A 144179-nucleotide genomic window follows, 5' to 3' on the forward strand; every position below is an offset into this window, starting at 1 on the left:
CCATATTCAAAATAAAAAGGCTGCTGCATTCCTTGCTTCTGCTTTTATACTGGCTATAATGATCCCTCCTGGTTGGCTGTGCTAAGCCATGTGATAGCAAGTCATAATGGGAAAGCTTGCCCAACTCCATCCGGTGTCATGTAGTGATGAGCGAGTGTGCTCGTTGCTCGGGTTTTCCCGAGCACGCTCGGGTGATCTCTGAGTATTTGTTAGTGTTCGGAGATTTAGTTTTCATCGCAGCAGCTGAATGATTTACAGCTACTACCCAGCCTGAGTACATGTGGGGTTGCCTGGTTGCTAGGGAATCCCCACATGTAATCAAGTTGGCTAGCAGCTGTAAATCATTCAGCTGCAGCGATGAAAACTAAATCTCCGAGCAGTCATAAATACTCAGAGACCACCCGAGTGTGCTCGGGAAAACCCAAGCAACAAGTACTCTTGCTCATCACTATTGTCATGAGATTCTTCTCAAACCAATGAAGTCTTCGGTAGAGATGAGATAACTTGTTTGGAAAATGTACGCCAATCGGATTCATGTTCAGTTTCCTGAGCATTTCTTCATCAAAGTCTGCAAAATTCAGTCACAGTTCAATAAATGATCATGTTTCTACTAATGCTTTTGTTAGGACTTTTGCTAGGATAGTGGTGCTATATGATGAGATGGGGGGATGTGTTTTATGAGGGGAAAGCATGGGGAGAGGTCAGGGGAATGACAAACTATTATTCTTTCTTCTTTTTTCTTAACTTAATGTGTGTACATTCCGGAAGACAATCAGGGTGCAGAAACCATCCACAACTCCCAGACACAAGTGCTTCTGTCATTGGCTACAGATGTCACATGTCCCTCTCCATATAAAAAAAGGACATATTGATTTGATGGCTCCATTTTCTCAGTGTAACAGTGCAGAGAGGCAGCTCCTTCTGCTGCAAGTTGTCATATTGTTAGATAGGATCCTGTCCTATTTGAAATTGATCTTCCAGCATCTAATTAGTTTGTGCTAATAGTAGGTCACAAACAATATCACAGGTTCCCTGAAAAAATCTGTTGCTGCCAGGGTGTATTTTACCACTGACACATGGGCGAGCAAACATGGGCAGGGGTGTTGCAACTCACTGGGTGACTCTGCTGGCTGTGGGGGCAAGTGGGCAAGGTAGTGATTCACAAGTCTTGAAATCTCCAGACTTGTGGGGGAAACCTCTGCACCTAACACTTCCTCCACTGCTTCTGACTCCTCCACCTCCTCTAGGGTCTCCACCTGTGACCTCAACCTCTCCCTTAGTGAGACATGCATTTTAAAGAGAATCCCCTACACCTCCATACTGCACTCCCTGGTCTCACTGCAATTAAGCAAGTGTTAACATTTATATGCCTTGGCGATTGCAGTTACACAGCTCAAGAGTTGTCATCAGCATCACTATTCCTGTCATCTACATACTGGAGCACACATTGAATAGTCTGCAGGAGGAGGCGGTGGTCCCAATGGAAGAGGTAGAAGCAGAGAAGGATGTTTACGGGATAACAATATCTTTAAGTTTTGGACTGTTGTAGCACAGGCGGGTGCCATGGGAGGGTGGATTACAGCAATCGACTCATGGTACCATACAAACTGTTACTGAAGGTGTAGGAGCCGAGGAACAATTGGAGGAGGACAAGTAAGAGGAGGCGATGGGCGTGCAAAAATCAGGAGATAAAGAAGGAAATAATCCCTTCATTGTTGTCTGTGGTTGGTGGGAGGGGACGGAAGAAGCAAGCTTGAGTGTTACCCTACCAAAAACACACCATGGACTTGGACCTCATAGAAGCAAGCGCTCAACATATGAGCACCTTCTTGCTGCAACAAGATGCCTGTATTGTTAAGATTAGAAATAATGCTGACTTCAATATTACCACATTATTAGATCCATGGTACAAGAGTAATTTTCGTCAGATGCGTCCCCCCTGGAAAGGGACGTGCACATACAGAAGTATCGAAACATGCTTGTAGACAATCTCCACATTGGTTTATCCCAAGACAGCAGTGAGGTACAAAGTGTGCATCACAGTTATAGACTTTTATCCCCGGCAATGTTGATCCATCAACACAAAAACATTAGTAGCAGCAGTGTAAGTGGCATAAGCAATTTTTGTGAGTCATTTCATGCATTTTTTTTAGACCAGCCCATGCACCAGCAGAACAGAGTACAAGTCTGACACATAGTGAACAACTTGAGAGGATGGTGCAGGAGTATCTCAAACTCAATAGCAATGCCATCAGGGGGAATTTGGACCCTTTTGCATTTTTATTTTCAAATATGGAAGAGTGGCCTTAGTTCGCATGTCTCACCTTAGATGTTTTATCATGCTCGGCAGCCAGTGTTCTCTCAGAAAATTTCCTCAGTGCTGCTAGTAGTGTCCTGACTGCTAGTAGTGTCCTGACAGATAATCAAATTTGGCTGTCTCCTGAGAGTGAAGACTGCAAAACTTTCATCAAGATGAACAAATCAAGGATCTTCAAATACTTTTGCACCCCAGTCGCAAACTGGGCTGACCAGTCAGTGGAGTCGTTTATAGTGTCATATTTGAGCTGTTTCATGAGGTATCAAGGCTCCCAGCACAGCAGGCTTATACGGAACCCCCACCAACCTCGTTTTAATTTAAAATTAAATTCAAAGATGCAAATGCTGGCCCAGACCCTGATACCTCATGCATGGCCCATGGCTGATTGCTGTTGTGCCATTATTAAATTTTTAAGAGTTTTAAGGGTTTTAAAGGTTGATTGTAACTTGTAGGATCACTACTTCCAACAGATGGCGCTATAGAGTTCAAGTCCTCTTTTTCTCTGAAGAGGCAATTTGCATAATAAATTTCCTAGAGGAGCATTGCACAGCGAATAAGCCTCCTTACCTTGACAAGCCAGAGCTGGTATGTCACTCTCCACAAGAAGAAACCTTACCCCTTGGATCTAAGTCCAAAGCCTCTCACCTAGCCAAATCAGTTCTCATACTTTGCACTGATGAGGGCCAATAGCCCGAAACACCATGTCTGCAAGTTGAGATGCGGATTTGGCTTTTATCCTAAGTCATATTGCAAGACTCGATAAAAGGGTTGTATGTGACTTGTAGGGTTGCTACTTCTAACAGATAGCGCTATAGAGTTCAAGTCCTCTTTTTCTCTGAAGAGGCAATTTGCACATTATATTTCCCAGAGGAGCATTGCACAGGGAATAAGCCTCCTTACCATGACAAGCCAGAGCTGATATGTCACTCTCCACAAGGAGAAACCTTACCCCTTTGACCTCAGTCCATTACCTGTCACCTAGCCAATTCATTTCTCATACTTTGCACTGATGAGGGACAATAACCCGAAACACAGTGTATGCAAATTGAGATACTAATTTGGCTTTTATCCTAAGTCATATTGTAAGACTCGTAAAAGGGTTAACCCCTTCGCGACATGCGCCGTACTAGTACTGCGCTGCCGGCGCTGCATTTGTGCCAGCAGCAGTACTAGTACGGTGCATCAATCACCGCGGTCTCGCGCTGAGCGCCGCGGTGATCGGGTGCGGGTGTCAGCTGTATATGACAGCTGACACCCCGCAGCAATGCCCACGATCGGCGCTATCGCCGATCGCGGGCATTTAACCCCTCTGATGCTGCTGTCAATAGTGACAGCGGCATAGAGGGGGATCGTGCAGGGACAGGGGCTCCCTGCGCTCTCCCACCGGAGCAACGCGATGAGATCGCGCTGCTCCGGTGACCTGGAAGGAGTCCCCGGATCCAAGATGGCCGCGGGACTCCTTCCGGGTCATGAGATGACCTAGCTTGCCGGCGCCTGCTGAGAGTTCCTAATAGCAGGCGCCGGCAAGCCTCTGCCCTTGCCTGTCACATCGGTGATCTGACAGAGTGCTGTGCACACTGTCAGATCACCGATCTGTGATGTCTCCCCCTGGGACAAAGCAAAAAAGTAAAAAAAAAAATGTCCACATGTGTAAAAAAAAGAAAAAAAAATTCCTAAATAAAGAAAAAAAAAATATTCCCATAAATACATTTCTTTATCTAAATAAAAAAAAATCACACAATAAAAGTACACATATTTAGTATCGACGCGTCCGTAACAACCCCACCTATAAAACTATATCACTAGTTAACCCCTTCAGTAAACACCGTAAAAAAAAAAAAAAAAAAACGAGGCAAAAAACAATGCTTTATTCTCATACCGCCAAACAAAAAGTGGAATAACGCGCGATAAAAAAGACGGATATAAATAAACATGGTACCGCTGAAAACGTCATCTTGTCCCGCAAAAAAAAAAGCCACCATACAGCATCATCAGCAGAAAAATATAAAAGTTATAGCTCTCAGAATAAAGCGATGCAAAAACAATTATTTTTTAATATAAAATAGTTTTTATTGTGTAAAAGCGCCAAAACATAAAAAAATTACATAAATGAGGTATCGCTGTAATCGTACTGACCTGAAGAATAAAACTGCTTTATCAATTTTACCACACGTGGAATGGTATAAACGCCCCCCCTAAAAGAATTTCAGGAATTGCTGGTTTTTGTTCATTCCGCCTCCCAAAAATCGGAAAAAAAAGCGATCAAAAAATGTCATGTGCCCGAAAATGGTACCAATAAAAACGTCAACTCATCCCACAAAAAACAAGATCTCAAATGACTCTGTGGGCCAAAATATGGATAAATTATAGCTCTCAAAATGTGGTGATGCAAAAACTATTTTTTGCAATAAAAAGCGTCTTTTAGTGTGTGATGGCTGCCAACCATAAAAATCCGACCAAAAAACGCTATAAAAGTAAATCAAATCCCCCTTCATCACCCCCTTAGTTAGGGAAAAATAATAAAATTTTAAAAAATATATTTATTTCCATTTTCCCGTTAGGCTACTTTCACACTAGCGTCGATACGGGGCCGTCACGTTGCGTCGGCCCGACGTACCGACGCATACTGTGCAAGCGCCGCACAACGGGGGAAGCGGATGCTGTTTTTCCATGCATCCGTTGCCCCATTGTGAGGTGCGAGGAGGTGGGGGCGGAGTTCCAGCCGCGCATGCGTGGTCAGAAATGGTGGACCGTCGGCACAAAAAAAGTTACATGTAACGTTTTTTGCTGCCGGCAGTCCGCCACAACACAACACAACCGTCGCACAGAGGTTTAGCCCAATCTAATAGAATAGCAGGATTTTGTTTTGTTTTTTATGACGTTCGGCGTTAGAAAGATTTTGACTATGTTAATTTTTTTTTTATTTTGTCAGATATTGATGTTTCACTACTTCCACGCCCTTCACCTTCTTTTTTACTTCTCCCACACTTTCTTCTTCATTATCCTCATCATCAGCTTCTTTGACATCAACTTCTGCACCTTATTCATCTTCTTCTTCATCTTCTACCTATTATTTTTTTTGTTACATTGTTCATATTCTTTTTATTTTACTATTATCTTCTTCATATTCAACTTCTTCATCATATTCTTATTTGTGACAGGCATTCCCGTAGTTGTTATCTATAAAAGTTTGAAGATTACACCTTCCGTTCTGCCTGTCACAAAACAGTTACATTTGTCCGCGTTCAGTTTGGCCTGCATCATCAGGCTTTATCCAGGGGCACCACGAGGAGGAACGAACTCAACCCCATACACTGCTTAGTCTTCTTCTGCTTATAATTTAGATAATATCTTTTGCTCTGATATTTAGTCTTATGCTTAATGTTCTTCTGCTCTTTGTTCTGCAGCCTCTTGTTCTTCTGCTTCTCGGTCTTCCAGGTCGTGGTCGTCTCCAGGGTCGTTGTCTCCGGGGTCGTCGTCATCGGGGTGGTCTTCAGGGTCATCGTCTCCAGGGTCGTCGTCATCTCAGCGGTTGTCGTCTCTGGTGTCGTCGTCATCTTAGGGGTGGTGTTCCGGGTCGTCGTCTTTAGGGTCTTGAACTTGGAAATGTAGCAGAAGGTACAAGTAGGCTGAGAAAATGCCGAGAAACAGCTGATGGAACTGGAACTCGGATGGCTTCCCGAAGGTCCAAGAGCCAATGGAACTACCGAGGACCAGCTGACGTTACTGGAACCCGGTTACTAAGCAGGAGGTACCCGTGCTGAAAGCACTACCAAGGACCACCTGACGTTGGTGGAACTCAGATACCCAGAGGGAGGCACCCAAGGCAAAGGCTCTGCCCGGAACCAGCTAACGGTACTGGAACCAGGGTGAAACCTTGTTGAAAAAGCCACGCGAAACGCGCGTCCGGGGGGACCGAGTGAGGTGGGGAGAACACACCTGATCCATAATGGGTAAGCAGCAACTATATGTGCTTATGAAGATATGATCTTTGTACTTTGGGCTACCTGTGCCATGTGATTTAGACGTAGTGATTGTATTTGGTCATACATTCTCTTTACTTTCTGAGCTGACGCTGCCACCCAAAAGGTGTATATGTGAACTCCCCCCCTGACTTGGTCATTGCCGCATTTCCTCCTATGTGTCTTCTGCTATATGGCGGTATTAACAATACACCCATGTTTTTGTATTTTACATATTTGTATTTGTATTGATTACTTAATAAATCTTTTGTATATTGTTTTCTAAATATGTTGAAGTGGACTTTTTTCCTCCGTTTTCTTGTCTATGTATTGGTTTGGAGTAGTCCCAGAAGGGCACCCGAGGAGTGCCTAGAGAGAGTTGGTACTTACCACTCATATATACAGAGCATATTGGTGCTTCATGACTGTAATATTAAACAAGGACCACCTGACGTTGGTGGAACTCAGATACCCAGAGGGAGGCACCTAAGCCAAAGGCTCTGCCTGGAACCAGCTGACGGTACTGGAACCAGGATGGGGAGCAGAAGGTACAAGAGCAAAAGACACTGCCGAGAACCAGCTGATGGTACTGGAACCCGGATGGGTAGCCGAAGGTCCAAGAGCCAATGGAACTACCGAGGACCAGCTGACGTTACTGGAACCCGGTTACTAAGCAGGAGGTACCCGTGCTGAAAGCACTACCAAGGACCACCTGACGTTGGTGGAACTCAGATACCCAGAGGGAGGCACCTAAGCCAAAGGCTCTGCCCGGAACCAGCTGACGGTGCTGGAACCAGGATGGGGACCTATTCAGGCTTGTCTTCCTAGAGCCCCAACTAGCGGTGTTGGAGCAAAGGGACAGCAGGGGGAGCAGAGTGTAGGCCGAAGCCTGCACTGGCGGCATCTTTGGGTCTGCGTGGCTGTTGCAGGACACGTTGCCGGCTACACAGCAGGGGAACAGCTGGCGGTGCTGAACCCCACTGACACATTGACTGGTGTTTTTCTCTGTGCAGCTAGCAGTACCGGGCCCCAACTGGTGGTGTTAGAGCCCAGGGTCAGCAGGAGGAGAGGGAGCAGAGTGTAGGCCGAAGCCTGCACTGGCGGCAGCTTTGTGTCTGCGTGGCTGTTGCAGGACACGTTGCCGGCTACACAGCAGGGGAACAGCTGGCGGTGCGGAACCCCACTGACACATTGGCTGGTGTTTTTCTCTGTGCAGCTAGCAGTACCGGGCCCCAACTGGCGGTGTTAGAGCCCAGGGTCAGCAGGAGGAGAGGGAGCAGAGTGTAGGCCGAAGCCTGCACTGGGGGCAGCTTTGTGTCTGCGTGGCTGTTGCAGGACACGTTGCCGGCTACACAGCAGGGGAACAGCTGGCGGTGCTGAACCCCACTGAGACATTGGCTGGTGTTTTTCTCTGTGCAGCTAGCTGTACCGGGCCCCAACTGGCGGTGTTAGAGCCCAGGGTCAGCAGGAGGAGAGGGAGCAGAGTGTAGGCCGAAGCCTGCCCTGGCGGCAGCTTTGTGTCTGCGTGGCTGTTGCAGGACACGTTGCCGGCTACACAGCAGGGGAACAGCTGGCGGTGCTGAACCCCACTGACATATTGGCTGGTGTTTTTCTCTGTGCAGCTAGCAGTACCGGGCCCCAACTGGCGGTGTTAGAGCCCAGGCTCTGCAGGGGGAGCAGAGTGTAGGCCGAAGCCTAATTGAACCAATTTTAAAGGTAACCGTTAACCCCCTTCAGGTGTTACAAAGTAGAAGAGCCACAGCTTATGCAGCAGTAGTGCTGCACAAGTCAAAGGTTGCTCTTTTAATTTTTCTCCTTGCACACGCTAAATGAAACACGTATAACATTTAGCCCTTTATACAGTCAAACTGTGTTGGAGGCGAGAGTTCCCTTCGTAATGAGACGCAGCACAGATGTCAAGAATCCCACCTTGGTGCTGGGCGCAGCCTCCTGAGCGTTGTTATTTGCTGTACAGGAGTCTGCGCTGTCGTTTTATCCCTTGGCCTTGCGCTGTTAGCGCTGCCCATCTTCTGGCATCATTTAATGTCGGCCGTTGCGGTTTGCGATGACCATGAATCCCAGCCCCGCAGTGTCTTGACATAGTTAAAACACTGCGGGGCTGGGATTCATGGCCTGGCGCAGTACATATGTTGGCCTCTCACACTCGGGTCCTTACACCCGCTTCAGACTGTGCGGCGTCAGCTGATCCCTTATCGCATGCCACGGCCATGAAGCCGCACAGTCTGAGGAAGGCGGAAGGAGATGAGGGACAGGCGAACATATGCACTGCTCATGCCCATCAATCACACCCTCGCAGTCCAAATAAATAAGACACCGAGGGGCGTTGTGTCGGGCAGGGCGGCCGCAGAGGCGCAGGCAGCCAAACAATGATGCCAGAAGACAGGCAGCGCTACCAAGGGGGTTGCAGCGTGTCATTACAAAGGAAAGTCACACCTCCGGGACGGTTAAATGGTCACAGAGGACACATTTTAGACGTGTTCAGTTCCACATGTGCGAGGAGAATAAGTTTATGAGCCACCTTGCACACATGCAGCATTACTGCTGTACAAGGTGGCTGTAAAATATACAAACACCTGGGGGAGGGGGGACAGGTTCCCTTCAATTTCAGTTCTTGTGTCTGCGTGGCTGTTGCAGGACACGTTGCCGGCTACACAGCAGGGGAACAGCTGGCGGTGCTGAACCCCACTGACACATTGGCTGGTGTTTTTCTCTGTGCAGCTAGCAGTACCGGGCCCCAACTGGCGGTGTTAGAGCCCAGGGTCAGCAGGAGGAGAGGGAGCAGAGTGTAGGCCGAAGCCTGCACTGGCGGCAGCTTTGTGTCTGCGTGGCTGTTGCAGGACACGTTGCCGGCTACACAGCAGGGGAACAGCTGGCGGTGCTGAACCCCACTGACACATTGGCTGGTGTTTTTCTCTGTGCAGCTAGCAGTACCGGGCCCCAACTGGCAGTGTTAGAGCCCAGGGTCAGCAGGAGGAGAGGGAGCAGAGTGTAGGCCGAAGCCTGCACTGGCGGCAGCTTTGTGTCTGCGTGGCTGTTGCAGGACACGTTGCCGGCTACACAGCAGGGGAACAGCTGGTGGTGCTGAACCCCACTGACACATTGGCTGGTGTTTTTCTCTGTGCAGCTAGCAGTACCGGGCCCCAACTGGCGGTGTTAGAGCCCAGGGTCAGCAGGAGGAGAGGGAGCAGAGTGTAGGCCGAAGCCTGCACTGGCGGCAGCTTTGTGTCTGCGTGGCTGTTGCAGGACACGTTGCCGGCTACACAGCAGGGGAACAGCTGGTGGTGCTGAACCCCACTGACACATTGGCTGGTGTTTTTCTCTGTGCAGCTAGCAGTACCGGGCCCCAACTGGCGGTGTTAGAGCCCAGGGTCAGCAGGAGGAGAGGGAGCAGAGTGTAGGCCGAAGCCTGCACTGGCGGCAGCTTAGTGTCTGCTTGGCTGTTGCAGGACACGTTGCCGGCTACACAGCAGGGGAACAGCTGACGGTGCTGAACCCCACTGACACATTGGCTGGTGTTTATCTCTGTGCAGCTAGCAGTACCGGGCCCCAACTGGCGGTGTTAGAGCCCAGGGTCAGCAGGAGGAGAGGGAGCAGAGTGTAGGCCGAAGCCTGCACTGGGGGCAGCTTTGTGTCTGCGTGGCTGTTGCAGGACACGTTGCCGGCTACACAGCAGGGGAACAGCTGGCAGTGCTGAACCCCACTGACACATTGGCTGGTGTTTTTCTCTGTGCAGCTAGCAGTACCGGGCCCCAACTGGCGGTGTTAGAGCCCAGGGTCAGCAGGAGGAGAGGGAGCAGAGTGTAGGCCGAAGCCTGCACTGGCGGCAGCTTAGTGTCTGCTTGGCTGTTGCAGGACATGTTGCCGGCTACACAGCAGGGGAACAGCTGGCGGTGCGGAACCCCACTGACACATTGGCTGGTGTTTTTCTCTGTGCAGCTAGCAGTACCGGGCCCCAACTGGCGGTGTTAGAGCCCAGGGTCAGCAGGAGGAGAGGGAGCAGAGTGTAGGCCGAAGCCTGCACTGGCGGCAGCTTTGTATCTGCGTGGCTGTTGCAGGACATGTTGCCGGCTACACAGCAGGGGAACAGCTGGCGGTGCTGAACCCCACTGACACATTGGCTGGTGTTTTTCTCTGTGCAGCTGGCAGTACCGGGCCCCAACTGGCGGTGTTAGAGCCCAGGGTCAGCAGGAGGAGAGGGAGCAGAGTGTAGGCCGAAGCCTGCACTGGCGGCAGCTTTGTGTCTGCGTGGCTGTTGCAGGACACGTTGCCGGCTACACAGCAGGGGAACAGCTAGCGGTGCTGTACCCCACTGACACATTGGCTGGTGTTTTTCTCTGTGCAGCTAGCAGTACCGGGCCCCAACTGGCGGTGTTAGAGCCCAGGGTCAGCAGGAGGAGAGGGAGCAGAGTGTAGGCCGAAGCCTGCACTGGCGGCAGCTTTGTGTCTGCGTGGCTGTTGCAGGACACGTTGCCGGCTACACAGCAGGGGAACAGCTGGCGGTGTGGAACCCCACTGACACATTGGCTGGTGTTTTTCTCTGTGCAGCTAGCAGTACCGGGCCCCAACTGGCGGTGTTAGAGCCCAGGGTCAGCAGGAGGAGAGGGAGCAGAGTGTAGGCCGAAGCCTGCACTGGCGGCAGCTTAGTGTCTGCTTGGCTGTTGCAGGACATGTTGCCGGCTACACAGCAGGGGAACAGCTGGCGGTGCGGAACCCCACTGACACATTCGCTGGTGTTTTTCTCTGTGCAGCTAGCAGTACCGGGCCCCAACTGGCGGTGTTAGAGCCCAGGGTCAGCAGGAGGAGAGGGAGCAGAGTGTAGGCCGAAGCCTGCACTGGCGGCAGCTTTGTATCTGCGTGGCTGTTGCAGGACACGTTGCCGGCTACACAGCAGGGGAACAGCTGGCGGTGCGGAACCCCACTGACACATTGGCTGGTGTTTTTCTCTGTGCAGCTAGCAGTACCGGGCCCCAACTGGCGGTGTTAGAGCCCAGGCTCTGCAGGGGGAGCAGAGTGTAGGCCGAAGCCTAATTGAACCAATTTTAAAGGTAACCTTTAATCCCCCCTCAGGTGTTACAAAGTAGAAGAGCCACAGCTTATGCAGCACTAGTGCTGCACAAGTCAAAGGTTGCTCTTTTAATTTTTCTCCTTGCACACGCTGAATGAAACACGTATAACATTTAGCCCTTTATACAGTCCAACTGTGTTGGAGGCGAGAGTTCCCTTCGTAATGAGACGCAGCAAAGATGTCAAGAATCCCACCTTGGTGCTGGGCGCAGCCTCCTGAGCGTTGTTATTTGCTGTACAGGAGTCTGCCCGGTCGATTTATCCCTTGGTCTTGGGCTGTTAGCACTGCCCATCTTCTGACATCATTTAATGTCGGCCGGTGCGGTTTGCGATGACCATGAATTTCAGCCCCGCAGTGTCTTGACATAGTTAAAACACTGCGGGGCTGGGATTCATGGCCTGGCGCAGTACATATGTTGGCCTCTCACACTCGGGTCCTTACACCCGCTTCAGACTGTGCGGCGTCAGCTGATCCCTTATCGCCTGCCACGGCCATGAAGCCGCACAGTCTGAGGAAGGCGGAAGGAGATGAGGGACAGGCGAACATATGAACTGCTCATGCCCATCAATCACACCCTCGCAGTCCAAATAAATAAGACACCGAGGGGCGTTGTGTCGGTCAGGGCGGCCGCAGAGGCGCAGGCAGCCAAACAATGATGCCAGAAGACGGGCAGCGCTACCAAGGGGGTTGCAGCATGTCATTACAGAGGAAAGTCACACCTCCGGGACGGTTAAATGGTCACAGAGGACACATTTTAGACGTGTTCAGTTCCACATGTGCGAGGAGAATAAGTTTATGAGCCACCTTGCACACATGCAGCATTACTGCTGTACAAGGTGGCTGTAAAACATACAAACACCTGGGGGAGGGGGACAGGTTCCCTTCAATTTCAGTTCTTGTGTCTGCGTGGCTGTTGCAGGACACGTTGCTGGCTACACAGCAGGGGAACAGCTGGCGGTGCTGAACCCCACTGACACATTGGCTGGTGTTTTTCTCTGTGCAGCTAGCAGTACCGGGCCCCAACTGGCGGTGTTAGAGCCCAGGGTCAGCAGGAGGAGAGGGAGCAGAGTGTTGGCCGAAGCCTGCACTGGCGGCAGCTTTGTGTCTGCGTGGCTGTTGCAGGACACGTTGCCGGCTACACAGCAGGGGAACAGCTGGCGGTGCGGAACCCCACTGACACATTGGCTGGTGTTTTTCTCTGTGCAGCTAGCACATCTGGGCGCCAACTGGCGGTGTTAGAGCCCAGGGTCAGCAGGAGGAGCATAGTGTAGGCCGAAGCCTGCACTGGAGCAAGTTGAAAGGGAACCTTTAACCCCCCCACAGGGGTTTGTAGCTGAAAGAGCCATATTGTACAGCACTAATGCTGGAAAAGGTAAACTTAGCTCTTTTAATTATGGTCCTTGCAAACGCTGAACTTGACACTTATGAAATGTGTTCCCTCACACCGTTAAACCGTCCGGTCGGAGGGACTTTCCTTTGTCATGTGACGCAGCACAGCTGTCATTCTTACCCCCTTGGCTCCGTGCGCCGCATCCTCAGCGTTGTTTGAATCTGTCCAGGAGCCTGCGCTGTTATGTTAGCCCTTGTCCATGCACACATTTTGCGCTGCCCATCTTCTGACATCATTTGGTGTCAGGCTGGCTGCCCCTGTGCGGCTGCGCTGGCCAAGATCCCGCCTCGCTGTGTCATCTAATGTAATCACTCTGCGGACCTGTGATCCATGGGCAACGCTGAGGAGGCGGCGCACGGCGCCAAGGGGGTAAGAATGACAGCTGTGCTGCGTCACATGACAAAGGAAAGTCCCTCCGACCGGACGGTTTAACGGTGTGAGGGGACACATTTCATAAGTGTCAAGTTCAGCGTGTGCAAGGAGCACCACAAAAAAAGCCACTTTTTCCTTTTGCATCATTATTACTGCTGCACAAGGTGGCTCTTTCAGTAACAAACGCCTTGGGGGGGGGACAGGTTCCCTTAAATTTAAGTTGTGCCTGCGTGGCGGTCGCATGACACGTTGCCGTATACACAGCAGGGGAACAGCAGGCATTACTGAACCCCACTAACACATTTGCGAGGTGTTTGGCTCTGTGCGGACAGCACTTCTGGACAACAACTAGCGGTGTTGGAGCCCAGGGACAGGAGGAGGAGGAGGAGGTGGAGGAGATAGGAGGGATTGCCACACACACAGCTGGGGAACAGCTGACGTTACTGAACCCCAATAACAGAGGAGCGACTGTTGGGACTGTGCGGACAGCACTTCTGGACGGCAACTAGCGGTGTTGGAGCCCAGGGACAGGAGGAGGAGGTGGAGGAGATAGGAGGGATTGCCACACACACAGCTGGGGAACAGCTGACGTTACTGAACCCCAATAACAGAGGAGCGACTGTTGGGACTGTGCGGACAGCACTTCTGGACGGCAACTAGCGGTGTTGGAGCCCAGGGACAGGAGGAGGAGGAGGTGGAGGAGATAGGAGGGATTGCCACACACACAGCTGGGGAACAGCTGACGTTACTGAACCCCAATAACAGAGGAGCGACTGTTGGGACTGTGCGGACAGCACTTCTGGACGGCAACTAGCGTTGTTGTAGCCCAGGGACAGGAGGAGGAGGTGGAGGAGATAGGAGGGATTGCCACACACACAGCTGGGGAACAGCTGACGTTACTGAACCCCAATAACAGAGGAGCGACTGTTGGGACTGTGCGGACAGCACTTCTGGACGGCAACTAGCGGTGTTGGAGCCCAGGGACAGGAGGACGAGGAGGAGGTGGAGGAGATAGGAGGGATTGCCACACACACAGCTGGGGAACAGCTGACGTTACTGAACCCCAATAACAGAGGAGGGACTGTTGGGACTGTGCGGACAGCACTTCTGGACGGCAACTAGCGGTGTTGGAGCCCAGGGACAGGAGGAGGAGGAGGAGGTGGAGGAGATAGGAGGGATTGCCACACACACAGCTGGGGAACAGCTGACGTTACTGAACCCCAATAACAGAGGAGCGACTGTTGGGACTGTGCGGACAGCACTTCTGGACGGCAACTAGCGGTGTTGGAGCCCAGGGACAGGAGGAGGAGGAGGAGGTGGAGGAGATAGGAGGGATTGCCACACACACAGCTGGGGAACAGCTGACGTTACTGAACCCCAATAACAGAGGAGCGACTGTTGGGACTGTGCGGACAGCAATTCTGGACGGCAACTAGCGGTGTTGGAGCCCAGGGACAGGAGGAGGAGGAGGAGGTGGAGGAGATAGGAGGGATTGCCACACACACAGCTGGGGAACAGCTGACGTTACTGAACCCCAATAACAGAGGAGCGACTGTTGGGACTGTGCGGACAGCACTTCTGGACGGCAACTAGCGGTGTTGGAGCCCAGGGACAGGAGGAGGAGGAGGAGGTGGAGGAGATAGGAGGGATTGCCACACACACAGCTGGGGAACAGCTGACGTTACTAAACCCCAATAACAGAGGAGGGACTGTTGGGACTGTGCGGACAGCACTTCTGGATGGCAACTAGCGGTGTTGGAGCCCAGGGACAGGAGGAGGAGGAGGAGGTGGAGGAGATAGGAGGGATTGCCACACACACAGCTGGGGAACAGCTGACGTTACTGAACCCCAATAACAGAGGAGCGACTGTTGGGACTGTGCGGACAGCACTTCTGGACGCCAACTAGCGGTGTTGGAGCCCAGGGACAGGAGGAGGAGGTGGAGGAGATAGGAGGGATTGCCACACACACAGCTGGGGAACAGCTGACGTTACTGAACCCCAATAACAGAGGAGCGACTGTTGGGACTGTGCGGACAGCACTTCTGGAAGGCAACTAGCGGTGTTGGAGCCCAGGGACAGGAGGAGGAGGAGGAGGTGGAGGAGATAGGAGGTATTGCCACACACACAGCTGGGGAACAGCTGACGTTACTGAACCCCAATAACAGAGGAGCGACTGTTGGGACTGTGCGGACAGCACTTCTGGACGGCAACTAGCGGTGTTGGAGCCCAGGGACAGGAGGAGGAGGAGGAGGTGGAGGAGATAGGAGGGATTGCCACACACACAGCTGGGGAACAGCTGACGTTACTGAACCCCAATAACAGAGGAGCGACTGTTGGGACTGTGCGGACAGCACTTCTGGACGGCAACTAGCGGTGTTGGAGCCCAGGGACAGGAGGACGAGGAGGAGGTGGAGGAGATAGGAGGGATTGCCACACACACAGCTGGGGAACAGCTGACGTTACTGAACCCCAATAACAGAGGAGCGACTGTTGGGACTGTGCGGACAGCACTTCTGGACAGCAACTAGCGGTGTTGGAGCCCAGGGACAGGAGGAGGAGGAGGAGGTGGAGGAGATAGGAGGGATTGCCACACACACAGCTGGGGAACAGCTGACGTTACTGAACCCCAATAACAGAGGAGGGACTGTTGGGACTGTGCGGACAGCACTTCTGGATGGCAACTAGCGGTGTTGGAGCCCAGGGACAGGAGGAGGAGGAGGAGGTGGAGGAGATAGGAGGGATTGCCACACACACAGCTGGGGAACAGCTGACGTTACTGAACCCCAATAACAGAGGAGCGACTGTTGGGACTGTGCGGACAGCACTTCTGGACGGCAACTAGCGGTGTTGGAGCTCAGGGACAGGAGGAGGAGGTGGAGGAGATAGAAGGGATTGCCACACACACAGCTGGGGAACAGCTGACGTTACTGAACCCCAATAACAGAGGAGCGACTGTTGGGACTGTGCGGACAGCACTTCTGGATGGCAACTAGCGGTGTTGGAGCCCAGGGACAGGAGGAGGAGGAGGAGGTGGAGGAGATAGGAGGGATTGCCACACACACAGCTGGGGAACAGCTGACGTTACTAAACCCCAATAACAGAGGAGGGACTGTTGGGACTGTGCGGACAGCACTTCTGGATGGCAACTAGCGGTGTTGGAGCCCAGGGACAGGAGGAGGAGGAGGAGGTGGAGGAGATAGGAGGGATTGCCACACACACAGCTGGGGAACAGCTGACGTTACTGAACCCCAATAACAGAGGAGCGACTGTTGGGACTGTGCGGACAGCACTTCTGGACGCCAACTAGCGGTGTTGGAGCCCAGGGACAGGAGGAGGAGGTGGAGGAGATAGGAGGGATTGCCACACACACAGCTGGGGAACAGCTGACGTTACTGAACCCCAATAACAGAGGAGCGACTGTTGGGACTGTGCGGACAGCACTTCTGGAAGGCAACTAGCGGTGTTGGAGCCCAGGGACAGGAGGAGGAGGAGGAGGTGGAGGAGATAGGAGGGATTGCCACACACACAGCTGGGGAACAGCTGACGTTACTGAACCCCAATAACAGAGGAGCGACTGTTGGGACTGTGCGGACAGCACTTCTGGACAGCAACTAGCGGTGTTGGAGCCCAGGGACAGGAGGAGGAGGAGGAGGTGGAGGAGATAGGAGGGATTGCCACACACACAGCTGGGGAACAGCTGACGTTACTGAACCCCAATAACAGAGGAGGGACTGTTGGGACTGTGCGGACAGCACTTCTGGATGGCAACTAGCGGTGTTGGAGCCCAGGGACAGGAGGAGGAGGAGGAGGTGGAGGAGATAGGAGGGATTGCCACACACACAGCTGGGGAACAGCTGACGTTACTGAACCCCAATAACAGAGGAGCGACTGTTGGGACTGTGCGGACAGCACTTCTGGACGGCAACTAGCGGTGTTGGAGCTCAGGGACAGGAGGAGGAGGTGGAGGAGATAGAAGGGATTGCCACACACACAGCTGGGGAACAGCTGACGTTACTGAACCCCAATAACAGAGGAGCGACTGTTGGGACTGTGCGGACAGCACTTCTGGATGGCAACTAGCGGTGTTGGAGCCCAGGGACAGGAGGAGGAGGAGGAGGTGGAGGAGATAGGAGGGATTGCCACACACACAGCTGGGGAACAGCTGACGTTACTGAACCCCAATAACAGAGGAGCGACTGTTGGGACTGTGCGGACAGCACTTCTGGAAGGCAACTAGCGGTGTTGGAGCCCAGGGACAGGAGGAGGAGGAGGAGGTGGAGGAGATAGGAGGGATTGCCACACACACAGCTGGGGAACAGCTGACGTTACTGAACCCCAATAACAGAGGAGCGACTGTTGGGACTGTGCGGACAGCACTTCTGGACAGCAACTAGCGGTGTTGGAGCCCAGGGACAGGAGGAGGAGGAGGAGGTGGAGGAGATAGGAGGGATTGCCACACACACAGCTGGGGAACAGCTGACGTTACTGAACCCCAATAACAGAGGAGGGACTGTTGGGACTGTGCGGACAGCACTTCTGGATGGCAACTAGCGGTGTTGGAGCCCAGGGACAGGAGGAGGAGGAGGAGGTGGAGGAGATAGGAGGGATTGCCACACACACAGCTGGGGAACAGCTGACGTTACTGAACCCCAATAACAGAGGAGCGACTGTTGGGACTGTGCGGACAGCACTTCTGGACGGCAACTAGCGGTGTTGGAGCTCAGGGACAGGAGGAGGAGGTGGAGGAGATAGAAGGGATTGCCACACACACAGCTGGGGAACAGCTGACGTTACTGAACCCCAATAACAGAGGAGCGACTGTTGGGACTGTGCGGACAGCACTTCTGGATGGCAACTAGCGGTGTTGGAGCCCAGGGACAGGAGGAGGAGGAGGAGGTGGAGGAGATAGGAGGGATTGCCACACACACAGCTGGGGAACAGCTGACGTTACTAAACCCCAATAACAGAGGAGGGACTGTTGGGACTGTGCGGACAGCACTTCTGGATGGCAACTAGCGGTGTTGGAGCCCAGGGACAGGAGGAGGAGGAGGAGGTGGAGGAGATAGGAGGGATTGCCACACACACAGCTGGGGAACAGCTGACGTTACTGAACCCCAATAACAGAGGAGCGACTGTTGGGACTGTGCGGACAGCACTTCTGGACGCCAACTAGCGGTGTTGGAGCCCAGGGACAGGAGGAGGAGGTGGAGGAGATAGGAGGGATTGCCACACACACAGCTGGGGAACAGCTGACGTTACTGAACCCCAATAACAGAGGAGCGACTGTTGGGACTGTGCGGACAGCACTTCTGGAAGGCAACTAGCGGTGTTGGAGCCCAGGGACAGGAGGAGGAGGAGGAGGTGGAGGAGATAGGAGGTATTGCCACACACACAGCTGGGGAACAGCTGACGTTACTGAACCCCAATAACAGAGGAGCGACTGTTGGGACTGTGCGGACAGCACTTCTGGACGGCAACTAGCGGTGTTGGAGCCCAGGGACAGGAGGAGGAGGAGGAGGTGGAGGAGATAGGAGGGATTGCCACACACACAGCTGGGGAACAGCTGACGTTACTGAACCCCAATAACAGAGGAGCGACTGTTGGGACTGTGCGGACAGCACTTCTGGACGGCAACTAGCGGTGTTGGAGCCCAGGGACAGGAGGACGAGGAGGAGGTGGAGGAGATAGGAGGGATTGCCACACACACAGCTGGGGAACAGCTGACGTTACTGAACCCCAATAACAGAGGAGCGACTGTTGGGACTGTGCGGACAGCACTTCTGGACAGCAACTAGCGGTGTTGGAGCCCAGGGACAGGAGGAGGAGGAGGAGGTGGAGGAGATAGGAGGGATTGCCACACACACAGCTGGGGAACAGCTGACGTTACTGAACCCCAATAACAGAGGAGGGACTGTTGGGACTGTGCGGACAGCACTTCTGGATGGCAACTAGCGGTGTTGGAGCCCAGGGACAGGAGGAGGAGGAGGAGGTGGAGGAGATAGGAGGGATTGCCACACACACAGCTGGGGAACAGCTGACGTTACTGAACCCCAATAACAGAGGAGCGACTGTTGGGACTGTGCGGACAGCACTTCTGGACGGCAACTAGCGGTGTTGGAGCTCAGGGACAGGAGGAGGAGGTGGAGGAGATAGAAGGGATTGCCACACACACAGCTGGGGAACAGCTGACGTTACTGAACCCCAATAACAGAGGAGCGACTGTTGGGACTGTGCGGACAGCACTTCTGGATGGCAACTAGCGGTGTTGGAGCCCAGGGACAGGAGGAGGAGGAGGAGGTGGAGGAGATAGGAGGGATTGCCACACACACAGCTGGGGAACAGCTGATGTTACTGAACCCCAATAACAGAAGAGCGACTGTTGGGACTGTGCGGACAGCACTTCTGGACGGCAACTAGCGTTGTTGTAGCCCAGGGACAGGAGGAGGAGGTGGAGGAGATAGGAGGGATTGCCACACACACAGCTGGGGAACAGCTGACGTTACTGAACCCCAATAACAGAGGAGCGACTGTTGGGACTGTGCGGACAGCACTTCTGGACGGCAACTAGCGGTGTTGGAGCCCAGGGACAGGAGGACGAGGAGGAGGTGGAGGAGATAGGAGGGACTGCCACACACACAGCTGGGGAAAAGCTGACGTTACTGAACCCCAATAACAGAGGAGGGACTGTTGGGACTGTGCGGACAGCACTTCTGGACGGCAACTAGCGGTGTTGGAGCCCAGGGACAGGAGGAGGAGGAGGAGGTGGAGGAGATAGGAGGGATTGCCACACACACAGCTGGGGAACAGCTGACGTTACTGAACCCCAATAACAGAGGAGCGACTGTTGGGACTGTGCGGACAGCACTTCTGGACGGCAACTAGCGGTGTTGGAGCCCAGGGACAGGAGGAGGAGGAGGAGGTGGAGGAGATAGGAGGGATTGCCACACACACAGCTGGGGAACAGCTGACGTTACTGAACCCCAATAACAGAGGAGCGACTGTTGGGACTGTGCAGACAGCACTTTTGGACGGCAACTAGCGGTGTTGGAGCCCAGGGACAGGAGGAGGAGGTGGAGGAGATAGGAGGGATTGCCACACACACAGCTGGGGAACAGCTAACGTTACTGAACCCCAATAACAGAGGAGCGACTGTTGGGACTGTGCGGACAGCACTTCTGGACGGCAACTAGCGGTGTTGGAGCCCAGGGACAGGAGGAGGAGGAGGAGGTGGAGGAGATAGGAGGGATTGCCACACACACAGCTGGGGAACAGCTGACGTTACTGAACCCCAATAACAGAGGAGCGACTGTTGGGACTGTGCGGACAGCACTTCTGGACGGCAACTAGCGGTGTTGGAGCCCAGGGACAGGAGGAGGAGGTGGAGGAGATAGGAGGGATTGCCACACACACAGCTGGGGAACAGCTGACGTTACTGAACCCCAATAACAGAGGAGCGACTGTTGGGACTGTGCGGACAGCACTTCTGGACGGCAACTAGCGGTGTTGGAGCCCAGGGACAGGAGGAGGAGGAGGAGGTGGAGGAGATAGGAGGGATTGCCACACACACAGCTGGGGAACAGCTGACGTTACTAAACCCCAATAACAGAGGAGGGACTGTTGGGACTGTGCGGACAGCACTTCTGGATGGCAACTAGCAGTGTTGGAGCCCAGGGACAGGAGGAGGAGGAGGAGGTGGAGGAGATAGGAGGGATTGCCACACACACAGCTGGGGAACAGCTGACGTTACTGAACCCCAATAACAGAGGAGCGACTGTTGGGACTGTGCGGACAGCACTTCTGGACAGCAACTAGCGGTGTTGGAGCCCAGGGACAGGAGGAGGAGGAGGAGGTGGAGGAGATAGGAGGGATTGCCACACACACAGCTGGGGAACAGCTGACGTTACTGAACCCCAATAACAGAGGAGCGACTGTTGGGACTGTGCGGACAGCACTTCTGGACGGCAACTAGCGGTGTTGGAGCCCAGGGACAGGAGGAGGAGGTGGAGGAGATAGGAGGGATTGCCACACACACAGCTGGGGAACAGCTGACGTTACTGAACCCCAATAACAGAGGAGCGACTGTTGGGACTGTGCGGACAGCACTTCTGGACGGCAACTAGCGGTGTTGGAGCCCAGGGACAGGAGGAGGAGGAGGAGGTGGAGGAGATAGGAGGGATTGCCACACACACAGCTGGGGAACAGCTGACGTTACTGAACCCCAATAACAGAGGAGCGACTGTTGGGACTGTGCGGACAGCACTTCTGGACGGCAACTAGCGGTGTTGGAGCCCAGGGACAGGAGGAGGAGGAGGAGGTGGAGGAGATAGGAGGGATTGCCACACACACAGCTGGGGAACAGCTGACGTTACTGAACCCCAATAACAGAGGAGCGACTGTTGGGACTGTGCAGACAGCACTTCTGGACGGCAACTAGCGGTGTTGGAGCCCAGGGACAGGAGGAGGAGGTGGAGGAGATAGGAGGGATTGCCACACACACAGCTGGGGAACAGCTAACGTTACTGAACCCCAATAACAGAGGAGCGACTGTTGGGACTGTGCGGACAGCACTTCTGGACGGCAACTAGCGGTGTTGGAGCCCAGGGACAGGAGGAGGAGGAGGAGGTGGAGGAGATAGGAGGGATTGCCACACACACAGCTGGGGAACAGCTGACGTTACTGAACCCCAATAACAGAGGAGCGACTGTTGGGACTGTGCGGACAGCACTTCTGGACGGCAACTAGCGGTGTTGGAGCCCAGGGACAGGAGGAGGAGGTGGAGGAGATAGGAGGGATTGCCACACACACAGCTGGGGAACAGCTGACGTTACTGAACCCCAATAACAGAGGAGCGACTGTTGGGACTGTGCGGACAGCACTTCTGGACGGCAACTAGCGGTGTTGGAGCCCAGGGACAGGAGGAGGAGGAGGAGGTGGAGGAGATAGGAGGGATTGCCACACACACAGCTGGGGAACAGCTGACGTTACTAAACCCCAATAACAGAGGAGGGACTGTTGGGACTGTGCGGACAGCACTTCTGGATGGCAACTAGCAGTGTTGGAGCCCAGGGACAGGAGGAGGAGGAGGAGGTGGAGGAGATAGGAGGGATTGCCACACACACAGTTGGGGAACAGCTGACGTTACTGAACCCCAATAACAGAGGAGCGACTGTTGGGACTGTGCGGACAGCACTTCTGGACGGCAACTAGCGGTGTTGGAGCCCAGGGACAGGAGGAGGAGGAGGAGGTGGAGGAGATAGGAGGGATTGCCACACACACAGCTGGGGAACAGCTGACGTTACTGAACCCCAATAACAGAGGAGCGACTGTTGGGACTGTGCGGACAGCACTTCTGGACGGCAACTAGCGGTGTTGGAGCCCAGGGACAGGAGGAGGAGGTGGAGGAGATAGGAGGGATTGCCACACACACAGCTGGGGAACAGCTGACGTTACTGAACCCCAATAACAGAGGAGCGACTGTTGGGACTGTGCGGACAGCACTTCTGGACGGCAACTAGCGGTGTTGGAGCCCAGGGACAGGAGGAGGAGGAGGAGGTGGAGGAGATAGGAGGGATTGCCACACACACAGCTGGGGAACAGCTGACGTTACTAAACCCCAATAACAGAGGAGGGACTGTTGGGACTGTGCGGACAGCACTTCTGGATGGCAACTAGCAGTGTTGGAGCCCAGGGACAGGAGGAGGAGGAGGAGGTGGAGGAGATAGGAGGGATTGCCACACACACAGCTGGGGAACAGCTGACGTTACTGAACCCCAATAACAGAGGAGCGACTGTTGGGACTGTGCGGACAGCACTTCTGGACGGCAACTAGCGGTGTTGGAGCTCAGGGACAGGAGGAGGAGGAGGAGGTGGAGGAGATAGAAGGGATTGCCACACACACAGCTGGGGAACAGCTGACGTTACTGAACCCCAATAACAGAGGAGCGACTGTTGGGACTGTGCGGACAGCACTTCTGGATGGCAACTAGCGGTGTTGGAGCCCAGGGACAGGAGGAGGAGGAGGAGGTGGAGGAGATAGGAGGGATTGCCACACACACAGCTGGGGAACAGCTGATGTTACTGAACCCCAATAACAGAAGAACGACTGTTGGGACTGTGCGGACAGCACTTCTGGACGGCAACTAGCGGTGTTGGAGCCCAGGGACAGGAGGAGGAGGAGGAGGTGGAGGAGATAGGAGGGATTGCCACACACACAGCTGGGGAACAGCTGACGTTACTGAACCGCAATAACAGAGGAGCGACTGTTGGGACTGTGCGGACATCACTTCTGGACGGCAACTAGCGGTGTTGGAGCCCAGGGACAGGAGGAGGAGGTGGAGGAGATAGGAGGTATTGCCACACACACAGCTGGGGAACAGCTGACATTACTGAACCCCAATAACAGAGGAGCGACTGTTGGGACTGTGTGGACAGCACTTCTGGACGGCAACTAGCGGTGTTGGAGCCCAGGGACAGGAGGAGGAGGAGGAGGTGGAGGAGATAGGAGGGATTGCCACACACACAGCTGGGGAACAGCTGACGTTACTGAACCCCAATAACAGAGGAGCGACTGTTGGGACTGTGCGGACAGCACTTATGGACGGCAACTAGCGGTGTTGGAGCCCAGGGACAGGAGGACGAGGAGGAGGTGGAGGAGATAGGAGGGATTGCCACACACACAGCTGGGGAACAGCTGACGTTACTGAACCCCAATAACAGAGGAGCGACTGTTGGGACTGTGCGGACAGCACTTCTGGACAGCAACTAGCGGTGTTGGAGCCCAGGGACAGGAGGAGGAGGAGGAGATGGAGGAGATAGGAGGGATTGCCACACACACAGCTGGGGAACAGCTGACGTTACTGAACCCCAATAACAGAGGAGCGACTGTTGGGACTGTGCGGACAGCACTTCTGGAAGGCAACTAGCGGTGTTGGAGCCCAGGGACAGGAGGAGGAGGAGGAGGTGGAGGAGATAGGAGGGATTGCCACACACACAGCTGGGGAACAGCTGACGTTACTGAACCCCAATAACAGAGGAGCGACTGTTGGGACTGTGCGGACAGCACTTCTGGACGGCAACTAGCGGTGTTGGAGCCCAGGGACAGGAGGAGGAGGAGGAGGTGGAGGAGATAGGAGGGATTGCCACACACACAGCTGGGGAACAGCTGACGTTACTGAACCCCAATAACAGAGGAGCGACTGTTGGGACTGTGCGGACAGCACTTCTGGACGGCAACTAGCGGTGTTGGAGCCCAGGGACAGGAGGACGAGGAGGAGGTGGAGGAGATAGGAGGGATTGCCACACACACAGCTGGGGAACAGCTGACGTTACTGAACCCCAATAACAGAGGAGCGACTGTTGGGACTGTGCGGACAGCACTTCTGGACGGCAACTAGCGGTGTTGGAGCCCAGGGACAGGAGGAGGAGGAGGAGGTGGAGGAGATAGGAGGGATTGCCACACACACAGCTGGGGAACAGCTGACGTTACTGAACCCCAATAACAGAGGAGGGACTGTTGGGACTGTGCGGACAGCACTTCTGGACGGCAACTAGCGGTGTTGGAGCCCAGGGACAGGAGGAGGAGGAGGAGGTGGAGGAGATAGGAGGGATTGCCACACACACAGCTGGGGAACAGCTGACGTTACTGAACCCCAATAACAGAGGAGCGACTGTTGGGACTGTGCGGACAGCACTTCTGGACGGCAACTAGCGGTGTTGGAGCCCAGGGACAGGAGGAGGAGGAGGAGGTGGAGGAGATAGAAGGGATTGCCACACACACAGCTGGGGAACAGCTGACGTTACTGAACCCCAATAACAGAGGAGCGACTGTTGGGACTGTGCGGACAGCACTTCTGGACGGCAACTAGCGGTGTTGGAGCCCAGGGACAGGAGGAGGAGGAGGAGGTGGAGGAGATAGGAGGGATTGCCACACACACAGCTGGGGAACAGCTGATGTTACTGAACCCCAATAACAGAAGAGCGACTGTTGGGACTGTGCGGACAGCACTTCTGGACGGCAACTAGCGGTGTTGGAGCCCAGGGACAGGAGGAGGAGGAGGAGGTGGAGGAGATAGGAGGGATTGCCACACACACAGCTGGGGAACAGCTGACGTTACTGAACCCCAATAACAGAGGAGCGACTGTTGGGACTGTGCGGACAGCACTTCTGGACGGCAACTATCGGTGTTGGAGCCCAGGGACAGGAGGAGGAGGTGGAGGAGATAGGAGGTATTGCCACACACACAGCTGGGGAACAGCTGACGTTACTGAACCCCAATAACAGAGGAGCGACTGTTGGGACTGTGCGGACAGCTCTTCTGGACGGCAACTAGCGGTGTTGGAGCCCAGGGACAGGAGGAGGAGGAGGAGGTGGAGGAGATAGGAGGGATTGCCACACACACAGCTGGGGAACAGCTGACGTTACTGAACCCCAATAACAGAGGAGCGACTGTTGGGACTGTGCGGACAGCACTTATGGACGGCAACTAGCGGTGTTGGAGCCCAGGGACAGGAGGACGAGGAGGAGGTGGAGGAGATAGGAGGGATTGCCACACACACAGCTGGGGAACAGCTGACGTTACTGAACCCCAATAACAGAGGAGCGACTGTTGGGACTGTGCGGACAGCACTTCTGGACGGCAACTAGCGGTGTTGGAGCCCAGGGACAGGAGGAGGAGGAGGAGGTGGAGGAGATAGGAGGGATTGCCACACACACAGCTGGGGAACAGCTGACGTTACTGAACCCCAATAACAGAGGAGCGACTGTTGGGACTGTGCGGACAGCACTTCTGGACGGCAACTAGCGGTGTTGGAGCCCAGGGACAGGAGGAGGAGGTGGAGGAGATAGGAGGGATTGCCACACACACAGCTGGGGAACAGCTGACGTTACTGAACCCCAATAACAGAGGAGCGACTGTTGGGACTGTGCGGACAGCACTTCTGGACGGCAACTAGCGGTGTTGGAGCCCAGGGACAGGAGGAGGAGGAGGAGGTGGAGGAGATAGGAGGGATTGCCACACACACAGCTGGGGAACAGCTGACGTTACTAAACCCCAATAACAGAGGAGGGACTGTTAGGACTGTGCGGACAGCACTTCTGGATGGCAACTAGCAGTGTTGGAGCCCAGGGACAGGAGGAGGAGGAGGAGGTGGAGGAGATAGGAGGGATTGCCACACACACAGCTGGGGAACAGCTGACGTTACTGAACCCCAATAACAGAGGAGCGACTGTTGGGACTGTGCGGACAGCACTTCTGGACGGCAACTAGCGGTGTTGGAGCCCAGGGACAGGAGGAGGAGGAGGAGGTGGAGGAGATAGGAGGGATTGCCACACACACAGCTGGGGAACAGCTGACGTTACTGAACCCCAATAACAGAGGAGCGACTGTTGGGACTGTGCGGACAGCACTTCTGGAAGGCAACTAGCGGTGTTGGAGCCCAGGGACAGGAGGAGGAGGAGGAGGTGGAGGAGATAGGAGGTATTGCCACACACACAGCTGGGGAACAGCTGACGTTACTGAACCCCAATAACAGAGGAGCGACTGTTGGGACTGTGCGGACAGCACTTCTGGACGGCAACTAGCGGTGTTGGAGCCCAGGGACAGGAGGAGGAGGTGGAGGAGATAGGAGGGATTGCCACACACACAGCTGGGGAACAGCTGACGTTACTGAACCCCAATAACAGAGGAGCGACTGTTGGGACTGTGCGGACAGCACTTCTGGACGGCAACTAGCGGTGTTGGAGCCCAGGGACAGGAGGACGAGGAGGAGGTGGAGGAGATAGGAGGGATTGCCACACACACAGCTGGGGAACAGCTGACGTTACTGAACCCCAATAACAGAGGAGCGACTGTTGGGACTGTGCGGACAGCACTTCTGGACGGCAACTATCGGTGTTGGAGCCCAGGGACAGGAGGAGGAGGTGGAGGAGATAGGAGGTATTGCCACACACACAGCTGGGGAACAGCTGACGTTACTGAACCCCAATAACAGAGGAGCGACTGTTGGGACTGTGCGGACAGCACTTCTGGACGGCAACTAGCGGTGTTGGAGCCCAGGGACAGGAGGAGGAGGAGGAGGTGGAGGAGATAGGAGGGATTGCCACACACACAGCTGGGGAACAGCTGACATTACTGAACCCCAATAACAGAGGAGCGACTGTTGGGACTGTGCGGACAGCACTTATGGACGGCAACTAGCGGTGTTGGAGCCCAGGGACAGGAGGACGAGGAGGAGGTGGAGGAGATAGGAGGGATTGCCACACACACAGCTGGGGAACAGCTGACGTTACTGAACCCCAATAACAGAGGAGCGACTGTTGGGACTGTGCGGACAGCACTTCTGGACGGCAACTAGCGGTGTTGGAGCCCAGGGACAGGAGGAGGAGGAGGAGGTGGAGGAGATAGGAGGGATTGCCACACACACAGCTGGGGAACAGCTGACGTTACTGAACCCCAATAACAGAGGAGCGACTGTTGGGACTGTGCGGACAGCACTTCTGGACGGCAACTAGCGGTGTTGGAGCCCAGGGACAGGAGGAGGAGGTGGAGGAGATAGGAGGGATTGCCACACACACAGCTGGGGAACAGCTGACATTACTGAACCCCAATAACAGAGGAGCGACTGTTGGGACTGTGCGGACAGCACTTCTGGACGGCAACTAGCGGTGTTGGAGCCCAGGGACAGGAGGAGGAGGAGGAGGTGGAGGAGATAGGAGGGATTGCCACACACACAGCTGGGGAACAGCTGACGTTACTAAACCCCAATAACAGAGGAGGGACTGTTGGGACTGTGCGGACAGCACTTCTGGATGGCAACTAGCAGTGTTGGAGCCCAGGGACAGGAGGAGGAGGAGGAGGTGGAGGAGATAGGAGGGATTGCCACACACACAGCTGGGGAACAGCTGACGTTACTGAACCCCAATAACAGAGGAGCGACTGTTGGGACTGTGCGGACAGCACTTCTGGACGGCAACTAGCGGTGTTGGAGCCCAGGGACAGGAGGAGGAGGAGGAGGTGGAGGAGATAGGAGGGATTGCCACACACACAGCTGGGGAACAGCTGACGTTACTGAACCCCAATAACAGAGGAGCGACTGTTGGGACTGTGCGGACAGCACTTCTGGACGGCAACTAGCGGTGTTGGAGCTCAGGGACAGGAGGAGGAGGAGGAGGTGGAGGAGATAGAAGGGATTGCCACACACACAGCTGGGGAACAGCTGACGTTACTGAACCCCAATAACAGAGGAGCGACTGTTGGGACTGTGCGGACAGCACTTCTGGATGGCAACTAGCGGTGTTGGAGCCCAGGGACAGGAGGAGGAGGAGGAGGTGGAGGAGATAGGAGGGATTGCCACACACACAGCTGGGGAACAGCTGATGTTACTGAACCCCAATAACAGAAGAGCGACTGTTGGGACTGTGCGGACAGCACTTCTGGACGGCAACTAGCGGTGTTGGAGCCCAGGGACAGGAGGAGGAGGAGGAGGTGGAGGAGATAGGAGGGATTGCCACACACACAGCTGGGGAACAGCTGACGTTACTGAACCCCAATAACAGAGGAGCGACTGTTGGGACTGTGCGGACATCACTTCTGGACGGCAACTAGCGGTGTTGGAGCCCAGGGACAGGAGGAGGAGGTGGAGGAGATAGGAGGTATTGCCACACACACAGCTGGGGAACAGCTGACGTTACTGAACCCCAATAACAGAGGAGCGACTGTTGGGACTGTGCGGACAGCACTTCTGGACGGCAACTAGCGGTGTTGGAGCCCAGGGACAGGAGGAGGAGGAGGAGGTGGAGGAGATAGGAGGGATTGCCACACACACAGCTGGGGAACAGCTGACGTTACTGAACCCCAATAACAGAGGAGCGACTGTTGGGACTGTGCGGACAGCACTTATGGACGGCAACTAGCGGTGTTGGAGCCCAGGGACAGGAGGACGAGGAGGAGGTGGAGGAGATAGGAGGGATTGCCACACACACAGCTGGGGAACAGCTGACGTTACTGAACCCCAATAACAGAGGAGCGACTGTTGGGACTGTGCGGACAGCACTTCTGGACGGCAACTAGCGGTGTTGGAGCCCAGGGACAGGAGGAGGAGGAGGAGGTGGAGGAGATAGGAGGGATTGCCACACACACAGCTGGGGAACAGCTGACGTTACTGAACCCCAATAACAGAGGAGCGACTGTTGGGACTGTGCGGACAGCACTTCTGGACAGCAACTAGCGGTGTTGGAGCCCAGGGACAGGAGGAGGAGGAGGAGGTGGAGGAGATAGGAGGGATTGCCACACACACAGCTGGGGAACAGCTGACGTTACTGACCCCCAATAACAGAGGAGCGACTGTTGGGACTGTGCGGACAGCACTTCTGGAAGGCAACTAGCGGTGTTGGAGCCCAGGGACAGGAGGAGGAGGAGGAGGTGGAGGAGATAGGAGGGATTGCCACACACACAGCTGGGGAACAGCTGACGTTACTGAACCCCAATAACAGAGGAGCGACTGTTGGGACTGTGCGGACAGCACTTCTGGACGGCAACTAGCGGTGTTGGAGCCCAGGGACAGGAGGAGGAGGAGGAGGTGGAGGAGATAGGAGGGATTGCCACACACACAGCTGGGGAACAGCTGACGTTACTGAACCCCAATAACAGAGGAGCGACTGTTGGGACTGTGCGGACAGCACTTCTGGACGGCAACTAGCGGTGTTGGAGCCCAGGGACAGGAGGACGAGGAGGAGGTGGAGGAGATAGGAGGGATTGCCACACACACAGCTGGGGAACAGCTGACGTTACTGAACCCCAATAACAGAGGAGCGACTGTTGGGACTGTGCGGACAGCACTTCTGGACGGCAACTAGCGGTGTTGGAGCCCAGGGACAGGAGGAGGAGGAGGAGGTGGAGGAGATAGGAGGGATTGCCACACACACAGCTGGGGAACAGCTGACGTTACTGAACCCCAATAACAGAGGAGGGACTGTTGGGACTGTGCGGACAGCACTTCTGGACGGCAACTAGCGGTGTTTGAGCCCAGGGACAGGAGGAGGAGGAGGAGGTGGAGGAGATAGGAGGGATTCCCACACACACAGCTGGGGAACAGCTGACGTTACTGAACCCCAATAACAGAGGAGCGACTGTTGGGACTGTGCGGACAGCACTTCTGGACGGCAACTAGCGGTGTTGGAGCCCAGGGACAGGAGGAGGAGGAGGAGGTGGAGGAGATAGAAGGGATTGCCACACACACAGCTGGGGAACAGCTGACGTTACTGAACCCCAATAACAGAGGAGCGACTGTTGGGACTGTGCGGACAGCACTTCTGGACGGCAACTAGCGGTGTTGGAGCCCAGGGACAGGAGGAGGAGGAGGAGGTGGAGGAGATAGGAGGGATTGCCACACACACAGCTGGGGAACAGCTGATGTTACTGAACCCCAATAACAGAAGAGCGACTGTTGGGACTGTGCGGACAGCACTTCTGGACGGCAACTAGCGGTGTTGGAGCCCAGGGACAGGAGGAGGAGGAGGAGGTGGAGGAGATAGGAGGGATTGCCACACACACAGCTGGGGAACAGCTGACGTTACTGAACCCCAATAACAGAGGAGCGACTGTTGGGACTGTGCGGACAGCACTTCTGGACGGCAACTATCGGTGTTGGAGCCCAGGGACAGGAGGAGGAGGTGGAGGAGATAGGAGGTATTGCCACACACACAGCTGGGGAACAGCTGACGTTACTGAACCCCAATAACAGAGGAGCGACTGTTGGGACTGTGCGGACAGCTCTTCTGGACGGCAACTAGCGGTGTTGGAGCCCAGGGACAGGAGGAGGAGGAGGAGGTGGAGGAGATAGGAGGGATTGCCACACACACAGCTGGGGAACAGCTGACGTTACTGAACCCCAATAACAGAGGAGCGACTGTTGGGACTGTGCGGACAGCACTTATGGACGGCAACTAGCGGTGTTGGAGCCCAGGGACAGGAGGACGAGGAGGAGGTGGAGGAGATAGGAGGGATTGCCACACACACAGCTGGGGAACAGCTGACGTTACTGAACCCCAATAACAGAGGAGCGACTGTTGGGACTGTGCGGACAGCACTTCTGGACGGCAACTAGCGGTGTTGGAGCCCAGGGACAGGAGGAGGAGGAGGAGGTGGAGGAGATAGGAGGGATTGCCACACACACAGCTGGGGAACAGCTGACGTTACTGAACCCCAATAACAGAGGAGCGACTGTTGGGACTGTGCGGACAGCACTTCTGGACGGCAACTAGCGGTGTTGGAGCCCAGGGACAGGAGGAGGAGGTGGAGGAGATAGGAGGGATTGCCACACACACAGCTGGGGAACAGCTGACGTTACTGAACCCCAATAACAGAGGAGCGACTGTTGGGACTGTGCGGACAGCACTTCTGGACGGCAACTAGCGGTGTTGGAGCCCAGGGACAGGAGGAGGAGGAGGAGGTGGAGGAGATAGGAGGGATTGCCACACACACAGCTGGGGAACAGCTGACGTTACTAAACCCCAATAACAGAGGAGGGACTGTTGGGACTGTGCGGACAGCACTTCTGGATGGCAACTAGCAGTGTTGGAGCCCAGGGACAGGAGGAGGAGGAGGAGGTGGAGGAGATAGGAGGGATTGCCACACACACAGCTGGGGAACAGCTGACGTTACTGAACCCCAATAACAGAGGAGCGACTGTTGGGACTGTGCGGACAGCACTTCTGGACGGCAACTAGCGGTGTTGGAGCCCAGGGACAGGAGGAGGAGGAGGTGGAGGAGATAGGAGGGATTGCCACACACACAGCTGGGGAACAGCTGACGTTACTGAACCCCAATAACAGAGGAGCGACTGTTGGGACTGTGCGGACAGCACTTCTGGAAGGCAACTAGCGGTGTTGGAGCCCAGGGACAGGAGGAGGAGGAGGAGGTGGAGGAGATAGGAGGTATTGCCACACACACAGCTGGGGAACAGCTGACGTTACTGAACCCCAATAACAGAGGAGCGACTGTTGGGACTGTGCGGACAGCACTTCTGGACGGCAACTAGCGGTGTTGGAGCCCAGGGACAGGAGGAGGAGGAGGAGGTGGAGGAGATAGGAGGGATTGCCACACACACAGCTGGGGAACAGCTGACGTTACTGAACCCCAATAACAGAGGAGCGACTGTTGGGACTGTGCGGACAGCACTTCTGGACGGCAACTAGCGGTGTTGGAGCCCAGGGACAGGAGGAGGAGGAGGAGGTGGAGGAGATAGGAGGGATTGCCACACACACAGCTGGGGAACAGCTGACGTTACTGAACCCCAATAACAGAGGAGCGACTGTTGGGACTGTGCGGACAGCACTTCTGGACGGCAACTATCGGTGTTGGAGCCCAGGGACAGGAGGAGGAGGTGGAGGAGATAGGAGGTATTGCCACACACACAGCTGGGGAACAGCTGACGTTACTGAACCCCAATAACAGAGGAGCGACTGTTGGGACTGTGCGGACAGCACTTCTGGACGGCAACTAGCGGTGTTGGAGCCCAGGGACAGGAGGAGGAGGAGGAGGTGGAGGAGATAGGAGGGATTGCCACACACACAGCTGGGGAACAGCTGACATTACTGAACCCCAATAACAGAGGAGCGACTGTTGGGACTGTGCGGACAGCACTTATGGACGGCAACTAGCGGTGTTGGAGCCCAGGGACAGGAGGACGAGGAGGAGGTGGAGGAGATAGGAGGGATTGCCACACACACAGCTGGGGAACAGCTGACGTTACTGAACCCCAATAACAGAGGAGCGACTGTTGGGACTGTGCGGACAGCACTTCTGGACGGCAACTAGCGGTGTTGGAGCCCAGGGACAGGAGGAGGAGGAGGAGGTGGAGGAGATAGGAGGGATTGCCACACACACAGCTGGGGAACAGCTGACGTTACTGAACCCCAATAACAGAGGAGCGACTGTTGGGACTGTGCGGACAGCACTTCTGGACGGCAACTAGCGGTGTTGGAGCCCAGGGACAGGAGGAGGAGGTGGAGGAGATAGGAGGGATTGCCACACACACAGCTGGGGAACAGCTGACGTTACTGAACCCCAATAACAGAGGAGCGACTGTTGGGACTGTGCGGACAGCACTTCTGGACGGCAACTAGCGGTGTTGGAGCCCAGGGACAGGAGGAGGAGGAGGAGGTGGAGGAGATAGGAGGGATTGCCACACACACAGCTGGGGAACAGCTGACGTTACTGAACCCCAATAACAGAGGAGCGACTGTTGGGACTGTGCGGACAGCACTTCTGGACGGCAACTAGCGGTGTTGGAGCCCAGGGACAGGAGGAGGAGGAGGAGGTGGAGGAGATAGGAGGGATTGCCACACACACAGCTGGGGAACAGCTGACGTTACTGAACCCCAATAACAGAGGAGCGACTGTTGGGACTGTGCGGACAGCACTTCTGGAAGGCAACTAGCGGTGTTGGAGCCCAGGGACAGGAGGAGGAGGAGGAGGTGGAGGAGATAGGAGGTATTGCCACACACACAGCTGGGGAACAGCTGACGTTACTGAACCCCAATAACAGAGGAGTGACTGTTGGGACTGTGCGGACAGCACTTCTGGACGGCAACTAGCGGTGTTGGAGCCCAGGGACAGGAGGAGGAGGAGGAGGTGGAGGAGATAGGAGGGATTGCCACACACACAGCTGGGGAACAGCTGACGTTACTGAACCCCAATAACAGAGGAGCGACTGTTGGGACTGTGCGGACAGCACTTCTGGACGGCAACTAGCGGTGTTTGGAGCCCAGGGACAGGAGGACGAGGAGGAGGTGGAGGAGATAGGAGGGATTGCCACACACACAGCTGGGGAACAGCTGACGTTACTGAACCCCAATAACAGAGGAGCGACTGTTGGGACTGTGCGGACAGCACTTCTGGACGGCAACTAGCGGTGTTGGAGCCCAGGGACAGGAGGAGGAGGTGGAGGAGATAGGAGGGATTGCCACACACACAGCTGGGGAACAGCTGACGTTACTGAACCCCAATAACAGAGGAGGGACTGTTGGGACTGTGTGGACAGCACTTCTGGACGGCAACTAGCGGTGTTGGAGCCCAGGGACAGGAGGAGGAGGAGGAGGTGGAGGAGATAGGAGGGATTGCCACACACACAGCTGGGGAACAGCTGACGTTACTGAACCCCAATAACAGAGGAGCGACTGTTGGGACTGTGCGGACAGCACTTCTGGACGGCAACTAGCGGTGTTGGAGCTCAGGGACAGGAGGAGGAGGAGGAGGTGGAGGAGATAGAAGGGATTGCCACACACACAGCTGGGGAACAGCTGACGTTACTGAACCCCAATAACAGAGGAGCGACTGTTGGGACTGTGCGGACAGCACTTCTGGATGGCAACTAGCGGTGTTGGAGCCCAGGGACAGGAGGAGGAGGAGGAGGTGGAGGAGATAGGAGGGATTGCCACACACACAGCTGGGGAACAGCTGATGTTACTGAACCCCAATAACAGAAGAGCGACTGTTGGGACTGTGCGGACAGCACTTCTGGACGGCAACTAGCGGTGTTGGAGCCCAGGGACAGGAGGAGGAGGAGGAGGTGGAGGAGATAGGAGGGATTGCCACACACACAGCTGGGGAACAGCTGACGTTACTGAACCCCAATAACAGAGGAGCGACTGTTGGGACTGTGCGGACATCACTTCTGGACGGCAACTATCGGTGTTGGAGCCCAGGGACAGGAGGAGGAGGTGGAGGAGATAGGAGGTATTGCCACACACACAGCTGGGGAACAGCTGACGTTACTGAACCCCAATAACAGAGGAGCGACTGTTGGGACTGTGCGGACAGCACTTCTGGACGGCAACTAGCGGTGTTGGAGCCCAGGGACAGGAGGAGGAGGAGGAGGTGGAGGAGATAGGAGGGATTGCCACACACACAGCTGGGGAACAGCTGACGTTACTGAACCCCAATAACAGAGGAGCGACTGTTGGGACTGTGCGGACAGCACTTATGGACGGCAACTAGCGGTGTTGGAGCCCAGGGACAGGAGGACGAGGAGGAGGTGGAGGAGATAGGAGGGATTGCCACACACACAGCTGGGGAACAGCTGACGTTACTGAACCCCAATAACAGAGGAGCGACTGTTGGGACTGTGCGGACAGCACTTCTGGACGGCAACTAGCGGTGTTGGAGCCCAGGGACAGGAGGAGGAGGAGGAGGTGGAGGAGATAGGAGGGATTGCCACACACACAGCTGGGGAACAGCTGACGTTACTGAACCCCAATAACAGAGGAGCGACTGTTGGGACTGTGCGGACAGCACTTCTGGACGGCAACTAGCGGTGTTGGAGCCCAGGGACAGGAGGAGGAGGAGGAGGTGGAGGAGATAGGAGGGATTGCCACACACACAGCTGGGGAACAGCTGACGTTACTAAACCCCAATAACAGAGGAGGGACTGTTGGGATTGTGCGGACAGCACTTCTGGATGGCAACTAGCAGTGTTGGAGCCCAGGGACAGGAGGAGGAGGAGGAGGTGGAGGAGATAGGAGGGATTGCCACACACACAGCTGGGGAACAGCTGACGTTACTGAACCCCAATAACAGAGGAGCGACTGTTGGGACTGTGCGGACAGCACTTCTGGACGGCAACTAGCGGTGTTGGAGCCCAGGGACAGGAGGAGGAGGAGGAGGTGGAGGAGATAGGAGGGATTGCCACACACACAGCTGGGGAACAGCTGACGTTACTGAACCCCAATAACAGAGGAGCGACTGTTGGGACTGTGCGGACAGCACTTCTGGAAGGCAACTAGCGGTGTTGGAGCCCAGGGACAGGAGGAGGAGGAGGAGGTGGAGGAGATAGGAGGTATTGCCACACACACAGCTGGGGAACAGCTGACGTTACTGAACCCCAATAACAGAGGAGCGACTGTTGGGACTGTGCGGACAGCACTTCTGGACGGCAACTAGCGGTGTTGGAGCCCAGGGACAGGAGGAGGAGGAGGAGGTGGAGGAGATAGGAGGGATTGCCACACACACAGCTGGGGAACAGCTGACGTTACTGAACCCCAATAACAGAGGAGCGACTGTTGGGACTGTGCGGACAGCACTTCTGGACGGCAACTAGCGGTGTTGGAGCCCAGGGACAGGAGGAGGAGGAGGAGGTGGAGGAGATAGGAGGGATTGCCACACACACAGCTGGGGAACAGCTGACGTTACTGAACCCCAATAACAGAGGAGCGACTGTTGGGACTGTGCGGACAGCACTTCTGGACGGCAACTATCGGTGTTGGAGCCCAGGGACAGGAGGAGGAGGTGGAGGAGATAGGAGGTATTGCCACACACACAGCTGGGGAACAGCTGACGTTACTGAACCCCAATAACAGAGGAGCGACTGTTGGGACTGTGCGGACAGCACTTCTGGACGGCAACTAGCGGTGTTGGAGCCCAGGGACAGGAGGAGGAGGAGGAGGTGGAGGAGATAGGAGGGATTGCCACACACACAGCTGGGGAACAGCTGACATTACTGAACCCCAATAACAGAGGAGCGACTGTTGGGACTGTGCGGACAGCACTTATGGACGGCAACTAGCGGTGTTGGAGCCCAGGGACAGGAGGACGAGGAGGAGGTGGAGGAGATAGGAGGGATTGCCACACACACAGCTGGGGAACAGCTGACGTTACTGAACCCCAATAACAGAGGAGCGACTGTTGGGACTGTGCGGACAGCACTTCTGGACGGCAACTAGCGGTGTTGGAGCCCAGGGACAGGAGGAGGAGGAGGAGGTGGAGGAGATAGGAGGGATTGCCACACACGCAGCTGGGGAACAGCTGACGTTACTGAACCCCAATAACAGAGGAGCGACTGTTGGGACTGTGCGGACAGCACTTCTGGACGGCAACTAGCGGTGTTGGAGCCCAGGGACAGGAGGAGGAGGTGGAGGAGATAGGAGGGATTGCCACACACACAGCTGGGGAACAGCTGACGTTACTGAACCCCAATAACAGAGGAGCGACTGTTGGGACTGTGCGGACAGCACTTCTGGACGGCAACTAGCGGTGTTGGAGCCCAGGGACAGGAGGAGGAGGAGGAGGTGGAGGAGATAGGAGGGATTGCCACACACACAGCTGGGGAACAGCTGACGTTACTGAACCCCAATAACAGAGGAGCGACTGTTGGGACTGTGCGGACAGCACTTCTGGACGGCAACTAGCGGTGTTGGAGCCCAGGGACAGGAGGAGGAGGAGGAGGTGGAGGAGATAGGAGGGATTGCCACACACACAGCTGGGGAACAGCTGACGTTACTGAACCCCAATAACAGAGGAGCGACTGTTGGGACTGTGCGGACAGCACTTCTGGAAGGCAACTAGCGGTGTTGGAGCCCAGGGACAGGAGGAGGAGGAGGAGGTGGAGGAGATAGAAGGGATTGCCACACACACAGCTGGGGAACAGCTGACGTTACTGAACCCCAATAACAGAGGAGCGACTGTTGGGACTGTGCGGACAGCACTTCTGGATGGCAACTAGCGGTGTTGGAGCCCAGGGACAGGAGGAGGAGGAGGAGGTGGAGGAGATAGGAGGGATTGCCACACACACAGCTGGGGAACAGCTGATGTTACTGAACCCCAATAACAGAAGAGCGACTGTTGGGACTGTGCGGACAGCACTTCTGGACGGCAACTAGCGGTGTTGGAGCCCAGGGACAGGAGGAGGAGGAGGAGGTGGAGGAGATAGGAGGGATTGCCACACACACAGCTGGGGAACAGCTGACGTTACTGAACCCCAATAACAGAGGAGCGACTGTTGGGACTGTGCGGACATCACTTCTGGACGGCAACTATCGGTGTTGGAGCCCAGGGACAGGAGGAGGAGGTGGAGGAGATAGGAGGTATTGCCACACACACAGCTGGGGAACAGCTGACGTTACTGAACCCCAATAACAGAGGAGCGACTGTTGGGACTGTGCGGACAGCACTTCTGGACGGCAACTAGCGGTGTTGGAGCCCAGGGACAGGAGGAGGAGGAGGAGGTGGAGGAGATAGGAGGGATTGCCACACACACAGCTGGGGAACAGCTGACGTTACTGAACCCCAATAACAGAGGAGCGACTGTTGGGACTGTGCGGACAGCACTTATGGACGGCAACTAGCGGTGTTGGAGCCCAGGGACAGGAGGACGAGGAGGAGGTGGAGGAGATAGGAGGGATTGCCACACACACAGCTGGGGAACAGCTGACGTTACTGAACCCCAATAACAGAGGAGCGACTGTTGGGACTGTGCGGACAGCACTTCTGGACGGCAACTAGCGGTGTTGGAGCCCAGGGACAGGAGGAGGAGGAGGAGGTGGAGGAGATAGGAGGGATTGCCACACACACAGCTGGGGAACAGCTGACGTTACTGAACCCCAATAACAGAGGAGCGACTGTTGGGACTGTGCGGACAGCACTTCTGGACGGCAACTAGCGGTGTTGGAGCCCAGGGACAGGAGGAGGAGGAGGAGGTGGAGGAGATAGGAGGGATTGCCACACACACAGCTGGGGAACAGCTGACGTTACTAAACCCCAATAACAGAGGAGGGACTGTTGGGATTGTGCGGACAGCACTTCTGGATGGCAACTAGCAGTGTTGGAGCCCAGGGACAGGAGGAGGAGGAGGAGGTGGAGGAGATAGGAGGGATTGCCACACACACAGCTGGGGAACAGCTGACGTTACTGAACCCCAATAACAGAGGAGCGACTGTTGGGACTGTGCGGACAGCACTTCTGGACGGCAACTAGCGGTGTTGGAGCCCAGGGACAGGAGGAGGAGGAGGAGGTGGAGGAGATAGGAGGGATTGCCACACACACAGCTGGGGAACAGCTGACGTTACTGAACCCCAATAACAGAGGAGCGACTGTTGGGACTGTGCGGACAGCACTTCTGGACGGCAACTAGCGGTGTTGGAGCCCAGGGACAGGAGGAGGAGGAGGAGGTGGAGGAGATAGGAGGTATTGCCACACACACAGCTGGGGAACAGCTGACGTTACTGAACCCCAATAACAGAGGAGCGACTGTTGGGACTGTGCGGACTGCACTTCTGGACGGCAACTAGCGGTGTTGGAGCCCAGGGACAGGAGGAGGAGGAGGAGGTGGAGGAGATAGGAGGGATTGCCACACACACAGCTGGGGAACAGCTGACGTTACTGAACCCCAATAACAGAGGAGCGACTGTTGGGACTGTGCGGACAGCACTTCTGGACGGCAACTAGCGGTGTTGGAGCCCAGGGACAGGAGGAGGAGGAGGAGGTGGAGGAGATAGGAGGGATTGCCACACACACAGCTGGGGAACAGCTGACGTTACTGAACCCCAATAACAGAGGAGCGACTGTTGGGACTGTGCGGACAGCACTTCTGGACGGCAACTATCGGTGTTGGAGCCCAGGGACAGGAGGAGGAGGTGGAGGAGATAGGAGGTATTGCCACACACACAGCTGGGGAACAGCTGACGTTACTGAACCCCAATAACAGAGGAGCGACTGTTGGGACTGTGCGGACAGCACTTCTGGACGGCAACTAGCGGTGTTGGAGCCCAGGGACAGGAGGAGGAGGAGGAGGTGGAGGAGATAGGAGGGATTGCCACACACACAGCTGGGGAACAGCTGACATTACTGAACCCCAATAACAGAGGAGCGACTGTTGGGACTGTGCGGACAGCACTTATGGACGGCAACTAGCGGTGTTGGAGCCCAGGGACAGGAGGACGAGGAGGAGGTGGAGGAGATAGGAGGGATTGCCACACACACAGCTGGGGAACAGCTGACGTTACTGAACCCCAATAACAGAGGAGCGACTGTTGGGACTGTGCGGACAGCACTTCTGGACGGCAACTAGCGGTGTTGGAGCCCAGGGACAGGAGGAGGAGGAGGAGGTGGAGGAGATAGGAGGGATTGCCACACACGCAGCTGGGGAACAGCTGACGTTACTGAACCCCAATAACAGAGGAGCGACTGTTGGGACTGTGCGGACAGCACTTCTGGACGGCAACTAGCGGTGTTGGAGCCCAGGGACAGGAGGAGGAGGTGGAGGAGATAGGAGGGATTGCCACACACACAGCTGGGGAACAGCTGACGTTACTGAACCCCAATAACAGAGGAGCGACTGTTGGGACTGTGCGGACAGCACTTCTGGACGGCAACTAGCGGTGTTGGAGCCCAGGGACAGGAGGAGGAGGAGGAGGTGGAGGAGATAGGAGGGATTGCCACACACACAGCTGGGGAACAGCTGACGTTACTGAACCCCAATAACAGAGGAGCGACTGTTGGGACTGTGCGGACAGCACTTCTGGACGGCAACTAGCGGTGTTGGAGCCCAGGGACAGGAGGAGGAGGAGGAGGTGGAGGAGATAGGAGGGATTGCCACACACACAGCTGGGGAACAGCTGACGTTACTGAACCCCAATAACAGAGGAGCGACTGTTGGGACTGTGCGGACAGCACTTCTGGAAGGCAACTAGCGGTGTTGGAGCCCAGGGACAGGAGGAGGAGGAGGAGGTGGAGGAGATAGGAGGTATTGCCACACACACAGCTGGGGAACAGCTGACGTTACTGAACCCCAATAACAGAGGAGCGACTGTTGGGACTGTGCGGACAGCACTTCTGGACGGCAACTAGCGGTGTTGGAGCCCAGGGACAGGAGGAGGAGGAGGAGGTGGAGGAGATAGGAGGGATTGCCACACACACAGCTGGGGAACAGCTGACGTTACTGAACCCCAATAACAGAGGAGCGACTGTTGGGACTGTGCGGACAGCACTTCTGGACGGCAACTAGCGGTGTTTGGAGCCCAGGGACAGGAGGACGAGGAGGAGGTGGAGGAGATAGGAGGGATTGCCACACACACAGCTGGGGAACAGCTGACGTTACTGAACCCCAATAACAGAGGAGCGACTGTTGGGACTGTGCGGACAGCACTTCTGGACGGCAACTAGCGGTGTTGGAGCCCAGGGACAGGAGGAGGAGGTGGAGGAGATAGGAGGGATTGCCACACACACAGCTGGGGAACAGCTGACGTTACTGAACCCCAATAACAGAGGAGGGACTGTTGGGACTGTGTGGACAGCACTTCTGGACGGCAACTAGCGGTGTTGGAGCCCAGGGACAGGAGGAGGAGGAGGAGGTGGAGGAGATAGGAGGGATTGCCACACACACAGCTGGGGAACAGCTGACGTTACTGAACCCCAATAACAGAGGAGCGACTGTTGGGACTGTGCGGACAGCACTTCTGGACGGCAACTAGCGGTGTTGGAGCTCAGGGACAGGAGGAGGAGGAGGAGGTGGAGGAGATAGAAGGGATTGCCACACACACAGCTGGGGAACAGCTGACGTTACTGAACCCCAATAACAGAGGAGCGACTGTTGGGACTGTGCGGACAGCACTTCTGGATGGCAACTAGCGGTGTTGGAGCCCAGGGACAGGAGGAGGAGGAGGAGGTGGAGGAGATAGGAGGGATTGCCACACACACAGCTGGGGAACAGCTGATGTTACTGAACCCCAATAACAGAAGAGCGACTGTTGGGACTGTGCGGACAGCACTTCTGGACGGCAACTAGCGGTGTTGGAGCCCAGGGACAGGAGGAGGAGGAGGAGGTGGAGGAGATAGGAGGGATTGCCACACACACAGCTGGGGAACAGCTGACGTTACTGAACCCCAATAACAGAGGAGCGACTGTTGGGACTGTGCGGACATCACTTCTGGACGGCAACTATCGGTGTTGGAGCCCAGGGACAGGAGGAGGAGGTGGAGGAGATAGGAGGTATTGCCACACACACAGCTGGGGAACAGCTGACGTTACTGAACCCCAATAACAGAGGAGCGACTGTTGGGACTGTGCGGACAGCACTTCTGGACGGCAACTAGCGGTGTTGGAGCCCAGGGACAGGAGGAGGAGGAGGAGGTGGAGGAGATAGGAGGGATTGCCACACACACAGCTGGGGAACAGCTGACGTTACTGAACCCCAATAACAGAGGAGCGACTGTTGGGACTGTGCGGACAGCACTTATGGACGGCAACTAGCGGTGTTGGAGCCCAGGGACAGGAGGACGAGGAGGAGGTGGAGGAGATAGGAGGGATTGCCACACACACAGCTGGGGAACAGCTGACGTTACTGAACCCCAATAACAGAGGAGCGACTGTTGGGACTGTGCGGACAGCACTTCTGGACGGCAACTAGCGGTGTTGGAGCCCAGGGACAGGAGGAGGAGGAGGAGGTGGAGGAGATAGGAGGGATTGCCACACACACAGCTGGGGAACAGCTGACGTTACTGAACCCCAATAACAGAGGAGCGACTGTTGGGACTGTGCGGACAGCACTTCTGGACGGCAACTAGCGGTGTTGGAGCCCAGGGACAGGAGGAGGAGGAGGAGGTGGAGGAGATAGGAGGGATTGCCACACACACAGCTGGGGAACAGCTGACGTTACTGAACCCCAATAACAGAGGAGCGACTGTTGGGACTGTGCGGACAGCACTTCTGGATGGCAACTAGCGGTGTTGGAGCCCAGGGACAGGAGGACGAGGAGGAGGTGGAGGAGATAGGAGGGATTGCCACACACACAGCTGGGGAACAGCTGACGTTACTGAACCCCAATACCAGAGGAGCGACTGTTGGGACTGTGCGGACAGCACTTCTGGACGGTAACTAGCGGTGTTGGAGCCCAGGGACAGGAGGAGGAGGAGGAGGTGGAGGAGATAGGAGGGATTGCCACACACACAGCTGGGGAACAGCTGACGTTACTGAACCCCAATAACAGAGGAGGGACTGTTGGGACTGTGCGGACAGCACTTCTGGATGGCAACTAGCGGTGTTGGAGCCCAGGGACAGGAGGAGGAGGAGGAGGTGGAGGAGATAGGAGGGATTGCCACACACACAGCTGGGGAACAGCTGACGTTACTGAACCCCAATAACAGAGGAGCGACTGTTGGGACTGTGCGGACAGCACTTCTGGACGGCAACTAGCGGTGTTGGAGCTCAGGGACAGGAGGAGGAGGAGGAGGTGGACGAGATAGAAGGGATTGCCACACACACAGCTGGGGAACAGCTGATGTTACTGAACCCCAATAACAGAGGAGCGACTGTTGGGACTGTGCGGACAGCACTTCTGGATGGCAACTAGCGGTGTTGGAGCCCAGGGACAGGAGGAGGAGGAGGAGGTGGAGGAGATAGGAGGGATTGCCACACACACAGCTGGGGAACAGCTGATGTTACTGAACCCCAATAACAGAAGAGCGACTGTTGGGACTGTGCGGACAGCACTTCTGGACGGCAACTAGTGGTGTTGGAGCCCAGGGACAGGAGGAGGAGGAGGAGGTGGAGGAGATAGGAGGGATTGCCACACACACAGCTGGGGAACAGCTGACGTTACTGAACCCCAATAACAGAGGAGCGACTGTTGGGACTGTGCGGACAGCACTTCTGGACGGCAACTATCGGTGTTGGAGCCCAGGGACAGGAGGAGGAGGTGGAGGAGATAGGAGGTATTGCCACACACACAGCTGGGGAACAGCTGACGTTACTGAACCCCAATAACAGAGGAGCGACTGTTGGGACTGTGCGGACAGCACTTCTGGACGGCAACTAGCAGTGTTGGAGCCCAGGGACAGGAGGAGGAGGAGGAGGTGGAGGAGATAGGAGGGATTGCCACACACACAGCTGGGGAACAGCTGACGTTACTGAACCCCAATAACAGAGGAGCGACTGTTGGGACTGTGCGGACAGCACTTATGGACGGCAACTAGCGGTGTTGGAGCCCAGGGACAGGAGGACGAGGAGGAGGTGGAGGAGATAGGAGGGATTGCCACACACACAGCTGGGGAACAGCTGACGTTACTGAACCCCAATAACAGAGGAGCGACTGTTGGGACTGTGCGGACAGCACTTCTGGACGGCAACTAGCGGTGTTGGAGCCCAGGGACAGGAGGAGGAGGAGGAGGTGGAGGAGATAGGAGGGATTGCCACACACACAGCTGGGGAACAGCTGACGTTACTGAACCCCAATAACAGAGGAGGGACTGTTGGGACTGTGCGGACAGCACTTCTGGACGGCAACTAGCGGTGTTGGAGCCCAGGGACAGGAGGAGGAGGAGGAGGAGATAGGAGGGATTGCCACACACACAGCTGGGGAACAGCTGACGTTACTGAACCCCAATAACAGAGGAGCGACTGTTGGGACTGTGCGGACAGCACTTCTGGACGGCAACTAGCGGTGTTGGAGCCCAGGGACAGGAGGAGGAGGAGGAGGTGGAGGAGATAGGAGGGATTGCCACACACACAGCTGGGGAACAGCTGACGTTACTGAACCCCAATAACAGAGGAGCGACTGTTGGGACTGTGCGGACAGCACTTCTGGAAGGCAACTAGCGGTGTTGGAGCCCAGGGACAGGAGGAGGAGGAGGAGGTGGAGGAGATAGGAGGTATTGCCACACACACAGCTGGGGAACAGCTGACGTTACTGAACCCCAATAACAGAGGAGCGACTGTTGGGACTGTGCGGACAGCACTTCTGGACGGCAACTAGCGGTGTTGGAGCCCAGGGACAGGAGGAGGAGGAGGAGGTGGAGGAGATAGGAGGGATTGCCACACACACAGCTGGGGAACAGCTGACGTTACTGAACCCCAATAACAGAGGAGCGACTGTTGGGACTGTGCGGACAGCACTTCTGGATGGCAACTAGCGGTGTTGGAGCCCAGGGACAGGAGGACGAGGAGGAGGTGGAGGAGATAGGAGGGATTGCCACACACACAGCTGGGGAACAGCTGACGTTACTGAACCCCAATACCAGAGGAGCGACTGTTGGGACTGTGCGGACAGCACTTCTGGACGGTAACTAGCGGTGTTGGAGCCCAGGGACAGGAGGAGGAGGAGGAGGTGGAGGAGATAGGAGGGATTGCCACACACACAGCTGGGGAACAGCTGACGTTACTGAACCCCAATAACAGAGGAGGGACTGTTGGGACTGTGCGGACAGCACTTCTGGATGGCAACTAGCGGTGTTGGAGCCCAGGGACAGGAGGAGGAGGAGGAGGTGGAGGAGATAGGAGGGATTGCCACACACACAGCTGGGGAACAGCTGACGTTACTGAACCCCAATAACAGAGGAGCGACTGTTGGGACTGTGCGGACAGCACTTCTGGACGGCAACTAGCGGTGTTGGAGCTCAGGGACAGGAGGAGGAGGAGGAGGTGGACGAGATAGAAGGGATTGCCACACACACAGCTGGGGAACAGCTGATGTTACTGAACCCCAATAACAGAGGAGCGACTGTTGGGACTGTGCGGACAGCACTTCTGGATGGCAACTAGCGGTGTTGGAGCCCAGGGACAGGAGGAGGAGGAGGAGGTGGAGGAGATAGGAGGGATTGCCACACACACAGCTGGGGAACAGCTGATGTTACTGAACCCCAATAACAGAAGAGCGACTGTTGGGACTGTGCGGACAGCACTTCTGGACGGCAACTAGTGGTGTTGGAGCCCAGGGACAGGAGGAGGAGGAGGAGGTGGAGGAGATAGGAGGGATTGCCACACACACAGCTGGGGAACAGCTGACGTTACTGAACCCCAATAACAGAGGAGCGACTGTTGGGACTGTGCGGACAGCACTTCTGGACGGCAACTATCGGTGTTGGAGCCCAGGGACAGGAGGAGGAGGTGGAGGAGATAGGAGGTATTGCCACACACACAGCTGGGGAACAGCTGACGTTACTGAACCCCAATAACAGAGGAGCGACTGTTGGGACTGTGCGGACAGCACTTCTGGACGGCAACTAGCAGTGTTGGAGCCCAGGGACAGGAGGAGGAGGAGGAGGTGGAGGAGATAGGAGGGATTGCCACACACACAGCTGGGGAACAGCTGACGTTACTGAACCCCAATAACAGAGGAGCGACTGTTGGGACTGTGCGGACAGCACTTATGGACGGCAACTAGCGGTGTTGGAGCCCAGGGACAGGAGGACGAGGAGGAGGTGGAGGAGATAGGAGGGATTGCCACACACACAGCTGGGGAACAGCTGACGTTACTGAACCCCAATAACAGAGGAGCGACTGTTGGGACTGTGCGGACAGCACTTCTGGACGGCAACTAGCGGTGTTGGAGCCCAGGGACAGGAGGAGGAGGAGGAGGTGGAGGAGATAGGAGGGATTGCCACACACACAGCTGGGGAACAGCTGACGTTACTGAACCCCAATAACAGAGGAGGGACTGTTGGGACTGTGCGGACAGCACTTCTGGACGGCAACTAGCGGTGTTGGAGCCCAGGGACAGGAGGAGGAGGAGGAGGAGATAGGAGGGATTGCCACACACACAGCTGGGGAACAGCTGACGTTACTGAACCCCAATAACAGAGGAGCGACTGTTGGGACTGTGCGGACAGCACTTCTGGACGGCAACTAGCGGTGTTGGAGCCCAGGGACAGGAGGAGGAGGAGGAGGTGGAGGAGATAGGAGGGATTGCCACACACACAGCTGGGGAACAGCTGACGTTACTGAACCCCAATAACAGAGGAGCGACTGTTGGGACTGTGCGGACAGCACTTCTGGAAGGCAACTAGCGGTGTTGGAGCCCAGGGACAGGAGGAGGAGGAGGAGGTGGAGGAGATAGGAGGTATTGCCACACACACAGCTGGGGAACAGCTGACGTTACTGAACCCCAATAACAGAGGAGCGACTGTTGGGACTGTGCGGACAGCACTTCTGGACGGCAACTAGCGGTGTTGGAGCCCAGGGACAGGAGGAGGAGGAGGAGGTGGAGGAGATAGGAGGGATTGCCACACACACAGCTGGGGAACAGCTGACGTTACTGAACCCCAATAACAGAGGAGCGACTGTTGGGACTGTGCGGACAGCACTTCTGGATGGCAACTAGCGGTGTTGGAGCCCAGGGACAGGAGGACGAGGAGGAGGTGGAGGAGATAGGAGGGATTGCCACACACACAGCTGGGGAACAGCTGACGTTACTGAACCCCAATACCAGAGGAGCGACTGTTGGGACTGTGCGGACAGCACTTCTGGACGGTAACTAGCGGTGTTGGAGCCAAGGGACAGGAGGAGGAGGAGGAGGTGGAGGAGATAGGAGGGATTGCCACACACACAGCTGGGGAACAGCTGACGTTACTGAACCCCAATAACAGAGGAGGGACTGTTGGGACTGTGCGGACAGCACTTCTGGATGGCAACTAGCGGTGTTGGAGCCCAGGGACAGGAGGAGGAGGAGGAGGTGGAGGAGATAGGAGGGATTGCCACACACACAGCTGGGGAACAGCTGACGTTACTGAACCCCAATAACAGAGGAGCGACTGTTGGGACTGTGCGGACAGCACTTCTGGACGGCAACTAGCGGTGTTGGAGCTCAGGGACAGGAGGAGGAGGAGGAGGTGGACGAGATAGAAGGGATTGCCACACACACAGCTGGGGAACAGCTGATGTTACTGAACCCCAATAACAGAGGAGCGACTGTTGGGACTGTGCGGACAGCACTTCTGGATGGCAACTAGCGGTGTTGGAGCCCAGGGACAGGAGGAGGAGGAGGAGGTGGAGGAGATAGGAGGGATTGCCACACACACAGCTGGGGAACAGCTGATGTTACTGAACCCCAATAACAGAAGAGCGACTGTTGGGACTGTGCGGACAGCACTTCTGGACGGCAACTAGTGGTGTTGGAGCCCAGGGACAGGAGGAGGAGGAGGAGGTGGAGGAGATAGGAGGGATTGCCACACACACAGCTGGGGAACAGCTGACGTTACTGAACCCCAATAACAGAGGAGCGACTGTTGGGACTGTGCGGACAGCACTTCTGGACGGCAACTATCGGTGTTGGAGCCCAGGGACAGGAGGAGGAGGTGGAGGAGATAGGAGGTATTGCCACACACACAGCTGGGGAACAGCTGACGTTACTGAACCCCAATAACAGAGGAGCGACTGTTGGGACTGTGCGGACAGCACTTCTGGACGGCAACTAGCAGTGTTGGAGCCCAGGGACAGGAGGAGGAGGAGGAGGTGGAGGAGATAGGAGGGATTGCCACACACACAGCTGGGGAACAGCTGACGTTACTGAACCCCAATAACAGAGGAGCGACTGTTGGGACTGTGCGGACAGCACTTATGGACGGCAACTAGCGGTGTTGGAGCCCAGGGACAGGAGGACGAGGAGGAGGTGGAGGAGATAGGAGGGATTGCCACACACACAGCTGGGGAACAGCTGACGTTACTGAACCCCAATAACAGAGGAGCGACTGTTGGGACTGTGCGGACAGCACTTCTGGACGGCAACTAGCGGTGTTGGAGCCCAGGGACAGGAGGAGGAGGAGGAGGTGGAGGAGATAGGAGGGATTGCCACACACACAGCTGGGGAACAGCTGACGTTACTGAACCCCAATAACAGAGGAGGGACTGTTGGGACTGTGCGGACAGCACTTCTGGACGGCAACTAGCGGTGTTGGAGCCCAGGGACAGGAGGAGGAGGAGGAGGAGATAGGAGGGATTGCCACACACACAGCTGGGGAACAGCTGACGTTACTGAACCCCAATAACAGAGGAGCGACTGTTGGGACTGTGCGGACAGCACTTCTGGATGGCAACTAGCGGTGTTGGAGCTCAGGGACAGGAGGAGGAGGAGGAGGTGGAGGAGATAGAAGGGATTGCCACACACACAGCTGGGGAACAGCTGACGTTACTGAACCCCAATAACAGAGGAGCGACTGTTGGGACTGTGCGGACAGCACTTCTGGATGGCAACTAGCGGTGTTGGAGCCCAGGGACAGGAGGAGGAGGAGGAGGTGGAGGAGATAGGAGGGATTGCCACACACACAGCTGGGGAACAGCTGATGTTACTGAACCCCAATAACAGAGGGGCGACTGTTGGGACTGTGCGGACAGCACTTCTGGACGGCAACTAGCGGTGTTGGAGCCCAGGGACAGGAGGAGGTGGAGGAGGTGGAGGAGATAGGAGGGATTGCCACACACACAGCTGGGGAACAGCTGACGTTACTGAACCCCAATAACAGAGGAGCGACTGTTGGGACTGTGCGGACAGCACTTCTGGACGGCAACTAGCGGTGTTGGAGCCCAGGGACAGGAGGAAAAGCAGAGGAACACAATGTAGGCCGAAGCCTGATTGGAGAAAGTCGAAAGGGAACCTTTAACCCCCCCCCCAAGGCGTTTGTAGCTGAAAGAGCCAGCTTGTGCAGCACAATGGATGCAAAAGGAAAAGGTGGCTCTTTTCATTATGCTCCTTGCAAAGACAGAACTATACACTTATAAAATGTGTCCCCTGAAACCGTGAGACTGTCCCGGAGGTGGGACTTTCCGTCGTAATATGACGCAGCACAGCTGTCATTCTTACCCCCCCGGCGCCGTGCCACGGCTCCTCAGCGTTGTTTGATTCCGTCCCGGAGCCTGCGCTGTTATGTTATCCCTTGGCCAGGCACACTTAGCGCTGCCCATCTTCTGACATCATCTGGTGTCAGGCTGGCTGCGCCTGTGCGGCCGCGTTGGCCGAGAGCCCGCCTCGCAGTGTCGTCTAATGTAATCCCACCGCGGGCCTGGGATCCGTGGCCATGCGCAGTGCATATCCTCGCCTCTCACTCCCCTCCCTACGGCTTCTTCAAACTGTGCGGCGTCACGGCCGTGGCATGCTATTAGGGATCAGCTGACGGCGCACAGTCTGAAGAAGGCGTAGGGAGATGAGTGAGAGGCGGAGGTTCAGATATGCACTGCGCATGTCCATGGATCTCAGGCCTCCAGTGGGATTAAATCAGAAGACAGTGCGAGGCGGGCTTTCGGCCAGCGCGGCCGCACAGGCGCAGCCAGCCTGACACCAAATGATGTCAGAAGATGGGCAGCGCTAAGTGTGCCTGGCCAAGAGATAACATAACAGCGCAGGCTCCGGGACGAAATCAAACAACGCTGAGGAGCCGGGGCACGGTGCCAAGGGGGTAGGAATGACAGCTGTGCTGCGTCATATTACGAAGGAAAGTCCCACCTCCGGGACGGTTTTACGCTATCAGTGGACACATTTTATAAGTGTTAAGTTCTGCGTGTGCAAGGAGCTAAACAAAAATAGCTACCTTTTCCTTGTGCAGCATTACTGCTGCACAAGGTGGCTCTTTCAGTAACAAATGCCTTGGGGGGGGGGACAGGTTCCCTTACATTTCAGTTGTTGTGTCAGCGTGGCGGTCGCAGGACACATTGCCGGCTACACAGCTGGGGATCAGCTGACGTTACTGAAACCCAATAACACTGGGTCGTATGTTTTGACTGTGCAGACGGCACTTCTGAGCCTCAACTGGCGGTGTTGGAGCCCAGGAATTTAAGTTCAGGTGGTAGAAAGATGAACACAACAGGAGACCTGGATAACGTAGACAGTCACCTAATTATTTAATCAGGAAGAGGAGTGGCAAATTCCTGCTAGATCCAGGCCTTGTTCATTTTCAGGAAAGTAAGCCGGTCAACGTTATCGGAGGATAGTCGCATGCGACGGTCAGTTAGTACACCACCTGCAGCACTAAAGACGCGTTCCGATAATACACTAGCCGCAGGGCAAGCCAGCACCTCCAATGCATACTGGCTTACCTCTGGCCATGTATCCAGCTTTGAGACCCAAAACTTGAAAGGTGAAGAGCCGTCTGGGAGTACAGCAAGAGGGCAAGACATGTAGTCTGTCACCGTCTTAGAAATATAGCAGCTGACCGACAGCACAACAGATAGGTAGATGCACGTCCTAATTCCACTGGACCCCCATGGAAGATACACATACCACATAAGAAAGGAAGGACAGCATCCAGTCCAGGTGAAAGTGTTCAAAAACGAATTCCTTTATTTGCCACGGTGCGACGTTTCGACCCGGATGGGTCTTTATCAAGCATAAAACAAGTTGGCAATGGTTGACTTTTTATAGGGAGTGGATTGCCACACACCAATCCCCACAAAGGAGCCACCTACATCTTAAATATCATAAAAAACAATACAATAATACACATACAAATAGCACATCTCATATGTATAACAGATAACAGGGCAGAGTCAAAAAAATCATTACATACAGGGCGATATAGTACATAAAAACACCCACTCCAGCCTCGTTATAAATCCGTCCGCTTACCCATAGTAACCATAGACCAATAAAAGGGTGCGTTATATCCAATACACCAACACCCCACCTATCAGGTCTAACCTGGTATCACATTCGGACACATGCATAGAATCCACCAATCTACATGTTGCACCAATCATCTGTAACACCCAAAATGCAGTGCTAACCACCTCCACCAATCACACCGCAGGACAGTGTTATATTTACTAGCAATCTCTCATAGCCAATAGATGAGCTGCTCATACCGGTGCCATGTGTATTTCATCCAATGGATCGATCAGCCTCAAGAGCTGTAAACAGCAGTCGCACAACGGTGTGCAGGCGTGCGGACGCACATCGCTCCGCCCCCAGACGCGCCATCACTGATGACGCACCATAGTGAGGGAGACAGCGCACGCCCACCGCCGCACAAACACGCATGCGCTCCATGCACTTGTCTTGCTGCAGTTCGAGCGCTGAGTCAGCTATCACACAACAGTGTGCAGGCGTGCGGACGCACATCGCTCCACCCCCTGGAGCGCCATCACTGATGACGCACCATAATGAGGGAGACGACGCACGCCCACCGCCGCACAACCGCGCATGCGCTCCAGACACTTGTCTTACTGCAGCCCGAGTGTTGAATCACCCATCTGCAAGGAGGCATAACGTGTATAGCGCTATAGAAAGCTACCTCATTACATTGGAGAGCGCCCCCTGGATGGTCCGTTAGAATAGTTATATAATATATAAAACATCAATAGCAGTGGAACATATCTAATAGTGGAGTGGTAAAGCATATATTGCAATGGGGCTGATGAATTCATAAACATAACCGGTCACATATTAGATCGCAGTTACATAGTAAGGCCAGTGAGCAAGATAATGTACATACTAAATAAAGTCCATAGAGTACCATTCGACTCACAGAGGCCATCAGCCTCTGCGTCTTCTACCAAGGTGGCCATGTATGTGTTTAAACCTAAAAACACAAAAAACATAATATATAAAACCAATAAAAACAATCCTATAACACGATAAGGTCACAGGGTAACATCACAGCTACTAATCACAGCTAGTTTATGGTACACAGATTTGGAGATTATATTCAATATTTAATCCTCCAGGTTGCAAAGAGCCTAACCTGGAGATCCATCTCAATTCTTTTTGCTTCAACAACATAGTACGGTCACCACCCCTCCTCAATGGTGGCACCCCATCGATCACCCTGAACCTCAATTGGCTCACAGTGTGCCTATTGTCACAAAAATGTTTAGGGACCGGTAGTTCTAACATCCTATTCCTAATGGTACTCTTGTGTTTCCCTATTCGTGTCTTTACCTCCTTCGTTGTCTCGCCAACATAGACAAGCCCGCAAGGGCACACTATCATATATATGACGAAACTAGACATACAGGTATATCTACCTTTGATAGTAATCTCTTTCCCCGTATGGGGGTGATGGAAAACATCCCCCTTAATCATGTTGCTACAGCAGGCACAACCGAGACAGGGGAAATTCCCCTGTCTCGGAGGGGCCAAAGTCCTCTGTACGAGAGTCTTACCAGAGCCTATATCCGAGTGCACAAGCCTATCTTTAAAATTACGCCCTCGTTTATATGAGAAAAACGGAGCATGTGAAAATTCGGCTATATTTGGAAGTCCTTTCTGCAATATATGCCAATGTCTCCTCAAAATACCGCCAATCTGGCTACTGGCAGTATTAAATGTAGAGACAAAAGGTATACGTTTATCAACAGTCTTAGTTCTCTTATTTCTGAATTCCTGTCGTGTCCCATTTTTGACTTTATTTCTATAGACCCTCACATCACTAGCTGGGTAACCCCTGTCAATGAACTTACTACACATATCATCAAGTCTGGGATCAAGAAAAGAATCATCCGATACTATTCTTCTCACCCTCACCATCTGACTCCACGGTAAGGATTCCACCATTTTCCTAGGATGGTGGCTATTAAAACACAGTAAACTGTTCCTGTCGGTCTCCTTGACGTATAAATCCGTCTTTAAAGTTAACCCCTCCTTGTACACCATCGTATCCAAGAATTGGACCCGCTCCGAAGAATATGTCAGAGTAAAGTCCAACTCAGGAAAAATGCCATTGAGTTCCCCCTGAAATTCGAGCAACTCCGTCACATTGCCATCCCAGACCACAAAGATGTCGTTGATGTAGCGCCACCAGGCCCGAACATGTTGCACCCACGTTGCACCCACTTATGCTAACATCTACATGGCGGTACTCGAGGACCGGCATGTGTACAGTTCCAAGCATTGGCCCCATGTTCGGGCCTGGTGGCGCTACATCGACGACATCTTTGTGGTCTGGGATGGCAATGTGACGGAGTTGCTCGAATTTCAGGGGGAACTCAATGGCATTTTTCCTGAGTTGGACTTTACTCTGACATATTCTTCGGAGCGGGTCCAATTCTTGGATACGATGGTGTACAAGGAGGGGTTAACTTTAAAGACGGATTTATACGTCAAGGAGACCGACAGGAACAGTTTACTGTGTTTTAATAGCCACCATCCTAGGAAAATGGTGGAATCCTTACCGTGGAGTCAGATGGTGAGGGTGAGAAGAATAGTATCGGATGATTCTTTTCTTGATCCCAGACTTGATGATATGTGTAGTAAGTTCATTGACAGGGGTTACCCAGCTAGTGATGTGAGGGTCTATAGAAATAAAGTCAAAAATGGGACACGACAGGAATTCAGAAATAAGAGAACTAAGACTGTTGATAAACGTATACCTTTTGTCTCTACATTTAATACTGCCAGTAGCCAGATTGGCGGTATTTTGAGGAGACATTGGCATATATTGCAGAAAGGACTTCCAAATATAGCCGAATTTTCACATGCTCCGTTTTTCTCATATAAACGAGGGCGTAATTTTAAAGATAGGCTTGTGCACTCGGATATAGGCTCTGGTAAGACTCTCGTACAGAGGACTTTGGCCCCTCCGAGACAGGGGAATTTCCCCTGTCTCGGTTGTGCCTGCTGTAGCAACATGATTAAGGGGGATGTTTTCCATCACCCCCATACGGGGAAAGAGATTACTATCAAAGGTAGATATACCTGTATGTCTAGTTTCGTCATATATATGATAGTGTGCCCTTGCGGGCTTGTCTATGTTGGCGAGACAACGAAGGAGGTAAAGACACGAATAGGGAAACACAAGAGTACCATTAGGAATAGGATGTTAGAACTACCGGTCCCTAAACATTTTTGTGACAATAGGCACACTGTGAGCCAATTGAGGTTCAGGGTGATCGATGGGGTGCCACCATTGAGGAGGGGTGGTGACCGTACTATGTTGTTGAAGCAAAAAGAATTGAGATGGATCTCCAGGTTAGGCTCTTTGCAACCTGGAGGATTAAATATTGAATATAATCTCCAAATCTGTGTACCATAAACTAGCTGTGATTAGTAGCTGTGATGTTACCCTGTGACCTTATCGTGTTATAGGATTGTTTTTATTGGTTTTATATATTATGTTTTTTGTGTTTTTAGGTTTAAACACATACATGGCCACCTTGGTAGAAGACGCAGAGGCTGATGGCCTCTGTGAGTCGAATGGTACTCTATGGACTTTATTTAGTATGTACATTATCTTGCTCACTGGCCTTACTATGTAACTGCGATCTAATATGTGACCGGTTATGTTTATGAATTCATCAGCCCCATTGCAATATATGCTTTACCACTCCACTATTAGATATGTTCCACTGCTATTGATGTTTTATATATTATATAACTATTCTAACGGACCATCCAGGGGGCGCTCTCCAATGTAATGAGGTAGCTTTCTATAGCGCTATACACGTTATGCCTCCTTGCAGATGGGTGATTCAACACTCGGGCTGCAGTAAGACAAGTGTCTGGAGCGCATGCGCGGTTGTGCGGCGGTGGGCGTGCGTCGTCTCCCTCATTATGGTGCGTCATCAGTGATGGCGCTCCAGGGGGTGGAGCGATGTGCGTCCGCACGCCTGCACACTGTTGTGTGATAGCTGACTCAGCGCTCGAACTGCAGCAAGACAAGTGCATGGAGCGCATGCGTGTTTGTGCGGCGGTGGGCGTGCGCTGTCTCCCTCACTATGGTGCGTCATCAGTGATGGCGCGTCTGGGGGCGGAGCGATGTGCGTCCGCACGCCTGCACACCGTTGTGCGACTGCTGTTTACAGCTCTTGAGGCTGATCGATCCATTGGATGAAATACACATGGCACCGGTATGAGCAGCTCATCTATTGGCTATGAGAGATTGCTAGTAAATATAACACTGTCCTGCGGTGTGATTGGTGGAGGTGGTTAGCACTGCATTTTGGGTGTTACAGATGATTGGTGCAACATGTAGATTGGTGGATTCTATGCATGTGTCCGAATGTGATACCAGGTTAGACCTGATAGGTGGGGTGTTGGTGTATTGGATATAACGCACCCTTTTATTGGTCTATGGTTACTATGGGTAAGCGGACGGATTTATAACGAGGCTGGAGTGGGTGTTTTTATGTACTATATCGCCCTGTATGTAATGATTTTTTTGACTCTGCCCTGTTATCTGTTATACATATGAGATGTGCTATTTGTATGTGTATTATTGTATTGTTTTTTATGATATATAAGATGTAGGTGGCTCCTTTGTGGGGATTGGTGTGTGGCAATCCACTCCCTATAAAAAGTCCACCATTACCAACTTGTTTTATGCTTGATAAAGACCCATCCGGGTCGAAACGTCGCACCGTGGAAAATAAAGGAATTCGTTTTTGAACACTTTCACCTGGACTGGATGCTGTCCTTCCTTTCTTATGTGGTATGTAGTCTGTCACCATCTGACAAAACCGTTGCCTCCTGCTGACTGGAGCCGTCTGTGATGGTGTAGACTTTTGCGGCGGGCACAGAAAACTGTGCCACAGTTGGGCCATACTGGTCTTGCCTTGGGCAGAGGCACTGCTTCTGCTCCCTCTTTGTGCAGAGCCTCCACCACTGCCTGGACGCACTGAGCTGCTTTGTAATGCACTAGCAGCACTTCTCTCACTTGGAATGGAGAAGATGATGGAATTCACCAGTGTGTCTTGGTACTCCCGCATTTTTCGCTCCCGGTTCAACGGTGTGATGAGGCTTTCTACGTTGTCCCGGTAGCGAGGATCGAGGAGGGTGAACACCCAATAATTAGACATGTTGAGAATGTGGGCGATGCGGCGGTCGTTTCTCAGGCACTGCAGCATGTAATCCACCATGTGCTGCAGACTGCCAACTGCCCAAGAAACGCTGTCCCCTGCTGGAGGCATGATCTCTGCCCGCTCGTCATCACCCCACCCTCGCTGTACACACTGAGTACTGGACAGGAGGAGGAGGTGGAGGAGATAGAAGGGATTGCCACACACACAGCTGGGGAACAGCTGACGTTACTGAACCCCAATAACAGAGGAGGGACTGTTGGGACTGTGCGGACAGCACTTCTGGACGGCAACTAGCGGTGTTGGAGCCCAGGGACAGGAGGAGGAGGAGGAGGTGGAGGAGATAGGAGGGATTGCCACACACACAGCTGGGGAACAGCTGACGTTACTGAACCCCAATAACAGAGGAGCGACTGTTGGGACTGTGCGGACAGCACTTCTGGACGGCAACTAGTGGTGTTGGAGCCCAGGGACAGGAGGAGGAGGAGGAGGTGGAGGAGATAGGAGGGATTGCCACACACACAGCTGGGGAACAGCTGACGTTACTGAACCCCAATAACAGAGGAGCGACTGTTGGGACTGTGCGGACAGCACTTCTGGACGGCAACTAGCGGTGTTGGAGCCCAGGGACAGGAGGAGGAGGAGGAGGTGGAGGAGATAGGAGGGATTGCCACACACACAGCTGGGGAACAGCTGACGTTACTGAACCCCAATAACAGAGGAGCGACTGTTGGGACTGTGCGGACAGCACTTCTGGACGGCAACTAGCGGTGTTGGAGCCCAGGGACAGGAGGAGGAGGAGGAGGTGGAGGAGATAGGAGGGATTGCCACACACACAGCTGGGGAACAGCTGACGTTACTGAACCCCAATAACAGAGGAGCGACTGTTGGGACTGTGCAGACAGCACTTCTGGACGGCAACTAGCGGTGTTGGAGCCCAGGGACAGGAGGAGGAGGTGGAGGAGATAGGAGGGATTGCCACACACACAGCTGGGGAACAGCTAACGTTACTGAACCCCAATAACAGAGGAGCGACTGTTGGGACTGTGCGGACAGCACTTCTGGACAGCAACTAGCGGTGTTGGAGCCCAGGGACAGGAGGAGGAGGAGGAGGTGGAGGAGATAGGAGGGATTGCCACACACACAGCTGGGGAACAGCTGACGTTACTGAACCCCAATAACAGAGGAGCGACTGTTGGGACTGTGCGGACAGCACTTCTGGACGGCAACTAGCGGTGTTGGAGCCCAGGGACAGGAGGAGGAGGTGGAGGAGATAGGAGGGATTGCCACACACACAGCTGGGGAACAGCTGACGTTACTGAACCCCAATAACAGAGGAGCGACTGTTGGGACTGTGCGGACAGCACTTCTGGACGGCAACTAGCGGTGTTGGAGCCCAGGGACAGGAGGACGAGGAGGAGGTGGAGGAGATAGGAGGGATTGCCACACACACAGCTGGGGAACAGCTGACGTTACTGAACCCCAATAACAGAGGAGCGACTGTTGGGACTGTGCGGACAGCACTTCTGGACGGCAACTAGCGGTGTTGGAGCCCAGGGACAGGAGGAGGAGGAGGAGGTGGAGGAGATAGGAGGGATTGCCACACACACAGCTGGGGAACAGCTGACGTTACTGAACCCCAATAACAGAGGAGGGACTGTTGGGACTGTGCGGACAGCACTTCTGGATGGCAACTAGCGGTGTTGGAGCCCAGGGACAGGAGGAGGAGGAGGAGGTGGAGGAGATAGGAGGGATTGCCACACACACAGCTGGGGAACAGCTGACGTTACTGAACCCCAATAACAGAGGAGCGACTGTTGGGACTGTGCGGACAGCACTTCTGGACGGCAACTAGCGGTGTTGGAGCTCAGGGACAGGAGGAGGAGGAGGAGGTGGAGGAGATATAAGGGATTGCCACACACACAGCTGGGGAACAGCTGACGTTACTGAACCCCAATAACAGAGGTGCGACTGTTGGGACTGTGCGGACAGCACTTCTGTATGGCAACTAGCGGTGTTGGAGCCCAGGGACAGGAGGAGGAGGAGGAGGTGGAGGAGATAGGAGGGATTGCCACACACACAGCTGGGGAACAGCTGATGTTACTGAACCCCAATAACAGAGGAGCGACTGTTGGGACTGTGCGGACAGCACTTCTGGACGGCAACTAGCGGTGTTGGAGCTCAGGGACAGGAGGAGGAGGAGGAGGTGGAGGAGATAGAAGGGATTGCCACACACACAGCTGGGGAACAGCTGACGTTACTGAACCCCAATAACAGAGGAGCGACTGTTGGGACTGTGCGGACAGCACTTCTGGATGGCAACTAGCGGTGTTGGAGCCCAGGGACAGGAGGAGGAGGAGGAGGTGGAGGAGATAGGAGGGATTGCCACACACACAGCTGGGGAACAGCTGATGTTACTGAACCCCAATAACAGAGGAGCGACTGTTGGGACTGTGCGGACAGCACTTCTGGACGGCAACTAGCGGTGTTGGAGCCCAGGGACAGGAGGAGGAGGAGGAGGTGGAGGAGATAGGAGGGATTGCCACACACACAGCTGGGGAACAGCTGACGTTACTGAACCCCAATAACAGAGGAGCGACTGTTGGGACTGTGCGGACAGCACTTCTGGACGGCAACTAGCGGTGTTGGAGCCCAGGGACAGGAGGAAAAGCAGAGGAACACAATGTAGGCCGAAGCCTGATTGGAGAAAGTCGAAAGGGAACCTTTAACCCCCCCCCCAAGGCGTTTGTAGCTGAAAGAGCCAGCTTGTGCAGCACAAAGGATGCAAAAAGAAAAGGTGGCTCTTTTCATTATGCTCCTTGCAAAGACAGAACTATACACTTATAAAATGTGTCCCCTGAAACCGTGAGACTGTCCCGGAGGTGGGACTTTCCTTCGTAATATGACGCAGCACAGCTGTCATTCTTACCCCCCCGGCGCCGTGCCACGGCTCCTCAGCGTTGTTTGATTCCGTCCCGGAGCCTGCGCTGTTATGTTATCCCTTGGCCAGGCACACTTAGCGCTGCCCATCTTCTGACATCATCTGGTGTCAGGCTGGCTGCGCCTTTGCGGCCGCGTTGGCCGAGAGCCCGCCTCGCAGTGTCGTCTAATGTAATCCCACCGCGGGCCTGGGATCCGTGGCCATGCGCAGTGCATATCCTCGCCTCTCACTCCCCTCCCTACGGCTTCTTCAAACTGTGCGGCGTCACGGCCGTGGCATGCTATTAGGGATCAGCTGACGGCGCACAGTCTGAAGAAGGCGTAGGGAGATGAGTGAGAGGCGGAGGTTCAGATATGCATTGCGCATGTCCATGGATCTCAGGCCTCCAGTGGGATTAAATCAGAAGACAGTGCGAGGCGGGCTTTCGGCCAGCGCGGCCGCACAGGCGCAGCCAGCCTGACACCAAATGATGTCAGAAGATGGGCAGCGCTAAGTGTGCCTGGCCAAGAGATAACATAACAGCGCAGGCTCCGGGACGAAATCAAACAACGCTGAGGAGCCGGGGCACGGTGCCAAGGGGGTAGGAATGACAGCTGTGCTGCGTCATATTACGAAGGAAAGTCCCACCTCCGGGACGGTTTTACGCTATCAGTGGACACATTTTATAAGTGTTAAGTTCTGCGTGTGCAAGGAGCTAAACAAAAATAGCTACCTTTTCCTTGTGCAGCATTACTGCTGCACAAGGTGGCTCTTTCAGTAACAAATGCCTTGGGGGGGAACAGGTTCCCTTACATTTCAGTTGTTGTGTCAGCGTGGCGGTCGCAGGACACATTGCCGGCTACACAGCTGGGGATCAGATGACGTTACTGAAACCCAATAACACTGGGTCGTATGTTTTGACTGTGCAGACGGCACTTCTGAGCCTCAACTGGCGGTGTTGGAGCCCAGGAATTTAGGTTCAGGTGGTAGAAAGATGAACACAACAGGAGAACTGGATAACGTAGACAGTCACCTAATTATTTAATCAGGAAGAGGAGTGGCAAATTCCTGCTAGATCCAGGCCTTGTTCATTTTCAGGAAAGTAAGCCGGTCAACGTTATCGGAGGATAGTCGCATGCAACGGTCAGTTAGTACACCACCTGCAGCACTAAAGACGCGTTCCGATAATACACTAGCCGCAGGGCAAGCCAGCACCTCCAATGCATACTGGCTTACCTCTGGCCATGTATCCAGCTTTGAGACCCAAAACTTGAAAGGTGAAGAGCCATCTGGGAGTACAGCAAGAGGGCAAGACATGTAGTCTGTCACCATCTGACGGAACCGTTGCCTCCTGCTGACTGGAGCCGTCTGTGATGGTGTAGACTTTTGCGGCGGGCACAGAAAACTGTGCCACAGTTGGGCCATACTGGTGTGATAGAAATATATATATCATGTAGATCTCACTTGCATGTATACTCCTCTATAATCAAATATATACTTATATGCTCACAGCTAATATATATATTATAATCAATGGTTTAAAATGGCTGACACGAACTGAACTGATATAAGCCTGATATAACCCAGACAGATCATATGGGGTTTTCCACCCCTAAAAGCAGAAGAGAGTCAGATGTTTGGTGACTGCTGGTCAGGTGTCTCCACTTTGTCCTAGACAGAGAACTCGAGTTTAGTTGCTTGATCAGCAGTCATATGAGCATTAATCACAATATTCCATATATGTTTAGATAACCAATGACAGAGGAGCTAGACAATATGATAATTAACTAACCACCCCTGACAACCCCTAACCACTCCTTTCTATGTGAAAATATAAAACTATGTATGTACAATAAAGTATCAGTATTGATGGAATGTTGTTCTGTCACAGTTGTGTACAGTCCATTCTTGATGAGCGCTCAAAATACTCAGTCTAATTGGGAGCGGCCACAGCACACACAGGGATATATTTATCCAACCCTAATATTTCCATAACAGAATGGCGCCCAACGGCTCGGATGAAACGCACGGGATCCTTCTAACCGGAGATACGGAAGCTGTAGCGTGGCCTGGCACAGGGGCAGGAGACTGCGCAGCTCCATAAGTAAGGTAAGAAAATGTTATCATCTTGCCTGAAAGTCCCCTGTGCCCAGTCCTTGTCTATGCCTCTTGCCGGTAAGATGTGGTCACAAATTCCCAGGTAGTGTAAAAAATCCGTAGCCACGAATCCACCCTGGGAGGTGTCTGCTGTGGACCGTGTATGTGTTTGTGTAAAATCCGAGAGAAGAAGGAAAAAGTGACTTTTGTTTGTGGTTGCTGAGAAACAGACCGCAGGAGGTCAAATCGCTGAGTAAGCTATCACAGATTCCCGTGCAAGAGGAAAGGAACAGGTAGTTCCGGAGCAGGTGGCTCCAGAATCCAGGCTCGGATGGTGATAGATTACAGGGGCTGCCACAGATTCCCGTAGTGCCGGCGATCCAGTCAGGACGTCCGGACCGGGGTGGTAGATTTCCCGCTTGTTGTGCTTCTCAAGCACTCAGGTGGCCCGGGCGCAGGTGCGTCCAGTGCGATTGGCAGTAGTCTGTTCCCAGCGCAGCCTGCATGTGTCACAGAATTTAAAAGGGCATCTCTCGGATTGTCTATCTGTCTGTTTGTGTCATGTACTATTGCCGCTTTAAGAAGCAGAAATAGTTCTCTTGTCCGAACTTCCTCTTTCTCCGTGCTGTTTAGCAGAGAGATATGCATTGTAAATCAAACTGTCACATTTTTTTTTCCGGACTGTTTTCAGCTGCAGTGCTGGGTATGTGTAGTTTTTTTTGTGAAGAAGTGAAATTTAAGTTGTATCTATCATTTTTGATGTGACATAAGTGTTTTCAGAAACGTGATTTTAGTGACATTTGATATTATTGCAATGGCATACGTGGTATATCTAAGAGGAAGTGTGTCTCTGGCTGCATTTGAGCGCAGAGATTCTAAAGGAAAAAAAAAAAAAAAAGAGAAAAGCCGTTTTAATTTTTAATTTTTTTTTTTACTCTTTTAAAGGGTCTTTCTTTTTGCGGCATTTTAAAGTTTTTTAATTAAGTTTTCCTCAATCTTCAATCTCTTTACCTTTTTATTTTTTATTTATTTATTTTTGAAAAAAGTTTTTTTTTTTTCCTCTTGTATCAAAGTTTGAGTTTTTGGTTGTGAACTAAGTTTTTGAAGGTTTTTCTTATCGTTTTGAGTTTTTTCTTAGTGTTTTATATACTCATTTTTAGAAGTTTTTTTTAGTACTGTTTTCTTTTCTCATTTTTGTGTGTTTTTCATTTTCATTTTTTTGCTTTTGCTATGGGGAATAAAGTGGCCGAGCAACAGGAAAGTCTTTTTACTTCCTGATGAGAAAACAGCCCCTAGATAGTGACAGAATACGAAGGTGTTAAGTATGTGAAGATTTTTGGAAGGTATAAAGTACGTGAAATTCATTAGAATGGCAGATTTCAAGCTGCGGAGTGGCATGACATAGAAAGGAAAATAAGGGAAGTTACAGTAGCTGATGTTAGATTGCTGAATACTAATACATGGTATGAAGTGGCAGCAGAGCTTACATCGTTTAGGTGGTACAGAAAGTTATGTGAGCAAACCAGGAAGTGATTTTTGTGGGTATGAGACGGGAGAATCTGCGCAGTCGGCTTTTAGCAGAATCCATGGTATAGGTAGTTATTTTTGCACAGTATGTGGTGCGCCCCGTCTCTCCCTACAGGGAGAAGGCATAATTGCTCCTCTCTATTATTCTTGTTGTTCTCATCTATCCTCCTTTTTTTTTTTTTTTTTTTTTTTTCTCTGTCAGTCTTTTTCTCTCCGCATTCTCTCTCCTTTCTCTCTCCTCTCTCTCCACATTCTCTCTCTCTCTCTCTTCCCCTCTCTATCTCTCTCCTCCATACCCTCCATCTTCTCCTCCCTCCTTATCCACTCCCCCACCACACCTTTCTTCTCTCTCTCTCTCCTCTCTTCTCCTCCCTCTCTCTCCACATTCTCTCTCCCCTCCTACTACTCCTTTGTCTCACTCATCACCCCCTCCTCCTTCTTCTTCCTTTTTTTTCCTCCGTGTTGCCGGCTGGGCCAACGCCCAATTCAAACAATATGGTGCTTACAGCACAAGGTGTCCCTGGCACAGTCCAGCCATTGCCAGTTGTGATATCGGGGAGAGAAGGTGAAAGCCCCCCCTACAGTGGGCAGCCCTAGACACATCAGGTAGCAGACAGCTCAGCCCTGGGTGCAGAGGGGGGAGGAGTGATATCAGAACGAGCTCACTGACAGATCCTCCGTTACCTCATTTCACAGTCAACAATATTGTAACCCTTAAGGTTTTACATGAACTTTCATATCACCATGTATTGATAATGTACAGCTTCAGCACCGGTCAGAGCTGCCTGCATCCACATTCACACCAACATGAAACTATAATCCTAATCCATCATAGCTTCAGCAAGGGGGGAGACATCCTCACACAAAAAAGCAACTTCTAAGTCCAAAATCAGTCAGTGTATGACCCCGGTACAAGCCATCACAACTATTCCTCTGATGAAGATGAAGAGGGAACATCATACATGCTGTCTAGTACTAGAAAAGAAACCCACAGGCACCAAGAATGCAGGGGCAGATAGAGGCACCACCATTACACTATGTGCACTGCACTTCAAGTCAGGTGACAATAGTCCAGACCCAGGGATGCATCCCATGCCATTTTACCGAAGAATGTAGCAGAAGCAGCAAACATATGCAGGCAGCTGCAATGATCTCTGGGCCATGAATGAAAATAGAAGCAGGTGATGCACTCTGGCCAATCATGAAGGAACAATTCAAACTTCCAGCAGAATCAGACGTACACGCTTGGGAGTCAGGGCCACAGCTAATTGAACAACTCAGAGAGTGGGCCAAAGGCAGATTGGCAGGAGAAGCCATGACATGAGCCAAGATAAGACAGAGTCTGTAAAGAAGTTTCAGTGCAGAGTAATGCAAGTATTCCAAGACTTGGGCTTCACCATTGATGACCAGATACACAGGCCTTTGTGCATGGACTGAGACAGCCAATCAGGAAACCACTGATAGTGGCTAGGCCTGAGAACAGGTCAATAGCAGTGGACTGACCCAGAAAAAATGTTTTATGTGCGCCTAGGAGACTGTCTATTGCCGATTGTCACCAAAACTGCCACCATTATAGCACCACAAAGAGCGCGAAGAAGGAAACGGGTGCCGTGCTGCTGAGAACGCTGGAAGGGGAGCCAGAGGTGAAGATGCTGCAAAGTGCCGACCAACACACCAGAAGAACCGCTGCAGACTCCAGAGAGGAGACACCGACCTCAACAAGGTTAGCAAAGGGGAGAAGCTATGTTGGAGCAGGGGGAAGAAGTGATGGCAGATGCAGCCGCAGCCCCTGTAATGCCCCAAGACCTTGGGTTGGATGCAGCCGCCGGTCTCATGGCACCCCCGGGCCTCGTCACTGATGCACCTGCAGGCCCCGTCTTACCACCGCAGCTTCAATCAGCAGACCGTACCCCGCTGCTGCTACAGTACCCATCATGCCGTTGATCACAGTAGCCAAAAGGATTGAGTCTCAACCAGGGGTGCAGAAGACAGCCCCTCTCATGGTGACTACTGACCTGGAAGCGCAACCACCCTACAAAGACAGAAGAAGTGTCAAGGGTTACATCTGTGGCAAGTTTGGCCATTACCAGAACAGAGGCAAGCAAGCCAGGCCCGCAAGACACTATGCTCCTGACATGTAAAACTTCATCTGCAAGACCAATACCTCAAATTACCCTTAAAGTGGATGGCGTTGTCAGATCCAAAGTGGTGCAGCCAGAAGTGTGATGACACCTGTGGAACTCGCTGATCCCACCTGCCTATCAGAATTCTCTGTGTCTCGCATGGGCATTGATGGTCAAGTCAGACATTCTCAGCTTACAAAGCCACTGAGCGTGTGCACTCAGCCAGGACACTCTATCCTGTCCCAGTTTGTGGTGTAAAGGACCTGCCACTCAACCTGCTGGGAGCGAACCTACTGCAGAAGCTGAAGGCAACCACAGTGTTCCAGGAAGATGGGACAGTGACACTTTCTTCATCCCTGACCCAAGAAGAGTCATGCTGGCGGCCCTACAAGAACATTAAGCAACCAATGAGGCCTACTCAAGGAGGTACTGGACATAGTACCAGAAAGTCTATGGTCTAAGGGACCCCAGCACGTGAGAAAACCTCAAGTTGCCCCAGTACGGGTGTCACTCAAGCCATGTACCCCGTACCCTCGTAAGGCCCAGGCCAGGCCTAGAGTCAAGCTGCCTCTGACCAACTGAAGGTCTACCTGGAAATAGGAATCATTGTTCCTCGCAAATCGCCTTGCAATACCCCGCTTTTCCCCGTCAAGAAAAAGACTGTAAAAGGAGCGCCAGCCAAGTTCAGAATGGTATATGACCTGAGAGCTGTGAATGACACCACAGTGTTTGAAACTGCAATTATGCCGAATCCGCACACTCTGCTCTCGAATGTGCCTGCCACAGCAAAAGTGTTCACAGTGACCGACCTGACTAAGGTTTTCTCCAGTGTTCCCCCTTCAACCGGATGACCAGTTCCTGTTTGCCTTAATGCACCAGGGGGGACACCACACATGGACAGTGATGCCACAGTGGGCCCAGAACAGCCCTTCACAGTTCACCAAAGCAATGTCCACAGTTCTCACCAACTGAGTCACAGAACAAGCAGAAGTAACCCTGCTACAATACATGGACAATCTACTCCTTTGTGCAGTTGACTTTGACACGTGTAAAGCCCACTCCTTGTATCTCCTACTCTACCTGGCGGAGCAGCACTGCAAGATCTCAAAGAACAAAGTCCAGTGGTGTCTGAAGCAAGTTACGTTCCAGAGACACTGTATTGCTCACCAGGCGAAACACCTGACAGATGACCGGAAGACCACAGTGGAGAAGATGGTCCCTCCGACAACTCCAAAGGTGCTACAGGCCTTCCTTGGTCTAGTTTCATATTGCAGAGCCTGGATCCCTGATGCTTCCGTCCTAATGCAGCCTCTGTGTGAATACGTCAGCGTGACCCCCGTTCCTCCAGAGAGATGTGGCCTTCAGTTCGTTCAAGAAGTTAAAAGGCTCTGTAGTCTCTGCCAGCACTAGGCCTATCTGACTACAAGAAGCCATTCCGTCTCTACTTGATGAGAAGAGAAGGCCTTGCTACTGGAGTCCTGACACAGCTTCAGGGGGGAAAGCAGAGACTTTTGGACTACTTTTCAGCTTGCCTGGATCCAGTTGCAAGGGGAGCCTCTTCCTCCCGCATGAGAGCAGCAGTTGCAGCACACGCCCTCCTGGACAGGACTACTGACATCAGTGGAAAAACCATTGGAAATCCTGGCTCCGCATGACATCTCGGCAATCTTCAACCAAACCCAGCTAAAACATCTCTCCACCGCCAGGCATCTTCGCCTCCAGTGCTCTCTACTCCTGCCCAACAATGTCACCATCTCCAGATGCACAGTCCTCAATCCGCCCACTCTACTCCCACTCCCAAGGGGGGATACAGATACGGATCCTCAGATAAAAAGTCTGATCAAAATCTGCATGATACCTTCTGCAGGGATCTGAATTTGCTCCGGACGGATGACCATGATTGCTTCAGCATCATGCAACAGGAAACAGCAGGACTACCCAAGGTGGCAGAAGAGCCACTGACCAACCCAGAGTTGATCCTCTATGTGGATGGCTCCAGATTTGCAGATGATGAAGGAAGATTCCACACGGGAGGTGCAGCGACCAGCAATCAAGAGATCCTGTGGTCCAGAAGTCTGCCGCCCAGTCTGTCAGCCCAGGAAGCAGAACTGATAGCGCTGATGAAGGCCTACCAGATGGCAGAAGACAAGACTGAGAAAATGTTTACCGATTCAAGGTACTTGCATGGCATAGCACACGACTTCGGACCCATCTGGGCTGCAAGGGACTTCCTCACAGCAAGCGGAGCAACCGTGAAGCATCAATGGTGCCATTAAGGTCCTGCTGAACACACTTCAACTTCCAAAAGTGGTGACAATGCTAAAAGTCAAAGCGCATGGAAAACTGAACACAGTAGGGGCACGAGGCAACAACATGGCGGATATGGCAGCCAAAGAAACAGTCAAGGGAAGACAATATGGACAAGTGGAAGAGGTCGTAGAGCCGGACGGCTACTACAGGACGGCTGAAGACAGGAAACCTGACAAGATGACATCCTGGGATCTGCTCAAAAAAGTTGCAAGAGCAAGCCCCAAAGGACAAGAAGGAATGCTGGGTGCAGAAGTGAGCAACACATGAAGAAGGAAGGGTATACTAAATGGACTACAAACCCTGTTTACCCCGAAGCATGTACCCTATGGTGGTCCAGTGGGCACATGGGCCCACACACAGATTAAAGACACAGATGAATGATCCGATTGGTGCTTACTGGTTCACTCCAGAAATCTCCACCCTAACAGCCAAGTTCATAAACAGCTGTCTGACCTGTGGCAAATGCAACCCTGGGAGAATGAAGAAAGTTCCCACACATCGTCTTGCCAGACCACTGTACCCCCTTCCAGAGGATCCAGATAGACCACATCCAGATGCCGCCAAGTGGAGGATTCGAATATGCCCTTGTGGTCGCGGACGTGTTCTCAGGATGGCCAGAAGCTTTCCCAGTGAGGAACCAGTCAGCAAAGACTACTGCAAAGAAGCTACTCTCAGAGACGAGATATGCAGCTATGGGGTCCCAGAGGTGATAGAGAGTGACCAGGGACCTGCATTCACAGCAAACCTCACATGAGAGATCTAGTCAGCAGTAGGGTCAGACTTAGGCCTACACACTCCCAATCACACTACTCAGTGTTCAGGCACACTCCCAGGGGCCCAGGAAAGCTGTTACCATATGAAATTTTGTTTGTGTCTAGTTCCAGGTTAGGGGTATCCTTTCCCTCAGCAGCTGACTATGTAATATGATACTTTGTCTGCTTATGTAATTGAAATCACCAAGAAACTTGCTAACATCCATTCTCGAGTTTTTTTCTTCATTGCCAGATCCAGATTCAGTGTCCGGTATGCACTCCTAGAAGCCAGGAGACTGGGTGTTGGTGAAAAAGCTTGTAAGGAGAACACCACTCGATCCCAGATTTGATGGTCCTGTTCAAGTGCTGCTGATGACACCAAACTCTGTGAAACTGGAGGGAAGACCCACTTGGATCCACTCATCGCATGGCAAGAAAGCTCCCCTACCAGAAGATGACACCCAAGCCAGAATGATGTCGTGGATGCCCTGCCTGACCGAAAAGATGACCTACCTGATAAAGACTACACATCGCTCACTACACATGCTATTGACTAAGAGACTGATTGCAACGAACCCCCGTTAGGGACAGATCTCCTGACCGCCCATTTGCGAAAAGTCTGTATGGAGTGGGGCACAGGCGTTAGGCTTGTGTCAGTTCGCCAACAGCACAAAAGAGTTGCAGCGCTTTGGGACAGGAGGCTAGGATTAGGGCAAGTGATATCTAAGGGGGGCTTGTGATAGAAATATATATATCATGTAGATCTCACTTGCATGTATACTCCTCTATAATCAAATATATACTTATATGCTCACAGCTAATATATATATTATAATCAATGGTTTAAAATGGCTGACACGAACTGAACTGATATAAGCCTGATATAACCCAGACAGATCATATGGGGTTTTCCACCCCTAAAAGCAGAAGAGAGTCAGATGTTTGGTGACTGCTGGTCAGGTGTCTCCACTTTGTCCTAGACAGAGAACTCGAGTTTAGTTGCTTGATCAGCAGTCATATGAGCATTAATCACAATATTCCATATATGTTTAGATAACCAATGACAGAGGAGCTAGACAATATGATAATTAACTAACCACCCCTGACAACCCCTAACCACTCCTTTCTATGTGAAAATATAAAACTATGTATGTACAATAAAGTATCAGTATTGATGGAATGTTGTTCTGTCACAGTTGTGTACAGTCCATTCTTGATGAGCGCTCAAAATACTCAGTCTAATTGGGAGCGGCCACAGCACACACAGGGATATATTTATCCAACCCTAATATTTCCATAACACTGGTCTTGCCTTTGGCAGAGGCACTGCTTCTGCTCCCTCTTTGTGCAGAGCATCCACCACTGCCTGGACGCACTGAGCTGCTTTGTAATGCACTAGCAGCACTTCTCTCACTTGGAATGGAGAAGATGATGGAATTCACCAGTGTGTCTTGGTACTCCCGCATTTTTCGCTCCCGGTTCAACGGTGTGATGAGGCTTTCTACGTTGTCCCGGTAGCGAGGATCGAGGAGGGTGAACACCCAATAATCAGACATGTTGAGAATGTGGGCGATGCGGCGGTCGTTTCTCAGGCACTGCAGCATGTAATCCACCATGTGCTGCAGACTGCCAACTGCCCAAGAAACGTTGTCCCCTGCTGGAGGCATGATCTCTGCCCGCTCGTCATCACCCCACCCTCGCTGTACACACTGAGTACTGGACAATTGTGTAACTCCCTCCTCTGGATGGATGTCTTCCTCCTCCATTGACTCCTCCTCATCCTCCTCACAAACTGTCCCCTGCCTACGCGTTTGTGAGGAACCACGTGGCGCTGACTGTCCAGAAGATGATGGAAATGGTGAATCCTCATCCTCCACCTCTTCCACAACATCATCCCTTACCGCTTGCAGTGATTTTTCAAGCAGGCAGATAAGGGGGACAGTCATGCTGACTAGTGCATCATCTGCACTCGCCATCCGCGTGGAATAATCGAAGGGACGCAAAACCTGGCAGACGTCATTCATAGTGGCCCACTCTGTGGTTGTGAAGTCTGAACGGCGCGGAGTGCGACTTCTTTGCGCCTGATGCAGCTGGTACTCCATTACACTCCATTGGTACTCCATGGTACTCCATGCTGCTGCTCACACAACCGCTCCAACATATGTAACGTGGAATTCCACCTGGTAGGTAGGTCACATATGATGCGATGTTCCGGCAGGCGGTGTCGGCACTGCAGAGCCGCAATGCGCGCTTTTGCCGTGCTGGAACGCCGCAAGTGAGCACACTCTAGGCGGACCTTGTGCAGCAGTGCATCAAGATCCGGATAGTCCCTCAAAAAGCTCTGCACGACCAAATTGAGCACATGTGCCAGACATGGGATGTGAGTGAGGTTGCCGAGGCCCAGAGCTGCCACCAGATTTCGGCCATTATCACACACTACCATGCCTGGCTGGAGATTCGCTGGCACAAACCACACATCGCTCTCCTGCTTGATGGCATTCCAGAGCTCCTGCGCTGTGTGGCTTCGATTCCCCAAAGAAATTAATTTCAAGACGGCCTGTTGACGTTTGGCCACGGCTGTGCTCATGTCGGTCGTAACAGGTACACGTTCATCACGGGTCCATGTGGAGGTGGACTGTGACGGCTCTTGCAGCGATGATTCTGAGGAACTGGTGTAAGAGGAGGAGTCAATGCGTACAGAATGGATTCCTGCAATCCTTGGAGTGGGCAGGACACGTCCTGCGCCACTCGCACGATCTGTACCCGGCTCAACGACATTAACCCAATGGGCAGTGAGGGAAAGGTATCGCCCCTGTCCATGTTGACTGGTCCACGCATCGGTGGTGAGGTGGACCTTGCTACTGACGGCGTTCAGTAGTGCGTGTTTTATGTGTCCCTCCACATGCTTGTGCAGGGCAGGGACGGCTTGCCTGCTGAAGTAAAAGCGGCTGGGCACATTGTACTGTGGGACTGCCAATGACATCAAGTCACGGAAGCTGTCAGTCTCCACCAGCCTGAATGACAGCATTTCCAGTGACAGAAGTTTGGCAATGCCTGCAGTCAGAGCCAGTGCTCGTGGGTGGTTTGACGAGAAAGGCCGCCTTTTCTCCCATGCCTGTACTACCGATGGCTGTACACTGGGCTGGGAGTGTGTGGATGACTGGGAAAGTGGTGCTGCGGGTGGAATTACAGCGGGTCTCTTGACAACAGGGCCAGAGGTTCTTCCACGGCGATCCTGGGAGGAAGCCGAACCAGCTGCGTGTGAGCTGGAGGAAGAGGCAACACGAGCTGAAGAGGTGGTAGCTGCCGCTGTTGGTTGGCCTAGCTCTTCAGTGTGTTTTTCTAACTCCGCCGGGTGCCTGGTGCGCACATGTTTCCACATGTTGGAGGTATTGAGGTTGCTGACATTTCGACCTCTTTTGACTTTGTGATGACACACCTTGCATTTGACATAGCAAATGTCATCTGCAACTGTGTCAAAAAAGGGCCAGACACTGCAAGTCTTGGGAGCGCCCTTTTTGGCTTTTGGAACAGACATGCTCCTAACGGGTGCCAAAGTGGAGGCTACAGGCTGCGCAGTCTTCCCCCTCCTTCTACCTCTTTGGCCCGTTCTAGGAATCTCTTCCTCGGAGCTGCTCCCACCACCTTCCTGTCCCTCACGCCATGATGGGTCAAGGACCTCATCATCTACACTACCCTCTGCCACCAACTGCTCCTCCTGGGTAGTCTCAGCAGCAGAGCACGCACCAGAAAGTGGCACCTGAGTGTCATCATCAGCGGATGCGGCCTGCGATGTGGTGACCGGAGGCACTGGCCAACCCGCCTCTTCAGAGGAAGAGAGAAAAAGCTGTTGGGCATCACTGCACCCTGCCTCTTCTTCCATTTCTCCAATGCTGCTTGGCTGGCCCCCTGTTTCCAAGCCAAGAGATTCAGAGAACAGAAGTAGAGACGGCTCCTGTCCTGGGCTCTCTGTCTGCCTGGGCAATTTGGCAGGTGGTGAAGAGACAGATGGCTGCTCTCCAGTGCTCTGTGTCTGAGAGGATGTGGCACTAATTGAAGTCGATGCGTTAGCTGCCATCCATCCGACAACGGCTTCAATTTGTTCTTCACGCAGCAGCGGTGTACGGCGCTCTACGACAAAGCTGCGCATGAAGGACTGTTCCCTGGTGAAACTGGGTGCTGGTGAGTCACCGGTGCCCGCAGCAGGCACAGAATCCCCACGCCCTCTCCCTGCTCCGCGCCCACGCCCACGTGCCTTACTCACTGCCTTCTTCATCTTGGTTGACTGATAAAGATAAGCAGAAAAGTACTAACGGCTTTGTGTGCTTATTCCTGAACAACTTCTAACAGGTATAAGAAACACTAATTTTCTAAAGTGTGGACTAGACTTTAATATGAGCTAATGTGGCCTACACAAATGTAAAGTGGTGTCACTGGTGTGTTTGGTGAACTTTATTATTTATTTATTTTTTGGGGGCTGAACTGACAACAGAGAGAGCTGCAGTCACACGGAGACCGTGCAGACAGCCGTAAACGGCGCTGCAAGGCCCAAAAACCCTCCTCTACGTTATCCTATGTAGTGTTTTTCCACAAGTTAGCTGGAGACGGGTGGAAAGACACTAATAGGAATTTTTTGAAAAAATGTGCAGCAGCCTGCACTACTTAAAACAAAAGGAAAATTGATTTTACGGTATGACGCAGTGAAGAACCCTGAGCTGGAGACAACCAGGTTATGGCTGCTCACAGACTACAGGGCGAGCTGCAGTCACACGGAGACCGTGCAGACAGCCGTAAACGGCGCTGCAAGGCCCAAAAACCCTCCTCTACGTTATCCTATGTAGTGTTTTTCCACAAGTTAGCTGGAGACGGGTGGAAAGACACTAATAGGAATTTTTTGAAAAAATGTGCAGCAGCCTGCACTACTTAAAACAAAAGGAAAATTGATTTTACGGTATGACGCAGTGAAGAACCCTGAGCTGGAGACAACCAGGCTATGGCTGCTCACAGACTACAGGGCGAGCTGCAGTCACACGGAGACCGTGCAGACAGCCGTAAATGGCGCTGCAAGGCCCAAAAACCCTCCTCTACGTTATCCTATGTAGTGTTTTTCCACAAGTTAGCTGGAGACGGGTGGAAAGACACTAATAGAATTTTTTGAAAAAATGTGCAGCAGCCTGCACTACTTAAAACAAAAGGAAAATTGATTTTACGGTATGACGCAGTGAAGAACCCTGAGCTGGAGACAACCAGGCTATGGCTGCTCACAGACTACAGGGCGAGCTGCAGTCACACGGAGACCGTGCAGACAGCCGTAAACGGCGCTGCAAGGCCACAAAACCCTCCTCTACGTTATCCTATGTAGTGTTTTTCCACAAGTTAGCTGGAGACGGGTGGAAAGACACTAATAGGAATTTTTTGAAAAAATGTGCAGCAGCCTGCACTACTTAAAACAAAAGGAAAATTGATTTTACGGTATGACGCAGTGAAGAACCCTGAGCTGGAGACAACCAGGCTATGGCTGCTCACAGACTACAGGGCGAGCTGCAGTCACACGGAGACCGTGCAGACAGCCGTAAACGGCGCTGCAAGGCCCAAAAACCCTCCTCTACGTTATCCTATGTAGTGTTTTTCCACAAGTTAGCTGGAGACGGGTGGAAAGACACTAATAGGATTTTTTTTGAAAAAATGAGCAGCAGATTACACTACTTGAAAAAAAAAAAAAAAAGAACAGTATGGGGCAATGAACCACCCTCCCTGAACTGAATACAACCAGCTATGGATGGCCTATGGCTGCACTCAGACTAGAGAGTGGGCTGCACTCACACACACACACACACACAGACCTTGCAGATCGCTGTGAAAACAGCGCTGCAAGGCAAAAGCAAGGTGATTAGTAGGTGAACACAGCGGTTGCTAAATTAGCCTTGGAAAAGCACAAAGAAGCAAATCGCTATCTCTAAACTGGCCCTCAGTCAGCAAACAGCGTCCTGTCACTAACTGAATTCACAGCAGAGTGAGCGCAAAATGGCGCCAGCGACTTTTAAACTGCATCATGACATCATTTCAGCAGCCAATCACAGCCTTGCCAGTAGTTTCATGCCCTCCATGCTGAACAGGATGTGCCCACACTTGGAATCATTCTCATTGGCTGATTTCGTACAAATTTGTGCAGTTTGAATCCTGGGAACTTCCGATTCCGGTATCCGATATGTGGCAAGTATTGGATCTCGGTATCGGAATTCCGATACCGCTAAGTATCGGCCGATACCCGATACTTGCGGTATCAGAATGCTCAACACTAGTCGCAATGCGTCGCTAATGTTAGTCTATGGGGAAAAAAAGCATCCTGCAGATGACTTTGCAGGATGCGTTTTTTTGCCAAAACGACGCATTGCGACGTATGCAAAAAAACGCTAGTGTGAAAGTAGCGCTAAGGTTTGGACTAGGGTTAGGGCTAGGGTTAGGGTTGGGGTTAGGGCTAGGGTTAGGGCTGGGGTTAGGTTTGGGGTTAGGGTTTCAGTTAGAATTGGGGAGTTTTCACTGTTTAGGCACATCAGGGGCTCTCCAAGCGCGACATGGCATCCGATCTCAATTCCAGCCAATTCTGCTTTGAAAAACTAAAACAGTGCTCCTTTCCTTCCGAGTTCTCCTGTGCGCCCAAACAGTGGTTCTCCCCAACATATGGGGTATCAGCGTTCTCAGGACAAGTTGGACAACAACTTTTGGGGTCCAATTTGTCCTGTTACCCTTATGAAAATAAAAACGTGGGGGCTAAAATATCAGTTTCGTGGAAAAAAAAATATTTTTTATTTTCACGGCTCTGCGTGATAAACTGTAGTGAAACACTTGTTGGTTCAAAGTTCTCACAACACATCTAGATAAGTTCCCTGGGGGGTCTAGTTTCCAATATGGGGTCACTTGTGGGGGGTTTCTACTGTTTAGGTACATCAGGGGCTCTGCAAATGCAACATGACACCTGCAGACCAATCCATCTAAGTCTGCAATTCAAATGGCGCTCCTTCCCTTCTGAGCTCTGTCGTGCGCCCAAACACTGGTTCCCCCCATATATGGGGTATCAGCGTACTCAGGACAAATTGGACAACAACTTTTGTTGTCCAATTTCTCCTGTTACCCTTGGGAAAATAAAAACGTGGGGGCTAAAATATCATTTTCGTGGAAAAAAATATATTTTTTATTTTCACGGCTCTGCGTGATAAACTGTAGTGAAACACTTGTTGGTTCAAAGTTCTCACAACACATCTAGATAAGTTCCCTGGGGGGTCTAGTTTCCAATATGGGGTCACTTGTGGGGAGTTTCTACTGTTTAGGTACATCAGGGGCTCTGCAAATGCAACATGACACCTGCAGACCAATCCATCTAAGTCTGCAATTTAAATGGCGCTCTGTTGTGGATTCTGTTTGTGGGCTCCCTCTGGTGGTCACTGCTGGTACTGGGTGACTTTGGTGGGTTGCGGCCTTTGGTTTCCACCTGTCCATCAGAGACTGGGTGTTTCCTATTTTACCTGGCCTTTCTGTCATTCCCTTGCCGGCTATCAATGTATTCAGATGTGCTCTGTTTTGTTCCTGCCTACCTGCTCCCAGATCTTTCAGGATAAGCTAAGTGCTGATTTTCAGTTGTTTGGTTTTTTTGTCCAGCTTGCTTATTATGTCTCTATGCTAGCTGGTAGCTCTAGTGGACTGAGGTTCTCCCCATGTGCCATGAGTTGGCACATGGGTTCTTGTAATCTCAGGATGGTTTTTTGATTAGGGTTTTTTGCTGACCGCTCAGACCCCTTTTGTATCGTTCTGCTTTCTAGTTTACAGCGGGCCTCTATTTGCTAAACCTATATATATCATCTCTATGTGTGTGCCTTCCTCTCATTTCACCGTCAATACATGTGGGGGGCAACTATACCTTTTGGGGTTCATTCCTCTGGAGGCAAGTGAGGTCTTTATTTCTCTGCAGTGCTAGTTAGCTCTTAGGCTGGTGCGTGGCGTCTAGAACCAACGTAGGCACGCTCCCTGGCTATCTCTAGTTGCGTTTGTCAGGCGTAGGGCAGCGGTCAGCCCAGGTTCCATCACCCTAGAGCTCGTCCGTTATATATTTGTACCTTGCTTGTCCTGTGCTATCCCTAGCCATTGGGATTCATGACAGCGCTCCTTCCCTTCCGAGCTCTGCCGTGCGCCCAAACAGTGGTTCCCCCCCATATATGGGGTATCAGCGTACTCAGGACAAATTGGACAATAACATTTGTGGTCCAATTTCTCCTGTTACCCTTGGGAAAATAAAAACGTGGGGGCTAAAATATAATTTTTGTGGAAAAAAATATATTTTTTATTTTCACGGCTCTGCGTTATAAACTGTAGTGAAACACTTGTTGGTTCAAAGTTCTCACAACACATCTAGATAAGTTCCGTGGGGGGTCTAGTTTCCAATATGGGGTCACTTGTGGGGGGTTTCTACTGTTTAGGTTCATCAGGGGCTCTGCAAATGCAACATGACACCTGCAGACCAATCCATCTAAGTCTGCATTTCAAACGGCGCTCCTTCCCTTCTGAGCTCTGCCGTGCGCCTAAACAGTGGTTCCCCCCAATGTATGGGGTATCAGCCTACTCAGGACAAATTGGACAATAACTTTTGTGGTCCAATTTCTCCTGTTACCCTTGGGAAAAAAAAATTGCTGGCTAAAACATCATTTTGTGGAAAGAAAAAATGATTTTTTTTAATTTTCACAGCGCTAGATTCTAAACTTAGTGAAACAATTGGGGGTTAAAAGTGCTCACCTCACATCTAGATAAGTTCCTTAGAGGGTCTTCTTTCCAAAATGGTGTCACTTGTGGGGGTTTCCACTGTTTAGGCACGTCAGGGGCTCTCCAAACACGACATGGGTTCCGATCTCAATTCCAGCCAATTTTGCATTGAAAAGTCAAATGGCGCTCCTTCCCTTCCGCGCTCTGCCATGCGCTCAAACAGTGGTTTATCCGCATATATGAAGTATCAGCGTACTCAGGACAAATTGCACAACAAATTTTGGGGTCCAATTTATCCTGTTACCCTTGGGAAAATAAAAAAATTGGGGCAAAAATATCATTTTTTGTTAAAATTAATATGAATTTATTTTTACGGCTCTACATTATAAACTTCTGTGAAGCACTTGGAGGTTCAAAGTGCTCACCACACATCTAGATTAGTTCCTTAGAGGGTCTACTGTTGTGAACTCTATTTTTGGGCTCCCTCTAGTGGTCACAAGCGGTACTGTGTAGTGTTGTCTTTCTGCAGGTTGGCAGCATCAGCTGGTTCGTTATCCTTGGTTGGTTTCCTATTTAGCTCACCTGGATACTCAGTTCCTTGCCTGCTCTCAATGTATTCAGTGCTCTTCAGATTCCTTGTGACTACCTTGCTCCCAGTCTCTCCAAGACAAGCTAAGTTTTTGTTTGTTTATTTTTTGATTATCAGCATTTATTATGTTTCTTGTCCAGCTTGCTAAAATGTGATTTCCTCGCTTGCTGGTTGCTCTAGGGGACTGAGTTTCTCCCCCCACACCGTTAGTTGGTGCAGGGGTTCTTGAAATCTCAGTGTGGATATTTTGTAAGGGTTTTTTACTGACCGCACAGACCCCTTTTCTATTTTCTGCTATCTAGTATTAGTGGGCCTCATTTGCTGAATCTGCTTTCACCCCTGTGTATGTGCCTTCCTCCTACCTCACCGTTATTATTTGTTGGGGGCTTCTATATCTTTGGGGATTATTTCTCTGGAGGCAAGTGAGGTCTTTCTTTCTCTCTAGGGGTAGTTAGTTCCTCAGGCTGGCTCGAGACGTCTAGGATTTTAGTCACGTTCACCGGCTACCTCTAGTGTGTTGGATAGGTTCAGATTTGCGGTCAGTCCAGTTTACCACCTCCCTAGAGCTTGTCCTATGTTTTGTTAATTAGCTGGAGTATTTGTGATCCTCAACCACTAAGGATCATAACAGTAGAGCAGGCCAAAAAGTGTTTAATGCATCGCAGAAGTGGGATAAAAAGAAGACCTGAGTACATTTTTTTTTTTTCCCCAGCTTTTCCTTTGCTGCAGTCTGTTTAGCTTCTTTCATTCCCTTGAACTCTGGGTGGTTCTGAGCTCAGCTGCAGACATGAATGTTCAGACTCTGGCTTCTAGTGTGGATCATCTTGCTGCACGGGTGCAAAGTATTCAGGATTTTGTTATTCATAGCCCTATGTCAGAAACAAAGATACCCATTCCTGAGTTGTTTTCTGGAGATAGATCTAGGTTTCTAAATTTTAAGAATAATTGTAAGTTATTTCTATCTCTGAGACCTCGTTCCTCTGGTGATTCCGCTCAGCAAGTTAAAATTGTTATCTCCTTGTTGCGTGGCGACCCTCAAAATTGGGCTTTCTCTCTGGCGCCAGGAGATCCTGCATTGCTTAATGTAGATGCATTTTTTCTGGCTCTTGGACTGCTTTATGAGGAGCCTAATCTTGAGAATCAGGCAGAAAAAGCGTTGCTGGCTATCTCTCAAGGTCAGGATGAAGCAGAGGTGTATTGTCAAAAATTTCGGAAATGGTCGGTGCTTACTCAATGGAATGAGTGTGCCCTGGCTGCAAATTTCAGAGAAGGTCTTTCTGAGGCCGTTAAGAATGTTATGGTGGGGTTTCCCACCCCTACAAGTCTGAGTGATTCTATGGCTTTAGCCATTCAGGTTGATCGGCGTTTGCGGGAGCACAAATCTGCTCATCCTTTGGCGGTGTTTTCTGAACAGAGACCTGAGTCTATGCAATGTGACCGAACTCTGACCAGAATTGAGCGACAAAGTCATAGACGTCAAAATGGGTTGTGCTTTTACTGTGGTGATTCTACTCATGTTATCTCAGCATGCTCTAAACGCTTTAAAAAAATCGCTAAACCTGTCACCATTGGTACTATGCAGCCTAAATTTATTTTGTCTGTTACTTTGATTTGTTCTTTGTCGTCCTACCCGGTTATGGCTTTTGTGGATTCGGGTGCTGCCCTGAATCTGATGGATTTGTCATTTGCCAGGCGCTGTGGTTTTGTCCTGGAGCCTTTGGAATTTCCTATTCCTCTGAGGGGAATTGATGCTACGCCATTGGCTGAGAATAAGCCTCAGTATTGGACGCAAATGTCCATGTGCATGACTCCCGTACATCAGGAGGTGATTCGCTTTCTTGTTCTGCATAATTTGCATGATGTTGTCGTTTTGGGTCTGCCATGGCTGCAGGCTCATAATCCAGTTTTAGATTGGAAAGCTATGTCTGTGTCAAGTTGGGGTTGTCAGGGAATTCATGGCGATGCTCCGTTGGTGTTTATTGCTTCTTCCACTCCTTCTGAGGTCCCTGAGTTTTTGTCTGACTACCAGGATGTATTTGATGAGCCCAGGTCCAGTGCCCTGCCCCCTCATAGGGATTGTGACTGTGCTATAAATTTAATTCCTGATAGTAAATTCCCTAAGGGACGACTTTTTAATCTGTCTATACCAGAGCATGCCGCGATGCGGAGTTATATAAAGGAGTCTTTGGAGAAGGGACATATTCGCCCATCCTCTTCCCCTCTTGGGGCAGGATTTTTTTTTGTGGCCAAGAAGGACGGTTCTTTGAGATCTTGTATAGATTATCGTCTTCTGAATAAAATCACAGTCAAATTTCAGTATCCTTTACCACTATTGTCTGATTTGTTTGCTCGGATTAAGGGTGCCAGTTGGTTCACCAAGATAGATCTCCGTGGTGCGTATAACCTTGTGCGCATTAGGCAGGGAGATGAATGGAAAACAGCATTTAATACGCCTGAAGGCCATTTTGAGTACTTGGTGATGCCTTTTGGACTCTCTAATGCTCCTTCTGTGTTTCAGTCCTTCATGCATGACATCTTCCGAGAATATCTGGATAAATTTATGATTGTTTATCTGGATGACATTTTGGTCTTTTCTGATGATTGGGAGTCCCATGTGAAGCAGGTCAGGATGGTGTTTCAGGTCCTGCGTGCTAATGCTTTATTTGTGAAGGGCTCAAAATGCCTCTTCGGAGTACAGAAGGTCTCCTTTTTGGGTTTTATTTTTTCTCCTTCTACTGTGGAGATGGACCCAGTCAAGGTCCAGGCTTTTCATGACTGGACTCAGCCCACGTCTGTTAAGAGTCTTCAGAAGTTCTTGGGTTTTGCTAATTTTTACCGTCGTTTCATCGCTAATTTTTCTAGCCTGGTTAAACCTTTGACAGATTTGACCAAGAAGGGTTCTGATGTGACTAATTGGTCTCCTGCGGCCGTGGAGGCCTTTCGGGAGCTGAAGCACCGGTTTTCTTCAGCTCCAGTGTTATGTCAGCCAGATGTCTCTCTCCCCTTCCAGGTCGAGGTTGATGCTTCTGAGATTGGAGCAGGGGCTGTTTTGTCGCAGAGAAGCTCTGATGGCTCTGTGATGAAGCCATGTGCTTTCTTTTCAAGAAAGTTTTCGCCTGCCGAGCGGAATTATGATGTTGGTAATCGGGAGTTGTTGGCTATGAAGTGGGCATTTGAGGAGTGGCGACATTGGCTCGAAGGAGCTAAACATCGTGTGGTGGTCTTGACTGATCACAAAAATCTGATTTACCTTGAATCTGCCAAGCGCCTGAATCCTAGACAGGCTCGGTGGTCGTTGTTTTTCTCCCGTTTCAACTTCGTGGTCTCATACCTGCCTGGCTCGAAGAATGTGAAAGCTGATGCACTTTCTAGGAGTTTTGTGCCTGACTCTCCGGGAGTTTCTGAGCCGGCTGGTATTCTCAGAGAGGGAGTGATTTTGTCTGCCATTTCCCCAGATTTGCGACGAGTGCTGCAGAAATTTCAGGCAGATAGACCTGACCGTTGTCCACCAGAGAGACTGTTTGTCCCGGATAGATGGACCAGCAGAGTTATTTCCAAGGTTCATTCATCGGTGTTGGGGGGTCATCCTGGGATTTTTGGTACCAGAGATTTGGTGGCTAGGTCATTCTGGTGGCCTTCCTTGTCGCGGGATGTGCGTTCCTTTGTGCAGTCTTGTGGGATTTGTGCTCGGGCTAAGCCTTGCTGTTCTCATGCCAGCGGTTTGCTTTTGCCTTTGCCTATTCCGAAAAGGCCTTGGACGCACATTTCCATGGATTTTATTTCGGATCTTCCAGTATCTCAGAAAATGTCTGTCATCTGGGTGGTGTGTGATCGTTTTTCCAAGATGGTCCATTTGGTGCCCTTGCCTAAGTTGCCTTCTTCCTCCGATTTGGTTCCTCTATTTTTTCAGAATGTGGTTCGCTTGCACGGCATTCCTGAAAATATTGTGTCTGATAGAGGATCCCAGTTTGTGTCCAGGTTTTGGCGGACTTTTTGTGCTAAGATGGGCATTGATTTGTCTTTTTCATCGGCCTTCCATCCTCAGACTAATGGCCAAACCGAGCGAACTAATCAGACGTTGGAAACTTATTTGAGATGTTTTGTTTCTGCTGATCAGGATGATTGGGTGACTTTTTTGCCATTGGCCGAGTTTGCCCTTAATAATCGGGCTAGTTCTGCTACTTTGGTTTCGCCTTTTTTCTGCAATTCTGGTTTCCATCCTCGTTTTTCCTCGGGTCAGGTTGAGTCTTCTGACTGTCCTGGGGTGGATTCTGTGGTGGATAGGTTGCAGCAGATTTGGAACCATGTGGTGGACAATTTGAGGTTGTCACAGGAGAAGGCTCAGCGCTTTGCCAACCGCTGCCGCGGTGTGGGTCCCCGACTTCGTGTTGGGGATTTGGTGTGGCTGTCTTCTCGGTATGTTCCTATGAAGGTCTCCTCTCCTAAATTCAAGCCTCGCTTCATCGGTCCTTATAAGATCTTGGAAATCCTTAACCCGGTGTCTTTTCGTTTGGATCTCCCAGCATCGTTTGCCATTCATAATGTGTTCCATAGGTCTTTGTTGCGGAGGTATGTGGTACCTGTGGTTCCTTCTGTTGAGCCTCCTGCTCCGGTGCTGGTCGAGGGCGAATTGGAGTACGTGGTGGAGAAGATTTTGGATTCTTGTATCTCTAGACGGAGGCTTCAGTATTTGGTTAAGTGGAAGAGCTATGGTCAGGAGGATAATTCCTGGGTTGTCGCCTCTGATGTTCATGCGGCCGATTTGGTTCGTGCCTTCCACTCGGCTCATCCTGATCGCCCTGGGGGTCTTGATGAGGGTTCGGTGACCCCTCCTCAAGGGGGGGGGTACTGTTGTGAACTCTATTTTTGGGCTCCCTCTAGTGGTCACAAGCGGTACTATGTAGTGTTGTCTTTCTGCAGGTTGGCAGCATCAGCTGGTTCGTTATCCTTGGTTGGTTTCCTATTTAGCTCACCTGGATACTCAGTTCCTTGCCTGCTCTCAATGTATTCAGTGCTCTTCAGATTCCTTGTGACTACCTTGCTCCCAGTCTCTCCAAGACAAGCTAAGTTTTTGTTTGTTTATTTTTTGATTATCAGCATTTATCATGTTTCTTGTCCAGCTTGCTAAAATGTGATTTCCTCACTTGCTGGTTGCTCTAGGGGACTGAGTTTCTCCCCCCACACCGTTAGTTGGTGCGGGGGTTCTTGAAATCTCAGTGTGGATATTTTGTAAGGGTTTTTCACTGACCGCACAGACCCCTTTTCTATTTTCTGCTATCTAGTATTAGTGGGCCTCATTTGCTGAATCTGCTTTCACCCCTGTGTATGTGCCTTCCTCTTACCTCACCGTTATTATTTGTTGGGGGCTTCTATATCTTTGGGGATTATTTCTCTGGAGGCAAGTGAGGTCTTTCTTTCTCTCTAGGGGTAGTTAGTTCCTCAGGCTGGCTCGAGACGTCTAGGATTTTAGTCACGTTCACCGGCTACCTCTAGTGTGTTGGATAGGTTCAGATTTGCGGTCAGTCCAGTTTACCACCTCCCTAGAGCTTGTCCTATGTTTTGTTACTTAGCTGGAGTATTTGTGATCCTCAACCACTAAGGATCATAACACTCTACTTACCAAAATAGTGTCACTTGTGGGGGTTTCCACTGTTTAGGCACATCAGGGGCTCTCCAATCGCGACATGGGTTCCGATCTCAATTCCAGCAAATCTTGCATTGAAAAGTCAAATGACACTCCTTCCCTTCCGAGCTCTGCCATGTGCCCAATCAATGGTTTACCCCAACATGTGGGGTATCGGCGTACTCAGGACAAATTGTACAACGACTTTTTTGGTCCAATTTCTCCTGTTACCCTTGGTAAAATAAAACAAATTGGATCTGAAATAAAAATTTTGTGAAAAAAAAGTTAAATGTTCAATTTTTTTTAAACATTCCAAAAATTCCTGTGAAGCACCTGAAGGGTTAATAAACTTTTTGAATGTGATTTTGAGTACCTTGAGGGGTGCAGTTTTTAGAATGGTGTCACTTTTGGGCATTTTCTGTCATATAGACCCCTCAAAGTCACTTCAAGTGTGAGGTGGTCCGTAAAAAAAATGGTTTTGCAAATTTTGTTGCAAAAATGAGAAATCGCTGGTCAACTTTTAACCCTTATAACTCCCTAACAAAAAAAAAAAATATGTTTCCAAAATTGTGCTGATGTAAAGCAGACATGTGGGAAATGTTGTTTATTAACTATATTATGAGATATAACTCTCTAATTTAAGTGCATAAAAACTAAAAGTTTGAAAATTGCTAAATTTTCATAATTTTTGACAAATTTTTGTTTTTTTCACAAATAAATGCAAGTCATATCAAAGAAGTTTTACCACTATCATGAAGTACAATATGTCGCGAGAAAACAATGTCAGAATCGCCAGGATCTGTTGAAGCGTTTTAGAGTTATGACCTCATAAAGTGACAGTGGTCAGAATTCAAAAAATTGGCCCTGTCACTTAGGTGAAAACAGGCTTCGGGGTGAAGGGGTTAATTGTGACTTGTGGGATCTCTATTTCCAACAGATGGTGCTATAGAGTTTATTTCCTCTTTTTCTCTGAAGAGGCAATTTGCACATTAAATTTCCCAGAGGAGCATTGCACAGAGAATAAGCCTCCTTACCGTGACATGCCAGAGCTGGTATGTCACTCTCCACAAGGAGAAATGTTGCCCCTTAGACCTCAGTCCAGAGCCTCTCACCTAGCCAAATCGTTTATCATACTTTGCACTGATGAGGGACAATAACCCGAAACACAGTGTCTGCAAATTGAGATTCTGATTTAGCTTTTATCCTGTCATATTGCAAGACTCGTTAAAGGGTTAATTGTGACTTGTAGGTTCACTACTTCCAACAGATGACGCTGTAGAGTTCAAGTCCTCTTTTTCTCTGAAGAGGTAATTTGCATATCAAATTTCTACTGTGAAATTACTACTACTATTATTATTATTATTATTATTATTACTATTATTACTACTGTGAAAGTATTGATGCTACTTTCCTGGTGTCTGCCCCTATTTTTTTGAAATGTTTGCACCCCAAATGGGGTCTTCTTCATGTATGTTGCCTAATTTTGGCAGACCTCTCAGACCACCAGGCATACACCTATCACTCATCCACTTGTTACTGATCAATATTTCACCTAGAAATGCTGGATCAAGTCTGGTCCTATGCATCCATGCTGCGCGATAATGCTATTTTTACTCTGGATCAATTGGTGCCACTTTTCATCGTGTGTGCCCTAATTTTAGCTGTTTGGGAAGCTTTTTGGCCTCCTTTAATGTGTTGTCTATGCATTTGATTTTGCTTCCCATTGAATTCAATGGGGTTAGGGTGCGTTCGATAAATATGTTTAGAGAACATCTGGAAGTTCACTGAAACGAACCGCAACGAACCTTCAAAGGTTCGGTCATATCTAGTCTTCAGTAGCATGTAATATGACGTTGACCAATTTAGGCTAATCGCAAATTGTTCAATTTTCCTGGGTTCAGTGAATTCCTGAAAATTTTGCAAAAATTCAATTTCTATTAAATCTACCTGTTCATCTCTAGTCGTGTACAATCTGCTGATGAGAAAACAAAATATAGTTTAGTTGGGAACTATTCAAATTTATTTGGGACTTATGCTGTTGTTTGCATTTTATGTAAAGTATTCGGGACCCCCTTAGATGACCAGCAGCAAAGATGAACAGTTTAGAAAGATGTTAATTTTCTTTATTTTAAATGGAATAAAATAATTGAGAGAAAGAGATGCACTCGCTATCTCCTGTGCAAGTAAGTATAAGAATTCTTCTCTATTCTGTAACAAAAGGTTAATTACTCTTAATTACTCTCAGACCGTACCCTTCGCCAAGCTCAGAAGGCAGCCATATTTATCGTCGATGTCATTTAGAACACATAGAGAATTAGAAAGGTATGAAGAACACTGAAATTCATTACGAATCTTCCGGATGTCGCTATTTCTGGAACGCCAGGATCTGTTCTATTCCCATTCATGTTTTTTAATCATGTAATTTACACTTCAACCCTGAGAAAGTTGTGTTTCAAAAGGAGCAAAAACTTAACCGACTGGTGATAAATTTCAATGCACTTCAACTTGTTTACAGCTAGAGGGGTGTAATTTAAAAGAGGTGAAAAGGAGACTTTCAGGATATAATTAGTATAAAAATAATGTCGATGCCAGGTGGTACATTAGGGCCAGGAAGGATTATTTCCAGAATGCTTGTGTATATTCATGCAGAAAAGTACACCATTTTTCACTGCCTAAGACACAAAAGCAAAGCATTACCTTTGATGGAATGTGAATATATTCCATTTTATGGTGGTTAATGCTTCATTTTATCTTTATTATATTTATTTTCATTTGGTTCTTTCATACTAATGATCTGTTACTTAGCTACTTACTACTAAGGATGTCCTGGTTTATGGATTGTGGGAAATAAAAGAGACAAAATTAGCATAAAAATCTGTATTAATTATTGTATTATTATTATTACTAATACATTTTTCCATGTATTTATTTTGGAAAATGTTATCATTTTCTGTAGAATATAGGTTTTGACTCTACTGACCGCAGAAAGACCCAATAACTTAACTTAAAGGGGTTAACTTGTCTTAATCGATAAGTCTGCAGTCATGTATATGCACTAGTGATGAGCGAGTGTACTCATTGCTCTGGTGACCTCCGAGTACTTTTTAGTGCTCAGAGATTTAGTTTTCATCGCTGCAGCTGAATGATTTACAGCTACTAGACAGCTTGATTACATGTGGGGATTCCCTAGCAAACCAGGCAACCCCCACATGTGCTTAGGCTGGCTAGTAGCTGTAAATCATTCAGCTGTGGCAATGAAAACTAAATCTCCGAGCAGTCATAAATACTCGGAGACCACCCAAGCGTGCTCGGGAAAACCCGAGCAATGAGTATATTAGCTCATCACTACGAGGGTATACATTATGCATACTCTCGGTCAGAGACCGTCTAGTGGGCTTTGTCGGGAGTGTACCTAACGCATTTTTACCCACTAGTCTTAGCTCAGAAATTGGCAAATTCTTGCAGCGCACAGTACGTTCGCTAGGGGGGAATCAGAAGTCTGCAGTCAAACAAAGTGACTGCAGACTTATCAATTTAGACAGGACAACTCCATTAACTTGGCCCACTCTAAAACACAAGTCAATTCCTTAAACACCCACGTCAACAGAATACTGTTTTTGCTGGCTTTAATGTATGAACAGAATTGAGCAAGTTTAAAAGTTCAGATGCATATTTCGATGTATGTCTCCTCAAAGTGGGAAACTCACTGCTCACATAACGCTTATAGAGCTCAAGAAGTGGGCAGTCAGAAGTATCCTGTTGTATACATCACATAGAATAAACTAAGACTGATGAATAAACACCTCAAATGATGCACTGACACTCTATGTAAACTACAAAGGATACACTTAGGCTGCTACAGTATATACAGTATACATCACATAGCATGCAATGAGACTGCTGTATACATAAAGTATGAGCCACTGAGACTGCTGCATATATCAAATTTGATATACTGAGGCTGCTGTATATATGCCAAATAGGAGACATTGAGACTGCTGTATACAGCACATAGGATATGTTGAGACTCCGCTGAATGTATAACAGAAGATACATCACTTAGATGTCACTGAGACTGCTGTATATATGTCACATAGGAGACTGCTGTGTACATAACGTAGGACACTATATGACTGTTGTATGAACCACATGGATTACACTGAGACTGTGATATATATATATATATATATATATAGTAGACTGATATATACATCACATAAAGTTGTATTTACAACGTTTAGGAGACACTGAGACTGTTGCATATCTGTCACATAGGAAACACTGAGACTGCTGAATACATCACATAGGAGACACTGTGACTGTTGTATTAATCACATGGGATACACTGAGATTGTGCGAAATAAATATCATAGTCTGTGATATATACATCACATACAATAGAATACATTGAGACTCTGCTATATATAACATAGGAGACACTAAAATTATTGTATATACTTCACATAGGAGACACTGCAAATGCTGCATACATTACAGGTAGAAGCGGGATAGGAGAGCAGAGCATGTTAACTCCTTCTGCAAAGAACATCTTAGATTTAATCCTGCATTGTGTATGCAGTGACGACGTGCAGTAGTCAATGCCGCGTGCGTGCATTCTACATAAAGATTGAAAGGTGGGTGGTTGGATAAATGGAGCAGGCAGCTCAAGAACTGTAAACACCAACTCTGGTTTAAGGAGAGTGCTTTAAGATTAAAAAAAAACAACTCTGTTTCTTTGCTGTAACACTCCAATAATTCTGCATATGTATTATTAAAGTAAATGCAGGATTTAAAATTTTATTTGTAAAGGCATGGAATGCTTAAAGCACCACTCCAGTACTTTTTTTTTTACTGCAGTGCTGGAGAGGTTCTGCTAATCTAAGTTCCCTGCCACTAGTGTTAAACTCACCAGCCACCATCTTCATCTTTTATAAGGGCGGCTACGGTCATCTTCTGCATGTGGTGACCTGCTAGAATGCTCCAAATCTATGAGAGCCAGAACGAGGTTCTAATAGACTTGCATCAGAAGTTACTGTTACATGATGACGCTTTAGGGCATGAGCAGCGCCAGGAATAGGTGAAGACAATGGCTGGTAAGTATAATACTCGGGTCAGGGAATCTACATTTCTTGCACCACTCCATCACTGAAATGAAAAAAATGCTGGAGTGGTGCTTTAAAACAACAAACACAAAAATAAATTACACTGTTACTTATACTCCCATCACTGCAGAGGTCCGCACTGGTCTGTTTTTTTCTTCCAAGCAGCTGATCATGTGCCATATTGCCATGTAGGTAAAAGACATGTTCAGATTTATAGAATTACAGAGAGATCAAGATTTCAGTGACCACTGGAGAAGTGGAGGCAATTGAGTAATGTACAATATGTTGTATTTTTTTTTTATTTTAAAGCATTACCTGCTTACAAGAAATCTATTCAAAGTTAAGCATTACATATAAAGCGACTTTTTGAATTTTAGAAAAGAAAAATTAGAAAAATATTCTACTTCAAAAGTGATAGGTAACTGATGCAACATGTGACATTAAGGCAATCTGTCTTTCAAACAAGGCCTCATAGATTGGAAAAAAATCATTTGCTCCTATAGTACAAAGTCTACAAGTGAGACAATAAAATAGTAAATGCGACTTCATTGTATCATCATAGAGACTTTACCTGCCTTTGCCTTGATTTGGATCCCAGAGTTGGACCTTATGAAGATGATACAGGCTGATTTTATTTGATAAAGACAATCCTTAAAAGCACCACTCCAGAGGTGGTGTCATTAATCTAAGTTCCATGCACTTAGTCTTATACGTACCGGCAGGTACGGACTGAGGCTGAAATTCAGTCCTGGCATTTGAAATCACATAGGCCCATGCTGTCCCTGTCCCCAAGAACCAGATGGGATATATTACTAATATTTCCCTGGATAGAGGAAAGGAAGATTTTCTACAAGTCCAATTGTTATGGCTAGTGGAACGCACCGAATGAATATAGAGATTTTATTATAATAGATGCGTTCACAGCCCAGGGTCCACTGTGCAGGCGAAACTGCTGCTAACAAACGGCGGAACTATATGGCGGTATGAGCTAACTCTGTTACTCCACAGAGTAGCCGTGAACTCAAAGCACTGCGCCCTGTTAGACTTCACAGTGGCACAGGCTAACTACCCAAACGAGAGCAGTCAGTGGTCATGCACGCACACAAAACTCCTAGCTGGAGGTGCCAGCGTTCTAGGGGCTTATTTCAGCCAGGTCCCTGAATACACAAACACACAAACTCCTCGTCGGAGGTGCCAGCATTCTAGGGGCTTATTTCAGCCGGGTCCCTGAACACAATCATACATGACCACACTGGCGCAAAGTACATAACTTAGAACAATACTGGCCGTGCGGCCATGCGAGCCTTAAATAGTTGCAGCACGTACAGGATCTTCCTAGAAGGACCAACCAATGAGAGGCTGCCACAGAGCGTGAGCACCTACAGGACCTTCCTGAAGGACCAATTGCCTAACCTGCAGTATCTGATCATGTGACCCTCGATCTCCACTGAGAGATCTTACTCTGGGCATGCTCAGAACGAGAAAAGCAGGACTTAGTCCCAGAAGCATCTGCTCGCCGCTGCCCAGCACTGACTTAAATGGCAGAAGCAGGGAAAGCAGCAGTAACTCTTTGTACAGAGTCAGACTGAGCGAGACGCTGGGACTGATGTCTCTGCTGAGCAGGCTCCACTGCGGCAGGAGAAGAATAGGAGACTGCAGTGGGGATGGACCGAGATTCCCCCTGTGCAGAGGCGGGAACTCGACCCCTAACACCAATATGTCTAATGATACCCATAGGCTACTGGGTAAGTGACGGAGTTAGCGACTTTATGCTCCATCACAACTCATAAAAGTATGGGTGTCTTGAGAACACCGATTCTGTTAACAATGTGGCAGGCAAGGCAGCCCATGACCAGGCAGGACCTTCTGGCATTTGCCAGAATTGCCAGATGGCCAGTCCGGCCCTGCATACCGGTTGCAATGTTCTTCTGTTTTTGACACTGCTCCAGTCAGTCTCCAACAGTTTGTGACCTGTGCTTCAGTGTGTGCTGGGTGATCTGGAAGTCACGACTTAATGTAAGTCTATGAGAACCAGAACAAGACTCTCAAACACTTACATTGATAGCTTGTGACCGTTACCTCTGACTACCAGTCAGTCAGAAGTTGCTGTCACAAATGGCGGATCGAAACTGGAGCGGTGCCCGTAAGAGCTGAAGATGGCGGATGGTAATCATTATACTAGGGCCAGACAGCTTAGATTAGTTGAACCACTCCATGTCTAAATTTAAATAATTGCTGGAGTGGTGCTGTAAAAAACAAATTGCTGTATTTTTGACCATAAATTCAGCATCTCATTATATCCTCCAATATAGTCATAACTCTGCTAGAAAAGGGGGAAAATTGTTAACAACGTAGAGAATAATTTTAATTTGTTTTTGTGATGAATAATTTACCCAAGGTCACAGCAAGAACTATGTATCTTTGTATGAAAATGAAATAGAAATTAACACCTAAAGTGTCTTCTTCCAGCACTGTAGATGTAGAAACTTCCATTTTCTAGTGTTCGTTGCCAGTGGCAGCAGGAAAAACAAAAGATATGGAGATGGACTAAAAATAAACACTTGCCTACCATTTTTGGCCAGAATTTGTTTTCGCAACCAAGAAGTCAACAGTTTCTTTTATAAAGACCGAGACAAATAAATAGAGTAATGTTAACGTTGTGGTTATCTATTAAATACAAATTATTTGTATGGTATCTCATTATTTCCTGCTAGATAGGCGTAACTCTGATAGAGGAAGGGATCATAATGTCGAGTGGATAAAGGCTGATTATAATCTGTTTTTGTCATCGAGTAACTTACCCAAGGTCACAGCGAGATGTCCGAACTATGTATCTTTTTACGAGCGTGAAATAGAAATTGCAGCCCTTCTTTACGATGCGACTCTTCAGACTCAAAGTACTAAATACAGTAGACAAGGATCAGTGTGTTATTATAGGAGGCAGCTAGGGTATTGCATATGATCTATAGGAGAGAGTATCAAACTAATTACAACCATTTGTGTCACCACTGTCACGGTAAGATTAAGTATGTGCCCCAAGAGCTAGAAGAATGCAAGAACGGTGACAGGTCTGTCATGCCGCCCGTGACATCTCCAGATCCAGGTGTTACAACCCCGCGACCTTTCGTAGACTCGTGAGAGCATGCAGCTTTCCGTTTTGCATTTTTAAATGCTCTGGGTAATTTATCTGAAATGGCTCTGAAATTGCGGGGAGGTAGGAGACGGGCTGTTTAAAAACCAAATTGTACAACAAAGGTTAATTGTACAATTAAACCGTAGTTCACATAATATATCCCCACAGCTGAGGCTTTCACAGTGTATAATAGTGGAATGAAGTGAGATAAGGAGCTGTGGAGAAAGTATCTATTATGACTCATACTGCAAGGCCCTTCGCGGAGCTTATTAAGATATGGCAACTTTGTCTTTTGCTTTGCAACATTTTAAAATGAAAGTTTTGTCATTTAACTCTGTTTCCTGAGTAAAATTACCTTATTTGTTATGGGGTTTTTTTTCACAATTATTTTCTTTATTTTTTATGTTGGCTGCACATCACTCACTATGGTTTTTCGACAATGGCTTTCCTTGCTTACACTAGGGAAAAAATAAATGTTTATTCTACAATTAATTTTCTGGAGGGGTCACATGAGAGACCGTGACTGTGTTGGATGTTGAACCAATAGGCTGCAATTTATTCTGTTCAATATTAATATTAACATTTTGATCATTATTGTATATTAATATTAATTATATCACTTAATATTGAGTAGAATTAAATATGCGGACATCTCACTATATACTATATGAGCCCCCACATGGCCTCACTTATATAAAGCATGAGCCCAATATGGCCCCACTATATAGAGTATGAACTCCCACATAACCTCTTATATACAGCATATATATGCTCTATATAACACCACAATAGCTGTAGCTTTGGAATCTGCTGCCCCACTTACACATACCAAAGCTCGCAAAATCAACAGACAGCCCTGGCACACCAGCCTGACCAAAGAACTGAGGCGAGCTTCCAGGGCTGCTGAGCGCAGATGGAAAAGATCCCACTCCAACGACCACTTTATCGCATTCAAACAGTCCCTCACTACTTTCAAGACCACACTCGCCACAGCTAAACAAACCTACTTCTCATCTCTCATATCCTCCCTGTCTCACAACCCTAAACAGTTATTCAACACCTTCAATTCTCTCCTCCGTCCCCCAGCACCTCTTCCCTCCCCACTTATCACCGCTGAAGACTTTGCCTCATTCTTCAAGCAGAAGATTGATAGCATCAGAGACAGTTTTGGTCAACAAGCCCCAGAGCCCTTCCTCCCGACTTCCCTGCCCTCCACCTCCAAAACCAACTTCTCCACCATTACAGAAGATCAACGCTCCACTCTACTCTCAAGATCGCATCTCACCACCTGTGCGCTTGACCCGCTCCCATCCCACCTCATCCCAAACCTCACCACAGTCTTCATCCCAACCCTAACCCATCTCTTCAACCTATCACTAACAACTGGTGTTTTCCCCTCAAGCTTTAAACATGCCTCCATCACACCTATCCTCAAAAAGCCCTCTCTTGACCCATCCTCTGTATCTAGCTATCACCCTATATCACTTCTCCCTTATGCCTCCTTAACTGGAACAACACGTCTACCTTGAACTGTCCTCCCATCTCTCTTCTTGCTCCCTCTTTGACCGCTTACAATCTGGCTTCTGGTCACACCATTCCACTGAAACTGCCCTAACTAAGGTCACCAACGACCTCTTAACCGCCAAGAGCAAGCGACACTACTCTGTTCTCCTCATCCTCGACCTGTCAGCTGCCTTTGACACAGGGGACCATTCCCTATTATTACAGATCCTCTCATCCATTGGCATCACAGACTTGGCCCTATCCTGGATCTCATCATACCTAACAGACCGGACATTCAGCGTCTCCCACTCACACACCACCTCCTCACCTCGCCCCCTATCTGTCGGAGTCCCACAAGGTTCAGTTCTTGGGCCCCTGCTCTTCTCCATTTACACCTTTGGCCTGGGACAGCTCATAGAATCTCTTGGCTTTCAGTATCACCTCTATGCTGATGACACACAGATCTACATCTCTGGACCAGATATCACCTCTCTACTAACCAGAATCCCTCAATGTCTGTCCACTATTTCATCCTTCTTCTCCGCTAGATTTCTGAAACTTAACATGGACAAAACAGAACTCATCATCTTTCCCCCATCTCACGCGACCCCCCCAACGAACCTAACCATTACAGTAAATGGCTGCCCACTCTCCCCAGTCTCACAAGCTTGCTGCCTCGGGGTAATCCTTGACGCTGATCTCTCCTTCAAACCACATATCCAAGCCCTTTCCACTTCCTGCCGACTTCAACTCAAAAATATTTCACGAATCCGTTCATTCCTCAACCAAGAATCTGCAAAAACCCTAGTCCATGCCCTCATCATCTCTCGCCTTGACTACTGCAACCTCCTGCTCTGTGGCCTCCCCTCGAACACTCTCGCATCCCTCCAATCTATTCTAAACTCTGCTGCCAGACTAATCCACCTGTCCCCCCGCTATTCCCCTGCCTCTCCCCTCTGTCACTCCCTTCACTGGCTCCCCATTGCCCAGAGACTCCAGTACAAAACCCTAACCATGACGTACAAAGCCATCCACAACCTGTCTCCTCCATACATCTGTGACCTTGTTTCCCGGTACTTACCTACACGCAACCTCCGATCCTCACAAGATCTCCTTCTCTACTCCCCTCTTATCTCCTCTTCCCACAATCGTATACAAGATTTCTCTCGCGTATCACCCCTACTCTGGAACCCTCTACCACAACACATCAGACTCTCGTCTACCATCGAAATCTTCAAAAAGAACCTGAAGACAAACCTCTTCCGACAAGCCTACAACCTGCAGTAACCACCGATCAACCAAACCGCTGTATGACCAGCTCTCTCCTCACCTACTGTATCCTCACCCATCCCTTGTAGATTGTGAGCCTTCGCGGGCAGGGTCCTGTCTCCTCCTGTACCAGTTATGACTTGTATTGTTTAAGATTATTGTACTTGTTTTTATTATGTATACCCCTCCTCACATGTAAAGCGCCATGGAATAAATGGCGCTATAAAAATAAATAATAATAATAATAATAAGCCCCATCATAGCCTCATACAGTATGAGCTCCCACATAGCCTCCTATATACAGCATGAGCCCCCACATAGCCTCTCTACATAAAGTTTGAGCTCCCACTTAACCTCTTATCAACAGTTTGAGCCCCCACATAGCCTCTTATATGAAGGATGAGATGCCACATAGCCCCTGTATACAGCATGAGCCCCCACATAGCCTCTCTATATAAAGTATGAGTCCCAACATAGCCTCCTATATACACTATGAGTCCCCACATAACCTCCTATATACAGCATGAGACCCCACATAACCTCTTATATACAGTACTAGATGGTATCCCGATTCTAATGCATCGGGTATTCTAGAATATGCATGTAGTTTATTTATGAAGATTTTAGAATAATACATTGAATACACAGGATTCTGCCGGCCGCGACCAATTAGCGAAGCGTGGTTCAAATCCCGCGCCAATTCGTGGCCGGACTGCGCCTGTCGCTGATTGTTCGCGGCCGGCCATGTAGTATATAACAGCCCACGTAGTAAATAGCACAGCCACATAGTAAATTGCACAGCCATGTAGTATATTGCACAGCCACGTAGTATATAGCACAGCAATGGAGTATATAGCACAGCCCATGGAGTATATAGCACAGCCACATTGTATATAACCCAGCCCATGGAGTATATAGCACAGCCATGTAGTATATAGCACAGCTCACAGAGGGAATAACAGCCCACATAGCATATAACACAGCCACATAGTTTATAACAGCCCACGTAGCATATAACACAGCTCACATAGTATATAACAGCCCATGCACACAGTATATAACACAGCCCACGTAGTGTATAACACAGCCCACGTAGTGTATAACACAGCCCACGTAGTGTATAACACAGGTTACGTAGTGTATAACACAGCCCACGTAGTGTATAACACAGGCCACGTAGTGTATAACACAGCCCACATAGTATATTGCACAGCCCACATAGTATATAGCACAGCCCACGCAGTATATTGCACAGCCCACGTAGTACATTGCACAGCCCACATAGTATATTGCATGCCCACGTAGTGTATAGCACAGTCCACATAGTATATTGCACAGCCCACATCGTATATTGCACAGCCCACATAGCATATTGCACAGCCCACGTGGTATCTTGTACAACCCACGTAGTATATTGCACAGCCCACGTAGTACATTGCACAGCCCATGTAGTATATTGCACAGCCCACACAGTACATTGCACAGCCCACGGAGTACATTACAAAGCCCACATAGTATATTGCACAGCCCACATATTATATTGCACAGCCCACATAGTATATTGCACAGCCCACGTATTATATTGCACAGCCCACGTATTATATTGCACAGCCCATGTAGTACATTGCACAGCCCACGTATTATATTGCACAGCCCACATATTATATTGCACAGCCCACATAGTACATTGCACAGCCCACATAGTATATTGCACCCCCACGTAGTGTATAGCACAGCCCATGTAGTATATTGCACATCCCACATCGTATATTGCACAGCCCACGTAGCATATTGCACAGCCCACGTGGTATCTTGCACAACCCACGTAGTATATTGCACAGCCCACGTAGTACATTGCACAGCCCATGTAGTATATTGCACAGCCCACGCAGTACATTGCACAGCCCACGGAGTACATTACAAAGCCCACATAGTATATTGCACAGCCCACATATTATATTGCACAGCCCACGTAGTATATTGCACAGCCCACGTATTATATTGCACAGCCCACGTATTATATTGCACAGCCCATGTAGTACATTACACAGCCCACATATTATATTGCACAGCCCACGTAGTATATTGCACAGCCCACGTATTTTATAGCACAACCCACGTATTATATTGCACAGTCCACGTAGTATATTGCGCAGCCCACATATTATATTGCGCAGCCCACGTATTATATTGCAGAGCCCACCTAATATATTGCACAGCCCACGTAGTACATTGCACAGCCCATGTATTATATTGCACAGCCCACACAGTATAAAGCAATGTGGGCATCATATCCCGGTTACCGACGCTCCTCGCGCGCTCTGGTCCCAAGAGTGCATTGCGGTCTTGCGAGATAATGACGTAGTGGTCTCGCAAAACCGGTACGTCATCATCTCGCGAGACCACAATGCATTGAGCGGTCACCGGAGCATCGCAAGTAGCGGGGAAGGCCGGTTCTGGATCTGAGGGGCCGACGGACGGCGGTTATATAACTTTTAAAATTTTTTTAGTTATTTTTAACATTAGATATTTCAACTATTGATGCCGCATAGGCAGCATCAATAGTAAAAAGTTAGTCACACAGGGTTAATAGCAGCGGTAAAGGAGTGCGTTACCCACAGCATAATGCGGTCTGTTATCACTGCCATTAACCCTGTGTGAGCGCTGACTGGAGGGGATTATGGAGCGGGCACTGACGGCAGGGAGGAAGGAGTGGCCATTTGCCGCTGGACTGTGCCCTTCGCTGATTGGTCGTGGCCGTTTTGCCGCGACCACTACGTCATCATCTCGCGAGACCGCAATGCATTGAGCGGTCACCTGAGCGTCGCGAGGAGCGGGGAAGGCCGGTTCTGGATCCGAGGGGCCGACGGACGGCGGTTATATAACTTATTTTATTTTTTAAATTATTTTTAACATTAGATATTTCAACTATTGATGCCGCATAGGCAGCATCAATAGTAAAAAGTTAGTCACACAGGGTTAATAGCAGCGGTAACGGAGTGCGTTACCCACGGCATAACGCGGTCTGTTACCACTGCCATTAACCCTGTGTGAGCGCTGACTGGAGGGGATTATGGAGCGGGCACTGACTGCAGGGAGGAAGGAGTGGCCATTTGCCGCTGGACTGTGCCCGTCGCTGATGGGTCATGGCCGTTTTGCCGCGACCAATGAGCAACTTGGATTTCAATGACAGACAGAGGCCGCGACCAATGAATGTCCATAACAGACAGAAAGACAGACAGACAGAAGGACAGACAGAAAGAAGGAAGTGACCCTTAGACAATTATATAGTAGACTAGACTGTGGCCCGATTCTAATGCATCGGGTATTCTAGAATATGCATGTCCCCGTAGTATATGGACAATGATGATTCCAGAATTCGCGGCAGACTGTGCCCGTCGCTGATTGGTCGAGGCAACCTTTATGACATCATTGTCGCCATGGCAACCATTATGACATCTACGTCGATACTGTGCCCGTCGCTGATTGGTCGAGGCGAATTCGCGGCAGACTGTGGCCGTCGCTGATTGGTCTGGCCAGGCGGCCTCGACCAATCAGAGACGCGGGATTTCCAGGACAGACAGACAGACAGAAAAACCCTAAGACAATTATATATATAGATGAGCCCGTATAGCCTCTTTAATACAGTAGGAGCCCCACACATAGCCTCCAAATATGCAGTATGAGCCCCCACATAGCTCCTAAATACAGTGTGAGCCCCACACAACCTCCTATTTACTTGCAAATATGCTATAGATCTATGAATAGAAAAACACAAACCTCGCTCCCATTACCCCGACACCCTGCTCCTGTCTTTGGCACACTGATTCTCTGCACAGCAGACGTGATGAAGGGATGTCATCACCTCTGCTGTCTCAGTCGCACACGTTGATTGGTGGAAGAAGGAGCAGGTGGCTCTGTCCTCCTTCCATGTTTTTATCGATTTCTGGATTCCAAGAATGCGGATAGAGGTGATAGCTGGAGGCGGTGGATGGACGACTGTGGAGGGCATAGTGTAGCCCTTCAGCTGTCTCGGTCAACAAGCCAGACCCCGAAGAAAATCGCAAGAGGGATGGATGTGGGCCACACTTTACCAAGCTCTGTTCTACACTATGAAGTGTTAAAGTTACCTTTTTCCTACCTTTATTCGGATAATGTATATCATATACAAGTTTCCTTATGGTAAAAATACTAAACATAGAAGTAATAACCTACCCAACATGAATTGGCTGTCAACTTATAAACAATGCATGAATCCATGTCAGTTTTATAGCATCTGATTTAAAATGTATCTCTCATTTTCAATTAAAAAAACAGCGTAACATCCTGCTGCGCTCCTTCCCTTAAGTTAAAATGCTTTTACATAACATATGAGACCGTCCTCATGCTATATAACTTTCAATACATTTAAAAAAAAAAAAAAAAAACTGATTTGGAGATGTACTAAAAGGCAACTTTCGAAAGGACTTCCATTTTTTGAGCAGAATTTCATCTCACAGCAAGAAATCAATAGTTTTTGAAAAAACTAGGACAAATATATAGAGCAAAGCAAAAGTTGTAGTTATTTATATAAATAATAATAAATAATTTTAAAATAATAATAATAATAATAATAATATTTATTTGTATTCTAAGGAAATGCAAGGTGACAAATATATTCCCTGGCAACAAAACATTTAATTTTTAAGGGGTTTTTTCAGAGGTAACAGGTCACATATATCACAAAATCCAATGTTTTGCCATAAAGTCTGCATTTACAAACATTTCTGATTTTTGTTTTTTTTGTTTTTTTCTATAATTTTTTTGGGGGGATACTATATAGTATAAATTTCATATCACAATTTATGGAAAACCTTGTGTGGGCAAGATAACATTAAAAGTGGATAGCCGTCATCCCAGACACATTTTGAATGCTATCCTCTATGGTGAAATGATTTGTATCTGTTTTTTTCTAAGCAACAAAACATGATTCAGGACAGATTAAGAGAAAGAGATTATAACAAAAATCTACCGTATTTTCCGGCGTATAAGATGACATTTTAACCCCTGAGAAGAGGAGAGGAGGCCCAGGGGAAAGTACCTCCGGGGACCATTGGAAGGTAAGTATATCCATATTTTTTATTTGTATTCTTTTTTTTTACACAAATATGGATCCCAGGGCCTGAAGGAGAGTCTCCTCTCCTCCAGACCCTGGGAACCTTCCGGGACCACCCCCTGTACACGCCGTATATGATGACACCTGGTGTATAAGATGACCCCCAAAAAGTTGGGGGTCGTCTTATACGCTCAGTCGTCTTTTACGTCGGGTACGGCATGTGCGGAGCTCTGAGGTCGCCGCATATGGTGCAGGGAGTGGTCCCAGATGGTTCCCAGGGTCTGGAGGAGAGGAGACTCTCCTTCAGGCCCTGGGATCCATATTCGTGTAAAAAAAGGATAAAAATAAAAAATATGGATATACTTACCTTCCGACGGCCCACGGGAAGGTAACTCCGGGGACCGTCGGAAGGTAAGTATATTCATATTTTTTATTTTTATTCTTTTTTTTTTTACACGAATATGGATCCCAGGGCCTGAAGGAGAGTCTCCTCTCCTCCAGACCCTGGGAACAAACCGGGACCACTCCCTGCACACGCCATGTAAGACAACACCCGGTGTATAAGATGACCCCCGAAAAGTTGGGGGTCGTCTTATACGCCCAGTCATCTTATACGCCGAAAAATACGGTATATAGAATGCTGAAAAGAGAATTGCAAAAATAACAATTGCTATGTTGAAAGGAAAGATTACTTTTTTTTTTTTGCCTTTATCGCCTACTGTATTCTCACCCATCCCTTGTAGATTGTGAGCCCTCAAGGGCAGGGTCCTCTCTCCTCCTGTACCAGTTATGACTTGTATTGTTTAAGATTATTGTACTTGTTTTTATTATGTATACCCCTCCTTACATGTAAAGCGCCATGGAATAAATGGCGCTATAACAATAAATAATAATAATAATACTATTTTGCTTGCTATGTGAAACATTGTTTATAGAGAACCTGTCATGAGTTATGGCTGATATACAATTCTGCCATCACCTTTCAGGGCTGATATATAGCATTCTATAATGCTGTATATTTGACCCCAACCCGACCTGTAAGAGAAGAAAAATAACTTTCATTATACTCACCTGCGGTGCAGTCAGGTCCGATGGGCATAGCTGGTCTTGGTCCGCCGCCTACTATCTTCTTACGATCCCCATTCTCCTGCTTGGTTCATGTGGATGACCTTCATCATCCACACAGTCTCCTTGGCACAGCGCTCCTGTGCAAGCGTACTTCTCTACCCTGTCAAAGGCAGAGCAAAGTACTGCAGTGTGCATGCACTGTGGCTCTTTGACCTTTCCCAGTGCCTGTGCACTGCAGTACTTTGCTCTTCCCTCAACAGGGTAGAGAACTACGCTTGCACAGGAGCACGGTGCCTAGCAGACACGTCATCCACATGAAGCAAGCAGGAGGACGGTATCGCAAGAAGAAGGGAGGCGCCGGATCAAGAATAGCGACCCCCATCGGACCAACCCACCTCACAGGTGAGTATAATAAAAATTATTTTTCTTCTCTTTCAGGTCAGGTTGGGGCTTATATACAGCATTAGAGAATGCTGTATGTAAGCCCTGAGAGGTGGTGGCCATATCACTTATCGGTCAAACCTGGTGACAGGTTCCCTTTAAATTTCGGAATATTGGGTATGTTTTGATATTTTAACTTATTGATCCACTACACATGTGTTTGCATATAATTACTTCTAGTGATATCACTGCGGGGGGAGTATGATAATGTTTTTATTGGAGGAAGAAACATACGAGGGACATGTTACGATTACCTGTCTGTTACCTCATTTTAATCAAAACGTAATAAAGCTGTCAAGATTTTACTGAAGATGCTGGCTTTTTTTGTTATATTGGATTCCTCCATCAACTCTGAGTGGAAAATGTCAGCATGTAGAAATCAGAAAACCTTAGCCTCAAGTGGCAGACTGCATAATGTTACAAAGCCGTGTTGCCGAGTGCTGAGGAGCATAGTCCACAAAAAGTCATCAGCGCTCTGCTGTCTCAAGAACTGCAGAATACAAATCCTCCTCTGCTATTAACATCAGCACAAAAACTGTTCCTTAGGATTTTCATGGCATGGTAGCTGCTACAAGCCTTATATCACAAAGTACAATGCCAAGCATCAGAAGGAGTGGTGTAAAACCTGTTGTCACAGGACACTGGAGCAGTAGAAAAGTGTTCAAAGGAGTGATGAATCCCACCATACTAACTGGTCATCTGATGGGTGAGTCTGGGTTAGGTGAATGCCAAGAGATTGACACCTGCTTGACTGCATAGTGCCAACTGTACAGTTTGATGGCACAGCACAAAGGGATGTTAGAGGTTTAGTATTGCCAAGAGCCTGGCCGGGAGTCAAAAGGCCAAACAGGATGCGCAAGTGTGGAAAGGAGAAAAGAAAATGCATGGAGGACCAGACGGCGAGTTCAGCAGGACAGGTGAGTGGAGACCTGAATATCATTATTATTTCTAACCATTTACCTAGTCCTCTTTGGCTTAGAAAAATGTCACCTGCGGCTGGCTATCATTTTGGTGAATTTGAATGAAGTCAATTACACAAAAAATCAGTATTCTGGAGTATACAAATGTTTGGAATTCAAAAATCTGAGGAAAACGCAATTCTACTCGAATTAATTCTCAAATCTCAAGCTATACAGTGGCATGTAAGTTTGAGCACCTCTGGTCAAAATTACTGTTATTGTGCACAGTTAAGCAAGTTGAAGATGAAATGATCTCTAAAAGGCCTAAAGTTAAAGTGCACACATTTCCTTTGTATTTTAGACAAAAAATATATACGTTTTCATCTTTTACACTAAACAAAAAAAGGAAAATGGGCCAATACAAAAGTATGTGCATCCTGCTTGGTTAGTACATAGTAGCACCCCCTTTGAATGTATCATAGCTTGTAAACCCTATTAGTAGCCAGACCGGAGTCTTTCAATTCTTGTTTGAGGTATTTTCATCCATTCTTCCTTGGCAAATTCTTCCAGTTCTGTGAGATTTCTAAGTCGTCTTACATGCTCTGCTATTTTGAGGTCTAGCCACAGGTTATCAATGATGTTCAGGTCAGGGGACTGTGAGGGCCATTGTAAAACCGTCAGCTTGCACCATTTGAGGTCTTCTGTTGTGGATTTTAATGGGTGTTTAGGATTATTATCCATTTGAAGAAGCCATCCTATTTTCTACTTCATCTTTTTTACAGATGGGGTTATGCTTGCATCAATAATTTAAATCCATTCTTTCCACTACAAGTGAAATATTTGACTAGGGATGCCCAAACTTTTACATGCCACTGTATATACACTACACATGTGTAACACCCCAGGTAATCGGTTCCTCATGGGGAGAGTGTTGTCACGCTAGGAAGCAGGGAAGGATCCATTTAACAGGAATCAGCATTTACAACACCATTCTGACTTCAGGCCAGAAGGGGGAGCTCTACACCCAATTTCAAGGGAGCTGCTCTCACTGGTCAGTAGGAGGAGTCAGTTGCTAGGCCAATGCTAGACAGTTAGTTAGAGTGAGTAGTTGGTGAGAGGAGAGCGACGTGTGAGGAAGGAAAGCTGGAGCCAGGCAGACGAGTGATTCTGCAGCTCCTGGGAAGGAAAGACAGAACAAAGCAACTGATAAAGAGACTGAAGGGAAAAGAGGCAAAGGCAAAGTTAAGATCAGAGGAGAATAGCTGCAATTTAGGTACCTCCTGACAGAGCACAGACACCGGTGGCCGGAAAACCGAGGTTGTGAGGGGCTGTAAGACTTACAGCAGAAACTGGCAGGACTCCTGAACTACAGGTCACTTGCCCACTCTAACGCCTGAAGACACAGTGGCGTATAGGGCCTGGGTCATGATAGAGACCCTGTGAAAAAGCTCGAGCCACCTGTCACACATGTTAGCGTCCCACTTACACAAAGGACAGAAAACTCTTGAGGACCTTGTTGGACAGCTATAGGCAGCAAGGAACTACACCACAGAGCTAAAGGGAAGGCTTCTAACCCCACCTGGTAAGGGGGAAATCCCAACTTGCTTCCAAGCCAGCCAGACCACCACCAGCACCTGTGATCCGCTACTCTGGACTATGGCTGCCTGAATTGCTTTAGTAAAGAGGTAAAGAGACTGCAACCTTGTGTGCTGTGTTTCTTACTACACCATCTCCATCTACACACGGGAGCCCTAGGGACCTACTTCACCTGTGGGAAGTTATACCATCTGGCTGCCATAACAACACCCCAGATGACCCTTTTAAGTAGTGTCGGTCCCTACTGACCGAGTACCACAGGTGGAGTCACAAACTTTCCATTTTTCTGCAAAAAACCTTTAACCCTAGAACGCATACCTGGGGCCTCACAGGCCTGCCAGGTTACTTGTTTTATATTTTCTGTAAAAGTACTTTAGTTAGAATTTAGAAAATCTAGGTAATCCTCAGGTATATACAGTCATAGCCAAAAGTATTCACACCCCTGCAATTCTGTCAGATAATACTCAGTTTCTTCCTGTAAATGATTGCAAACACAAATTCTTTGGTATTATTATCTTCATTTAATTTGTCTTAAATGAAAAAACACAAAAACAATTGTTCTAAAGCCAAATTGGATATAATTCCACACCAAACATAAAAAGGGGGTGGACAAAAGTATTGGCACTGTTCGACAAATCATGTGATGCTTCTCTAATTTGTGTAATTAACACCACCTGTAATTTACCTGTGGCACCTGTGTGCCAATAACTAAATCTCACTTGTAGCCAGTTGACATGGATTAAAGTTAACTCACCCTCTGTCCTGTGTCCTTGTGTGTACCACATTGAGAATGGAAAAAAGAAAGAAGACCAAAGAGCTGTCTGAGGACTTGAGAAACCAAATTGTGAGGAAGCATGAGCAATCTCAAGGCTACAAGTCCATCTCCAAAGACCTGAATGTTCCTGTGTCTACCGTACGCAGTGTCATCAAGAAGTTTAAAGCCCATGTCACTGTGGCTAACCTCCCTAGATGTGGACGGAAAAGAAAAATTGACAAGAGATTTCAACGCAAGATTGTGCGGATGTTGGATAAAGAACCTCGACTAACATCCAAACAAGTTCAAGCTGCACTGCAGTCCGAGGGTACAACAGTGTCAACCCTTACTATCCATTGGCGTCTGAATGAAAAGGGACTGTATGGTAGGAGACCCAGGAAGACCCCACTTCTTACCCCGAGACATAAAAAAGCCAGGATGGAGTTTGCCAAAACTTACCTGAAAAAGCTTAAAACGTTTTGGAAGAATGTTCTCTGGTCAGATGAGACAAAAGTAGAGCTTTTTGGGCAAAGGCATCAACATAGAGTTTACAGGAGAAAAAAAAGAGGCATTCAAAGAAAAGAACACGGTCCCTACAGTCAAACATGGTGGAGGTTCCCTGATGTTTTGGGGTTGCTTTGCTGCCTCTGGCACTGGACTGCTTGACCGTGTGCATGGCATTATGAAGTCTGAAGACTACCAACAAATTTTGCATCATAATGTAGGGCCCAGTGTGAGAAAGCTGGGTCTCCCTCAGAGGTCATGGGTCTTCCAGCAGGACAATGACCCAAAACACACTTCAAAAAGCACTAGAAAATGGTTTGAGAGAAAGCACTGGAGACTTCTAAGGTGGCCAGCAATAAGTCCAGACCTGAATCCCATAGAACACCTGTGGAGAGATCTAAAAATGGCAGTTTGGAGAAGGCACCCTTCAAATATCAGGGACCTGGAGCAGTTTGCCAAAGAAGAATGGTCTAAAATTCCAGCAAAGCATTGTAAGAAACTCATTGATGGTTACCGGAAGCAGTTGGTCGCAGTTATTTTGGCTAAAGGTTGTGCAATAAGTATTAGGCTGAGGGTGCCAATACTTTTGTCTGGCCCATTTTTGGAGTTTTGTGTGAAATGATCAATGTTTTGTTTTTGCTTCATTCTCTTTTGTGCTTTTTCATTTGAGACAAATTAAATGAAGATAATAATACCAAAGAATTTGTGTTTGCTATCATTTTCAGGAAGAAACTGAGTATTATCTGACAGAATTGCAGGGGTGTGAATACGTTTGGCCATGACTGTAGTTGTTAGTAATTTCCAGTTATTCATATATTTTTATGTTACAGACATTTTGGTATAACAACCTTTTTTTGGGACTACCCCATATTCACGCAGGCCTGCGAGGCCCCAGATATGCGTCCGCCAGCCTTAGCTGGGGTCACCAGGAGGTCAGATGCATTACGGAATCCCATCCTGGCGGACCCCTGCGCTAGTGGGAATGCATCCTTACTTTGCATTAAACTTTGAAAAGTATTTTTATTTGAGTTATGATAATTGTAAACTGGCCTAAAAGGCCCCAGGTGCGTGAATGTGTAGATTTCTATGGGTATGCGTTCTAGGGTTAAAGACCTATCCCTTTAACATGGGCGCCCAGGGCCACATACCGGGTCGCCGCCACCGTGACACATCCCTTTAAGTACCAGACCCAGTACCGTGTACCCCACTGCCCTGACAGGCAACTCACATACACCAATGCTTAAACTACATACATGAATATATACATACACACCTATATATAAACATTACATACACACTGATATATATATATATATATATATATATAGATTACACAAATTGACACATACACTACATACCACACCAATATATACACTACTCACCGATACATATACTACACATTGATATATACCCTGCATACATATACTGTATTTTAACCCCATTAATCCCATATGACGTACTATCCTGTCAAGGTGACCTGGGACTTAATTCCCAGTGACGGGATAATACGTCATATGCGATTGGCCGCGCTCACGGCCGGGTGTCAGCTGACTATCGCAGCTGACATCCGGCACTATGTGCCAGGAGCGGTCACGGACCGCCCCCGGCACATTAACCCCTGGCACACTGCGATCTCTGTGATTTAAATGCATAAAAATTCAAAAAGTTTTGCCAAATTTTCATTTTTTTCGCAAATAAACGCAGGTAATATCAAATAAATTTTACCACTATCATGAAGTACAATATGTCTTGAGAAAGCAATGTCAGAATCACCAAGATCCGTTGAAGCGTTCCAGAGTTATAACCTCATAATGGGACAGTGGTCAGAATTGTAAAAATTGGCCCGGTCATTAACGTGCAAACCACCCTCGGGGCTTAAGGGGTTAAGCTTTAAAAGGCACACCTGATTATAAGACGCACACCCAAATTTGGTGAAGAAAAATAGAAAAAAATATTTTTTATGTTAAATGGGGGTCTGTTTTATAATGTCAGTGTCCATCTTACAAATCATATATATCCCTCATCCTGCTATCTATATAATCCCCATCCTGGCACATGGCCCTCTCTGTGCTGGGACATTGTCTCTCTGTATTGCTGGCACATTGCCCCCTGTGCTGCTGGCACACTGCCCCCTTGTGCTGGTACATTACCCCCTTGTGCTTGCACCCTGGCACACTGCCCCTTGTGCTGACAGATTGGCACATTGCCCCCTCTGGCACATGGCCCCCTTGTGCTGGTACATTGGTGCATTGCTTCCTTGTGCTGGCACATAGCCCCCCATCCCATCCTGGATATTGCCCCCAGGTCACTATATGACCCCCTGCTGGCACGCACTTGTCCCCCCTCTCTCTATATGCCCCCTGCCTGGCATACACATGGCACCCCCTGGTCACTATATGCCCCCTGCTGGCACGCACATGATAAAATAACAAGCAGTTACCTCACCTTCCAATGATGGCTCCGTGCTCCCAGCTCCTCGGTTGCATTTCCAGTTTCATGGAAATCTGATCATGTGACCTGGGCACACAGTGATGATATCACTTTGCTGTGCCGATCGGATGTCAGCACAGACACAGGAAGAGCCACGGGGGGAACTGGGAACACAGAGCCATCATTGGAAAGTGAGTTAAGTGTTTGTTATTTTATCGTGTGTGCCAGCATATAGTGACCGCGGGAGCATGTGCGTGCCAGCAGGGGGCATATAGAGTGACTGGGGGGCATATTCATGATGGGAGGGGGCAGTGCAGGCACATGCAGTATGCGCCGCTCCCCTGTCAACCAACTAGGTGCGGCTTCAGCACTGGGGTGATTGACTGCGGGAGCAGGGAATATTACATGAGGCTAATGAGCGGGAGTACGTGACCTCCCGCTGTCTCTGCATCCTGCAGCCAGCCTACCCCAGCCGCCTGACACCACTCTAGAGCTGGCATCCCCTCTACTACAGCACAGCACACAGATTTGCATTGTAAGATGCACCCCCACTTTCCCCCAAAATTTAAGGGAACAAACGTGCATGTTATAATTTGAAAAATACAGTATGTCCCTCAAATAAATTCTTGCCTTGAGATATATATATATATGTATAAAATATAAATTGCTGAATGTGTGTGTGTATGTGTATGTATGTCCAGGATTGGCATCTGCACCGTCGCAGCTACAGCCACAAAATTTTGCACAGTCACACGTCTGGACCCCGAGAGCGTCATAGGCTATGTTGCGAGGTAAAATTTTAACCCCGCGCGTTCCAATTCACCAAACAATTTTGCCCCTATCAACATAATGGGGAAAAAGTGAAAGGAAAAGTGTTGGAGGCAAATTGACAGCTGCCAGATGTGAACAAGGGGGACTGAAAGAGTGAGAGTGATGGCGCCAAAGAGTATATACCATACAGTTGCTAAGGTGGGGCCCCGACATGGGATACTCACCACACACGGGGATATGAACACACACAAAATGCGCCACACACTACCACGTGCTTGAACACATATACCACCCTCAGCACACATTTCACCACACATACACCAACCTCGCCACATAAAAGTCGAAACGCAAAAATCGCCGCTCAAAACTCGCCACATGCAAAACTAGGCTCACGCAAAACTCGCCACATGTGCAAAACTCACCTCATGGAAAACTTGCCACACGCAAAACTTGCACACGCGGAGAAATTGCCACATGCACAAAACTTGCACATACTCAAAACGCACCACACATAAAACTTGCCACGCGCAAAACTCGCCATGCGCAAAACTTGCTGCATACAACTTGCTACACTAACCTGTCACATGCAACTCGACACACAAAAGTTGCTACATGTATGTCGCCACACAAAACTCATCTCACAAAAGTCACTACATGCATGTCGCCACAAGCAAATCAACACACACAACGTGACACATGAAACTCACCCTAAACACACACACAAGTCTGGTATTATCCTTCAAAAATAAAAATCTGATTAATAAGCAGACAAACTACAAGAGCAACAAATGTACCAAATAGGAAATACGGCAGATGTCAGTCACATGACCAGTCTATTATGTGTATGTGAGAGCTAATATATACTGCCAGTGGGGAGGGCTTCCTGTTGGCTGGGGTTTATCAGGCTGCCAATTTAGCGTACAAATACTGAGGTAAAAATACTGAGCAAATAACGTGTGAACGAGGTCTAATACAGGAGGAAATGACACACAGATATATACTATATACAGGAGGAGATGACACACAGGTATATACCATATACAGGGGAGATAACACACAGGTATATACTATATACAGGAGGAGATGACACACACATATATACTATATACAGGGGAGATGACACACAGGTATATACTATATACAGGAGGAGATGACACACTGGTATATACTTTATACAGGGGAGATGACACACAGGTATATACTATATGCAGGGGAGATGACACACAGGTATATACTATATACAGGGGAGATGACACACAGGTATATACTATATACAGGAGGAGATGGCACACAGGTATATACTATATACAGGAGGAGATGACATACAGGCACATACTCTATACAGGAAGTGATGACATACAGGTACATGCTATATACAGAGGAGATGACACACAGATATATACTATATACAGGAGGAGATGACACACAGGTATATACTATATACAGGAGGAGATAACACACAGGTATATACTATATACAGGGGAGATGACACACGTATATACTATATACAGGAGGAGATGACGCACAGGTATATACTATATACAGGAACAGATGACACAGGTATATACTATATACAGGAGGATCTGTAATTTATTTGAGTGAAATTGAAAAAAAAAAAGTTAAATATATATATATATATATATATATATATATATATATATATATATATATATAATTATAATGTGTACATTTTTACTATGTTACCAATGAAAAATGTAAAGAAAAATAAACAAAAGGTTATTTTTGATTAGACATGGGTAGCACATAAATGCAAGTTGAAGAACCACCGAACTTCCGGCCATGGGAAAGTGAGATATAATTTCACAGAATCACTGCATTGGAAAGCAAGATGCATATTAGTTATCTTTTAGATGATAAATTTTCTATGCCCAGAAACAACCCTTTAAGGCGCTGTATTAGTAGAGGAAAGTGAAATCAATAAAAGAGTTGTAACTCCTTAACTTTTCGTTGCTATCAGTCCACTTTGGTCATGGAGAGATTATATAGTAATCAATAAGTTTCTTTCTGCCTGCAATTATTCTATATACTCTCTGCAGTGTACAATGTCAGTATGTAATGAGAAAATATTACATGTCGCTGTCTTTACTCTATAAAAATGCGTTGTGGAAAGTTCTAGAAAGGAAAATAAATGTAACTTGAGATTTTTAGATTTTTCTTCTTGCAGTTTCTTTATATCGATCTGCAATGGATCATCTCTTTTTCCCTCAACGCTAGACATGTTTAACATATACTTTTTATAGACCCAAACTCTCCAGTCTCTTGTTTTCCCCCCATTCAATTTATCCACAAGCTGCTTGTCAGCATCCCCTGCCTGCATTTTCTAATCAATGTTCTTTAATCATTTGTATCTTTCTCCAATATCCATTCTCTTTATTGCCACTTTGCCCTGTGTGAGACTTGTATCTAGTCACCCTACCTCAAAATCCAGGAATAAAAAGTACAGGCAAATTCTCCATCTATTAAAAGTGAAAAAAAAATGTATCTAATTCCACAAGATGGGCTTTTAGAACGTTCTTCCGTCACACACAATCATTGACCCTTCAATTTACGAGGTGGAACTTGTAAAAGATCTGAGCTCTCCATAACGTAAGTGATCGATCAAAGAATAATTAAAAATAGTGCTTACGGCTCATGGTCTTCCTTTTTACGTCCCAAGAAAACTGTCACATGGGATGACAGGGCCGAGGTATGAGATGTGGTTGTACGTATGCGGTCTGGCCAATATAAATTAAATCATCTATAAAACCAGGTATTTCCCTTGAGTCTCTTGAGATGTCTTTTCTTTCTCTTACTTGCTTCCTTCCTTAATCTTATGATTTGGCATTTGAATTTTCATGCCAAAAGTTTAAAACATTTATAGGTATTTTTATAGTAATATGAATTGTTTATATAAAATACTTAGCGTTATTGGTTTCCCTGTGTCCTCTTTGGTGCTGCTAATTGATGGTACTAGAGGTGGCCTTTGGTCAGAAGTAGTCTCGTTTTCCTGATGGCAGCCAACAATATACAGTGGGGCAAAAAAGTATTTAGTCAGTCAGCAATAGTGCAAGTTCCACCACTTAAAAAGATGAGAGGCGTCTGTAATTTACATCATAGGTAGACCTCAACTATGGGAGACAAACTGAGAAAAAAAATCCAGAAAATCACATTGTCTGTTTTTTTAACATTTAATTTGCATATTATGGTGGAAAATAAGTATTTGGTCAGAAACAAAATTTCATCTCAATACTTTGTAAAATATCCTTTGTTGGCAATGACAGAGGTCAAACGTTTTCTGTAAGTCTTCACAAGGTTGCCACACACTGTTGTTGGTATGTTGGCCCATTCCTCCATGCAGATCTCCTCTAGAGCAGTGATATTTTTGGCTTATTGCTTGGCAACACGGACTTTCAACTCCCTCCAAAGGTTTTCTATAGGGTTGAGATCTGGAGACTGGCTAGGCCACTCCAGGACCTTGAAATGCTTCTTACGAAGCCACTCCTTCATTGCCCTGGCGGTGTGCTTTGGATCATTGTCATTTTGAAAGACCCAGCCACATTTCATCTTCAATGCCCTTGCTGATGGAAGGAGGTTTGCACTCAAAATCTCACGATACATGGCCCTGTTCATTCTTTCATGTACCCGGATCAGTCGTCCTGGCCCCTTTGCAGAGAAACAGCCCCAAAGCATGATGTTTCCACCACCATGCTTTACAGTAGGTATGGTGTTTGATGGATGCAACTCAGTATTCTTTTTCCTCCAAACACGACAAGTTGTGTTTCTACCAAACAGTTCCAGTTTGGTTTCATCAGACCATAGGACATTCTCCCAAAACTCCTCTGGATCATCCAAATGCTCTCTAGCAAACTTCAGATGGGCCCGGACATGTACTGCCTTAAGCAGTGGGACACATCTGGCACTGCAGGATCTGAGTCCATGGTGGCGTAGTGTGTTACTTATGGTAGGCCTTGTTACATTGGTACCAGCTCTCTGCAGTTCATTCACTAGGTCCCCCCGCGTGGTTCTGGGATTTTTGCTCACCGTTCTTGTGATCATTCTGACCCCACGGGGTGGGATTTTGCGTGGAGCCCCAGATCGAGGGAGATTATCAGTGGTCTTGTATGTCTTCCATTTTCTAATTATTGCTCCCACTGTTGATTTCTTCACTCCAAGCTGGTTGGCTATTGCAGATTCAGTCTTCCCAGCTTGGTGCAGGGCTACAATTAATGTTGTTTCTGGTGTCCTTTGACAGCTCTTTGGTCTTCACCATAGTGGAGTTTGGAGTCAGACTGTTTGAGGGTGTGCACAGGTGTCTTTTTATACTGATAACAAGTTTAAACAGGTGCCATTACTACAGGTAATGAGGGGAGGAAAGAGGAGACTCTTAAAGAAGAAGTTACAGGTCTGTGAGAGCCAGAAATCTTGATTGTTTGTTTCTGACCAAATACTTATTTTCCACCATAATATGCAAATTAAATGTTTAAAAAACAGACAATGTGATTTTCTGGGTTTTTTTTTTCTCAGTTCGTCTCCCATAGTTGAGGTCTACCTATGATGTAAATTACAGACGCCTCTCATCTTTTTAAGTGGTGGAACTTGCACTATTGCTGACTGACTAAATACTTTTTTGCCCCACTGTAGTCTCTTTTTGCTCTCCCTGTAGATATGTAAAACGGGAAGAAAAATTCTGAAAGTGACATCCACACTATGCAGTCCCTTAAAAATCCAAATCTAATGATATAAAACCATATAGTTAATCAGTGTGCGTAGGATTTATATCTGTTTTTCTTCACAAGGAGTGAAGCCACACTTGATTGTTGCAATCAGTAGCACAGTAAGTAAACATAAAGGTTAACCATTGTTCTGAAATATTGTGGTTTTCTTAAGCCAAGTGACTGCTGGCTGCCCACAGTTCTTCAGGGCTGTTATGATTCCTTCTCGTGTGCGTTCATCGTCCGCTCAGAAGAAGTTCCACCAGGCACTCCATAGTGTTATTTTTAGCATCTGTAGAGGTTGTTGCAGCCCCAAAGTCACTACATACCACAGCGTTGCTCCTAGTTGCTTTTGACAGCAAACCCAAAAAAGGTGGCCATCAACAAAACTTGGCACATCATGTGGTCACACAACCTCTTTGTAGTAAAGGACAAGGATCCTAAAGGGACTGCTCACTTTAGCTTCACCCAGTACTTGCAGCATATAAGTTACACCTTCACCGTACACATTAGGAGGTTTTCATCTCTAAGGCCAGGTTCACATTGCGTTAATGGCAATGCGCTGATGGCATCCGTTACATAGCGGCACTAACGCTATGTAACGGATGCGTTAGCGCACCCATTAACTGCCATTATGTAGCGCATCGCTAACGCATGTCATAATCGGCATGCGTTAGCGATGTGCCGTCATTCTGTGATGGACCCTCGGACATGGTCTGCAGCATTTTCGGGTCTGTCACCACTAGCACAGATGGAGCATCCGCACTAGCGCGATCGCATAACGCAATCTTTAAAAGGCACTTGAATTGCGCAGTCCGCATGCGTTGAACGGACTGCACTTAACGCAATGTGAACCTAGCCTAACCTACTTTGACTTAATAGCACATCCTTGTCCCACAGTTCCCAATGAATCAGCAAGTTCACAGCACTCACATTGTGAGGTTTCAAAAGTTTGCCTACACATGAAGTGACTGCATACTTGAATCACAAGCCTGGACAGCCCCTTTAAGGTGGAGGCTAGATGGCAACTTTTGTCTGCGACACTTGTCGCGCTCCCAAGCTTCGCTAAGTGTCGCTGTTCTATTGCAGTTCAATACAAGTGAATGGGGTTGCAACGAGCAAGTCACAAGAAGTCCAACCATGTTGTATTCTGCAACCTGCTGGGTGAAGTTGCAGTGCCTCAAATTGTGGCCCCATACACTGGTATTACACTGCCATGTAGCAGTGACACCTAGCGAACTTTGACCACGATACAGGTGTCGTGGCCAAAGACACTGTGGAGCTCGAACTTTATAGAATCACATGACATAAATACTAACAAAATATTCTTTGTACTATAGCATTATTACTTTTATTTTTATTATTTACTTTAGAGTGCCATTGATTCCTTAGGAATGTACATGTGAGAAGGGGTTACATATAAATTACAGATACATTACAGTGAGCAAACTAAAAATTTCAGGCTGGTACAGAGGGGAGAGTACCCTGCCCTTATGGCTTACAGTCTACCGGATAATGGGTAAGGAGACAGTAGGTCAGGGGTTTGCAGCAGCTTCGGAGGTGCTGTGGTGGCAGCAGGATCATTGCAGGGTGTAAGCTTTCGTGAAGAGACGGGTTTGTAAATTCCATCTAAAAGTTGAGTGTGGTGAATAATCAGATGTGTTGAGGCACAGAATTCCAAATGATGGGGGATACTAGGGCAAAGTAATGGAGGCGATTGGGTGAGGAACATACAAGGGTAGAGAAAGAAAGAAAGAAAGAAAAATCATCCAAGGAAGAAATGGTGGAAAGTAATATAGAGGTATGGACGTCTATAAGGTACATGCAGGTATATAGATAAATATAAAAAGCTTAGTAGCAATGTAGGTTACCTTGCATTAGACGGAACCTTGGATTGTGCCGCAATGGTAATGTGCACGATTATCTGTTGCAGGAGTAACTCCTTCGCCCGACGAGCACCGTTTCGCTATGTAGCTTCTTCCAGGCCCCATATAATGATCCATACATAATGGGCCCAATATAATGCACCATACAGTTTATGACGGACTCCATACATTGCTCTATATATAATGGCACCCATATAATGCTCCATACATAATGAGCCCCATATATTGCTCCATACAGTATATGATAAGCCCTATATATTGCTCCATATACAATGTTCCAAATTATTATGCAAATTGGATTTAAGTGTCATAAAGATTTAATTGTTTTGTTTTTCAAATAAACTTGTGGATGGTATTGTGTCTCAGGGCTCAATGGATCACTGAAATCAATCTTAGACACATGTGATAATTAGTTTTCCAGGTGATTCCAATTGAAGGAAAATTACTTAAAAATGATGTTCCACATTATTAAGCAGGCCACAGGTTTCAAGCAATATGGGAAATAAAAAGGATCTCTCTGCTGCTGAAAAGCGTTAAATAATGCAATGCCTTGGACAAGGTATGAAAACATTAGATATTTCAAGAAAACTTAAGAGTGATCATCATACTGTGACTGAAACAGAGCACGGACAGAGTTCATTCAAATACAGGCATAATGAGGAAGGTTTCTGCCAGACAAATTCATTGGATTAAGAGAGCAGCAGCTAAAATACAATTACAAAGCAGCAGACAGTTATTTGAAGCTGCTGGTGCCTCTGGAGTCCCTCGAACCTCAACCTTCAAAGGCTTGCTGTGGTGCATATGCAGCGCCCCAGAGTCCTGGTCGTTGCAGTAATGTCACTCTGCCAATAAGGGGAGTGATGTTACGTCTGATTGAACTAAAGGAGTTCACCTGACCAGGTATCATACACACACGACACTTCACACTCCGGCCACCAGGGGGGGTGGTTCTATCTATTAGGCCACTCCTCACGCTCTGGTAAAACTGGGGGTTGGACAGAAAGTTAGGGAGAAAGCAGCCCGGGAGAGTTCGGGAGAGGACCTGTCAGGGGTGGGATCCTGACAGAGGCCTAGCAAAAGGACAGATCGTTACGGAGCCGTGCCTGTATGATATAGCGGCAGACTCCTTAGAAAGGACACGAAGCAAAGTATAGTGTGGAGAAGTGAGAAACGAGATCACAGCACAAAGGAGATAGAACCAGAAGGAGTCGTGCCCCTAAGATCGTAGCAACATCCTTCTGAGGCACGTAGCCGGTGGCCAGAGCACCGAGGAAGTAACAGACTTTACACATTACTTTGAACTACGGCAGAGCAGTTAACTTTAGGTTGGCTGTCTCACCTTTTACACCTAATGAAGACAACGGAGGCAATTGTGGGAGAGGGGCGTCTCTAGGGTCCCTATAAAATAGCTCCAGGCCTACCCCGTCATACGGGTGCATCCTATCCATGTCATCTGGGGGACGGAGAGAGAAAGAACATCAGAAACAGACACGACAGTTGTGAGGACTATCCCGTGGTGCTCAGCAGGGAGGTACTACAACACACAGGCGCTAGTAGGAAGGCTACTGATTTCCACCTGCAAAGGGAACTCTGGATGTGCCTTCGGACCGGCCGGTCTCAGCCAGCCCTGTTAGCAGTGCTCTGGATTGCGGATCCCGAAGCTTTCAGTAAAAAGGTAAAGAGACTGCAACCCTGTGTCCTCGTTATTCATCGCGCCTCGCACCATGCACCATCACCTTTAATTGGACGCCCCTTAGCAGGGTCACGGACCGGGTCTAGCCACCGTGACATCACCGGAACCGAGACAGAGAGGCCCGGTACCGAATACCCCGTGGCCCTGCATCTGGGGGCGCTCCACATAAACCTACTATTCGGCCACCCCTAAACAGTGTTCACAAGCAGAAACGGTTGCAGTGGGCCCAGACATTCATGAAGACTAATTTTCAAACAGTCTTGTTTACTGATGAGTGTCAAGCAACCCTGGATGGTCCAGATGGATGGAGTAGTGGATGGTTGGTGGATGGCCACCATGTCCCAACAAGGCTGCGACGTCAGCAAGGAGGTGGAAGAGTCATGTTTTGGGCCAGAATCATGGGGAAACAGCTGGTAGGGCCCTTTAAGGTTCCTGAAGGTGTGAAAATGACCTCTGCAAACTATATACAGTTTCAGACTGACAACTTTGTTTCATGGTATAAAATGCAGAAATGTGCCTTCAGGAGCAAAATCATCTTCATGCTGACAATGCACCATCTCATGCTGCAAAGAAAACCCCTGAGTCATTGGCTGCTATGGGCATAAAAGGAGATAAACTCATGGTGTGGCGACCATCTTCCCCTGACCTCTACCCTATAGAGAACCTTTGGAGTATCATCAAGCAAAAGATCTGTGAGGGTGGGAGGCCATTCACATCAAAACAGCAGCCCTGGGAGGCTATTCTGACTTCATGCAAAGAAATACAAGCAGAAACTCTCCAAAAACTCACAAGTTCAATCGATGCAAGAATTGTGAAGGTGATATCAAAGAAGGGCTCCTATGTTAACATGTAACTTGGCCTGTTAGGATGTTTTGGAGTTAAATAGCTTTTTTGTTCAGTGAATGTGACCTCCTAATGCTGCAAATTCAACAAATGAGCATTTTCAGTTCTTTAAAACATATCAAATGTTTAGAAATTATTCTGTGCCTAATAAATTGGAGCAGTGCATTGTGAGGTTTTATTCATTTTGAAGATTATACTGTTATCACTGGGAGGTTTCTTTAATAAAATTTGATGTATACTCTAACAGGTGATGACTTTTATTAGACTAACTGTCATTTGCACCAACCATTTAGGAAAATCCGAGAAAAATGTCATTTGCATAATAATTGGAACATGGTGTATAGTGGGCCACATATAATGCTCCAGTAAATGATGAGCCCCCATATATTGCAGCTTACAGTGAAAAGAAACATAGAGACACCGGTACTAAACACAATGTGCATATCTTGATGGATCCACAGCAGGCGTACAATGTCATCAGGAATCCAAGAAGAGAAGTGAAGAGTTGGCACTGTGCTTTCCTGTAATAAATCTTGTTTATTCAGAACATCAAGATTAAAATTGTGTGCTGGTGTGATGCTCCATACAGAATGGGCCCCATAAAATGGGGCAGTATATGATGGGCCCATTTATTTTTCCAAACATAAAAGAAAAAAAATATATAATACTCTCTTCTTCTTGCTGGCCGCTGCTCTGCTCTGGACTCCTCACCATCACCCTCTTCCGGCTCTCTGCACTGTGACTGTTCAGGCAGACAGCGCACACATGTCACGTCATTGCGCCTTCTGACCTGAACATTACAGAGTCAAAAGACTTGGAAGATGCCGCAGTGGAGGAATGGGGAGAGGTAAGTATTGCAAGTACTGGGTGCCTGAGTAGGTGAGGGATGGCCCCCATAACATGCTGGTGTCCCCGATGGCGAGTGGGCCCCCCACCTGCCAGCACTTGCCCGGGTGTGTTGGGTGCTGATGATGGCCCTGAGTAGATGTTATCTGTGGGAAGATATCAGGAGATTATTTTGGAAATATAATGGGGGAGACAGATAACGGACGGCCTCGTAGGTCAATGCTTCTAGTTTTAAGTGGATATGCTGGGGAATTGGGAATCAGTGGAGGGTTTTGCAAAGGGGAGAGCTTAATAGTAGCAAGCAGAGAGGTGGATTGGTCAGACTGGAGAGGTGCTACAGTGCTAACAGGGAAGCCAGTGGCAGTAGTTGACGCTGGAGATGATGAGGGCATGCACTAACATTTTAGTAGATTCAGGGTTGAGTAAAGAATGGATTTGAAAAATAAAATTAATAGAAATATTAGCACATACAGAGCTATGGCTGTCACTGGACTTCAGATACAGAACTGATGGGTGTATTAGAAATACTCAGTACAAACTCATTAATTGATTTATTAATTTTATATAAACAAGATGCATTAACTTAATAAAAAAAAAAGTAAAACATCTGGGTTGACTAGTTAAACATTTTTCTGCATATGTGCAAAATTACTAACCTGAAGTCAAAGCCCATTTGCCGAACTATATGAATGTAATTAGCAAGACGCTTCCGAAATAACTCTCATGGATGTCATCTGGGAGAATCTCTATTGCGGTAATAAATTTCTAATTTAAGGTTAAGAAACATGATTTACTGCCATTGAAAGGGATGATAATGCTTGAAAATGCACTGCTGGTTCGCTGTGAACTTGGGAACTGAAGATACTAGAATGGAAATGAAGACAAAGCCATATCGGATAACGTCAGTCACCTCAGTTTTGGGGTCAGATCATTTTTCCTCTAATGTACAGTGCAAATGGACTTAACAACTGGGCAGACAAATAATATGATATGACTCAATAAGGGAGTAAGAGCCATTTCCTTTTAGAAAGGCAGCCTAGAATATATGATGCCTTCCGATCCCACCTGCCACATAAACCTGTCTCCGCAGCTGTACCTTGTTCAGTCCTCCTTCTTACTGCAACACTTAAACAATTTACTCCCCTGTGAACATTACGGCTTAACAATTCTTGTTTCCCTTTCTCGCCTCCTCTAAAAGGCTTCATTCTTCTACACCAAAGGCTGATCTACGAGCCCTATCCAAAATAGACACACCATAAATTAGACCTTATATAACGGGGAGTATTTGTCCTCCTCCTCTACCTACCAATAGTAAAATGGTGCTTTTTTCCCCTAATATATAATTTACAGCTTCTTCTTCTACATCCTATAAGAGACTGTAGGAAAAAGTTTCTGGCACACAATAGTTGCTATGAATCAGTTACTTAAATATGACATCTCGAGAAAGATGAGTCTGTGTGGGAGGGGGTAAGACGTAAGAGGAGATGCAAGCAAATATAAAAATATAAACTATTGTCAGTGTGAAAAAAATGATATATATAAAAAGATCTAGGCTTATTGAAGACGGGATTGAATCGTAATCATGCATCTCTATAGGTGTCTGTGCATTGTATTAATAGATATAAAGTTTATTTAATTTACAGATATAGGAAAGGTTACTAGCAAGACTCATTTCACACCATCTTGATAACTTGTTGTGATGGTGGGATATGGTATGTGGATATCATTTTATTTGTATTAATATTTTACTGATTCTCTTGTAGGATGAGTTATTTGCTAAATGATGAATGGCTGTGGTTGCCATCTGATATCAGCCCCCACAGTACTGTATTGATGTCTTCTCACAGGGTCAGTGAATAGTGTTGAGCGATACCTTCCGATACTTGAAAGTATCGGTATCGGATAGTATCGGCCGATACCCGAAAAATATCGGATATCGCCGATACCGATACCCGATACCAATACAAGTCAATGGGACTCAAGTATCGGAAGGTATCCTGGATGGTTCCCAGGGTCTGAAGAAGAGGAAACTCTCCTTCAGGCCCTGGGATCCATATTCATGTAAATAATAAAGAAGTAAAATAAAAAATATGGATATACTCACCCGTCCGGAAGCCCCTGGACCTTACCGATTGTAACCGGCAGCCTCTGTTCCTAAGAATGAGTGAATAATCATGTTTGCTAATATGCTAATGACATATTTAACTAGCTTGTTGAAACAATTAGCCCTTGCGACCTTCCCCCGCCTGACCGGTGAATGAGGAGGGGGACTTTTAAAAAATTAGGGAGGTGAGACACAGATGAGATCCTGTGTGGAGCTATGATGTGATCACAGCACCTCACAGAGAAAGAAGAGTATATGGACTGTAAAGGCCCCATCTCACATAGCGAGATCGCTGCTGAGTCACTAGTTTTGTGACGCAACAGCGACCTCAGTAGCGATCTCGCTATGTGTGACACGTACCAGCGATCAGGCCCCTGCTGCGAGATCGCTGGTCGTGTCGGAATGGCCTGGACCTTTTTTTGGTCGTTGAGGTCCCGCTGACATCGCTGAATCGGTGTGTGTGACACCGATCCAGCGATGTCTTCACTAGTAACCAGGGTAAACATCAGGTTACTAAGCGCAGGGCCGCGCTTAGTAACCCGATGTTTACCCTGGTTACCAGCGTAAATGTAAAAAAAAAAAAACAGTACATACTTGCCATCTGATGTCCGTCAGGTCCCTTGCCGTCCGCTTCCTGCTCTGACTGAGATCCGGCCGTACAGTGAGAGCGCAGCACAGCGGTGACGTCACCTCTGCACTCTGCTCTCACTGTACGGCGGCACTCAGTCAGAGCAGGAAGCAGACGGCAAGGGACCTGACGGACATCAGATGGTGAGTATGTACTGTTTGTTTTTTTTTGGTAACCAGGGTAAACATCGGGTTACTAAGCGCGGCCCTGTGCTTAGTAACCCGATGTTTACCCTGGTTACCCGGGTGCTGCAGGGGGACTTCGGCATCGTTGAAGACAGTTTCAACAATGCCGAAGTCGTTCCCCTGATCGTTGGTCACTGGAGAGAGCTGTCTGTGTGACAGCTCCCCAGCGACCACACAGCGACTTACCAACGATCACGGCCAGGTCGTATCGCTGGTCGTGGTCATTGGTAAATCGCTATGTGTGCCGGGGCCTTTATCCTCTGTCTGCTGGATTGTTGGACTCTCATCTCCCAGGGCTTTTATCCTCTTAAGGTACCTTCACACGAAACGACTTTGTAACGATATCGCTAGCGATCCGTGACGTTGCAGCGTCCTCGCTAGCGATATTGTTTAGTTTGACACGCAGCAGCGATCAGGATCCTGCTGTGATGTCGCTGGTCGCTGAATAAAGTCCAGAACTTTATTTGGTCGTCCGATTGCCGTGTATCATTGTGTTTGAAAGCAAAAGCAACGATACCAGTGATGTTTTACACTGGTAACCAGGGTAAACATCGGGTTACCAAGCGCAGGGCCGCGCTTAGTAACCCGATGTTTACCCTGGTTACCAGCGTAAAAGTAAAAAAAACAAACAGTACATACTCACCTGCGCATCCCCCAGCGTCTGCTTCCTGACACTTACTGAGCGCCGGCCCTAAAGTGAAAGTGAAAGCACAGCGGTGACGTCACCGCTGTGCTGTTAGGGCCAGCGCTCAGTCAGTGTCAGGAAGCAGACGCCGGGGGACGCGCAGGTGAGTATGTACTGTTTGTTTTTTTTACTTTTACGCTGGTAACCAGGGTAAACATCGGGTTACTAAGCACGGCCCTGCGCTTAGCAACCCGATGTTTACCCTGGTTACCCGGGGATCTCGGCATCGTTGGTCGCTGGAGAGCGGTCTGTGTGACAGCTCCCCAGCGATCAAACAGCGATGCTGCAGCGATCGGCATCGTTGTCGCTATCGCTGCAGCGTCGCTTCGTGTGAAGGCACCTTTACTGAACTGCATTTGGCTTCTGGACTATCTTATCCTTTGTGTGGTGGATTGTATATGGATCTTTTGTATTTTTGCCTAAATAAAGGTCTTGGAATTGTTCACTATTCTCTTGCTCTGTTGATTGTGTGATACCGGAGAAGGACCCCGTGACACTTGTCACAGATGTTTTTTTCACTAAGAAGGAGTCCATCAGCAGTATTTTCCCGACACCCAAAAATAATATAGGTGCATGTAGTACTTTGAAAGACAGTTCCAGAAATACCTTTACATGGCCAGTCTGTCCCTCCGTTACTGAGAAATCAGTGTTTGAATTGAAATATAAAAGAGGCTGTATATCTGAAACCTCTGTCACTTCAGCTCTTTTTCCCGTCTAATGCTGTGTCCTCCTGCTTGAATAATGCCTCTTTTATCTAAAGTCACACATCACAGAGACTGGCAGCTGCCCCCCCACCATCCACAGCCACAGCCACATTCGGCTTCTGGACTGTCTTATCCTTTGTGTGGTGGATTGTATATGGACCTTTCGTATGTTTGGCTAAATAAAGGTCTTAAATTGCTCACTATTCTCTTGCTCTGTTGATTGTGTGATACCGGAGAAGGACCCCGTGACAACTGATGGCAACAGCGGGATCAACAGAGCGTAACCAAATGGAGAAATGGAGAGTGAGTACAGAAATTGGACTGTATCCAGTATACAGAAGAAAGCCAGAGACCTGGGCATGAACTACCAGGGACTGACTAAAGAATCCTTAATTGATCTACTTGTTGGTGCTACCCAGACCACCTACTCCCATATGTCTGAAGGACAAGCCAAGGAGACGAGGACCCCCACCCCTAAAAGCCAGTGGGTGGTATGGTATGAAGAAGAGATGGCGGTTCTGGGTCCAGGTGTTTCTCAGGAGTATAAGGAGGAGGCTGCCCGCCGAGTGCAATGGAGACAAGAAGCGATGGAGATCAAAAGAGGGAGTAATGCAATTTGGAGTGCAAACCCCATGATCCGGGAGCCTGTACGGATCACCCAAACAGACTTCAAGCCATTTGATGAGGCTTCCAGAGATGTGGAGGGGTTGTTCAAGGACTTTGATCAGAAGTGTGCTGTGATGGAGGTGCCCCACTCTGGCTGGATGCCTTTGTTAGTGGGACTCCTGAACAGTAGCATGGCGGAGGATTACCAAACCATTGACTCACAGCGGAATCGGGATTATAACATTGTAAAGTGACTATCCTGGATTACCATGCTATCATCCCAGACTCATATAGGGCCAAGTCCTGAGACCTCCCATGCATCATGGGTAGATCGTTTAGGATGTATGCACATAAGATATCCCAGGCATGTTGGAGATGGGTGGAAGCAGAAAACGCCTTTACTGTTGAAGATGTTATACAGGCGTTCTTTATAGAACAATTTCTTGCCAAGTGCCCCTACAGAGCTACGAGAATGGGTCCGGGAGCGCAAACGTGTACCGTGGATAGAGCTGCAGCCCTGGCCAATGAGGCCCTTACTATCCGACCGCAATGGAGGAGGCTTCTGGACAATAAACCACAGCCTTCTCTTGCACCCCGGCCCCCTGAGATTATATCTGCCCCTCCACCCAGCTGCAGGCCGATGACAATCATGCCTCACAATCCTGGGCCCCAGCAGTTCCGACCACGACCTGCGGGTATCACTGAGAGGAGATGTTATGGGTGTAGGCAACCTGGGCATTTGCAATCCAGTTGTCCCTCAAGAATTTGGAGGCAGCCCCATGCATCCCCACCTCGTCCAGTGCATTTTGTGCACTCCATCCTGCCTGAGGAAGAGTTACCACCACCCCCACCTGAGAGGACCACTGACCCAGGCACCATAGATACCCCACCTGGAGTGTACGGACTCAGGCCTTTGTCCATGAGAAATACAGAGCAATGGCATCGCCACCTGCAGGATGTCTTAATTGATGGATACAAAGTGTCGGGATTTAGAGACACAGGGGCAATCCTGACTATCGCTGACCCCCGTGTGGTTTGACCCGAGGCAATTCACCAAGGCCCGGGAATTCCTATTGTCCTGGCGGGGGTGTCCACAAATATATACAGCTAGCTTTGGTATCTTTGGATTATGGTTTTGGAGAAAAACTGTGTTGGATTAGAGTTATGGGAGGACTGCAGATATCCTCCTTGGAAATGACATTGGATAGTTACAGTGTCATTTTATGGGATCAGTCAGCCGGCTACAGGCCCTTCAAGCACCACGACATCCAGACCTCACTGGGGAGCAACATGTTTGGCCAGAAGCTCCGTGGGCCTCTCACTCTTCTGAAAGAACAATTGGAGGGAGATATCGCAGATACCAGAACGCCCATCATTCCCTATGTTCTAGAGTTCAGAGACTGTCTCGCCCAACTAGCTACCTTGGCTAATGAACATCAGCGAATGGCCCAGTCCAGTCAAAAAACCTGGTATGACCATAAAGCCAGGACCCGGAAAATTATGGACAAATGCTCATGATTATTGCAACCCCTGCCATTGTACAAGGAACTATAAATAGTGGAGCAATGTGGACTAAAGTGGGCAGGCCAGAGATCTGTGTAGACCTCATGGAGTACTCACTTATTAAGAGGAGGGAGAGGTTGTGATGGTGGGATATGGTATGTGGATATCATTTAATTTGTATTAATATTTTATTGATTATCATGGTATTGTCTTGTAGGATGAGTTATTTGCTAATAGATGAGAATGTCTGTGGTTGCCATCTGATATCAGCCCCCACAGTACTGTATTGTTGTCTTCTCACAGGGTCAGTGAATAATCATGTTTGCTAATATACTAATGACATATTGAACTAGCTTGTTGAAACAATTAGCCCTTGTGACCTTCCCCCTCCTGACCTGTGAATAGAGAGGTGAGACACAGATCAGATCTTGTGTGGAACTATGATGTGATCACAGCACCTCAGAGAGAAAGAAGAATATATGGACTATGTTATCCTTTGTCTGCTGGATTGTTGGACTCTCATCTCGCAGGGCTTTTATCTCCTTACTGAACTGCATTCGGCTTGTGGACTATCTTATTCTTTGTGTGGTGGATTATATATGGATCTTTCGTATTTTTGCCTAAATAAAGGTCTTGGAATTGTTTTCTATTCTCTTGCTTTGTTGATTGTGTGATACCGGAGAAGGACCCCGTGACACTTGTCACAGATGTTTTTTTCACTAAAAAGGAGTCCATCAGCAGCATTTTCCCCCCACCCAAAAAATAATATAGGTGCATGTAGTTCAGATCCAGAAATACCTTTACAAGGCCAGTCTGTCCCTCCGTTACTGAGAAATCAGTGTTTGAATTGAAATATAAAAGAGGCTGTATATCTGAAATCTCTGTTGATCCAGCTCTTTTTCCCCCGTCTAATGCTGTGTCCTCCTGCTTGAATGATGGCTCTTTTATCTAAAGTCACATATCACAAAGACTGGCAGCTGCCCCCCCCCCCACCATCCACAGCCACAACCACAGCCAGACTAAGGTACATCCAGACTCTAGGATGCACCCTCACTTTCCTCCAAAATTTTGGAGGAAAAAAGTGTGTTTTATAGTACAAAAATATGTTACTTACTAGTGGTCATCTTTTATTCTTTCCAATGCCACTCTGGTTCCTCTCTGCTATTTTTTTAACGCAGCTCTGACTCGCCACAAGTGAATACTTTCTGTAAGTCTATGAAAACCTCTTTCTACATTAAGATCATGTCCAGAACAGCTCTGGGAACAGCAAGAGACTGTGCCCAGAAATATTTTACTATGCATAGATAACATACATTGCTGATACCTATCCAGTGGCAAAATAAAATAAAAAAACAGAAAACAAAACCTGGAGTTGTACTTTAAAGAAGCACTCCCATCAAACTTTGCATCCCCTTAGGGTGTTACAGTCATATTATATATAAAAAAACTTATATAATTACATAAAACTTACATTATATAAAACTGTCAAAAAACCTTCCAAAACTTTTTTATGGATTCAATTATTCATCCATACTGTTTAACATGGTTTTGTATAAAATTATGGTGGGTTAACACTTAAAAATCGCTTGACCTGACACAGTTCACAATATATTTTTTGTATAAAAATTGACTATTGTCATATATACTGCAGAACCTGCTTTGTGTATAATTTTGTTGGTTTGAAAGAAAAGATAAAATTGGCCAGCTATAGGGTTTACAAATTTGGTTGTTCAAAATTTGACCATTGTAATACATACTGTAGAACTTGGTTTGTGTGCAGTTTCATTTGTTTGAAATTAAAACCAAAATTGACCCGCTACAGGTGTAGAAATTTTGTCCCTCGGTACTCTACCCTCATTCGCCATTCTTTCTCCCTATGTGGCATCTACGCCTTGTACCAATTCATGTCTAGGAACATCACCAGTGTCCTTACCAACATGGTTAAAGTAATTGTCTACTTAAAGACAAAATTGTGGACAAGTGCTTCTGGCCAGCGACACTACATTTCACTGACGGCCCACTTGGTGACCATGGTTCAAGCCGGGGCTGAGTACCACCCTGGCACGGCACATGTGTGTCATGCACAGTGTAGGACAGACTAAGTGCAACACAAAGAAATAAAGGAAAATTTGGCTCAACAACAGGGAACTGGGGAATGGAGACCCCTAGGCATATCTAACGTCACACTGTCTGCCCTAAGAGTCCCTAAATAGCTTCCACATTTATCGCCGAGCAGGATCCCTAGTCCCTGTCAGACTCTAGCAGTAAACCCTGCTTAGGGAATGACGTGGTGGACACTGTTCGAACCCCACTAAAGACAGCTATGATACATAAAACAAGGGGAAACTTGGCTTGAGATGACGTAGAGAGAAACACCATCGTCCTTCAAACTCCAAAGAGTATGCTAGTCTACTGTTGCAGCTCCAAGCCTCAACAGGAAAGTGCAAATACTGTAGAAAATATCACCCGTTCTTGCAAGCAGCAAGCAGGAAGTATATCAACACTCAGGCCCAGGTGTGACCATTAGCACCAGGGGAGGTGACCATTGGATCCTAGCATCAGAAGGACCAGGTAGAAGTTTGCAAAGCAAACTGCTAAGACCTTCTGCAGACATATGCAGTTCAATGGTCTGCAGCCTCTGACACATCCGTGAAAGTGTGCTACCGACTCCGAAGATTTATGGCCCTATTTCAATCAGGGCTTTCCCCACCTCCTACTCCAGTTCCTGCACCCCCTCCTGCTCCTCATCCTCCATCTCCAACATGCTGTGTCAGAGCACCCATCATCTGGAAGCTCTGCAGCACTGGCTGAGTGAAGAGGCAACAAGCTCTGCTGAAGCTAATTTGTCTAGGAGACAAACCACACACCGTGGCATAGTTATTGAAAGGAATAAACAGACCAGACAGATTTGTGGTTCTCACCACTGAACTTACAACCAGGCATAGCCTTGCATGATAAAGGCCTGGTGGCAGCTGTGAAGATTGACAAGCTCATGGTTGTATCATGCCTGGCCCAAGTGTTCTATTTGATAGTTCATCAGTTTCTGAAAACCTACCTATATTTGCCTGTTTTTGGTCAGGGAACGTCGTGTCAGTAGCCAAGCAGTGCATGCAAGTGCCAGCTCACCGACTGGTGTTTGACATGACCACGTGCTGGAACTCCATATTGCACATGCTGTCAAGGCTTTGTGAGCAGCAGATACCAGTTGTGGATTACCAGCTCCAACACGCCTGTTGGTATTCTAGTCAGACTTTGCACATAACAACTGAAGAGTGGGCGTGGATGTCTGACATTTGGGCAAATCTCCAAGACTTTGAGGACCCCACAAAGATGGAGAGTGTTGATCCTGCTTCTGTGCCTACTTAAACAGTGGCTGCTGACAAACATGGAGCTTTACATGCAGACCAGGTAGAGATGGAGTAAGACATGAGACAGGGAGATATTACCCAGCCCAACATCATGTCATCTGCTCAGTGCAGATTGGGTACCAATAAGGTTGTGAAGACCGAGGAGGAGAAGGATCATGAGCTGGATGATAGTGCAACAGAGGCTAGTACCCACACAAGCTTCATCTTGTCTCTCTCCTACATGGATAGGCTTAGGAGGGGAATGAGGATGAAGAGATGGAGCAGGAAATAAAGAGGAGTCATCATGATAGACAGGGAAGTGTTAGTTGTAGGGTACCTGGCACATATGGCAGACTTTAATTACCCCTGCCTTTTCCATGACTCTCACGTTACATTCATCTTGGGCAAAAAAATGTACTTGTTGTTTACCCTGCTAGACCCATGCTACAAAGAGAACCTTGCCTCTCTTGTTCCAGAGAAGTTGTCTAAAATGCGCTATACCAGAAATCTATTATGGAAAATATGTGAAAAAAATTCCCATCAGACAATGCTAGCAGCCGGAGGTAGGCTTCCTCCTTGCCCAACTAAAGAGGAAAGGTGGAGGAGACACACACCAGGTACAGCAGAGGCAGCGGTACACTGTCTAAGGCTTTGGCCAATTTCATTACATCCTCCCAGCGTCCATGACCTGATGACCAGGTATTTTCGTCAAGTAAGGAAAAGTTTTAAAGATGGTCAAGCAATCCATGGCCGACAAAACCAGCTTACTCCCTAATTCTCCTGAGATCCTCAGCTGTTTGTTCTCAAAGCTGGACATCTGGCAAGAGCTTGACCTCTGTGTCTTCAAGGTGCTGTGCTGCACTGCCCTAATGTCTGGAAGTTTTTTAGTGCCACCAAGGGGGTCATAACAGACAGGCACTTTCGCTTTTCAACTGAAAGTACTGAAATGCTCACTCCGATAGCAATGAACAAAGCCTGGATTAACCCCCCCTTTTCCACACCACCAGATGACAGCAGCACATAAAGTATTTTTAATGTTCAATTTTTTAATGAGGCCCACCATTTGTCTTCTAGGCTATATGGATGACTGAATGACCCTACTTATAATTTTCCCTGTCTTTCCACTTTGTGCAAAGCCTTTGTGAGTGTATAAGTACCGCAATTACACTTTCTATATTTTTTATGAGGCACTCCACATGGTGCATTTAAGGGTGCATAGATAAGCCTGTTTAAAATTAATGGCAGACTTTGTACATTGTGCAGAGCTTGTATGAGTGTAGGAGTAGCAAAACTACACTTTGTTCACAATATTTGAATGAGGCAATACAGTTGGTGCATTCAAGGGTGTATGGATGAACCTTCTTATAATTTAGTGCATAACTTTGATGAGTCTAGGAACCACTACATTACAATTTGAACAGAATGTATATGAGGCCCTCCTTTATGTCTAATACAGGGTATATTTGAGTCCCTCGATACCCGATACTTGCGGTATCGGAATGCTCAACACTACTCGTTACTTGACTTTTTTGAGCATGTTCAGGTGTTCTCCGAGTATCTTGGGCGTGCCCATATATTATGTTTGAGTCCCCACAGCTGCATGATTTGTGGCTGCTAGACAGCCGTAATACATGTGGGGATTCCCTGACAAACAGGCAATCCCTGCATGTGTTCAGGTTGTCTAACAGCTGCAAATCATTCAGCTGTGGGGACACAAACTTAATCTACGAGCACGCCCAAGATACTCGGAGAACAACCTAGCATACTCGGAAAACTTGAGTAACGAGCACACTCTCTCATCACTACTCTACATATAAACTATCAGTCTTTATTGTTGATGTATCCTTTGCATGCAATAAAGAATGTTAAACAATTACACATACTGTATAGGCAGAGTGCAGACCCACAGAATAATTTATTTTGGTGGACCCAGGGAACCTTAAATTGACATTTTCTTGACCATGAAGCATGCTTTAACACAGGTTCAGTAACAGATAAATAATACAAAGTATGCATTATATATGTATGTTATTTTCCTGCAATACCACAGGGAAAATAAAGCATTAAAGAATTACCATGGCCATAAACTAGGGTATATTCATTAGCTTTGCCAGAGTCCTTCAGAGTGTGAGGTGCTCTCCTTAGCCTCTCTGGCTATAAGGTAGGGGTGATAAGTCTTGGTTCATTGCTCATTTATTAGTAATACTAAAACAGATTATTTGAAAATGAATTTATAATGGACAGATTTTTTAAGGGAACATAAAAAATAAGTTTGTACCAAATTCATATTATTTATAAATATTTAGTTTTCTGATTACGGATGGGCGAACCCGAAAAATAAAGTTTGGGGTCCGTAAATAATACTTAGTGTTTGTGCACAAATCCTGAACATGGACTTCTCCAGGAAGTCTGTGTTACTGTTTGGGTTCGGTACCCAGAACATCAGGTGCTTCCCACACTGTCACGTGCATGACAGCTCGAGAAACATCTGTATATCTGATCTCAAAAGGTTATTTATGGTCACAGGTGTCAGGAGATTAGACAGTACTGCTCCCATCAGCCTACACCTGCAGTCACTGATAACAGCGAGAGCTGGCAACACTGATGGGAGTATTCATCAGCCAGAACCTGTGCTAAAAATAAATAAATAAAAAAGAATGAACTGGGGTCTCTTCTATTTTTGATTACCAACACAGGCAAAAACTGACAGCTGTGGGCTGCAACCCTCAGCTGTCAGCTTTATCATGTCTGGTTATCAAGAATAGAGTGGTCCCCACTCCAATTTTTTTAATTATTTAAATAAATAATAAAAATAACTTGTTGGTTACTCCAATAATTAACAACCAGCCAAGCTAAAGCAAACAGTTTGGGGCTGGTATTCTCAGACTGGTAAGGGGCCATGGATATTGCCCCCCCCAGCCACAAAATCGCAGCCCACAGCCACTCCAGAAAAAGTGCATCTATTAGATGAGCCAATTCTGGGTCTTTGCCCGGCTCTTCCCACTTTCCCTGTTGCGGTGGCAAGTGGAGTAATATTTGTGAGGTTGATGTCAGCTGTTTTATGGCTGCTAACATTAAGCCTACAGGTTAGTATTGGAGAGGCGTCTATAAGACGCCGGCCGAACCCGAACATCCACGGGTTCGCCCATCACTAATTCTGATCTATATGTCTATTAGGCTAGGGTCACACAATCATATTTTTTCTCCTTAGAGAGAATCAAGACTATTATACTAATCATACTCAGATCAGAATTTGATCAGAATTTGATCACAATGTGATCCTATTCTCTCAGATGTGGAGAAGATGGAATAACTATTTTCTACATCTCCTCCATTCTGTCAGTCTGTGACCACCCTCGGAAGTATTTTCATTCATGGTCCCATTTACCTGCATGGCTGAGTGTGATCCGATAATTGCTCCTTATTTTTTTTATTTTTATTTTACAATTGCATGCATGTTGAGCATTCTACAATTTTTTTTCTCAGTCCCAGGAAAAAATCAGACATGTGCATGGCTCCATAGGATAAATTTTGCCTGAGGGTAATTCAGTGTTCAGTTGGATCGAACTTGAACCAAAAAGGCGGTCATCTCCACAAACCCTTAGGCTTAGCGTTTGAGTCCGCAGCGTATCATCCGCATGCGGAAAAGCATGCAAAAACGCATGCAAATGCATGGTTAAGCAGCATTTTTTATCCACATCATCTTACGCATGATGATTGTGCATGCGTTTGTATGTGTTTTTTGCCTGCATTTGCATTTTTATGTGCATGCGTTCGATATTTCCAGGAGGGCGTGTCTCAATGGGTATGTCTCAATCAGTTCCTGTAATATCTAGAAGACACCGCACACTCTTAATAGATATTTATGCAAATTGTGCAAAATTTATTGAATATCACACTACACATTAGTGACACATGGGAGCAATGTACATTTCAAGGATAAGCGACCACTTGTAGTAACAATTCAATTGACGTTTCGGTTCTCCTGAGCCTTAATCATAATATCGCTACAAAGACACAAAAAACATAACAAGGGTAAATAACACAACAAAATTATATACATATATACAGCATCCATGCATGATGCAGCAATAAATAGTATGCCAGGTATAAGATGGACGGCAGGCAACTAAATAGATTACCAAGCACCAAGGATGCACCAAAGTGAATAGAATACAACTCCTAGAGTCATATCAGATGTGAATCCAAGAAGAGGTCAAGATCAAGAGGTCAAAAGGTTAGGAACAAGAGCAGAAGGGGAACAGGACAATAGGCACTCATTACCTTGGTATAGCAATGATAGATACACATAGCGACACCATGGCCCTCAAATTCCAGGAGAGGGAATACCCTTTGAAACTCTTGGACCAAGAAAACTTACGCATCAATTCCCCGCATTCCCCTCCCCCTCGGGAGCGGCCTAAGGAGCGTCTACCCTTTGTGCATACGCACCATCCATTTATGCCCAAAATATACTCAGTTATTAGAAAACACTGGTCCCTCTTGCACAAAGCCTACCCTTCAGTGGAACCTTTCCAATCACCACCATTGATGAGCACAAGAAGACCAAAAAACATCAAAGATCAGCTAGTACGGGCTGACATTGGGAGTACCCAACCGCAGACTACACAGAGGCTTTTAGCCAGCCAACGGTGTGGCACTTTCCCTTGCCTTAATTGTGCAGCATGTTCAAACGTTATCAGGTCCGATAAAGTCACCCATCCTAGGACAGCGAAATCGTATCCTATTCAGGGCTTCTTTACCTGCAATACTAATTTTGCCATCTATGTGATTAAATGTCCCTGCGGCCTCCTGTATGTTGTAGAAACTACCCAACATGTTAAAGATCGGATCGCTAGCCACAAGTCTACTATCCGCTGTAGCAAAACATGGCTTCCTATCCCCGACCACTTTGTCACCTTCAAACATTCTGTGGCCCAATTAAAATTTCAAATACTTGAACAGGTTCTACGTCCCAGAAGAGGGGGCAACCATATCAAATTACTGAAAACCAGAGAGACTTTCTGGATACACACCTTAGATACTCTGGCACCGAGGGGTCTCAATAGAGAAATTGATTGGCAGGTTTGTTAAGTTGTAGTACTAACTATATCTCCCATTTTTTCCAGACCCGCTGATAACTCTACATGAAGGTGAGTGACGACTCAAAAAAAAAAACCCCTCCGTCATTCTTTTTTTTTTTTTTTTTTAACCGTATTATTATTATTATTATTATCATTGTTTTTTCAACATTATTTTTTCTCCAATTTTTTTTCAGTCGACTATTTTCTATTCATAGTTCATTCATTTATACCACCCTTTTATTTATTTATTTTGATATTTTTATTTTTTATTTATTCCTTTTTTTATCTTTTACTTACTACTCCTACCACCCATCCTTTGTTTAGTCCTGCCAGCGCCGGGATCTCATAATTACACAAGACCCCATATCGCATAGTCCAGCCATCTATACAAACACCTACCAACATGCCCTTAGTGACACCATAACTGTATACCTTGGTTAATATTAGGGGTCGCACAAGGAGCGCTATTAGAGTGATACATATGCAGCGCACATATCCTGTAGTGACACCAAACTCTCCTCTATATAGTCCGATTATCCCCTAATATTCATCCATATGCCTCTTGGAGCATTGTCACTACATTTTGCGATCACTACTAAGTTCTATATTCAAGCAGGTTACCATGGTGACACACAGGCATGCTCAGTAACTCCTTCTGGCTCCATACAGTGGGACTTCCGGTCCGGATGACGCACTTCCGGTCCGGCGGTCACCACTGCTATTTAACAGTCCCACCTTCTCCTCCTGGGCACGCCGACATCAGCAAGGCGCAGGAGCGCCGCCTTACAAGACATCCACCCCAGGTATAGTGGGACTCTGCCCCCATATCCTCTGCTTCCATATTCCCTGTTACTATATACAGGTTCCTTCCACGGGGGACGCACGAAATGCAGGCAGTGCGATCCCTCTCAACACAGGCTTCCCATTCCTCTATATGGACCCGTTCTCCTCTCCCCCAGCCAATTCCTGGACAGCCCTTTATTTTATTTTATATTGTTTTACTCCCACTCACCTTTGCCTTACATATACAGCGATTCTTATGATTCTTTACTTCGGTCCAATATAGGTTCAGCACACAGGGCAGCATACCACGATTGGCCACATACCACCTTATCTGCTAATAGGTATTGATTCAGGCTCCCCTCTTCATTTGTTTCCTATATTGACACACCGTACTTATACTTACCTCCTGTCTATCCTTTTAGCACCACCTATACCCGTAAGCAAGAAATTCGCTATGTGTATCTATCATTGCTATACCAAGGTAATGAGTGCCTATTGTCCTGTTCCCCTTCTGCTCTTGCTCCTAACCTTTTGACCTCTTGACCTCCTCTTGGATTCACATCTGATATGACTCTAGGAGTTCTATTCTATTCACTTCGGTGCATCCTTGGTGCTTGGTAATCTATTTAGTTGCCTGCCGTCCATCTTATACCTGGCATACTATTTATTGCTTCATCATGCACGGATGCTGTATATATGTATATAATTTTGTTGTGTTATTTACCCTTGTTATGTTTTTTGTGTCTTTGTAGCGATATTATGATTAAGGCTCAGGAGAACCGAAACGTCAATTGAATTGTTACTACAAGTGGTCGCTTATCCTTGAAATGTACATTGCTCCCATGTGTCACTAATGTGTAGTGTGATATTTAATAAATTTTGCACAATTTGCATAAATATCTATTAAGAGTGTGCGGTGTCTTCTAGATATTACTTGTACGGGGACTCTTCAGTCCATGACACCTGCACCTCACTTTCTAAATTGAGTGCACACCATTGTACCTTTATCAATCAGTTCCTGGACATGCACAGATTGAAGTACGCAAGCACATTGAACGTATGCGTACGCAAGGACATGCGTTCCCATAGACAGTAATGTGTTTTTTTAGCGCACTCATCCGATGGCAATGCCCATAGAAGGGTGGAAAAGTAACGTGGAATATGGAAATTACATGGCACAGGCACAGGACAACCACTAGACATCACAGGATACTGTGACATTAATGGAAAGAGACAGGTATGGTAATAAATGACAGGAGCTAAGTAAGTAAAGCTAAGCAGTGGTATAGCAGTTTATAGGCAGAGCAGGGAAGCACGCGACAGTAGCAGCGTAGATCCCAACTTCTTAAATTTTCAGGAGGCCTATATGGTCCACGTTTGTGATGTCAGAGGTGGAATAGACATTTACTGTGCCAAAGAGCAGAGAAAGCTGACAAATTGAGGAGGAAGCCGCACCCCTCTCCTGGAACCAAAAGAGTTGAGTAGCAATATATTAATAAAGTAGTTGATTATTTCAAGCTGTTAGTCAATTTGAGTGCCAAAATTTACATTTAAATGTCCTTGACGAATGTTGAACTTGGTGTAATTTATAGTATTTGTCATTGTCCTCCACATGTGTAGCACCTTTGAGACCTTCGGACACTTAGCAAAACTCTTTAGGTTCAAAGTCATCCAGCACTTAATATAAAAGACGATAAAATACAATAGAACCCAAAATCCTATATTTAGTTATTTGTAGCACTGTAATTTACATTCAGTACAGAATAAAAAGAAAAATACTTTAAAAGAGTCTCATCTTACAAAAAAAAAAAATCCAGGGGGGAACATGAAGATGGATAACTAAGCACAAAAGAATAGACCACACAGCAATTAAACAGCTATCATAAAAAAAGACAAAAGGAAAAATTGTATTATGCTTTACACCTTGCAGCCATGCAAGCTCCCAAAGGCACCATGTTCAACTAAGGCCTTTCCTCGTAGGATTTTTTAGGAGTGAGCCTGTAGCGTTACTAGATCAAGCTATTAAGGGATTCCAGAGGGACAAAGGTCTCTTTAATCTGAAAAGGAAGCCAGCGAGAGGGAAAAGCCCTGACTGTGTTCAAATTCCTAGGTACATCGGGTATAAAACAGATTCAGAAAATAAAAGGCAGAAGCGTCTCTCAGGCCGTTTCATGTGTTAAGATGTCAGTGATGACAAATCCTCATGTATTGCACACTTTAATTCCTGCCCTAATCTGAATGTGATGTACATTGGTGAGATATCACATGCCACCGCGGGCTACAAGGCTGTCAGTCTTATTAATGCCTAGTTAAAGCTGCAGTTACTGAACACGGGGGTGTGAAGGGTTAATTAATTTATTTTTTACTACGATGCATGATACATAAAAGATAAAAAAAATAAATAATTATAAAATGCAGCTTTTGCAGAGATTAATCTTTTCTTAATTCTTTATTTTGTACACTATTAGTTTTCCAGCAATCAGAGTTGGCCTTAAGGCCCGTGCACACAACTGATTACATTAGATGAATGCTTTCCATGGTTTTCATGGATGGAACTCATATTCATGATATTTTATGGGGCCTTTGCACTTGTCCAATTTTTTTCCTTGAACCAAATGGTCCAAGAAAAAAATCGGAGACATGACCAATTTTGATCGAAAAGTAGGATCAAAATTGGCAAGTGTATGGGTTCATGAAAAACATCGGACTGCATTAGGATGACTTGAGTTCAGTCTGAGTTTCATAGAGGGGGTGGAAAAAAATTTTCTTTTCTCTCCACGTCCGAGAAAAAATCATGCCACTCTGATCAAACTCTGATCAAACTCTGATCAGAGTCTCATCAAAATAATTGAACCATTTTTCTCGGATGGAGAGAAAACGGTCGTGTGCGTCTACCCTTGAGCTCAATTTACTTTTTTTTGCACAAGTTTGGCAGGTTATTTTAGAGATAATGAGGATTTCCATACTGGAGAAGTGCATTGAGGTATAACCAGTGATTATAGAGCGCATCAACCAAGGTAGGTAAAGTATGCTGATGCCTATGAACGAAGAGGTTTGCCACCACAGAGGCAGTGAGACAACTAGTGCCAGGATTTGGTCAGGGTTTTTCATCAGTATTTGTAAGCCAAAACCAGGAGTGGGACAATTAGAGGAAAAGTATAATAGAAACATATGCTCCACTTTTGCATTTATCACCCACTCCTGGTTTTGGCTTACAAATACTGATGAAAAATCCTGACCAAATCCTGATGCAATCCTGAACGTGGACACATACCCTTACATGGCAACTGTGTGAGTAAGCAGCGGGAATGAGCAAGAGTTTCAAACTTTCAGTTGCAGAGTATTGTTGTCACACGATGACTTTTCTGAGCACCTAAAGTAAGAGTGCAGTGCTTTATCAGGAGCAATGTAGAGAACATGCTAGCGGGCTGAGTAAAATGTTCCTAATGTAAGCTCACTGTATACCAATCATCTACCATTGTTGCTCCATGCAAGAATGTTTGTAACCACCAAGAAGGTTGCATTTTAAAGACTCTGTAACCATAAAGCACATTGTCTATATATGAAAAAAGTTATGTGAGCTTTCTCCTATGGACATTTCTAACACCACAAGTCATGCTACAGGAAAGTGTCCTTTTATCCTTAATTTAAAGGAGCACGACGACAACCACATGACCACTTCTATGTACAAACTTTGAAAATCCATGTCAGAATGGCTGCATAATCCTTTTTAAAACTTTAAACTCAATCTCCTCCCATTAAGAGCTGCTCAATGTCCCTCTTCCCTCGTACCCTCATCAGTCAGGCTGGATGAGCAGAGATTGAGAACACTTGAACTCCTGAGCTCTCTCATTCTGGACTTAGAAAATGCCCATTTTAATATTAAGATTATACGCTCATTTTGGCATTATTTTTTATAGTAAGTACATCAACCTCATCAGGTCTAAGAGAACATTCAATAATGCAAGTCATTTTTATTGTGAAATCTTGTGTTACAACCACGTTGATACCAATGTTTCAGTTACTACTATAAATATGGTCTTGGGAGGCAAAGAAAGTCAAATTATGCACTGTTTGTACCCTACCGGCACAAATGGAGTAACTTTAACCCCTTCATCCCTGGAGCTTTTTCCGTTTTTTCGTTTTCGTTTTTCGTTCCGGGGTCGGGTCGGGTGAGGGCTTATTTTTTGCGTGCCGAGCTTGCGTTTTTAATGATACCATTTCGGTGCAGATGCGTTCTTTTGATCGCCCGTTATTGCATTTTAATGCAATGTTGCGGCAACCAAAAAAACGTAATTTTGGCATTATGATTTTTTTTCTCGCTGCGCCATTTAGCGATCAGGTTAATCCTTTGCTTTTATTGAAAGATCGGGCAATTCTGAATGCGGCGATACCAAATATGTGTAGGTTTGATTTTTTTATTGTTTTATTTTGATTGTGGCGAAAGGGGGGTGATTTGAACTTTTATATATTTTTTATTTTTTTTATATTTTTAAACACTTTTTTTAAAATGTTGGCATGCTTCAATAGCCTCCATAGGAGGCTAGAAGCATGCACAACTCAATCGCCTCTGCTACATAGAGGTGAAGCACAGATCACCTCTATATAGCAGAAATGCAGGGTTGCTTTGAAGGCTGACCACAGGGTGGCGCTCAAAGCAATCGGCCATCAGCAACCATAGAGCCTCTGGTTGTTATGGCAATGCATCGATGACCCCCGATCATGTGACGGGGGTCAGCGGTGCGAGTACTTCCGGCCACGCGGCCGGGAGCGCTAGTTAAATGCCGCTGTCAGTGCTTGACAGCGACATTTAACTAGTTAATGGGCACGGGCGGATCGCGATTCCTCTCGCACTCATTGCGCGCATGGCAGCTGTACAAAACAGCTGACATGTCGCTGCTTTGAGGTGGGCTCGCCGCCGGAGCCCAACTCAAAGCGGGGGTTCTGCCAGCTGACGTACTATTCCGTCAGCTGGCAGAAAGGGGTTAAACTTTGGTGCTCCAGAGCATCAGGGCATCCAACTACAGGATGACATACTGTGCATTATCATTTACAGTTCCCTCAGGCTCAAAGGCTGAATGCAACCACAACTTTCTCACCCTCCATTGCCCTAGAAGAACACAAAAGAATGAATCAGTACAACACAAATTCAAAATATGTCAATGTACATAATGTGATTGTCAAGTCTGGAGACTTGTCACCAGGTCAAAAATGTACAACTTTTGCACTTATTTTATTCCTGGTGCTCCTCCAAGTAATCCTTTTTTTTAAAGAAAATCGCTATACAGTTCCAGAAATATGGGGCTTTTTATTTAGTGCTAATTTTTAAGATCTTTTCCAAAGAAACATTGCTCACAGTGTAATAATTCAGAACAACCTAAAGACACACCCCAGAGGTTTCTATGAGCCATGGCCCAATAATAATAATAATAATAAACTTTATTTTTATGTAGCGCTAACAAATTCCGCAGCGCTTTACAGGTTGCACACATTATCGTTGCTGTCCCCGTTGAGGCTCACAATCTAAATTCCCTATCAGTATGTCTTTGGAATGATCATAAAAATTACAACTAAACAAAAAGACCCATACCTTTGGAACTGTATGTTGAATCTTAATAAATAAAGAAAAACAGAAAAAAAAAAAACTTGACTACTCAAAGTCAATAAAACAAGAGCCAGAACTGTTCACTTTTGATTTGGTGACAGGTCCTCTGGAATTGGCATTAAACTTGGTCAACTTTTGGATCTAGAAGTAAGAAAGTACAGACCATGTGTGATTCTTAACAGTCCGTCACTGTTAGAATATTAATGCAGAAATGTACAAGACTAGGCTAGTACTTCTATAATATTAAATCAATTCATAGTTGCAGGCACGACGTTGCCAATATATAAACAAATATATTAATAAAATGTGCGAGCACAAAGCAATTAGTATATGATTTCCAGATTTGCTACACACATAAAAAAAATGGCTTAACATTTTTTGATCAATAAGTGTATAAGCCATTCACCAACGACAAGGTGACCTCATTGGTTGGGCCCTAAGTCTAGTGTCTTATCCCTCTATGTGCCTAACCAGACCAATAGAATAATAATATGTATATTATTAATACTATATCGGAGCGACCATCTAATCAAATAAATAACCTTTTGAAATTGATGGTGCCAGCTTCTCTTAAAGTAAAATTCAATGTAATCTTGAAAAGTGTACTACCAAATTCCCCCGGAGGACCTGAGCTGAGAAGCCTAGACCTACACACTGCAATAGGATACTAATGAAGGGCCTTCGGGATATACCCAGGCAGTCCATCTCTCCTGATTAGAGAGCTATCTAATTCCTCACGTAGAGAGAGACTAACAATAGGAGCGCCACTGTCGTCTACTATATACCTCAAGTTAAGGCCTAAAGAATTATATTCATTATTATCACTATGACAACAAGGCCTATAAAACTGGAGTTACCATTAGATAACTTAACCCCAAGATGTTGCTTGATGTAAAACCTTAAAGCCTGGGATTTCGTGGAAACATATCATCATAAAGCCAGCCAGAGACAATCCATAAAAATGTCCAGTTACTTGATTATGACAATACGCACTCCATATTTCCCCTATATTGCTAATCCTAACCGGCTTAAGAGGAAGAGATGTAATTCTATCAGTGCGTCTTTCTTTAATAAGCTGTCTTATTTTGCACATTTGTCAATCTAAGTGTCATTTGTGTCCCTTTTATCAAGAAAATGGCTGCAATATGCTTTCCGAATCAATACGTAGCATAAGCAGCGGATGGCTTCAAAAACAATTTGTATCGCAGTAGTAATAAGATAGGCTTTCTGAAGGGAATAATAATTGCATAAAGGAAGGAAAGGGAAGAAGACAGTGCTAGGAAAGAAACACAGCACGACTGATGAAAGGAACTCACAGGCAACAGTTTAAAGCAGTATTCTCATCTTAGTCATCGATGGTATATCCACAGGACATGCCATAATGTCTGATGTCAATCAGAGACCTGGGACCTACCCTCGCTCATAAACCTGTCTGCATGGTGCTTCATTGGTGTAAATGGAGAGATAGCAGCCAGGAGCATAACAATAGTGGCTGCACGGGCTTCGACCATGACCGGGCCAGTGGAGAAAGGGTGCCCTCTGATGTCAGTGCCTATTTTAGCTAGATGTTCATCCTAGGAAGTGTATTGTGGTGCAGAGACCTGGAAGCTCTCTGCATTGCAATACACCCCACCAGCCAATCAGAGGCAGGCAGCTTATGTCGGCATGCACATTGCAATCAGGGCATGTAAGTGCATCATATGCTGCCCATGGCGGGCACGCCAAACTCATCTGCATTCTATAAAAGAGTAAGTTGCATGTTGTGGGAGAGGAAGAAGGTAAGAAGAATCATTTATTCATTCTTTTTAATGTGTTGAAAAAGACTGGCAGAGTGAACATTACATCATAAAGTAGGCCCAGGTTGGGGTAAATTGTACAAGCAAGGGGTCCAGGAAGAGAGTCATTATACCAGAATGGGGCACAGGATGCGGGGTCATTATACCAGGAAAGGGCCCATGATGGTGGACATTATACAAGGAAGAGGCCCATGATGGATGACATTATATCTGGAAGGGGAACAGTATTACATGAAAGGGACATGGTTGGACACATTATTACTGGAAGGGGCCTAGGACAGGGGACATTATACCAGGAAGGTGCCCATGATGTGGGACATTATACTAGGAAGGGGTCCATTAACAGGGACAATATACCAGATATTATATCGAGAGCAAGGGATATTATAACAAGAAGGGGTCATGATTGGGGACATTATACAAGTATGGAGGACATTATACCAAGAGCAAAGGACATTATAATAAGAAGGGGCACACAATTGGGGGCATTATATCAGGAAGAGCCAAGAATGAGGTACATTATTACAGGATAGGGGCCTGAACTACCTTCCCCATAGCTACGTGACACAAGAGGGAAACGATGAAAAATGGTCACACACAATAAATAGAAATGCTATAACCTTTATTAATACCAAACCACAATATTAAAACCAGGTGAGCGGAGGGAAGGTAGTAAAGCACAGAAAACACTGTTATGAAGTTAACAGGAAGGGCGCCACCAGAGATAACAGTCCTACAGGCTTATACATTATCAGAGTAAACAAATAAGCAAAAATAGGAAACAAATAGTAAAAAACTAAATAAACCAAAATAATAACTTGATCCTACTGCAGTCAGGGATACCAAGCCAAGTACCAACTGTTTCACATATAAGATAGGTGAGTGCAAGAACCGCTATAATGCTATCCTAATTGAAATCCCATACCTATCAAACCGACACAGTAGATATTAGTAAAGCAAGGTACCCACCGCACAGAGGACTGTAGTACTGGAGGCGCGCTTCCACCCCAACGCGCGTTTCGGCGATCACACCTTCATCAGGGGGCAAAGACAGTGAGTGCACATGGGTTTAAAAAGCTCCCGGACAGGAAATGAGCAGGTGCAGCGACCAAAATGGTCCGTACGGCAACAGGGAAGAGAGAAACAGTGACCGCATCTGCCGGAAGTGAAGGGGCGTGGCTGTCAAATTGATAACGCAGTAACGTGCAAACCATGACGCAGAAGCGTCAAAAAGAGAACGCATTAACATGGAATTCAGAACGCTCCAGCGTCCAAAACTACAACGCTAACAGCGTCCAAAAACCTCCAAGTAATCGCGAAATTTCATGAACACCATAGCGCCGGCTGCGTCCAATGGGGGCCAAAGGGAGCCGAGGACCACTGGGGCCCCAAGTGGACCACAGCACCCAAAGGTCACCACAGGAACGCTCCGGCGCATAGGAATCGCTAAGGCAGCACCCACAGATATAATAACTGCTAGGTGGAGTCACCACAACCACTAAAAATAGCCCCATTTAATTATACATGGACAAACATAAAACCATAAAATATATAAAGACAAAAAGGGCAGATACCAATAAATGACTAGGACACCAACCACAAACTATACATTGCTTAATCACCTCTATTCGCATAGAAGTACAAGAAGCTCACAGTTAATGAAAACTTAATACATAATCTATACATTGCAAACGAAATGGCAATCACATATATAGATAACTATAATAAATATAAAGAAAACATATATATACAAACAACTATGATTATAAAGACAAGGCTTTATCATAGTGGCCGTGGTCCATTACTCATTAATGCCTTCTGAATCCTTTTCTTTCTTTTTTCCTTTGTTCTCTTCTTTTTATTCTCTTTTTTTCTTATTCACACCGTTAAGGAAATGTCCTCTTCATAACATCGTAATACAAAAATATGGAATATGCCACAGGAAACTACCAGGTCAACATGTGCTAAAAACAACGAGGTAAGTAAAAAACAAGATTAAAAACAAAGAACTAACAGCGTAAACATGCAGATACTACAAGCAGGACCGATAGCAGCATATACACTTAGGAGAGGAGCAGTTGTATTGATACCGATTCTTACAAGAAGGGGGCATAGCTAATATTGTCATTGAGGCCGGTTGGCTGAACTGTGCCCAGAGTCCATATCCATCTTGACTCGACACGGGCCAGCCTCTGGAAGGTACCACCCCCGCGGATCCCTACTTCCAGTAAATCAATCCCTCTAGCCCTGAGAAGATCAGGGTTACAGTTGTGAAAGGTCTTGAAGTGGCGTGGTATTGTTTTAAGGGTGGATGTGTCTTCCACAGTAGCCGCTGCGCCGATGCCCAAGACATGTTCCCGGATGCGTGTTTTTAGTTGGCGGGTGGTCATTCCTACGTACATTTTGTCACAAGGGCATGTGACAACATAGATCACATTAGTACTAGTACAGGTTATTTTTTTCTTTATTTTAAATTCGCGTGATCTATCCCAGTTGGCAAATACGCCAATTCTCTCAATGTTTGGGCATGCGACACAGCGGCCACACGGAACACACCCCACCCGAACCGCCATACTATCAAGAAATGTGGTCCTCCTCTCACCGGTATAATGGCTATGCACCAGGGTATCCCTGAGATTCCTGGACCGTCTAACTGCAATCCCAGCCCTCTCAGGGAGATATCGTGCAATAACAGGGTCAGCCCTCAATACATGCCATGATTTTTGTAGGATATTTTTCATCATCGGGAATTGGGAGTGGTACCTAGTAACAAATCTGACAATATCATGCTCTTGTTTAGCATTGCTCTTATATAGTAGTGAATCCCTCGAGGAGTATTTCGCTCTATTGAACGCTTTTTTGATACTACGTTTACTATGGCCTCTGGACACTAATCTGTTTTTTAAATCTTCAGCCTGTTCGCAGAAATCCGTCTCAGTAGAACAGAGTCTACGTAGACGGAGAAATTGCCCCGTGGGGACTGATTTAATGACATGATCCGGGTGTGAGGAGGAGGCGTGCAACAAGAGATTGGTAGAGGTGGGTTTCCTGTAAATAACTGTCTGCAGGTCACCATGAACATCTCGTTTAGTCATGACATCTAAGAATTCGATGGCATTGCCATCGAATTTATATGTCAATTTGATATTACTGGTGTTATCATTGAGGGATGTCATAAATTCCTGCAGACTGGTAGACGGGCCCCGCCAGATCATAAAAATGTCGTCAATGTACCGTGTCCACAAGAGGACACGGCACATTGACTCCGGATGATCTGGCAGGGAGAGGCCCCTCTCCCACAGCCCCAAGAACAGATTAGCGTAGGCAGGGGCAAAAGGGGCACCCATTGCTGTTCCTTGGAGCTGCAGGAAGAAGGACCCCTTAAAAACAAAAAAATTGTGAGTTAAAGAAAATTCCAGGAGATCACAAATAAGTGTTTTGATTTCAATTGAAGAGTTGGATGCATCTAAGAAGAACTTGACCGCTCGAAGGCCATCGGAGTGTCGAATGCTGGTGTACAACGA

This window comes from Ranitomeya variabilis, chromosome 5, assembly GCF_051348905.1.
Source record: "Ranitomeya variabilis isolate aRanVar5 chromosome 5, aRanVar5.hap1, whole genome shotgun sequence".
Taxonomy (NCBI): domain Eukaryota; kingdom Metazoa; phylum Chordata; class Amphibia; order Anura; family Dendrobatidae; genus Ranitomeya; species Ranitomeya variabilis.